The sequence below is a fragment of the Mobula birostris genome, chromosome 29 (assembly GCF_030028105.1).
Source record: "Mobula birostris isolate sMobBir1 chromosome 29, sMobBir1.hap1, whole genome shotgun sequence".
Taxonomy (NCBI): Eukaryota; Metazoa; Chordata; class Chondrichthyes; order Myliobatiformes; family Myliobatidae; genus Mobula; species Mobula birostris.
The window spans coordinates 10,979,496-11,085,630 of NC_092398.1; the positions used below are offsets into that span (position 1 = coordinate 10,979,496).

General features: G+C 42.5%; 2 protein-coding genes across 4 annotated transcripts; one reads left to right on the forward strand and one right to left on the reverse strand.

Moving 5' to 3' along the window:
* The first annotated feature begins 3,175 nt into the window (after positions 1-3,175).
* dynlt1a (dynein light chain Tctex-type 1a) lies at positions 3,176-21,731 on the forward strand. 3 transcript variants are annotated; one of them, XM_072246235.1, is made up of 5 exons: positions 3,178-3,296; positions 4,809-4,850; positions 4,942-5,065; positions 13,252-13,329; positions 21,501-21,731. In XM_072246235.1, the coding sequence occupies exons 1-5, from the start codon at positions 3,270-3,272 to the stop codon at positions 21,569-21,571; spliced, it is 342 nt and encodes a 113-aa protein (XP_072102336.1). In that variant the 5' UTR covers positions 3,178-3,269; the 3' UTR covers positions 21,572-21,731. The 3 variants fall into 3 exon arrangements, with proteins under 3 accessions (XP_072102337.1, XP_072102336.1, XP_072102338.1); XM_072246237.1 differs by lacking the exon at positions 3,178-3,296 and adding an exon at positions 4,388-4,468; XM_072246236.1 differs by lacking the exon at positions 4,809-4,850 and having other exon boundaries at positions 3,176-3,296.
* A 12,544-nt stretch (positions 21,732-34,275) lies between these two features.
* Positions 34,276-105,934, reverse strand: rlf (RLF zinc finger). Its single transcript, XM_072246891.1, has 8 exons — positions 105,763-105,934; positions 57,735-57,889; positions 56,662-56,743; positions 49,884-50,019; positions 46,863-47,065; positions 44,489-44,625; positions 43,096-43,237; positions 34,276-42,031 (listed from the first exon to the last, which is right to left on the reverse strand). The coding sequence occupies exons 1-8, from the start codon at positions 105,889-105,891 to the stop codon at positions 36,404-36,406; spliced, it is 6,612 nt and encodes a 2,203-aa protein (XP_072102992.1). The 5' UTR covers positions 105,892-105,934; the 3' UTR covers positions 34,276-36,403.
* Positions 105,935-106,135: the final 201 nt, after the last annotated feature.

Genomic DNA, 106,135 nt, shown 5'->3' on the forward strand with positions numbered 1-106,135 from the left:
ACCAGGACCTATTCTTATTGCTACCACCAGGAAGGAAGTACATGAGCCTGAAGACACACACTCAACATTTCAGAAACGGATTTCCCCCTCAGATTTCTGAATGGACAGTGAACCCATGAACATTTCCCTAGTATATTTTCCCTCTCTTTTGATACAAACTGATTTACTTAATTTTTTTATATATACCCTTTATTGTAATTTATAGTTTTTATTATTCTGTATTGCAATGTACTGCTGTTGTAAAACAACATATTTTACAACATTTGCTGGTGATATTAAACCTGATTCTGATTCTGAAATCTATTCCCCTGAATATTGAGTCTATGCCCATTAGTTCTAGTTTCATTTACCAGTGGAAGCAACTTCCCTGCCTCGGTCTTATCTATCCTTTTCATAAGTTTATAAGTCTCTTTAAGATCCCCTCTCACTCTTCTGAATTCCAGCGAGTATAGTCCCAGACTGCTCAGTTTCTCCTCACAGGCGACCCCCTCATCTCCAAATCAACCTGGTGGACCTGGTCTCCCAAGCTATCTCCTTTCAAGTAAGGAGACCAGAACTGCACGCAATACTCCAGGTGCGGCCTCACCAGTACCCTGTACAGTTGCAGCATAACCTCCCTGCTCTTAAATTCAATCCCTCTAGCAATGAAGGCCAACATTCCATTTGCCTTCTCGATAAGCTGTTGCACCTGCAAACCAACCTTTTGACATTCATGTATAAACACTCTCAAGTCCCTCTGCACAACAGCAACCTTTCAGCATTTAAGTAATAATCTGATCTTATATTTCCCCTTCCAAAATGTATGGTGTCACATTTACCAGTGCTGTAGTCCATCTGCTGGACCCTTGCCCATTCACAGTCTATCTATATCTCTCTGCAGACTCTGCTCAATTTGCTTTTCCACTCTATTTAGTGTCATCTACCAATGAGTGAACATTATTGAAACAGTGAATAGTAAGGCACTGAGGAGTGCAGTAGAACAAAGGGGCTTAGGAATATAGATCCTTAATTCCTAGAAATTGGCACCACCGATAGATAGGGTCATAAAGAGATCTTTAGGTACGTTCATCATCATAATATGATACCATCTCATCATGACATCATCATTATCTGCAATGTCGTAAGACATGGGCAGTCATGGTCTCATGACCACGATTGGCCTTGGCAAATTTTTCTACAGCAGTGGTTTGCCATTGCCTTCTTCTGGGCGGTGGCTTTACAAGTCAGGTGACCTCGGCCATTATCAATACTCTTCAGAGATTGTCTGCCTGGCGTCAGTGGTCACATAACCAGGACTTGTGATGTGCACCAGCTACACACACGACCATCCACCATCTGCTCTCATGGCTTCACGTGACCCCGATCAGGGGGCTAAGCAGGTGCTACACCTCGCCCGAGGGTGACCTGCACATTGCCTTTCATAAATCAGGTGAAAGGCAATTGGTATGTTATGTCAAAGCTGTATAAGATGTTGTTAATGTAAATTTGGAGTATTGTGAGGGGTTCCAGTCAACTACCTACAGGAAAGGTCTCGATAAGATTGAAACAGCGCAGAGAAAATTTACATAGATGTTGTCAGGAGTTGACCACCTGAATTACAGGGAGAATTGAATAGGATAGGACTTTATTCACTGGGGTGCAGGAGAATGAGGGGAGATCCTCCTCAGACCAAAAACGTACTGGTTGGTAGGTTAATTAGTCATTGTAAATTAACCGGTGATTAGGCTAGGGTTGAATCAGGGGTTTGCTGGGCTGGCGAGCTTGAAGGGCTGGTTCTGTAATGTATCTGAATAAATAAGTAAATAAATCTTAAAGAGTTATGCCAAATTATGAGGGATGAATGCATATAGGGTCAGGTTGGGTGTGACTAGAAACAGAGGTCATAGGTTTACAGTGAATACCGTATACACTTTGGGTTCTCCACAGCATGTCGAACGTGGTCACCAATGGGCGTGCCCGTCCCACTCTTTGGAGAAGCGTGGTATTATTTCACAGTCTGTGCCTGGTCAAATTTTGTATTTCTGCACTTCAAGTCCATAACCTGTCATAAAATGTAGACAACAGTATGGCAGAGGACAATCTCTTTGGCTCATCATGTTTGTGCTGAATATGATACCAACTTAAACTGCACACCTACCTGTATATGGGGTGGGTATCTCTCCATTCCCTGCCTGTATATGGGGGCGATATCTCTCCGTACCCTGCCTGTATATGGGGTGGGTATCTCTCCATTTCCTGCCTGTATATGGGGTGGGTATCTCTCCATTCCCTGCCTGCACATGGGGTGGGTATCTCTCCATACCCTGCCTGCACATGGGGTGGGTATCTCTCCATACCCTGCCTATATATGGGGTGGGTATCTCTCCATACCCTGCCTGCACATGGGGTGGGTATCTCTCCATACCCTTGCCTGTATATGGGGTGGGCATCTCTGCATACCATGCCTGCACATGGGGTGGGTATCTCTCCATACCCTGCCTGTATATGGGGTGGGTATCTCTCCATTCCCTGCCTGTATATGGGGTGGATATCTATCTCTCTATACCCTGCCTGTATATGGGGTGGGTATCTCTCCATTCCCTGCTTGCTTATGTCGAAATCCCTGTCAAAAAGACTATTGCCTCTCGTCTGTTCCCACCAGCTTCCCTGGCAGCACGATCCAAGCAGCTACCACTCTCTGTGTAAAATACAAACACATGAAATTGCGCGGGTGCTGGAAATGTAAAGCAAAGCGGAACTCAGCAGGTCAGGCCACATCAATGGAGAGGAACAACCCGTCGACATTCCGGGCCAAGACCCCTCAGGACTGGAAAGTCCTCTGTGTTCACAAAACTCTGTATAAAATACCAATCTTAAACTTCCCCCCTCTCACTTTAAAAAGTTTTGCACTACATTATTTGGCATTTCCACCCCGGGGGGAGGGGGAAAGCTCCATCTATGCCTCTCAAGTCCGAGTCTCCGCCGGCTTCAGGTGGTGACATGGTCTTTTGTCTGCAATGGCACATTGTTTGATAGGGTCCCTCCTTCAGCTCGGTTAAGTGCCGGCGGATAGTTTTATGTCCCCAATCCCGAAACCCCCACCGCCAACGGCCCGACGGCCCCGCCGGCGCCTCGGTTTGGTCGGGAGGAGCGGCCAGCCTGCGGGCACCGGCTCCCCGGCCGCGGCCCTCCCCCGCCCCCGCCCCCGCCCGGCCCGGCCCTGCCCCGCCCGGCCCGGCCCTAGCGATCCGCTTTGTTGTGGCAACAGCGGCTCCCGGGCAGCGCCAGTTATGGATGACTTTCAACAGGCGGAGGAGGTAAAAGCAGAAACAAAAAACATTTTGTATATTTCTTTTCCGGGGAACTTTAACGCGTGTGCGGCCTCGAAACACGAAGGCAGGCTGCCTTTTAAAGAGTGGGACGGGCGTTGTTCCCGCCTGGTCGCCCGTCCCGGGCTAAAATACCGGGGCGGAGGGCGGCGGTGAGGCCGATCCAGGGGGTGTGGGTGTGAGGGACGGCGACTACTTTTATGGTCTCCACAGAATTACTCCTTTCTTTGCGTTTCCATGAAATCGGAGTGGCGGAGGTGGGAATTGAACTTGCGGCCGGGCCCCCGCCTTGTTCGTGCGATGATACGGTCTTTGTGTTCTCCCCTGGTAGGCAAGACCCCCGGGGGCGAGGGTGAGGGTGACCTGCCTCCCTCGGGCTTTGGGGGCCCTGAGAGGGAACCACGGACTCGGACGGGAGAGTGGGCCGAGGGGATGGTCAGGGAGACGACCCCCACCCCTTCAGGCCATTCGGCCCGTCGAGTCTGCCCCGCCAGCCCATAATGGCTGCTTTATTAAATCACTGCACCCGATTCTTTTGTGTTCTCCCTGACTAACCCAGAACTTACCAAACTCCATGCTGGGGGCTGGGGCTTGGTGTCAGACAGCTGCTTCCCTCCGACCATTGTCGTCTTGAACAGACCGCAAAACCCTACCCTCTACAGTTTTATTTTAGCAAAATCTAGGACCACTTTGCACTAACAAGGACCTTTTTTGTTCCAATTGTGTTCTCTTGTGGGAAAAAAACGTCTTTAAGTTTTGCTTCTGAATGCTGCTTACATGATAAGGACTGTTTCAAAGTAATTTTTTTAAATGCAACTACATATATGTCGCCATATACAGACTTGAGATTCATTTTCTTCCAGGCATACTCAATAAATCCAAAGAATAATAACCATAACAGAATTTTCTGGAAGTTTTCCTTTACACCTGTACAAACATGTATGTATGTGTGTACTCTGCTTTGACTTTGACCGTGTCCATGCCGATCTGAGTTAGTCACTTTTGCCCGCCTTGGGTTCATATCCCTCTAAACCAGGGGTTCCCAACCTGGGGTCCGTGAATTTGGACGGGAAACTCTTTAGACAGAGTGTGTGAATCTGCGGAGGCCAAGCTATTGAGCATATTCAAAGCGGAGGTTGATGACGAGCAAGATTTTCAAGGTACGAGAAGGCAGGGGAATGGGGTTGGGAGGGCAAAATAAATCAGCCATGATGGAATGGCAGAGCAGACCTGATGGGCTGAATGGCCTAATTCTGGAGCTCACCTCACCTTTAACGCCCACATTGACAGGAACGGATAATAAAACGCCTTCCTGGACCTTCTCAAGGTTGTAAGACAATAACCTTCGTTATACGTTGAGGTGCACCTTCATGGTGGTACAAATGTTTCTATACAGCGAGCATCAGAGTGGAGGGGTCTGTGCTCCACAAATAGGATTTGCATTGTTTCCAGACTAATTAAACATACATTATGATAATCCATTTCATTCCCATATTCCAGGCTGCCTTTGTTGTTGATGATGTGAGCACCATCATCAAAGAGGTGAGTGTTTCGATTCCATTTCTACGTCGCTTTTTCCACGTGCGGCTGATGCTTCTCATTTGACTGATGCTTTCCCGGTTGGTACCTCCAGGCAGTGGAAAACACGATCGGAGGGAATGCCTATCAACACAACAAGGTGAACCAGTGGACAGCCTCCGTGGTAGAGCAATGTCTGGTCCAGCTCACCAAATTGGCCAAGCCTTTTAAATACATTGGTGAGTTTTCATTTTCTCTCTTGGTTTGTGGACATATTTCCAAGTCGGGATGGTAAGAGGCGTTTGTTAGAATTTTATCCCAACAGTACAGCCCCTTCGGCCCATCATATTGTGCCAACCCTTTAACTAAGATGAATCTAACCCCTTGCTCCGACATCATCATTACGTGTCATATTGTATGACAAGGGTGATCATGGTTTTCCATCTGTTGTTCTTATTCTTTACTCTATCCATGACCATGATTGTTCTTGGCAAATTTTTTTTCTAAAGAAGCAGTTTACCATTGCTGCCTTCTGGACAAGATTGGGTGACCCCAGCCATTATCAATACTCTTCAGAGGTTGTCTGTCTGGTGTCAGTAGTTGTATAACCAGGACGTGATATGCACTAACTGCCCATATGACCATCCACCACCTGTTCCTGTGGCTTCATGTGACCCTGATCTGGGGGCTAAGCAAATGCTACACCTTGCCCAAGGGTGACCTGCAGGCTAGCAGAGGAATGGAGCACCTTACCTTTGGTGGAGACATATCTCCACCATGCCAACCATCCCTCCCATATGGTTCCCCTATTTTTCTTTATCCCATGTGCCTATCTATGGCTAGACACCCTGCAGGACGATAAACAAGACCTGTCAAAGGGCGGATGAAGCCTCTGTTAGGGTCAACGGCCATCTAGCAAACACGTACCGTGAAGTGCGGAAAGGGCATCCCTTGCATCGAAACTTGGGTTTGGCCATTCGCTGCAACAGAACTCCCCCCCCCCCAGCCGTCATAGACCCCACCATGCTGCTGGATCTGGGAGGAGATGTCGAGAGGGTGGGTCTGGACCTGTGCAACCCCCTACCCACCTAAAATCCACTCACGCACACGCTGTTCCTTTCTGAGGAGTGGGGTACCACCCCACTAACTGACTGAAAGGAACCACCATCATCCTATGGGATGGATAGCCAGAGAGAGAGAGATCTATGAGTCTGTTAAGTATCTTTAATGTATCTGCCTCTACCAACACCACTGGCCCTGCATTCCAAGCACTTACCAATATCTGTGTAAAAAAAACCCACCTCTGACAACACCCATATACTCTCCTCCAATAACCTTAAAATTTTGCCCCTTGTATTAGTCATTTCTGCTCTGGGGAAGATTCTCTGGCTGTCCATTCTATCTATGCCTCGTATCATCTTGTACACCTCTATCAGGTGATTTCCTGTACCTCCCCCCTTACTCCACAGAAAAGCCCCAGCTTGCTCAACCTACCCACATCCCCTCTCATATCTAGGGAGTGGGAAGTGCAGAATCAAATATCGCTGTGATGATTGTACGTTCTAGTATCAAATGTTTGGTGACTATAAAGTATAAGAGATGCTCTGTAATCCAGGCAGCATCCTGGTAAATCTCCTCTGCACCCTCTCTAAAGCTTCCTATAATGAAGCAACCAGAACCAAACACAAAACTCCAAGTGTGGTCTAACCAGGGTTTTATAGAGCTGCACTGTTATCTTGGACTCAGACTCCTGACTAATGAAAGCCAACACACTGTTAGTCTTGCGAGACCATGGATCTGCGCCTGGAAAGTCTTCTCTCTCCAGGGCGCAGGCCTGGACAAGGTTGTATGGAAGACCAGCAGTTGCCCATGCTGCAAGTCTCCCCTCTCCACGACACCAACATTGTCCAAGGGAAGGGCATTAGGACCCATACAGCTTGGCACCGGTGTCGCTGCAGAGCAATGTGTGATTAAATGCATTGCTTAAGGACACAACACGCTGCCTCGCCTGGGGCTCGAACTCACGACCTTCAGGTCGCTAGTCGAATGCCTTAACCACTTGGCCACGTACCCACACGCCATATGCCTTCTTAAACACCCTCTCAACTTGTGCAGCAACATTGAGGAATCTATGGACATGGACCCCAAGATATCTCTGTTCCTCCACACTGCTAAGAATTCTGCTGTTAACCCTGTACTCTGCCTGTAGGTTTGAAGGAAAGCTTATGGTGGCATCATCATGCCCATGCTGTCTTGCCTTCCTTGGTGTTAGGGGTCCCGGATAATGTGAGGGACTGTTGAAGAAGTCATAGTGGGTTGCTGCAATGCCTTGTGTAACAGGTGATCTCTACCTCCATACCATTCTTGGTGGTTGAGTTGTCAACCTTCCAACATTGTTAACAGTGTATACGTGTGGGAAAGTGGAGAGCGTTCCATTGAATTCCTGCCATCTGTCCAGAAGATCCTTGCGAAGTGTAGCCAGTCACCACAATTTCTTTGTTCTTTGTCCATATCAGATTCTAGTTAAGTTAACCCTCTGTACATTGTTGATGATCACTTAGAAACCCTACCGCACAATGCAGGCCCTTCGGCCCACAATGCTGTGCCGAACATGTCCTGACTTTAGAAGTTACCTTGGGTATAGAGACATAGATTGTACTGTCGAATTTGATGATTACTGATTACTACCATTTAGAACATAGGACACTACAGCACAGGAACTGGCCATTCAGCCCACAATGTTGTGCTGAACCAATCAAATTAGCAACCAAGTGGCCAGCCAAGCTCTTCCTTTCTGTCTACACAAGGTCCATATCCTTCCATTTTCCTCACATTCATGCGCTTGTCTGAACGTGTCTTAAAAGTCCCAAACATATCTGCCTCTACCACCACCCCAGGCACCAACCACTCTGCTTTTTTTTTAAAAAAAAAACCTAGCCCCTCACATCCCCCTTGAACCTAACCCCTCTCACCTTTAATACATGCCCTCTGGTATTAGACATTTTACCCCCGGGAAACACACTCTCTGTCCACTCTATCTATGCCTCTCATAATCTTATAAACCTCTATCAGATCTCCCCTCGGCCGCCGGCACTCCAGAGAAAACAACCCAAGATTGTCAAACCTCTCGTTATAGCACATGCCCTCTAATCCAGGTAGCATTCTCCTCTGCACCCTCTCCAAAGCCTCGACATCTTTCCCTTAATGGGGTGACCGGTGCTGTATTTGATACTCCAGATGCAGCCTAACGAGAATTCTACAAAGCTGCAGCATAACTTCCTGACTTTTGAATTCAAAGTCTCAACTAATAAAGGCAAGTTTGCCATATGTCCTCTTAACCACCCTGTCAAACCACGTAGCCACTTTCAGAGAACCATGAACTTGGACCTCAAGATCCATCTGCTCCTCAGTGTTGTTAAGGGTCTTGCCTGGATTGGAATCACTAGTGCCCTCGAACAGAAAGGGCTACAAAAAGTAGTAGATATGGCCCAGTCCATCACCATTGAGCACATCTACGCGGAGTGCCATTACAGGAAAGCAGCGTCCATCATCAACGACCCCCATCACCCAGGCCGTGCTCTCTTCTCACTGCTGCCATCAGGACGAAGGTACAGGAGCCTCAGGACCCACACCACCAGGTTCAGGAACAGTTATCACCCCTCAACCATTGGGCTTTTTGAGCAAGAGAGGATAACTTCACTCATCTCATCACCGAACTGTTCCTATAACCTATGGAGTCACTTTCAAGGACTCTTCATCTCATGTTTTTGATAGTTTTTGTTTATTTACTAATATTATCACTTTTTTTCTTTTTGTACATATATTTGCAGTTTGTTGTCTTTTCCACATTGGCTGTTTGTCCGTCCTGTTAAGTGCAACTTTTCATTGATTATATTCTGTTTCTTGCGTTATCTGTGAATGCCTTCAAGAAAATGAATCTCAGGGTTGTACATGATGATGAATTTACTTTGAATTTACGTTGAACTTTGAACCAATTTTCATATCATCTGCAAACTTATTAACCCATCTGATCTACAGTTTCATTGAGGTCATCAGGAACAGCAGATGCCCTGTGGGACAACCCTAATCATAGGCCTCCAGCTAGAACAAGTCCCTTTGACCACTACCCTCTGTCTTCTATCAGCAAGCCAGGGGGCAATTTAATTTGTACAAGGCAAAAAATATCAGAGGGGTAGGAGCTCTGATCTCATCTCTGTATTGATTCAAATTATTTACTTGAGATGGTTTAATGGTATGGGTGGCAGGGTGGAGATATGTCTCTATCAAAGCAGGTGTAAGGCACTCCCTGCTGCTAGCCTGCAGGTCACCCTTGGGAAAGTTGTAGCACCTGCTCAGCCCCGCCACCCCCGATCACGTGAAGCCTTGGGAGCAGGTGGTGGATGGTCATACGAGCAGCTGGTACACATCACCCGTCCTAGTTAGGCAACCACTGACGCCAGGCAAACAATCTCTGGAGTATTGATAATGGCAGGGGTCACCTGTCTTGTAAAGATACTAACAAGAGAAAACCTACAGCTGTTGGAGATCCAAAGCAACACACACAAAATGCTGGGGGAGCTCAGCAGGCCAGGCAGCATCGATGGAGAAGAGTAAACAGCTGACTTTTCGGACTGAGACCCTTCACCAGGACTGGAAAAGAAGGGGGAATAAGCAGTCGATGTTTCGGGAGTCCTGATGAAGGCCTGCTGAGCTCCTCCAGCAATTTGTGTCTGTGTTGTAAAGTTACTGCCCAGAAGAAGGCAATGGCAAACCATTTCTGTAAAAACATTTGCCAAGAACAATCATGGACAAACCACGATTGGCCACGTCACATAAAGATGATGTCATATGAAACGGCGCATAATGATGATGATGAGTTAAACGGTTCAATCTTTTCAACCAATGTAAATTTTCCAGATGTTCTTCCTTTTTTACCAACAGCTGAATTCTCTCCCATCCCAGAACAATTGGGAATAAGCCTTAGACCCTTACTTTGGCTTTCAAACTATTCAAGGCTTGACACTGACGGTATAGAAGGCCCAACTTTAAGGAATTTAGAAACTGATCTTTTGATTGTAGCAAAATATCTGACCTTGGTGGAATCACCAGTGTCCTTCCCACTGTGCGCTTTGATGTACATCTGATAAAGAAATGAATCTGACACACTGCCTTCAGTAAGTCAGAACATAATGTCAGTGTAAACTCAGAATGGTTACAACAGGAACCATAGCATAATGCTATTACAGCAGCAGTGAACATAGAACATAGAATAGTACAGCACAGTACAGGCCCTTCGGCCTACAATGTTGTGCCGACCCTCAGACCCTGCCTCCCATATAACCCCCCCACCTCAAATTCCTCCATATACCTGTCTAGTAGTCTCTTACGTTTCACTAGTGTATCTGCCTCCACCACTGACTCAGGCAGTGCATTCCACGCACGAACCACTCTCTGAGTGAAAAACCTTCCTTTAATATCCCCCTTGAACTTCTCACTCCTTACCTTAAAGCTATGTCCTCTTGTATTGAGCAGTGGTGCCCTGGGGAAGAGCTGCTGGCTATCCACTCTATCTATTCTTCTTAATATCTTGTATACTTCTATCATGTCTCCTGTCATCCTCCTTCTCTCCAAAGAGTAAAGCCCTAGCTCCCTTAATCTCTGATCATAATCCATACACTCCAAACCAGGCAGCATCCTTGTAAATCTCCTCTGTACCCTTTCCAATACTTCCACATCCTTCCTATAGTGAGGCGACCAGAACTGGACACAATACTCCAAGTGTGGCCTAACCAGAGTTTTATAGAGCTGCATCATTACCCCGCGACTCTTAAACTTTATCTCTCGACTTATGAAAGCTAACACTCCATAAGCTTTCTTAACTACCCTATCCACCTGTGAGGCAACTTTCAGGGATCTGTGAACATGTACCCCCAGATCGCTCTGCTCCTCCACACTACCAAGTATCCTGCCATTTACTTTGTACTCTGCCTTGGAGTTTGTCCTTCCAAAGTGTACCACCTCACACTTCTCCGGGTTGAACTCCATCTGCCACTTCTCAGCCCACTTTTGCATCCTATCAATGTCTCTCTGCAATCTTTGACAGTCCTCTACACTATCTACAACACCACCAACCTTTGTGTCATCTGCAAACTTGCCAACCCACCTTTCTACCCACACATCCAAATCGTTAATAAAAATCACGAAAAGTAGAGGTCCCAGAACCGATCCTTGTGGGACACCACTAGTCACAATCCTCCAATCTGAATGTACTCCCTCCACCATGACCCTCTGCCTTCTGCAGGCAAGCCAATTCTGAATCCACCTGGCCAAACTTTCCTGGATCCCATGCCTTCTGACTTTATGAATAAGCCTACCATGTGGAACCTTGTCAAAAGCCTTACTAAAATCTATGTAGATCACATCCACTGCACTACCCTCATCTATATGCCTGGTCACCTCCTCAAAGAACTCTGTCAGCTTGTTAGACATGATCTGCCCTTCACAAAGCCATGCTGACTATACCTGATCAGACCATGATTCTCTAAATGCCCATAGATCCTATCTCTAAGAATCTTTTCCAACAGCTTTCCCACCACAGACGTAAGGCTCACTGGTCTATAATTACCCGGACTATCCCTACTACCTTTTTTGAACAAGGGGACAACATTTGCCTCCCTCCAATCTTCCGTTACCATTCCCATGGACAACGAGGACATAAAGATCCTAGCCAGAGGCTCAGCAATCTCTTCTCTTGCCTCGTGGAACAGCCTGGGGAATATTCTGTCAGGACCTGGGGACTTATCTGTCCTAATGTATTTTAACAACTCCAACACCTCCTCTCCCTTAATATCAACATGCTCCAGAACATCAACCTCACTCATATTGTCCTCACCATCATCAAGTTCCCTCTCATTGGTGAATACCGAAGAGAAGTATTCATTGAGGACCTCACTCACTTCCACAGCCTCCAGGCACATCTTCCCACCTTTATCTCTAATCGGTCCTACCTTCACTGCTGTCATCCTTTTGTTCTTCACATAATTGAAGAATGCCTTGGGGTTTTCCTTTACCCTACTCGCCAAGGCCTTCTCATGCCCCCTTCTTGCTCTTCTTAGCCCCTTCTTAAGCTCCTTTCTTGCTTCCCTATATTCCTCAATAGACCCATCTGATCCTTGCTTCCTAAAGCTCATGTATGCTGCCTTCTTCCACCTGACTAGATTTTCCACCTCACTTGTCACCCATGGTTCTTTCACCCTACCATTCTTTATCTTCCTCACCAGGACAAATTTATCCCTAACATCCTGCAAGAGATCCCTAAACGTCGACCACATGTCCATAGTACATTTCCCTGCAAAAAAATCATCCCAATTTACACCCGCAAGTTCTAGCCTTATAGCCTCATAATTTGCCCCTCCCAATTAAAAATTTTCATGTCCCCTCTGATTCTGTCCTTTTCCATGATAATGCTAAAGGCTAGGGAGCGGTGGTCACTGTCCCCCAGATGCTCACCCACTGAGAGATCTGTGACCTGACCTGGTTCGTTACCTAATACTAGATCTATTATGGCATTCCCCCTCGTCCGCCTGTCAACATACTGTGAGAGGAATGCGTCCTGGACACACTTAACAAACTCTGCCCTGTATAAACTTTTGGAACTAATCAGGCGCCAATTAATATTAGGGAAATTAAAGTCACCCATGATAACAACCTTGTTATTTTTGCACCTTTCCAAAATCTGCCTCCCCATCTGCTCCTCTGTATCTCTGTTGTTACCAGGGGTCTATAGAATACTCCCAATAGAGTAACTGCTCCCTTCCTGTTCCTGACTTCCACCCATACTGACTCAAAAGAGGATCCTGCTACATTACCCACCCTTTCTGTAGCTGTAATAGTATCCCTGACTAGTAATGCCACCCCTCCTCCCCTTTGTCCACCCCTCTCTATCCCTTTTAAAGCACTGAAATCCAGGAATATCGAGAATCCATTCCTGCCCTGGTGCCAGCCAAATCTCTGTAATGGCCACTATATCATAATTCCACCCAGGTTCACTTTCCGGTGCTGTCTGTGAGGAGTTTGTACGTTCTCCCCGTGACCGCGTGGGTTTCCTCCCACAGTCCAAAGCTGTACCGGTTGATAGGTTAATTGGTCATTATAAGTTGTCCTGTGATTAGGCTAGGGTCAAATTGGGGATTGCTTGTTGGTGTGGTTCAAAGGGCCAGAAAGCCCTATTCCACACAGTATCTCAATAAAATATAAATGCATTCCTAAAATCGATAAAATTTCATTGATCTGAAGCAGGCTGTGATTTTTCTCTGTCCCCAGACAATGCCTGACCGGCTGAGCATTTCATGCGTTGTTTTAATTCCTGACTGTCTGTGACTGCAGTGGTTTCTGTCGTTCACTATTCTTCTCTTTCCAATTTCAGTGACCTGTGTTATTATGCAGAAGAATGGAGCCGGCTTGCACACCGCCAGCTCCTGTTTCTGGGACAACTCCGTTGACGGTAAGGAAGAGTGAACTGCCTTTGCTGTTGGCGATCTGTGCACCGAACAATGTGTGGGTGTGCTGATGGTTCAGTACCAACTTGCAGGTCGCTCGGAGCTCTGCGGCGCGTTTATGAAAAGCCCCTGCTACACTTTAAACTAAATTGCTGAACATGCTTTTTCAATTAGTGCTGGACTTTGGCCAATGACAATGCCTAGCAGCATCCTGACAGACGTAGTGTTTAGCATAATGTTTTACAGCACCAGCGATCCGGGTTCAATTCCCGCTGCTGTCTGTGAGAAATTTGTCTGTTTACCCCGTGTCGATGTGGATTACGTCCGGATGCTCCGGTTTAGTATCACCAACATAATTTGTTGTCTTTGCAGCAGCAGTACAATGCAGACATCTCACCTCTCCCAGAAGTTCCGGGAGGCTCCCATATATTAATAGTGGCTCCCTGATGCCCGCAAATTATATACAATATCACGGAAATCAATTTTTTTGAGAGCAAGCGAGAGAAAAGCAAGAGAGAGCGCGAGAGTGACCACAAGAGAGAGCACGTGCGTGAGCGAGAGCGAGCAAGTGAGAGCGAAAGCGAGCGAGAGCGCTTGAGAGCACGTGAGCGACCACGGGAGAGAGTGCGTGAGCGAGAGCGCGCCATGGCAGTGTTCCAAAAAATATAAACCGTACGTCACCCCAGATTACACTAAAGTGTACCCCTGCCTAATAGGGGTCAAAAATAATGACAGTGTTGCTCGCTGCACTGTTTGCAACAGTGATTTTTCTATTGCCCGTGGTGGGTTAAGACTGTAAAAGACATGTTGAGGTGAGTTTAACGGGTGTCATTCGTTCATTAGCATAGCTAACGTTATTTAAACTAGCTGGCTAGCTGCTAAGGAGCTACTCTATTGCAGACATCCCACCTCTCCCGGAAGTCTCCCGCAAATTGATGGTGCTACCTCCCTGAAATGAGTTTTTGCAGGGTGGGATGTCTGACAATGCAATACATGATGATAGAAAAAAACTGAATTACAGTAAGAGTATACATTAAATAGTTAAACTACATAAGTAATGCAAAAAATAGAAATAAGAAAAGTAGTGAGGTAGCGTTCATGGGCTCAAGATCCAGAGTGAAAGAAGCTGTTCCTGAATCGTTGAGTGTGTGACTTCAGGCTCCTGTACCTCCTCCCTGATGGTAGCAATGAGAAGAGGGTTTGTCCTGGGTGATGGGGGTCCTTAATGATGGACGCCGCCTTTTTGAGGCATCACTCCTTGAAGATGTCCTGCATACTACGGAGGCTGGTGCCCGTGATGGAGCTGACTGAGTTTACAACTCCCTGCAGCTTATTTCGATCCTGTGCAGTAACCCTCCTCTCCCCATACCAGATGGTGATGCAGCCAGTTAGAATGCCACATTCCAAATAGGTATGTGTTAGGGTTGGTAAACTATAGGCAGACTACATTGGCGTCGGAAGCTTGTTGACACTTGCGGGCTGCCCCCAGCACAATCCTCGGACTGTGATGGTTGCTGACGCAAAATAGAAATGTGCGTGTGTTAAATAAAAGCTAATTTCTCCAATTAGGGATTCTTATGCTGGGGATCCACCAACAGATTCCAGGGGGTCCTTGATATGACGGGAAAAAATTTTATTGTTACTAACCTCTAACTGAAAGTACATATACTGTATTACTATAATCACAAATTAGTTTTAAAAAATAATTTGATAATTTTTACAATATAATCTGTTTCTCTAGTAATCCTCTACATCTTTTCAATATTTAAATACTTTATTCTGAGAAGAGTCCACAGTCTTCTTCGGACTGCCAAAGGGGTCTCAGGCATAAAAAAGGTTAAGAACTTCAGTGCTAGGTGGGCAAAGGGAGACAGATCGATAAAAGTTGACTCCAGTGTAGGAGGTTACTGATGAAGTAATAACCAAAGGAAGATTTTGCAGTTTCTCAGGACCCAGACCTTGACAAGAATAAGCATTATTATTCGGCCACCACAGTTGCTTTATGCTTTGCCCAGAACTTTGGAATCGGTAAACATCTATTTTGTTGTCACGCGTACCGAGGTAGAGTGGAAAAGCATTGTCGTGCATGTATGCAGACAGATCGTTACAAACGCAAGCACCCTGAGGTACGACAAGGGAAGGATCGACACCAGGGTGCGGCATAAAGTGTTACAGTTCCGGAGAAAGTGCGGTGCAGGCAGACAGGAAGGTGGGAGGGCCACAGCAAGATAGATTGTGAGGTCAAGGGTCAATCTTATCAGACACGAACTCTTGTTTAAGAGTTTGCTAATAGTGAGAAGCTGTCCTTGGGCCTGGTGGTGCATTCTGTCAAAAGCTTGAAGACCATCCAGTGGGATCAACTATGCTCCACTTGAACAAGATATCCCAAAGACCCTCCCTCCCTCCCTCCCTCTCTCACCCTCACAACCGTGTCCACTTGCCCTTGTAAACCCTCTATTTCATCATTATGTTCAGTGTCCATTTGCCCTTGTAAACCCTCTATTTCATTGAACATAGAATAATACAGCACAGTACAGGCCCTTCGGCCCACAATGTTGTGCCGACCCTCAAACCCTGCCTCCCATATAACCCCCCACCTTAAATTCCTCCATATACCTGTCTAGTAGTCTCTTAAACTTCACTAGTGTATCTGCCTCCACCACTGACTCAGGCAGTGCAATCCACGCACCAACCACTCTCTGAGTGAAAAACCTTCCTCTAATATCCCCCTTGAACTTCCCACGCCTTACCTTAAAGCCATGTCCTCTTGTATTGAGCAGTGGTGCCCTGGGGAAGAGGCGCTGGCTATCCATTCTATCTATTCTTCTTATTATCTTGTACACCTCTATCATGTCTCCTCTCATCCTCCTCCTCTCCAAAGAATAAAGTCCCAGCTCCCTTAATCTCTGATCATAATGCATACTCTCTAAACCAGGCAGCATCCTGGTAAATTTCCTCTGTACCCTTTCCAATGCTTCCACATCCTTCCTATAGTGAGGCGACCAGAACTGGACACAGTACTCCAAGTGTGGCCTAACCAGAGTTTTATAGAGCTGCATCATTACATCGCGACTCTTAAACTCTATCCCTCGACTTATGAAAGCTAACACCCCATAAGCTTTCTTAACTACCCTATCCACCTGTGAGGCAAATTTCAGGGATCTGTGGATATGTACCCCCAGATCCCTCTGCTCCTCCACACTACCAAGTATCCTGCCATTTACTTTGTACTCTGCCTTGGAGTTTGTCCTTCCAAAGTGTACCACCTCACACTTCTCCGGGTAGAACTCCATCTGCCACTTCTCAGCCCACTTCTGCATCCTATCAATGTCTCTCTGCAATCTTTGATAATCCTCTACACTATCGACAACACCACCAACCTTTGTGTCGTCTGCAAACTTGCCAACCCACCCTTCTACCCCCTCATCCAGGTCAGTAATAAAAATCATGAAAAGTAGAGGTCCCAGAACAGATCCTTGTGGGGCATCACTAGTCACAATCCTCCAATCTGAATGTACTCCCTCCACCACCACCCTCTGCCTTCTGCAGGCAAGCCAATTCTGCATCCACCTGGCCAAGCTTCCCTGGATCCCATGCTTTCTGACTTTCTGAGTAAGCCTACTGTGTGGAACCTTGTCAAATGCCTTACTAAAATCCATATAGATTACATCCACTACACTGCCCTCATCTATACGCCTGGTCACCTCCTCAAAGAACTCTATCAGGCTTGTTAGACATGATCTGCCCTTCACAAAGCCATGCTGACTGTCCCTGATCAGACCATGATTCTCTAAATGCCCAGAGATCCTATCTCTAAGAATCTTTTCCAACAGCTTTCCCACCACAGACGTAAGGCTCTCTGGTCTATAATTACCCGGACTATCCCTACTACCTTTTTTGAACAAGGGGACAACATTCGCCTCCCTCCGATCCTCCGGTACCATTCCCATTCATGATTATGTTCAGTGTCCATTTGCCCTTGTAACCCTCTATTTTATATAGGCATCCGTTAGTCTCGTGAGACCTTGGATTTGCACCTTGGAAGGTTTCCAGGGCACAGACCTGGTCAGGGTTGTATGTAAGACTGGCAGCTGCCCATGCTGCAAGTCTCCCCTCTCCACGCCACCGATGCTGTCCAAGGGAAGGGCACTAGGGCCAATACAGCTTGGCACCAGTGTCGTCGCAGAGCAATGTGTGGTTAAGTGCCTTGCTCAAGGACACAACACGTTGCCTCAGCCGAGGCTCGAACTAGCGACCTTCAGATCACCAGACCAACGCCTTAACCACTTGGCCTCGCGCCTATTACATCACTCTATTTCATCATTGCGTGCCGTGTCCACTCGCCCTTGTAACCCTATTACAGCAGCAGCTCGCAAATACAGATCCACAATGGGCAGCCTGTTCTGAATTGTCATTGTCTGAGGTGCTGAGGCACAGCAGAGTGCTGAACTGGGAATGATGCTTAATGCCAAATCATACGAGAGGCACAGAGCACTGCCGTGCAGAACAGGCCTTTGGCCCATCTGGTCCATGCTAAAGTGTTACTGTCCCTAGACCCATCAACGCACAGCGTTCCAACCCACTCCCTTTCACATACCTACACAAACTGCTCCTAAATGCTGCAAACCAACCCGCATCCACCGCTTCCACTAGCAGCTCATTCCACACCTTTCACCCCTAACCTACGACCTGCATCTGTCATAGCAAAAACCTTGCACTCAACCTTCGTAAGACCAAGGAGCTGGTTGTGGACTTCAGAAAGGGTAGGAAGGGGGAACACGCACCAATCCTCGTACAGGGATTAGGAGTGGAGAGAGTGAGCAATTTCAAGTTCCTGGGGTGTCAATATCTCTGCGGATCTCACCCGGACCCAACATATCGATGCATCTACAAAGAAGGCACAGCAGCGGCTATATTTCATCAGGAGTTTGCGGTTTGGTTGTCACCTAAAACACTTGAAAACTGATACAGGTGTACCCTTAAGAGCATTCTGACTGGCTGCTTCACTAACTGGTATGGGGGGCTGGGGGGGCTACTGCACAGGATTGAAGCAAGCTGAGAAACCTGTGCAATTACTCGGTTCCATCATGGGCACCAGCCTCCATAGTACCCAGGACAGCTTCAAGGAGCGATGCCTCAGAAAGGTGGCATCCATCATCAAGAACCCCCATCACCCAGGTCATGCCCTCTTCTCATTGCTACCATCAGGGAGGAGGTACGGAGGCCTGAAGGCACACACTCAGTGATTCAGGAACAGCTTCTTCCCCTCTGCCATCTGATTTCTGAATGGACATTGAACCCATGGACACTACCTCACTACTTTTTTTTAAATTTCTGTTTTTGTACTACTTACTTTAAGTTAATTATTTAATATACAGATCTTTAATTCAGTTATTTTTCTATATTTATCATGTATTGCATTGTACTGCTGCCGCAATGTTGACAAATTTCACTAGATATGCCAGTGATATTAAACCTGATTCTGATTCTAATTCCGACCTCTAGTTCAAATCTCACCCAACCCCAGTGAAAAAAAATCTTTTTTTTGCATTTATCCTATCTATACCCCTAATAATTTTGTATACCTATTCCAGTCAGATACTGTTTCAGATGCAGGTCACCCTTGGGCAAGGTGTGGCACCTCCCCACTGATCAGCTGGTGGATGGTCGTATGAGCAGCCGGTGCATATCACAAGTCCTGGGTACGCGACCGCTGGCGCCAGGCGGACAATCTCTGTGAAGAGTATTGATAATGGCTGGGGTCACCTGTCTTGTCAAGACACACTGCCCAGAAGGCAACAGCAAACTGCTTCTGTAGAAAAATTTGCCAAGGACAATCATGGTCAAAGACTATGATCACTCACGTCATATGTCACGACACATAAAAGTGATGTCAGATGACATGGCACATAATGATGGCGATGACCCTTAATAACTTTGTAAACTTAATCTTATCACACCCTGCATTGCTCCAGTGGGGTGCACTGTCAGATTATTAGGACTAGGAGTCTGGTTGCCAGTCTGTTCCTCCCCAGCTCCAGATTGTAGAGATGCGCATGGTTCCATCTAACCCAACAACATCTGGATGTGTGACAAAGCCCTTCGCTAAATGGAGTAGCAGTGGGTAGGGGCTTCAGAGGTTGAGTGTCTGTAGCCAATCACAGACACAAGTCCCGCCTGCTTCGTCAGTAAAACCTTTGCCTTTCGAGAGACAGTAAAGATTTGAGATTGAAGTTTGTTTGTCAATTGTACGTGGAAACATACGGTGAAATGTGTCATTTGTGTTAACAACCAACACGCCCGAGGATTTGATGGGGGCAGCCCACAAGGGTTGGCAGAACAGTCCAGTGCCAACATAGTGTGCCCACAAGGCTCGGCAGAACAGAACAGGCACCAAAACAACAGTGGCAAAAACGCTCCCCCCCCACCCCCATGCACGTACGCGGTGCTTTAACGCTAGGACAGGCCTTTAGCTGCGGTGGACTGGGGCCTGCAGACGCCGGACTTTGAGCTCCTCCGGCGAGTCTGCGGAGTTTCGTGGGTTCTGCTCTGGCCGGCGGGCCTCAACCTATGCACTGCGACTCAGGGGAGGTCACAGCTCTGCGCCATCTTGGAAAAGCAGATCTCCCAATGCAGGCAGATGGGATTGGGGCAGGTGGGCAAAAGACCTGTCTTGGTGCAGTTGTAACACTGTGACTGCAGGATGTTCCTATCTTCCTCACTGCTGAAGTAGTCATTATGCCCGAAACACAACACCAGAACATGGGGAGGGTCTGGTCACGTGCTTTAGTTGTTGACAGATAAACGTCAGCCAGGAAAAACTCCCCAGCAGTCCTTCAGTCAGGGCCTGGGTTTCATGTTTCAGCTGGAATTGAGGCACTCTCTTCTCACTCAACTGGAATATCATTACACACAGCTTCATGAACACAAGAAATTCTGCACATGCTGGAAGTCTTGAGCAACAAACAAAATGCTGGAGGAAATCAGGTCAGGAGGAGGGGTCGTCTACTGTATCTGGTGATCCCAGCGTGGCCCTCCCTATATCGGTGCTAGAGATTGGGAGACCACTTTGCCAAGTATCTTCAACAGACGGGATTTCCCGGTGGCCAACCATTTTATCTCTACTTCCAATTCCCATTCCAACATGTCGGTCCATGGCACCCTGTACTGCCACAAGAAGATCACACTCAGATTGGAGGAATATCTCATTTTCCATCTGGGTAACCTCCAACCTGATGGCACGAACATCGGTTTCTCCAATTTCTCCCCTCCCACCTCTCTCTTTTTCTGGCTTCCCCCACTTGCCCCTTCTTGTCCCCTCACCTGCCTATCACCTCCCTCTGGTGCCCCTCTTCCCTTTTCCCATGGTCCATTGTCCTCTCCTATCAGATTCCTTCTCCGTCAGCCCATTACCTTTACCACCGATCATCTCTCAGCTTCTCACTTCGCCCCCCCGCCCCCCCCACTCTTACCTATCACCTTGTACTTCTTCCTCCTCCCTCATAGTCTTACTCTGGCTTCTGCCCCCTTCCTTTGCAGTCCTGACGGAGGGGGTCTGCCCGAAATCTCAGCTGTTTATCCCCCTCCATAAACACTGCCTGGCTTGCCGAGTTCCTCCAGCATTTTGTGTGTGTGTTGCTCACACTTTGCCCTCCAGTGGGAGAGTCCACATTGAACGTTTGACTGCAGTTCTGAGAAGGCTGTCAGCTGAACACTTTGTGCCAAAGGGAGACAGATAAACCATCCTACAGAAACCAGAGAAAATCTGCAGGTGCTGGAAATCCGAGCAACACACACACAATGCTGGAGGAACTCAGCAGGCCAGGCAGCGTCTATGAAAAAAAGTACAGCTGACGTTTCGGCCCTAAACTTCGACTGTACTCTTTTCCATAGATGCTGCCTGGCCTGCTGAGTTCCTCCAGCAATTTGTGTGTGTTGCTCGGAGTTCCAGCATCTGCAGGTTTTCTCTGGCTTGTGATTGAATTACTATTCTGGGAAGTCTCTTCCAGGAACGCCTACTCTGAAGAAGTTTAGATCTTCCCTTCGATGGGAGTTAAGTGAAACCCTCTCTCACTGCTCCCTACTGCCATCCTACAGGAAGCAGTTTTGAAGCCAATGTGGGTCTTTTGTGCTTCAATTTGTCACATGCTCCACTGACTGCTGTTCTCATTTTTAGGAAGTTGCACCGTCCGGTGGGAGAACAAGACCATGTACTGCATCGTTAGCATCTTTGGCCTTGGGATCTAGAACTGGCTTCAGCAACACTCCGATGTTACGTGTGGACCACTTCTAAAACTATTTTCAGAATTTTCTTCCTAGTGTCCTATTATCAGAGTTAAATTATCTCTGTCAATCACTTTTGTGAAAGTGGAAAACACAATTATCATATAAAGTGGATGTAACTTAATGAATGACTTACTGGAAATTGTTGTCATACACTTATTGCACTATAAGTACTAACTTTTTAAAAACATTATCAGGGAAAATATCACGTGATGTGCACAGACTTGTGGTCACCCTGCTATAGGAAGGATGTTGTTAAAATGAAGATTATGCAGAAAATTTTTACAAGGTGTTACCGGGATTCGGGGGATAGAGTTATACAGCACTCTGCAAAAGTCTTGGGCACATAAGTTTACAGCTAGGTGCCTGAGACTCTCGCACAGTGTATTCGTCAATGTGGAGCAGGGAGCGAGTTTGGGAATCTAGCGGGAGCAAAGGATGTTTTGAATGGCGAGGGTGGAGTGCAAGGGGTGGGGTGGGGAGGAGGTGGCAAGGGTGCAGACACACCCAGCCCTGAGACACCAGGCAGGGTCGTTTAATTCCAAACAACTGGTTTATTGATCATTCCAGAATGTCTCTCTGGTGCTTCCTGCTCCCTCCCCTCTCAGTCCACAATAGAGACCCATAGCAGAATCAGGCTTATCATCACTCACATATGTCATAAAATTTGGGATTTTGTTTTGCAGCAGTACAGTGCAATACATAAAATTGCTACAGTACTGTGCAAAATAGTTAGGCACCCTAGCTATATATATGTGCCTAAGGCTTGCACAGTACTATAGGGAGAGGTGAACACCCGAGAACTTTATTCCTTAGAGTGTAGGAGACTGAGAGGTGATCTTAGAAGTGTATAAAATCCTGATTGGGGACAGATAGGGTCAATGAAGATAGTCTTTTTCCCAAAGTTCAAAGAAGTATCAAGTTATGCATATGTCACTATTTACTACTCTGAAATTTGCTTTCCTGTGGGCATTCACAGTAGAACATACAAATACACAATAGAATCAATGAAAAACTACAAAGGCTTACAGGCAACCAACGTGCAAAAGACAAACTGTGTAAATACAAAAAAAAACAATAATAATGAATAAAAACTGAAATAATTAATAAACTAACCACAGTGAGAGGGAAAGGATAGGAACTCGAGGAATAACTTATCCCCACACAGAAGATGGCACACACGGCATTTTATTTTTATTTGAAGGGGAGGGAACATCGACTCAAACCACGAGAGGCCTGCGTCGGGCATTTTCATTGGAAGTCTGTGTGGGGCGTCACTCCTCCAAATCTTCATTTGAAGATCCAGCACAATGAGTTCCTGATGTCCAGTTAGACCCATGTGACTGATTAACTATACATCTTTACAAGGTGGGAGGAAACCAGAGCCACCGGAGGGAATCTGTGCGATCACAGGGACTCTCTACAGACAGCAGTGGAATTGCTGGTGGTGTAACAGCGTTACCATAAGATATCAGAGCAGAATTAGACCATTTGGCCCATCGAGTCTGCTCCACCATTTTATCATGACTGATCCATTTTCCCTCTCAGCCCCAATCTCCTGCCTTCTCCCTGTATCCCTTCATGCCCTGACCAATCAAGAACCCATCAACCTCTGCCTTAACTGTACCCAATGATTTGGCCTCCACAGCTGCCTGAGGCAATGATTCACCACTGCCTGGCTAAGGAGGTTCCTCCTCTCCATTCTTAAAGGATGCCCCTCTATTTTGAGGCTGTGTCCTCTGGTCTTAGACTGCTGACCACCCCCACCCCCCCCCCCCACATCATTGGCAAGATGCTCTCTGTATGTACTCTAACGAGGCCTTTCAACATTCAATAGGTTTCAGTGAGGTCCCTCCCTCATTCTTCTGAATGCCATCAACGCTCCTCACATGACGAGCTGATTTTAAAGTTAGGCCAATTGCTATGCTTCCATGCCATCCCAGCTGAGTTGCAAGAGGAGGCAGTTGAGACGGGTACACGGACAGGAAAAGCTTTGGGAAGATGGGCTAGACACTTGGATGGGCATCTTGTTCAGCATGCACCGGATGAGCTGAAGGGCCGGTTTCTGTGCTGTATGACCAGGTATGACCTGGTACCTGCCAATAGCAGAAGGGCATAGCTTTGCTTCTGTGTGCGAGATCCTTAAATTGATTTACCCAAATGCAAGAACCTTCTGTGTGGCAAATGTGCACCTAAGGTACACAAAACTGGTTCCAATAAATCGACAAAAGCAGAGCGACTTCAACCTCAGAATCACGTGAGCCAAGTATCTTTTTGAACAAACGCACACTGAAGATTAATTTTGAAAAACCTTTTTATTGGAAGAAAATCTTAAAACATGAGAAAACCTGCAAATGCTGGAAATCCAAAGCAACACACACACAAAATGCTGGAGGAACTCAGCATCTGTAGAAAAGAGTGAACAGTCAATGTTTCAGGCTGAGACCCTTCTTCAGGACCGTGGAGGAAGGGGGCAGATGCCTGAGCGAAAAGGTAGGGGGCGCTAGACCGCGGAAGCACAGGCAGCCAATCAGATGCGAGAGCACTCAGCCACAGAGCCATTTCGTCACACTGGAAGTTCCACTGAGTAATGTTGAACTGTCTAATCTTATCCCTGGACTTAGCAGATAACACGGAAAGCAAATTTAGGGTGTGGAGTTGAATTAAGAAGAGAGCTTCCCTGCAGGTTTCTTTGAAATATACAATATTCTGAGGAGCTTCACACTCTAGATAGCACAAGGGGTTTCTTCTGGTAGGAGAACGTGCATTAGGATGACTTATTAAAAGACTATGAGTTTTTTTTATATATCTCAAGTTTAGAATTATTTCCAATGCTTCACTCAGAAGGCTGTAAAGGATTAAATATATTCAGGCCTGACATCATCTAAGGTTTGGGGATTAGCCAAAACAAGTGTTGCAGGCAAGATCACAGCAGACCCGACCTTACTAAAGATTGCAGTACTCCTGCTGATAGTTACTTCAGTGTGGCCACAGTTACAAATGAGAGGCAGGAAGCACTAAAGTTGTTTGGCGCTGTCCTTGGGTTGCAGTTTGGACATCACTGATCTCCTGACTCAACAACCATCATCCCACAAAAGGTAGTGGATTCGGCCCAGTAGACTACAGATAAATCCCTCCCAGTTGAGCACATCCACATGAAACGCTGTCGCAGGAAAGCAGCATCCGTCATCAGAGATCCCCACCACCCAGGCCATGCTCTCTTCACACTGTTGCCATCAGGTAGAAGGTACAAGAGCCTCAGGACTCACACCACCAGGTTCGAGAACGGTTACTATCCCTCAGCCATCAAGCTCTTGAACAAAGGGCTACACTCACTTGCCCCATCATTGAGATGCTCCCACGACCAATTACCTCACTTTAAGGACTCTTTATCCCATGTTCTCATTATTTATTGCTATTTATTTATATTTGCATTGCACAGTTTGTTGTCTTCTGCACTCTGGTTGATCTTTGATCGATCCTGTCACTTTCAAGGACTTTTCATCTCATGTTTTCAATATTTATTGCTTATTATTACTATTTCTTCTTTTTGTACTTGCAGTTTTTTGTCTTTTGCCCACTTATTGGAAACCCAAGTTGGAGCAGTCTTTCATTGATTCTATTATGGTTATTATTCGATTATGGATTTATTGAGTATGCCTGCATTGAGTATGTGTATCATCATCATTAGGTGCCGTGCCCAGTTTGAGCTTTGACTGCCATAGCCTACACACTCCTGTTTCAGGTCAAGTGGATCAATTCATTGGTATTTATTTCCAGTTCTCTGGCTGCTGTCTCCATCATCATTTGTCTTTGTCTTCCTTTTGCTTTCTTCCCTTCAATCTTTTCCATAATTACCGTGCATTCTAACTCCTTTTTCCTAATCACATCCAATGAAGTCACGTTGCCTTTTCATGATCTCATACATTATTTCTCTTTTTATGTTTGCTCTGTTCATGACATCCTCATTAGATATTCATTTTGTCCATGATATTCTTTGCATCCTCCTCAAAAACCACATTTCTGCTGCTTCAATTCGTTTCCTCATGTTACTAGATATTGTCCAACATTCTGAGCCATGTAACATAACTGGATAAACGTAACATTTCAGTGCTCTGAGGCGGGTTGTCATGCCTAGTTTAGTATTGGTCAGTATACTCTTCATTCCCGTAAAGGTGTCTTTTGCCATCCCTATTCTTCTTTTAATGTTCAAGTCACACCTGCCATCTGATGTCACCCAGCTTCCTAAGTAGCAAAAGTTCTTTACTTGTTTTATGTCTTCCCAGTGTATACTTTGATAGTAAATTCACTTTGAACTTTGAATTACAATTTATATGTTCATGGCTGTTCTATTCGGCAACTTCCCTGATCCTTATTAATATTCAAGGTTGCAGTGAGGATTACTATTCTTATGCAAATGATACCTTGAACCTGATCAGATCCTCTGGTACAGGTTGGTCAGTCTGATAGGCTCCTTTAAATTTGGCCAGATATCTTGATCCTTCATGAATATGTAATATTTGTGGTTCACCATTAACAGAAATTATGGTCTTAAGTGAAATTCACAGTGATCAAAGGCAGAGATCATTAGCTGGTGGTCCAGTTTTTCCAAATGCACCTTCAATCAAAATATATCCATAGACTCCATACTTGTTCCCTTTAGGAGCAGAGAGGAGATTTAATAAGGTATATAGTATAATTAGGAAAGGGCTGGATATGGGGAACATGGCAGCAAGAACTAATAATTAGGGGTGGGTTGAGCAATTTTTTTCCCTCCACTTAGAGAGGTGATACCATCTAAGTCCCATTACCTGACAGTGAGATAGGTCCAGAAATCCTCATATTTAAAAGATACCTGGATGACATTTGACAGATTCTACATGGCAATGGACTAAAGGCTGGGAAATAAGAATACAAAATCCATCGTTGTCATGCATGGATACAATGAGCCCAAAACTTTGACTGATCGTTGCCACAGATGCTGCCCGACCTGCTAAAAACCAACCAGTCCCCCTCCACCTCTGTCTGTCCACCAGAAATGGTCCTCGCCCTCAACTATGTCTCCTACTTCCTCCAAACCCAAGAGGTAGCCATGGGCACCAGCTACGCCTGCCTTTTCATTAGCTACGTAAAACAGTCCAGGTTCCAAAGTGTTAATGCTGACCTCGTCAGTTTCAATTTTGCCTCAGCTTCCACCCTGCCCTTAAGTTCACTTAGTTCATTTCTGGTACCTATGTTTTCTTTCTCAGTCTCTGGAGACAAACTGTCAACTGACATCTTTTATAAGCCTACCAGTTCCCACAGCTATCTTGACTATACCTATTCCTACCATGTCTCTTGTAAAAGTGCTATTTCCTTTTCTCAGTTCCTTCGTCTCTGCCGCATCTGGTCCCAGGACGAGGCTTTCTTTCCAGGTCATTAGAGAAGTCCTCCATTTTCAAAAAAAAGGTTCTCTTCTTCCACCATCTCAACCACATCTCCTCCAATTCCTGAACATCTGCCTCACCCCACCTTCTTACCACTTTAACAGTGAGAGTTCCTCTTGTTGTCACCTAGCAAACCATGAGCTTCTGCATCATTCATTGCAGCTTCCACCATCTCCAAAGGGCCAAACATCTTCACCCTCCTCCCATGTTTCCTCAGGGATCACTCCCTATGATTCCCTCGTCCATCCATCCCTCTCCACTGATCACCCTCCCGGCACTTATCCCCCAGCAGCTAAAGTGCTGCACCTGCCCATTCATCTCCTCCCTCACCTCAGCCAGTCCTTCCAGTTAAGGCAACATTTCACCTACAAATCTGTATCCGGTGCCCTTGATGCTGCCTCCTCTACATCGGTGAGATCTGTCGAAAATTGGGGGACCGCTTTGTCGAGCGCCTCTGCTCCATCTGACAAAAGCGGAACTTCCCGGTGGCCACAACATTTTAATTCCCATTCCCATGTCAGTCCATGGCCTCGTACCACAACGAGAGGTTGGAGCAACAACTTGATTTCCGTCCGGGTAGCCTCCAGCCTGATGGCATGAACATAGATATCTTCTTCCGGCAAAAAAAATTCTTCCCCCTCCCCTTTTCTCACTGCCTATCACACCCTCCTCCTTCCTTTTCGCCTATGGTCCACCCTCCTCCCCTCTCAGATTCCTTCCTCTCCAGCCCTTTACCTTTACAACCCACTGGCCTCATCTGTTCTCCCTCCAACTTTTTATTCTGACAACTTCTCCCTTCCTTCCCAGTCCCAAAGAAGCCTCTCGACCCAAAACATTGATTTTTTGTTTATTTCCATGGTTACCATCTGACCTGCTGAGTTGCACAGCGTTATGTGTGTTTCTTTAAAAGTCTAGGTTTAAAAAGATAGTTTTATGATCATTATTGTCACAAAAACCCAAATTTGTCCACAAATACCATGGTGACATGCATTCTTACCCAGTCTGGGCTATACATAAATCCTGTTCATTGCTTATGGTTATTTCGAAAGATAAATGAGCACCACCTCAAACGTATAAAACTTTTTTCATGAGGGTAATCTTGCAGTGTTCACAAAAGGTCTTTCCAAAACTAAACGAACCCTGCAGAAAACAAGTGTAAACCATATACCAGCCTTCCCTGGCATTCTCATTTCCAGCAAGTTCAAAGACAAGCTTCCAAACAAAAGACTGGCACTCAAGTACAATGATTAGATTATATTGCAAAGGTTATGAAGTATAAAATGGATGATCTGACACAAATTCAGAGGCCAGTGGTGAGTACGATGCTCAGTTTTGATCTTCACACTTAAGGACATACTCACATTGACGGCAGTGTCTCCTTGGTTGTTTACCGGGTAAAAAGGGTTAGTGTATGAAAAGGTCTTGCCTTTGGTCATTGCAATTTAGAAGAATGAGGTGATTTTATTGAAAGTTAGATTTTCTACAGAACTGACAAATTGAACACCAAGACGGCATAATTAGAATTTGTGGACTTAAAGAAAGTTGCCCATTTAAGACAGAGGTAAGGATGTTCTTCTCAAAGGGGCATGGCCCTTTCCGAATTCCCCATGCCAGACTTCTATATTCAAGGCTTGAGGTTGACAGACATTTAAACTGGGAGTCAAGGGATATGTGGAGAGTGCAGTAAGACAGTGTAGAGATAAGCATTAATACCCGCCACCATTTTATTGAATGACAGAACACAATCAAGGGACTGAATGGCGGATTTCTGCTTTTTGTTTGCAATTACTTCAAGTTCTGAAATTAATTTTATAGATTTTCTTTTGGGGAGGGAGAAGAGAAATGTCCAACTTCTGCAGTTTTCTGCTTAGCTACTTTGTGGCTTTGAGGATAGTTTGAGAATCCAAGAAAACGAGAGTGTGGTTTAATGCAATGTAAGAGTGCCTGTAATAACCAGCTGTCTGCCTCATCACACGGACCCCTCTGCTTCTTACTATAAACAAGTAGGAAAGCATTATCAATTGTCCACTGCATAACGTACAGACATGTTCTCAAATAGGCAGTGTAACTAACAGGAAACACATATGACTTAGAAAATAATATGATGGCTCATCACACACCCAGAAGGTGAAATAATTTTGAATTACAAAGGACAAAGACGTTGATTGATATAAAGGACTAAACTTCCAAGAGCTCAGTAGATATAAACTCAAGCGTACCCTGTAACATGAAAAATCCCGCAAGCTTACTTCCTGCAGTTTCTGGTCTAGTCATGAGAACTGAATGGAAAATTTACAGGATGCTTGTGCCTGAGCATATTAAAGCAAAGTACATCGAACAGCAGGAAGGCCTCAAGCTAAGTTGTAGGTCCATGGAGATCAAATGCATATTTCCCAGAATCTGCATGCCAAACACTTGTATGATGAGTGTCAACATAACTGTAACTTCTTTTGAAAAAGGAAGTTTACTCTACAGGCTGGGGTTTCCAGCCCTGAAAGCAAGTCTATAATACTTTACCAGGTGCCAGCACGTGTGAACTGGATTTGCTTTCTCAAACTCCAGTAATCGAGGTTTAAATTTCAATGCCTGGGCACATAAGGAGCAATTCTGGTAGCAAAATCAGATGAGCTGGAACAGATTTTTTCCCTTCAATTTCCCACTCTGGTTCCCCTCTTACCCCTTCTCTCCACACCTGTCCATTACCTCCCTCTGGTGCCCCTCCTTCCCTTTCTCCCATGGCTCACTGCCCTCTCCTATCATATTCTTCCTTCATCAGCCCTTTCACCTCTTCCACATATCAACTCCTCACCTATGTACTCTGTTCCCGTCCCAACGAAGGATCTCGGACTGAAACATCAACTGTTCATTTCCCCGTGCAGATACTGCCTGACTTGCTGAGTGCCTCCAGCACTGTGTTTGTATGTGTGCGTGTGTGTTGCTCTAGATTTCCAGCACCTGCACAATCTCTAGTGGTTTAGGATGAAATAGATGCCTTTTATTTCAAAGGTGACTCAAGTCAGCCTGCACACATGGAAGTGGCAGCCATTTCTCAGGAATCTTTGATTCGCAACCAACACTTCATCCTGACAGCTAGTTCCACCTTTGTCACTGATGTCTGTATTCTGCGCACATGTAGGGCGAGTGTGTCAATGCTTCAGTTTGAAACCCTGCATCAGACTGGGTTTCAATAGAAACAGCGACAACTCCTTCCTCTTCCACAGATGTTGTACAGCAGATTGTTGATACATATTCCAACATCTGCATTTACCCTTTCCAAGCTGACTGGGAAATGCTGGGCACCTCTGCACTGTATGCATCAGCAGTGTGATACAATGCAAATTCACCCAGAGATCACAATGTTAAAATGGTCAAGTGAGAGTGAAGAGCATAAATTAAGTTTATATTCACTGTTGGGGCATATTCTAGAGTTAGGGTATATGGCAAATATTAAATTCAATCTCTACAGTTTTCTGGAAACCAGACTGGTAGTTTGAATTCTTAAACGCTGTTTGAAAGACTCACTCAAAGAAGATCATGATTCCAAGCCCATAAATAGACCAGCCAGTAACTGAAAACCAGTGGATGCCCAAGCTACATTTCAACTACCTGAACATTCCTCTTGCCACATCCTTGGGAAAAATACTAATGCAGCAATGTATTGTCAACCTACAACATTTATTTGGATCTACCATGTCATGGCCTTCCTTGTACCTTATTGTCTGACCATTAGATACAGGAGCAGAAGCAGGCCATTCGGCCCATTGAGTCTGCTCCACCATTCAATCACGAGCTGATCCAATTCTTCCAGTCATCCCCACTTCCCCTGCCTTCTCCCCATACCTTTTGATGCCCTGGCTAATCAAGAACCTATCTATTTCTGCCTTAAATGCACCCAATTACTTGGCATCTACTGCTACTTGTGGCAACAAATTCCACAGATTTACCACCCTCTGACTAAAGTAATTTCTCTGCATCTCTGTTCTAAATGGACGCCCTTCAATCGTGCCCTCATGTCCTGGACTCCCCTACGAGGGGAAATAACTTTGCCATATCTAATCTCTTCAGGTCTTTTAACATTCGGAATGTTTCTATGAGATCCCCCTCATTCTCCTGAACTCCAGGGAATACAGCCCAAGAGCTGCCAGACGTTCCTCATACGGTAACCCTTTCATTCCTGGAATCATTCTTGTGACTCTTCTCTGAACCCTCTCCAATGTCAGTATATACTTTCTAAAATAAGGAGCCCAAAACTGCACACAATACTCCAACTGTGGTCTCGAAAGTGCCTTGTAGGGCCTCAACATCACATCCCTGCTCTTGTATTCTACACCTCTAGAAATGAATGCCAACATTGCATTTGCCTTCTTCACCACTGACCCAACCTGGAGACAGTGCATAAGGACTCCCAAGTCCCTTTGCATCTCTGCATTTTGAATTCTCTCCCCATCTAAATAATAGACCGCCCATTTATTTCTTCCACCAAAGTGCATTACCATACACTTTCCAACCTTGCATTTCATTTGCCACTTCTTTGCCCATTCCCCTAAATTGTCTTTGTTTCCTCAACACTACCCATCAGCAAATTTAGCCACAAATCCATTAATCCCATAGTCCAAATCATTGACATACATTGTAAAAAGCAGAGGACCCAACATCGACCCCAGTGGGACTCCACTGGTAACTGGCAGCCAGCCAGAATAGGATCCCTTTATTCCCATTGTTTTCTGCCAATCAGCCAATGTTCCACCCATGCTAGTAACTCCCCTGTAATTCCATGGGATCTTATCTTGCTAAACAGCCTCATGTGCAGCACCTTGTCAAAAGACCTCTGAAAATCCAAGAACCCCACATCTACTGCATCTCCTTTGTCCACCATGCTTGTAATTTCCTCATAAAATTGCAGTAGGTTAGTCTGGCAGGATTTTCCTTTCAGGAAACCATGTTGGCTTTGGCCTATCTTGTCATATGCCTCCAGGTACTCCGTAATCTCATCCCTAACCACAACAACTTCTCAACCACTGATGTCAAGCTAACAGGTGTACAGTTTCCTTTCTACTGCCTCCCACCGTTCTTAAATAGCGGAGTAACATTTGCAATTTTCCAGTCATCTGGTACAATGCCAGTATCTACAGATTCTTGAAAGATCATTGCTAATGCCTCTGCAATCTCTCCAGCTACTTTCTTTAGAACCCGAGGGTGCGTTCCATCAGGTCCAGGAGATTTATCCACCCTCAGACCATTAAGCATCCTAAGCACCTTCTCAGTTGTAATTTTCACTGCACATACTTCACTTCCCTGACACTCTTGAACGTCTGGTTTACTGCAGATGTCTTTCACTGTGAAGACTGATGCAAAATACGTATTCAGTTCCTCTGCCATCTCTGATTACAATATCTCCAGCATCATTTTCTATGGGTCCTATATCTACCCTCAACCCTCTTTTACCCTTTATATACTTAAAAAGCTTTTAGTATCTTCTTTGATATTAGTCACCAGCTTCCTTTCATAATTCATCTTTTCTTTCATAATGACCTTCTTAGTTTCTTTCTGCAAAGCTTCCCAATCCTTTGTCTTCCCACTGGCTTTGGCTTCCCTGTCTGCTTGTACTGCAGTTTCCCTCACTGTGTTTAACATTGCATTATTGTTTCTTCCCTTTGAACTACCTCAACATACTGATGTGATGGAATAATGCTGGCATGCAAAAGTGCCTTTCACTGTATCTTGGTAAAAGTGACTACAAACTAACAGAGCAGATTGTCATGTACACCAGGGTGCAATGAAATTCCACGCTTACAATCTGTGTATATTTCTTTCCAGTCTCTCTCTGAAACTGGCACCTCAAATGAAGGCATTAAATACCACTTACAGGTTTTCAAAAATAAAAAAAAATTACGAAGGCCCCAAATCCCAGAGTGTCAATAAGTTTTATTTGTTAATTAATACACAGAAGAGCTAAGTTTGTAATAATAGCTAGATTCTCCACAGGGATCTTTCTAAAATATCTATCAAGAGAACTTTAAATTGGCATATTTTGCCTTCCACAACACACAGATGATGGTCAAAGAATACTGCTTAAAAATTCTAAGGTATAGCTAATCCTACAATATAATGTAGAGGATAGCAAAGGAAACATTTTTGCAGCTTTGGTCTTGGGCTATACAAACTTTACAGAATTAAAGACTGCAATCAGCGCGAGACGTTTATATAAGGGTTGGTGCAGGAGGCAGGAAACGCAATTCCATCCTTCGCCAGAATGGGAAGCAATGGAAACCGAGAAGTAACAGTAAAGCAGTCATGGAGCTAGTGTTTGCTCTCAATTTGTAGCCAATGGCTGAATAATCCACCACCATTCACAAAATAAAAAGTGAGGAAAAACAGAAGTGAGGGAGGACAGGAAGGTGCACACACTATTAACCTGCTCAGTTATTCTTACATAAGAACTTATTACCCAAGTTGGATTGTGAAGGAGGCTCCAAGACAGAGCAGAATTAGGACATTCAGCCCATCTAGTCATAGGAAATACAGCACAGAAACAGACCATTCATCTAGTCTGTGCCAAACCATTTAAATTGTCTATTCCCATCGATCTGCACCCACACCATAGCTGTCCACATCGTTCCCATTCATCCCCTACCAGTCTGCTCCATCATTCACTCTTGGCTGATCCTCTCCTCAAGCTCAAGCCGATGCTTCAACCATCTCCCTGTAACCCTGAACTCCGTCTCCACAGCCTGCTAGCAACGAATTCCAGACTTGTTACTTAAATTTGCAACACAGAACAGCTCTATAACTAATTCCTTTGGAAAACTTTGGCAGATGGGTGGAGAATAACTTCAGCATTTGGATCTCATTAAATGTTATGGTTACTGCTCATTTCCCTTATGCAATACAGACAATGTGCTGGAGGAGCTCAGCAGGTGAGGCAGTATCTATGGTTGGGAATAAGCAGTTGATGCTTTGAGCCGAGACCTTTCATCAGGAGCCACGATGAAGAGTCTCGGCCTGAAACGTCAACTGTTTATTCTCATTCATAGATGCTGCCTGACCTGCTGAGCTCCTCCAGCACATTGCCTGTATTACTCTAGATTTCCAGCATCTGCGGTACCTCTTGTGTCCTTAATTTCCCCTTGTGCTTCTTCCCAGCAAGCTCAAGTTGTTGAAAGCAAAGTACCACCAGCTGAATTAACCCAAAAAGGTTACAGTCAGATATCCAACCGCTGTTCGCTCTATTTTGTACAACAGATTTGTTGAACTTTGCATGGTGTTTATTAACAGCAAATTCGCTAAAATTGACAAGTTCCCAGCAATCAACCATTTGATGGGGAAAGGTGGAGAGAGGTCGGCCTAAAGCAAGTCACAATGTTATTTAAAGCGTTGCAAAATAAAGAGCTTCGTTCAGTTTTCACATAGAATGAAAAATCTTGTTTAAACTGTTTTACTCTTCACTGCGAGGTTTACCTTTCCATTTACATTTTGGATGAAACTTTGTGGCACAAACATGAATACATTCAGTTACAACTTTCTACAATTCATTACAAGCAGGCTACACAACTGCGAACAGAACAAGCATGTTAGGACAGATACTATCAGGTCTATTAGTTATGCTCATCAAAACTTAAGTGTGCGTATATATATTCTTTTCAGCTGCATTGTATTAAAATGGATTTTAAACCATGATTCAATGCAACACTGCAACTGCCTTACAACTGAACAGAAATTTAACAGCTCAATTGACAAGTTATTACAAAGGAGGATAAAAATGGAATTCCAGTCAAACTTGTACTGAAAAAAGTAAAATTGTATAATTACAAAGTGAATACCACATTATAATCAAGAAACAAAAACAAAAAGGCTGTATCTAAATCTTCAGTTTACGTTATCTCTTTGAAGGAAATTACACATTTTCTTTTCATCTTAGTTTTTAAAGAGTAAACACGGGCTATAAATCTTGGACTAAGAGTCTCTTGGGGATATCCAGGTGACATCTTGCTTTTAATAAGGAACTGACGGCACTCCCAGGGGCCCTCTCCTTCACCATCCCCACTGTCGTTGAATGAAAATTCTTGCATACGCACAGGAAATACTTATGCCTACAGGCAGTACTAAACTGGTTTAAATGTGGATTTCCACTGTCTTTTGAAATCACAAAACACAGATAAGATTCTAAAAGCAACAAATTTCTATAGAACAAATAGCACTGTGACTCAAAGGTCCACAAGATGAACCTACCTTAGTAAGCCCTATGGTAAATATTTATGGAGTACGTGGACTACTGCAGAAATGATCAAAACTTGATTAGAGACTTAAATGTCATGTCACCAAGCCCTCTTTGGTGCTTCCCAGGGTCCATTCAAGTATGTTTTGCTATGACTATGCATTCAGTGTCAGTCAAGTGTCACTAATTATAGCATATTGGCCAAAATGTTCTAGGTTTATTCAGACTGAAACAGACATTCCAAATTTCTTTGCAAAAACTTTGTTATATGAGTAACGCATTATTTCAAAATATCTAAAACAATGTTTTCTTTTCCTATTTCACCATCTCCAAATACATACACCAAGTTATCATTTACCTTCCAGGTTAAAATCTATATTGTTAGGATGGATTAAGTAATTAAAATATACACAGGAAAATACTGCCGTGATTTGGTCCTTTGTTTGAAACAAAATCCAGAACGGAAGGTATGCTACATAGTCGTACACTCAAAGAGAGAACTCCGTTGACAGCAAAAAAAAATCTTCCTGGAGCCAATTTTAAGATCACATTTCAGTCAACTTGTGAAGAAGGTCACGTCGAAGTGGAGTTAGTTCATCAAAAATTAAATCAGCCACAGTACTTGTTCCAATTATAGATTTCTTACATAATTACAAGAATATTTCAGAGAAAACCATAATGGGTTATAGCTAAAGCTCTGCTGCAATAAAAGTAGTTTCCTTTTGTTTATTGATAACTGTTTTGATGCCCACAAACTAGGCAAGTGATGCTTTTGAAAAGCATCAATACAATTTGAATTATAGTACAAATCCATCAGTACAATGATTTTTGTGAAAAATTGCCATTTAATTGACAGCGTACTATCTCAAAACCCATACATAAAGGAGATGTAGTGTACAGTATATTACAGAAAAGCACCAGTATGTGCACATTCAAGTTCTTCGTGAGAACTACTAATCCCCGATAAGTACCCTAATACTTGTTCGTATACACACACACACACACAATCATGCACAAAACCAGAACAAACCAAGGTTTCATTTCCCAAATGGAAGCCCCAGGTGTACTCGTTTTTTTATTCTCTGCAGTACTGCTTTTATCACTCTACATAGGTTACAGTATGGTGATTTGTTTGCAAAATAGATACAAATAGTCCTATGAACTTCCCACACAGAGTTCATCATTCTTTTTTGTTGGAAACAGTTCTAGTAGGGGAGTGGAAAACTCAGACCTTTCCAGCACTACCACAGGTCGAAGGAAATGAAGCTGCTTTAAGGCAAGATCTCCACAGTCTGTCAACGCCTTGTCCAATATCGTTCGTAAGTTCTCCAAAGATGGAGTCGACCCTTGTGAAATTAGGGGCTCGATAGCTGCAAAGCTGTTATGCACAGTAGAGTCACTTTTATCACAGTCTGCAATGCACCCTGTACAGTTTTCCACTGTCGATTCATTTGATCCAGTGTTAACGCCCGACTCCCTCTGGTGTGAAGCAAATTTTTTGCATCGCTTCGGGGGATCCCAATGCCACGACTCCTCAAGGTCGTTCTCAGTGTCTTCACTTTCTTGGATAAACTTCAAGAACGAGGCTTCAAAGCCTATAGGTTTGTATGTGGTTAAGTCAAATGGTTTCTGCTGAGCGTTTTGGCTCTGTTGGCTCTCCTTGGTGCCGAAAAGCGAGCCCTGAGGCAAATACGTGGAGTCAGTTCTCTGCGACTGTCCGTCCATTTCAAATTTTCTTTTCAAAGGCTGCTTCAGTTTGGGGAACAGGGAGCCATTTTGGGTGCCACTTTGTTTCACGATGTTTGGAATTACTCCTCCGTTCTTAGGCAGAAAGGCCCGATTCGCATCATTTTCCTTGAAGCTTGGACCTCTGTTTGCTATCCCCAGGGCGAGACTGCTGTTTACCGACTTCCCAGGAAAGAGAACGTTTCCACCGCCAGGGAAAGCATCGTTGCCGTTTGCCACACCGCAGTTCTGTAACTGCAGCCCTGATCCAACGTCATCAGGTTCAATTTTGAACTCCGTTTTCAGCGGCACCTCACCATTTTGTTGCCGGAGAACGCTGCAACCTGGGGCGTCCTCAATCTGCTCAGAGAACACTTTTTTGGGAGGAGCTGGAGAATCACGCCCCACCTTCTCACGTGACGTATCAGAATATTTCTTGCACACTAGAAGTGTATTACAGTTCTGCTCAATATATTTAGCAGTCATTTTGTGAAGTATCTTGTAGTGCCTCAAGACACTGCGCCGGCTCAGTACAACAGTCTGACAGTCATCGACCATGCATGGAAACTGATCTCTTAAAACCTCATTTTTACACATTGCAAATCCATGGTCTGTGCTCTTCAATGAATAATCCCGACACCGGCCTGATTTTCTTCCTTCTTTATCATACTCATCCACTGAGGAACCACTGTAAGCCATGGAGGATGCATTTCTCTCACAGTCTTCATCCTGTGGCGACGAGTCATTTGAGTCATCGGAATGATTATCTGATAGACTCCTCTTTATATCCGGTTCCAGTTTTGCTTTTCTGCTGCAAGCTTCACTTTGAATATCCTCGTGGCTGCGACCTTCCAAGTTCGACTCAGCTTTCAGTGCCGAACCATACGGGTCAAGATTCTTATAATTTTCGAAATTGGGCTCTGCTTCGGACTCAGAATCGCAGCCTCCTTCGTCCGACAGATGCTCTCCACTGATCCTACCCAAGTTGGGCGCGTGCGGCAATGCGGAGCCACAGCTATCCTCGTCGGTGAGTCGTTCCTGCTTGATCAGCCGCAAACCGGGCTTGTCAGCTGAAGCGGAGCCATTGGCTTCGCTATCGATAAAGCAGTCCTGATTGCACCTTTCCAAGTTCAGCTTACGGTCATAGTTACTGTTCTTGCGCGGCTTCAGCAGTATCGACTTGTAATGGGCTTTGTGCTGTCTTTGGACGTGGCGCAGGTAACTGGAACGGATAGTGTAAGTACGGCTGCAACCATCTATGCTGCACTTAAACTGCAAGTCAGCAGGCTGGCGTCTAAGGTTACCATACATGTTAAAAGAGGACATGCAGTCTGGCTGATTACAAGGGTACTTCGCTGTTTCACCACCTGCAAGCTTGTGAATCTCACTGTAGTGTCTCAACAGCACTCTAGGATATTGGAAGCGTTTGGTGCAACCTTCAAATTTGCACTTGAAGATTTTCTTCACTTTGGTACTGTCTTTCTTGGCATTTCCTTGATCTTCTTCCAAACACATTTGCTCTCGGTTATACTGATGCACCGTCTGGTAGTGGCGTATCAAATTTGGTTGCCCAGTGAATGCCGCAGAGCAGCCCTTGTGAATGCAGTGGTAAGGTTTGTGGTATTTGTTCAGCATATAACACAAATTACTTTTAGTGCCAATTCTCCGACTTCCTCTACCTTCTTCCTTGGACTCAGAATCGTCTGCACTGTCAGGCATCATGCAACTGGATTCCATGCTGCCATTCAGATGCATCTCCTCAGACTTCAAAGATTCTGCAGATTCAGAACATTCAACTTCTGTCGTGAAGGACTCATTCATTGTGTTTTCGGAGTCGCTTCCCGTCTGGCGCCAGCTTCCGCTCACTGTGCCAAGCTGTGCGTGCTCATCGTCTCCAAATAAATTAAAGTCTTTAGTCTGGTAAGGAACAGTCACAGGGTAAAGAGAGCCCTTTTCTATCTTAATTGGCGCCGTATCCGGAGACAAGCTCAGCCTTTCAGTGACATTCTGGGAGCTGCATAATTTCTCTTCAGTTAGGCGGGGACTGTCATTCTCAGTTTTAATTAATATATTTGGCACAGCCAGCTGTGGAGTTGTATTGCTAGGAACAGAAACACAGTTTATATAGGGGAACTTTCCTTTCTGCATGTCCTCTTTACTGAACCTATGCATTTGTTTATAATGAGTTCTGAGATTAGTTTTTCTTGTGAACGTTCTTAGGCAGATGTGGCATTTGAACGGTGCGAACCTGAGCTGAAACCGGCTTAACTGAAGCACCTTGTCCTTGGAGTACTTGTGGGTTTTAACATAATGGTTAATGAGGCCATCTTTGGTCATCGCCTTAAAGGCACAACCTTCGTAATCACAAACAAAAGGCTTAATGACCCCCGGGTCCTCTTTAGATGGATCGGTTTGGAAGAGCTCGCGTGAGCGCGTCTGTGATTGGGAAGCATTAGCTAAAGGCTTGGACATAGAAGCATCGGCGGCAGAGATCGGAGGCGGAGGGAGCGGCTCTATCAAAGGTGACGACAAGGTAGAGCTACACACCATCACTTCATTGGGAACTGCTTCCGATTTATTCAGCTGCAGCTTTTGCAGGGCCCTTACCACGTCCTCCAGAGTTGGTACTTCAGAAACATGAGCGGGACGACCCGGAGGACGCCCCTCATAACGCTTCTTTATTGGATTTGTGCCTGAACTGCTCTCTGTCAGCAGCGGGCATTTTATTTTGCGAGCGAGGTGGCCACCAAGCGATTTGGGATTTGAAAATTCCTTGAAGCATCGAGAGCATACAAACTTACCATCCTTAAAAATAGCCGGCCACTTGGCATTCCTGTTATTCTTGGGCTTTTTAACTCTCTGAGCTTTGAGTGACACGTTCTTATTTTCACAAAGTTCATCAGCAGATGCCGCTGACTGGCCTTCCTGCCCCTGCGACGGGAGCAGTTGCGCCGTTAGCGGTTGTTGTTCCACCTCAGCTTTAACCTTGTCCTGATCTGTAGCAGAAACTTTCACAACACTTCTGCTGTGCTTATCAATCCTTTTCTTGGCTTTATAGTAATTTGGATGAGCTACCTTAATGTGTTTCTTCAGGTCCTTTGTCGAGGCATACATCATGATACATCCATCGATACCGCAAGAATGCTGATTTACAGTCGGCAAGCTGTCTGCACCATTAGGGGTGATTTTGTGCTTGGCTAAGGTCCTATTAAGTTCAGGATGAAGTGTGGCTGCCTTCATCATATCCTCAATGTCACTCAGCTCTTTAAAGGATGCCAACTTTTCTAACGGCACAAGCAAGTTTTCAGAATAAACACCCTGGAGATTAGGATATTCAGGCTTACCCTTGTTGGCTGAATCTGTCCTGTCAGCACCCAGACTTGTAGCACAGTAAGAACCACCTGGATTATACTCTTCCTTTTCCTTTTTTACTTCTTGAGGCACCGAGTAGCTGCAACTTTGTGAAGGGTTTTCAGCACTTTCACGCACTTTCTCATGTACAGTTTCGGCACCGCTACCAACCACGTGACATTGCTTCTCCTCTGCGGTCACAAGCTTAGACCCAACGTCCACCACACCCTCTGTGGAGCCACCTTTTTTCAGAACCCTGGCCTCAAATTCTTCGAGACTCGATAAACCATGCGTCAGCAAGTGACTTTGGAACTCACTCTTGGAGAAGTAGAACTTCTTGCAGCCCGATAAATTGCAGGAGTAGGCTGCTTCCCTGTAATGCTGAGCTTCATGGTGATACAGTAAGCAAGAACCACTGAAAACTTTGTTGCAACCTTTGAACGTGCACTTGGATCGGAACTCCTTGTGCTGTTTTCTGTGCTTCACGAGGTCAGCGAAGGCCTGGAAGCTCGCATTACAGTTCATCTGAATGCAAATGTAGGGCTGCAATCCAGAATGGACCTTCAGATGGGCTTTCAGGTGGTAATCGCTGACAAAATGGCGTCGGCAGTATTTACATAGGGCCTTTCTGTTATTCATCTCCAGGAAGTGCTTTACATTTTCATCATTGTCCAAGTGATCATTCTTCAAATGGGCAGTGAGATTCTTATAGTATTTAAAGGATCTTGAGCAGGCTGTGCCTGGGCACGGGTAACTTTCCGTCCAGTGCGTAACGACAGCCTCACTCACTTCTGGCTTGGGCACATCACCTTGTTCTTCGTCCACGGAGTCTGCTCCGCTGAAGATTATGTAGTCATTTTCTTCTATCTCCTTTTTAACTGAGTTCCTTGCATCATCTAAACGAGCTTGCGGCTTAGTGGGAGCATTCATGCTTGATGCCAGAGGCAGTGGTTTCTCAGCTGCTTCTGATTTCTTCTTCTGTTTCTTCTCTCTCTTCGGTTTCTTGATGTGTTCTTTTACATGCGGCGTAAACTGTTCCTTTCTCTTGAACTTTTTTGCGCAAACGGGACAAGAAAATATCCCATCTCTAACGTGCGTCTTCGCATGGTGCACCATTCTAGCGACAACATAATCTTTCTTGCACAGCACACAGAAGAACATATTTTGAAGCCACCTGTAATACCGTTCAGACATCACCTTCTCCTTCTTTTTGACAACTTCTCCATCCTTCTCCCTTTCATTCTTTATCGTCTCTGGTATTTTACTCATTTGATCAAAGAGTTCATTACTACCATCTGCTTCGTCTTCACTGAGTTCATCTTCCGAAATGGCAACTGCCTTCTCTCCCAAATGCCCCCGACAGTGTCGTTTCAGAGTTTTCCAGTCCCAAAACTCTGGATCAAAAGGCCAGTGGGCTTTTAAAACCAACAAGAGTTCACAGTGCAACGAATTGGGGATAGGGCCGTTTTCCTCATCATATTTCTGATCCGGTTGCTTGTACAGCCTTTCCACTTCACGGTATGCATCCACTGTGGGCTCCAGCAGGAACTGAGTGAGCTGACAAGCACGCCTCACTTCAAGATCATCTGGCATCAAGCAGGCGATGGTTTTGCAAATGGAGATCTTCATCTCTGCATTTTCATTAGACTGTATACGGAGGGCTCCGACACAAAGCTCGATTGAAATTGGGAGACCAGCTCCTTCAGCCTGCAAAGTAAAAGAGGGGGAGGTTAATTTTTTTTTCTTCCCTATAGCAAAAAAATAATAGACTATTTTAGGATCTCCTGGTGATCCCTGAATAAAACCAAAGTTAAGTGACTTCACTGAGCAAGAGCCACAAAAGTGCATGCATCAACACCTAATGGGGGCAGAATTTATAACATGAAGAAAAATATTACAACTATTTCCACAAAGGAAACAAGTCTTATAGCTGCTGAAACCTATCCACAGAGCACACAGGTGTACTCTGAAATGTGACAAACAGGTATGGGCTGGAAAGAGACCCTGAAAGAGTACCACAGAATATCTTTAAAACTTAGCCAGCTATCGTAGAGTTAATTAACTCTGATAAATTACACAATCTTCCAAGTGGACCATAACCTTGTCATGCTTTGGAGGCTTGTGTACCTCAATGACCTGGAGAGCTAGGTTGACTGGAGTCAGGGCTTTATGCTTTGGCTCTTGGTAGGGTCACCCATGCCACCAACAGGTAAAAGACCAGACTAAGTGGTCCATTAGCCCTCCAGGTTCGGGGGTTCAGCTCAGGGCTAACAATCCTGACTGGTAAAACAAAACTGTTATGGAAACAGCAATAAAGAATCCTTCCACACCTGTCTCCGCCAGGGACTTGCACAACTGACAGTAGCGATAACTGAGCTACTGACATGATGAAAGAAGCCCTGAACACTGCCAGAGATGGAGAACCTTCATTGCTGCCCTAAATACCAGCAGTATAACAGGCAATATCTTTACTGGCTGGGACTTCCTTTCCAATTTCACGAAGATGATTCATCATTGGAGTTGCTTATTACTGCACTCACACCCTATCCAAGTTGGTATAAAGCACAAGTTGAAAGGCTTTTGAGACTAGGAAAATTCAAATAAAAGCCAATATAATTAAAGACAATATAATTCACGTTTCCCATTTAAAAAAATTGAAGAACAGAAATTATAAGCACTGAATTAAGTTTCGAGATTATAGTTAAAAATTATTTAAGAAAATACTATAAATAGCTACATTTAAAGTTTAACTCCAAAGACATCTTACTTACTTCAGATTGGATAACTTTTATAAGGAAGAATATGTGGTACACGGTTCTTGCAATAATACCAAGCTGGCGACAGCGCTCCAGGAAGGAATCCAAAGATGGATCCATTCTCCGCTGTAACTTGCTCCAGAATAGGGTGAGCTCCCTTTGGGGAAAAACAGCACGTTCTGTTCAAGTACATCTTGGTAGATTTTTTAAACCCTGACTTTGTAATGTAATGGTGTACCCAGTTCATTTCTCCGAGATTGACAGCGTGCATCTATAGGTTTTAGGCTGCCAAAAAACCACACTATAGAAGAGCAACTTCACAAGTGGTTATAAAGGGCAGTTGTTCTTGGAATACCACTTATTTTGATCTACAAGAACACCATGTACTTTGAACTGGAACCAAACACTATTAAACAGAACACGACAAAGCTTTGACTACCCAGAGATCATCTGGAACAAAAATCAGCAAGAACTTAAAAACATATCGGTAAGTATCAGACAGGATTTCTGCTCTACACTGATCTAACCCAAGGTATGGGATTGAGAAACTTATTAGAATTGGAATTCCCTGGATTAAAGTCAACCAGATTTCCCATTGCTATTTGCTATCCAGAGGGACACTAGATGACGACAGCATCAAAATTCAGCTCTGCATTCAAGTATAGTTAATACTTGGACTCTGTGCCAAGATTGCCTCTCACGGGAACACCATCACATACATCTCCTTACTTAGGCAGGCACCATCTTGGCTTGAAAATAGTGTTTATCATTGCTACTGAGCGTAAATGCCGAAACTCCCTGTGCAACACATTGAGGGAATACCTGCACCTGATGGACTTACTATGGACAGATCACCATCTTCAATCTTCAGGGCAATTCTGAATCGATAATAAAATAATAAATACCGGCCCTGACAATCACACAACAAAACACTCACAGAAAAAGTGCATACACTGAGAAACAAGGAATACGATTTTAGTAAAGAACTAAAAATTACTAGCACAGTCAAAATATAATTTGCATCTTCAATAGAATGCTGGAGGCAATTAACTATAGTTTCTCCTTCAAAATTAATGACACAAAATTTAAAAGGTTTAAATTTTATGTCCTGAAGAGTCCCAGTCCAAAACTTCAACTGCTGATTAATTTCCATAGGTGTTATCTGACCTGCTGAGTTCCTCCAGCATTTTGTGTGTTGATTTCAGGTTTAATCAATCCAGATATACCTTTGTTACCTTTCTCACCTTTCTCTTCCCCACCCCCTCCAGTATGGGACTGTGAAAAACAACAGAATATTTTAACTTGGAACAAGTACTTCACCTGCCAGATGGGCCACCCACGCTAGTAACAAGTGTGAACAATACGTGCAATACAGAGCCACGAAACAAACACCAGTGCGCTAACTTACCAAGAACAATAGACACTCTCCTGTTGCAGTTGATGGGTTAAGAACGTTGTACACAGGACAAACGCAGCACTGTCCTGGCCATCAGACTCCAAGTTACAGATAATATCCAGCACTTCCTTGCAGTCAACACGTGCAATCTACAAGGAAGAATGCTTCACATTTTAGGAAAGACAATTTTTAATATACCACTTGCTCATGCTGACTCTCAAAGGCATTTTATATTTCAATACAGTTCTCTCAATTTCACCAAAACCAGCCAAATCTCCAAACACATGTTGTATTTGGATCCACCGAAGTATCGTGCAAAAAGATTGAAAATCAGGGCAGCAAGCCAGTCGACCTGCTGAGTCTGCTGTCATTGAATAGGATCACGGCTGAACGTCCAACTTCAGTGGCCTGTTCCAGCTACATCTATATTTCATTTCCCTACTGTAGGAGCCATGAACCTGTTCTCTGTCTGCATTGTATTCTGTATTGCTTGCTTTTTATGGTAAATAGTCACAAGTGGGGGTGCGGTAAAAGAAAGAGGAATAAGTCGCGTATTCATGCTCTGTTCGTGGCAGTTTGCAGCTTGGGAATGGCGGATATCATATCTTCTGTTGATCACTCAATTATACTCAACTCACACTTGAGTACGCTTAAGTTTCATCACTTCAAGATTGTATGTTTCCTAATTGCTAAAGGATCGATTACATATCCTTGACTTTTAGAACATCATTATTGGTGCTGGGAGTGCACCATGCAACTACAACAAATCTGTAGGGTAACTGGCAGCAGCAATTGTTTTGGTTTTGGTGCCACACTCCTGTTAGCCCCAAAAACATCACACATATATTCAGTGATTTAGCTTCAACTGATTTCTGTGGTAAAGAACCCCACAAGTTGGGAAAAGAAACTTCTTCTGTCTTTAATAACTTATATTTAGGCTGCCACCCCTAAGCATTCTTCCTGATACTAAACCGCCCATTACAAGATATATGGGAAATTAATGCAAGCAGTTTTCTCACTAATACCATTGGGCAGGAGGTCCCACACTACCAGGATCAGGAACAGTCATTATCCTATAACTATCAGGCTCTTGAACCAATGTGGATAAGTTCAATCACTGCTACTCTCAACTGATGCTACAACCTGGACTCACTTTAATAGACTCATTACAAATCATGCTCTCAGTATTATTTTTTGATTTGCCCAGTTTGCTTTCTGTTGCAATTGGTTGTTTTTTAGTCTTGGTTTTTCATAAGTGCTACTGTATTTCTTTTATTTTTAGGTAAAAGCCTGCAAGAAAATGAATCTCAAAGTACTATATGGTAACATATACATACTTTGATAATAAATTTTCTTTAAACTTTGAGCAGACTTCCAGAAAATTGTTTCATTTCATTCCTCCTGAAAGGCCATATTAGCAGAGAATAAAATGACTTCTAATGGCAGCACCTCGCAGACCCACGACCACTACCATCTAGAAGGACGAGAACAGCAGATACCTGGGAACACCACCACTTGGAAATCCCCCTCCAAGTCACTCACCATCCTGACTTGGAAACATAGCGCCGTTCCTTCATTGCTGCTGGGTCAAAATCACGGAACTCCCTTTGCAACAGCACTGTGGGTATACTCACACCTCAGAGATTGCAGCGGTTCAAGAAGGCAGCTCACCACCACCTTCTCGAGGGCGACTAGGGATGGGCAATAAATGCTGGCATAGCTGGCGATGCCCACATCCCGTACACGAATAAATAAAAAACATTTGAACCCGTCTTTCCCATGTACAAGTCTCCATTTGAACCTGTCTTTCCCATGTACTGATTTTCTTAAGATCCAGACAATAGTTCCAAGATTGTCATTCATGAATTTGAACCTAGTTTAGCTCCCAACCCACCATGAGTTTGAGTATCAAGCTAGCAACTCGGCCTCGTGAAACAGACAAACGTTAAAGTAACAGCAAGGTTGCCGACTGATGGCTCAAATTGGCACAGGGAGGAACTTTCTCTCTTTTTTAAAAAAAACCTTTACTCTAACTCCCAACATGCCTTTTCATACGTGGTTACATATGCAACAGGAAATATTCAAATTCAGGGTCCTTTATTTCCTGGTAAGTGCTGAATGCTGAGACCAGAGAAGAGTCACATGGCTTCTCAGAACCTCCACCAGGGTTTGAAGTAATACACATCAGTGTGGGTACATTTTAACCTGTTACCTCAATGAAGGATCTATTATTTTCCATGAAATTAAAATAAAGGCAATTATGGAGGGATCGACCACTGGTGTAGCACTGAATTACACAAGGCTGGACACTGGATTGATTAGCACTCCAACTGAAAATGCCAAAGAGCTACTTTGCTGTTAAACACAATTACAGAAAGTCATTAACCTCTTTTGCTGCCTCCTCATTGGGTCCCATAGTGCAGAGACAAGTGAGGTAGATTTGTCGAAAAGCACCTTTGCTGTTAAATTCTGCATTTTCTGCACAACACTTTGCAAGGAGTGCTGCTTCAAACTTGCGTTCCGTCTTCATCAGATGTTTAATGCGAATCTCAAGAAACGTAGGTCCCTCCTGCATCAAATAATTGTTCACTGTATGAAGAGAAAAGGCTGTTAGACCACATTCCACAAATACAGCTATAGCTTACCTGATGTTTACTATGCCGCATATTAGCACTAGTCAGTTTTGAAAAAAAAAACGCTATATGAATTTACAATTAAACTTGCTGCCAAGACCTGAAGATGCAAGCACAGTAGTTAACAACCTGCAACATTCAAAGTTCAGTATTACAGTACCATGCAATAATCTGTGTGGTACTTTTCTATCTCAGTACATACACACACTTGCTCTCTGCTTCACGTCGACAAATACAGTACTGTGCAAATCTTAATCTCTCTCTCTTTCTATATACACACACACACACAAACATATGTACATTAAATCTGGTAGGAGTGAAAGGTGCTGGGATTGACAAGGGTGGAGCACCGTGGAAGGGTGTGGTGGGGGTGCAGACACACTCAGCCCCTGAGACACCAGGCAAGGTCATTTGATTCTAAACAATTGGTTTATTGATCATTAAAGAATGTCCCTCAGGTGCTTCCCACCTCCTTCCCACTTTTCCCTTTTCCCAACCACGATTCCCCTCTCCCTGCCCCATTCCCACTCAGTCTACAGTTGAGACCCATGTCAGAATCAGGTTTGACACCACTCACGTGTCATAAAATGTTTTTTTTTTTTGCGGCACCAGTACAGTGCAATAATAAAATTACTACAGTACTGTGCAATAGTCTAAGGCGTCCTAGCTATGTATATGTGCCTAACATTTTTGCACAGTGCTGTATGTTACCCCAAAATAACCAAAACTATCTTTTCTAATTTAAATTGACTCGCATTCGCAAGAAAACATCAGTGAGATTAAGTACAGGACAATTTCAGAGTCTCCTCCAGGAGGACCACAACCTTGTCGTTGGGTTTGGAGGCTCGCGCTCCTCAACGACCCAGGGAGCTGTGTTGGCTGGAGTCGGGGCTTTATACTTTGGCTCTTGGCAGGGTCATGCATGCTAAACAGGTAAAAGGGTAGAGGCCAGACTAAGAATGATCCGCCAGTCCTCCAATTTCTGAGGTTCAGCTTAGGGCTAACAAACGTGACCAGTAAAACAAAATTGTTATGGAAAAAGCAATTTAAGAATCCTTCTGCATCTGAGTGCGAGAGTATTCCCGAGTCTCCACCCAGGACTTGCATGACTGACAGTAGTGAAAATCAAGAGGAAGTTGTTGACATGATGAAGGAAGCCCTGAACACTCCCAGAGACGGAGGATCTTCATTGCTGCCCTAAATGCCAGTGGCGCAACAGGTCAGGTTAATTTCAGAGACTACACCTTGAAATGCAGGATAGCATGTTACAGCCGCCAGAAATTTATGCACCAGTAATTCAGAAATATAACATTTTGGGAAGATAATGTACATAAATTTCAAAGATTCTAGATGCAAAATTTCTGCTGGAAGTCAAATGAAATGTTGATGTATTTAAAATAGTAACAGTAAGGAGAAAAGAGAAAAGTCACTTTCTCCCACATTCCATCACCACTCCCCAATAAAAGTGAAATTGTTTAATTGAAATTGATAAAAACTAGTCATGCTGGAAATTAAACTTTAAACACAGAGTGCAGGAAAGTTGGATCTTCTTGTCTGTGGACGTTATCATAGGCAATTCCTGGTGTAGGTTTTATTTCTGATGAATCCTGATTCACCTGTCCATTTTTATATTATTAATTAAATCTTCCCCATCAGTTTCCAAATAACCCTTTGTGAGAAAGCACTGTTATTACCAGATTAACCAGAAATTTCATTTTTTCTTTAAAGCTATATTTTATAATATGTACTCTTTATGTAACAGGTCCAACTTACAGATTGGTTTACTTTTAAACCTGTTAGTGGCTTCACATTAAAACTTGGAGCTCTGCTCTGTAAACCAAATTTTTCTGGATTGATGCTGGGAAAAAAACATTCCTAATTTATGCAAGAAAGAGGTTATGACCAAATCATTCAATTTTGGGACAAATTATTCCTGAGGCTAAGCTGAGAATATCAACATAACAGTCTTCCAAGACTGCAATTATCATCACTGAATATTACTCCTATGGTTTCCAGACTAGAATATCCGGAGAGAAAAATATCCCACAATGATGACTTCAATGTACAAAGCATCAAAAGAATGGGTTTATTTATTTAGATACAGTGCGGAATAGGCCCTCTGGCCCTTTGAGTTGCATGGCCCAGCAATCCCCAAATTTAGTCCTAGCCTAATCAAAGGACAATTTACAATGACCAATTAACCTACCAACTGGTACGTTTTTGGACTGTGGGAGGAAACCAGGGCACCCGGAGGAAACCCACGCAGTCACGGGGAGAACGTACAACCTTCGTACAGGCAGCGATGGGAATTGAACCTGGGTCTCTGGTACTGTAAAGCGTTGTGCTAACCATATACTAGTGCACTGTTGAGCCTCCAGCGTCATTTACTTTCCCTACCCTCGTATTCATTATTTCTTTTAATATCCAGAAATCAAGCAGGCTATTTTGAATACTGTTGTTGTTCCTCTCCGCACCTTGTGTTTGTGTGCTTTTTTATGAGCCAGAGCTGCTAGCTCGATGCTCAACCCAGCATGGTTGAAGAATGCAAGGAGCTGGCTGGATTCAAACCCGGGACCATTCATCTCGAAGTCCAGTGCTGATGCCACCAAACCACCGACCGGCTTTGTCTGAATGCAACCAATAAACAAAACCGCTAGAGCCCTCTGTGGTAATCAACTTTCAACATTCATCCTTCATCACATGAAGAAATTTTTCATTTCTGTTCTAAAGGGCCAACCCCTTATTTTCATGTATAAAGGATATATAATGCTTACCCTCTTCAATTGGCGCTGTCTGCTTGGAGAGAATACACTGTAGAACTGAATTTTTCCAAGCTCCACCCTCTCTAGAAATAGTAAGAAGTGGCTGCAATTCATTATTTCCAAATTCCAGTAATGCACTGTGGGAATCCTATCAAATAAAACAATGACAATTCCAGAGTAAAGACACTGCAGAGTTATTCATTAATGAATTATAACAAGAGTTCAGAATTTTTAAAAAATTGTCCCAATAAACTATTAGATAATTTTTATAAAGCACTATTTTCTGCAATGTTCAGCTCTTGGCCATCACGTACGGTTTAACTACTAAGCCCGGTGGAACTGTTTCTACTGACAGGAGAAGGGGTAAAGGCGGATTACTGCTGACTTATAACCAGTGCTTTGGTCGGTGGGGGGGAGAAGGAGGCTCATCAGTCGTGGCTGGCAGCTCATTGAGAAGGGAAACTCTAGATCTCAAACCTCTGTTGCCTTGCAGCTATACCCACTCATGGGGAATGCTTTGGGAGTAAGCCCTGGGGGAAAAATCTGGAGCTGGAGTCCTTCAGGCAGTCCTACATTGAGTTCAATGCTGATTGGCAACTCCTGCCAAAGTGCATCAGTCTCCGCCGTTCCTTTAGGTTCATCAGAAGCATGGAGAGGATGAGCTTGCTACATGGACAACAGCTTGCTCTCCATATTGTACTGTCCTGGCCTGTGTATCTGTACAGCTACGATGCAACAGCCATGGTCGACCCTGACCGACGGAGGCCTCACTCACTCAAATTGTATTTGCATACAGGCATTCAGATATCTAAAGCAAGCAAATTCGAATGATTTAGTTATAGATCAAAGCGAAACAAAATGCGTTTAACAAAAGTGGCAATTCCATGCAGACTAATTTAGATCAGGTGTTTCATATAGTAAGCTACAGTGCTAAATATTCATTTAGTTTTAAAGTGCAGCAACAACTCAGGAGTAGAAAATTTATCCAGCCTGATAGCTTGGTGACTGGGAAAAGCATTTGTTCTTTCATTCCAAACAGTAACAGATACTCGCGAACATTTTTATGTCAAAAATGCTCATCGCATGTATATTTTCATGTATTACACCCAGGAAGAAAAATGATCGAGCGAATAAAAATCTGAAAGGCAGTTGCTTTGAGAATGAAAACTAGTCTTTTTAAAAACAGAGTGCATGGAATCAAAGTCAACTGTTCAGTCTTTACATTTTGTACCATGATTTATATCTGAGAGAAATAGAGCATTTCTCCAGTTTTATCCTGCCCGCTTCTGGCAGCAATTTCCTATCCATTTTCTGAAGGTGGTAGGACATCTTCTCAGGGGTAACACTTAGCCTTTGCTAATCACTCTGAGTGCAATATTGAACAGCAAAGCTATTGAATTATGTGAACAAGAGTAGCAACCTTCAGGACATCCCATTGTAATTTCTCTGCTGTTTCCTAGACAGGTTATAGAAAGGAAACTATTATCTCTGCCTGAACATGCACTTCACAAGAACATGTCAGAACACAAGAGTGCCAAAAGACAGTGCAAAAACATTCAAAACCTCAGTCAGAAACATCAAATGGATGATCCACAGACTTGCTCGTGATCCTCAATGTCACGGAAGCATACCCCCGCCCAATTTAATTCACTTGATATCAAATTTTCAAAAAGGCATTTTGTGCCTTAGCAACATTCCAATTGTGGTGCAGAGACTTAAAGAATAGCTAGCTATCTGTGCCTCTAACCAATCTGTTCCAGCACTTCCATCTACTTAACCTGGAAACTACATAATAAGTAGGACAAATTATTATTTGCCTGTTGGTTGTCATAATCAGCAGAACGGTGAATGGATCAGACACATTACAGCAAGACCACTTAGCTTCAGACTTTATTACATAACACTTGGCTCATATGGATAAAGAACACAATTCTAGAGGCAAGGTGGGTGATTTCAAGGTAGAGTTCAACCATGGCATCATACAGCCATAATAAAACAGAAGTCAATGGGAAAGGAGGGGAAAATTCTCCATTAACAAGTACCATAACTTTTGCAAGGTGAAGTGGCTGTGGTTAGTCCAGGGACATTGGTGCACAAGTTTTCTGAGGAAGTGCCTTTAGCCAACTACTTTCAGCTTCTTCATCCACCATTATTAGATTAAAAAGGATATTCACTGAACATTGTTCAATTTTCCAACTGAACTCCTCTTAAAATAAAGTTGCCTGTATCTTGTACATCAAGGATATCGACAACATTCACATAAATGATGACAAAACCGAGCAATATTCATGCAACACAAGACTTGGGCAATGGTTAATTCTAATAGAGAAACTCTCACCTACTTTAGTGATAACTTCAAATTAAACAAAGTTATTATAAAAGCCTCACAGGGCAACCTGGGTCAAAAAAAAAGCTCATGGAATCCAAGGGAGAGTGGAACCTAGATCTAGGATTGCCTCTGTGTTAGGAAGCAAGAAGAAATGTTTGCGACTTGAAGGTCATAAACTAGCAGGGCTCCACAGGACTCAGCGCCTTGCACTAATGACAGTAACTTAATATAGGAGCCATGAAGTTGATTACCACAATGATACATGATTAACAATGAATAGGAAAGCTATATACTGCTGGAAGCCATATAGTTTTGCCAGCTGGGCAAAAATGTGGCAAACAGAACGCAGAGAACTGAACTTCCAATCAAGATGGTGCCATCATGCAACGCTCCCCCGGTCAACATCTTCCAAATAGCCCAAGAAATGTCTACTTTACTTCCTATACATGTGTTTTTCACCTTAAATGTGTTTCTGGGACTGTAAGAGCCTGCGATTTAGTTTAAGGACCGATTGAACGATCCAGCGCTTTGCTGCCTCCGAGAAGAAAGACGGGGTGCAAGCGGACGTTCAACTTCATTTCGCTGATTAATCACAGATTAAAGAGCTGAGGCGTTTGCAGATGTCGATCAAGGGTTCATGCCAACTGTCCTTCTTTTGATCTCTGTTGAGGAAGAGCCTGAGAGCAGTCTGTGGCTCACTGTGGAAGGCAAGTAGGCCTCTGCCATGTGTGGTGTCCCCCCTCTATCAATAAATATCAGTGATATCAGAGGATGGTATTTTGCTTCTGCGTTTATGGACTGTGGACTTTTTCAGACTTAGGGTTTTTATATTGTGTTTTTTTTAAAATCGCCTGCTCCTTTTCTGCTTTGCTGTGAGAGGGAAGGGGCTTCGTGGGTTTATATTCTGTTAGCTTTTTTAGCACGGGAGGGGTTTTAAGGGGTCGATGTTCTTGTTCCGTTTTGTGCGCAGGGAGGAGCTTTGGGGATTGATGGTGAGGACGCTGTTCTTTTCTGTGTGTGGGTGGGGGTGGTTTGATGTTTCTTTCTGAACGACTTTCATGTTCTTTCTTTGTTTCGTGGCTATCCGGAGAAAACGAATTTCAGACTTGTATATGGACACATAGTTTGATAATAAACGAACATTTGAATAGCACTAGTTGATGGCCTGGGGTGCAATAAGAGCAGAGAATATTTAAGAGATAGGTAGAAAATTTAAGAAATATTTAATATTTAAGAAATTGTATAGATAATGAAGGAACCATAGACTGTAGTAGAACCAGTCAAGGTTGTATTAAAATGCATGGGAGCTTTCCTTTATTATCAAGAATAGAATGCAAGAGCAAAAGTTAGGCTAAACTGTATATGTCACCAGCTGGATTAATGCATGCAACTCTGGTCATCCTATCTCTGGAAAATTATGACTGTGCTGGAGAACACATAAAGGAGATTTACAAAGATGTTGCCAGGCTGGACAAATGCAGCTGAGATAAGACTGAATAAGATTTTTTTTTAATTGGAAGAGTACAGCTGCTGAGGGGAGAGTAAATGAATGTCTTGGTATTGTTAATAGTAAGGATTCTTTCCCATTAGTAGGGTGAAAACCCTGGAGGGAGGGGGTACAGAGTTAAGCTCAGATGAAAGGATTAAAGGAGAACTGAGTGGTTGGCAGCCCAGATGACTGAAAGAGTCCTTGAGGCAGAAAGCCATTTCATGTTTAAAACATGCTTGGATATAAACTAAAGAGCCACGACCTCCATAGCTACAGACCTAGTAATGAAATGCAGGCAGTTGTTTTTTTTGGTTGGGCCTACTGGCCTCCCGCTATGCTGAAAGTTTGTACTTGATTTCCTGTTAGTTGTCATCCAGTGACACCCAGACACTAACCACAAACACCGTAGTTCAGGCTGGATACCGTGCTCTCAGTATTTCATCTTGCGACTAGAGAGCAGCAGAGCACAGAAACAGGCTCTTTGGCCATGTTCTGTTTCAACTATGATGCCAATGTAAACTGCACATCTGCCTGCGCATGATCCATATCTCTCCCTAACCAGTCTGTTCCTGTGACTGCCTACATGACTCTTCAACATTGTTATTGTATCTTGTCCAACTTCTCTCATCCAAGCTCGTCCAGTCTCTCATCTCTCCTTTATACCCTCTTATCTGGTGGCGCTTTAATGCATCCTCTTGTAATAAAACCTTCACACCCTTCTTGCAATGCAGAGACCAGAACTGCACACAGTTCTATGGCAAAACCAAAGTTTAATACAGCTGCAGTACAACTTCCCAAGTTTTGCACTCACCAAGGTGTGCTGATCAGAGAAGGCAATCATGCTGTAAGCATCTTTTTTTTAAACCACCCTACTTGTGTTGCCACTTTCAGGGAGCAATGTACTTGGAACCAAGATCCGTCATTACATCAATGCTCCTCAGGTCCTGCTACCTAATGAACACTTTCCTTTTGCATTACATGTCCCAAACTGCAACACCTCACACTTGCCTGGATTAAACTCCATCTGCCATTTCTCTGCCCACATTTCCAACTGGTTTATATCCCGCTGAATCCTTTGGCAACCTTCCTCACTATCCACAACTCTGCAAATTTTATAATCAGCCCAACTACATTTTCATCCAAATAATCATAAACAGCGCCCCAACACTGATCTTTGCTGAACACAACTCAGTCAGAATAATACTCAACTATCATTCTGACTTCCGTAGTCACTCCAATTTTGAATCCAATCTACAACCTCCATGGATCCCATGTGGCTTAATCTCCTGAGTCAGCCTACCACCAGGGATCTTATGAAAGCTTACTGAAGTCCATATATGCAACATCCACCACTCTACTCTCACCTCAAAAACTCAATCAAGATTGCAAGACATCACCCTATCACCTCTCTGAAAAAAAGCCTTGATGACCATCTCGAATAAGATCCCATGCACAAGAATCCTCTCCAAATTTCTGTACACTGACTAAGGCCTATAATTTCCTAGTTGGCCCCTACTGCCTTTCTTTAACGGGAGGAATTACACTGGCTATTCTCAAGTCCTCTGACTGGGACCTTGCCTGTGGCTCATCATCATCAAGGCGCAAAGGAATAAACGTTGGGATACTTTCCACTTGCCCAGATGACTATAGCTGCAATATACTTAAGTTCTACATGAGAAAGTCAAGTTCAACAAACAAAGCAATCTGTTTGATTGGACATTCTACCCCTAGACTGCAAATCATTAACCCAACATAATACAACATCCACAAAATATGGTTACTTGCCACAGGCAAGACTTCTCAGTCTTTGCCACCAGGCAAAAAAAAAAACAGCAAATGATCACCATGACATTTAAGACTCTCCTCACCACAAGGTTGTGCAATCTCACTGCAGACTATGTAACTATCAAGATTTGAAATGAACAAGTCTTGTTTGGGTGGGGGGGGAGAGGGAAAGAGGGGAGTTTGAAGACAATACCAAGATATGGGGGGGGGGGCATCAGGGGTCCAGGCAATGCTAAAGAAAAAGTAGAGATTCTGCTGGACTAAGGCAAATAGGAAGAATGGACAAAGAAACAGCAGATGGAATATAGTGTAGAGAAGTATATGATCATGCCCTATGGTATAAAGCCACAGACCACTTTCTAAACAAGGAGAGCATTCAAAAATCAGGTCTAAAGGGACTTGGCAGTCCTTGAGCAGAATTCCCTGAAGGTTCACTTTCAAGTTGAGTCAGTGGTAAGGAAGGCAAATACAATGTTAGCATTTATTGAGAGGAGAGAATACAAGAGCAAGGATATGATGCTGAGGCTTTGTATGACATTGGTCAGACCGCACTTGGGAGTATTGTGAGCAGCTCTGGCATTGGAGGTGGTCCAGAGGAGGTTCACGAGAATGATTCTGGGAATGAAAGGGTTAATGTGTGAGGACCCTCATGTCTTATCAATGGGTCAATCCTGAAGTCATTACTGAACAGACTGAGGGAGCACCCTTACTAACAGAAGGGCTGTAGCCCAAAGCACTAGGAAATACTCATCAGTAAACATTGGTCTTGCAAGCAAAGCCCACACACTAAAATTGTTATAACAAAATATTCCCTTTAATTAATCATAACTAATATGATTAGGTTGAGGTTTTGCATTTCTCCACAGGCCAATGCAAAAACTATTCCTCTGAGGATCAACATGGTGTGCCACACAGTGATAAAAATGCAAGGTCATTCCAATACAAGCTTGACTTTCAATCATGAAATAAAGCATTAATAAAATTTGAAGATTCAGAATGCTATTCTTCCTAACAATTAATTGTAGAATATATGAATATCCAAACATTCAAAATACAGAGATCATTTTTTAAAAACACCGAAAACAGAATTGCATCTTAAGGTAACTCAAAACCAGTTCACATCTCAAATCACAACTTTTTGTTGTAAGTATCAGATATTGAAGCAAGTTTCTGAACCATTCCCTCACCTGTAATGTCTGTTGAAGCTGCTGCCAAACGTCTTGGGGAACCTTGTTGTCAGGAAGTGAAAGTAGTAGTTCAAAACAGCTCCTAAAATTGTTACAGGACATGAGTAATCTGCCTCACTTTCAAAAAGCTCTAGAACCATTTTACTGAATATATCACACCATCCCATCACAGACACCGAAGATCCAGGCTCCCTCTGAGTAAATGCGGTTTCCAATTAAATGGCAATTATCAGTTAAATAGTAGTCACCCACAAAAGTGGTCAAAAATTTTTTGCAAAGCTTCTGAAAATTGCTTTGCTGGCAAAACACCGGTCTTAATGACTTCATGTAATGTAATCTAGTGGTTAGATTTTTCACAAGTAATTAAGATCTTTAATCTGGTCAAATACAGATTTAAAGATAACCTGATATGTCTTTAATTGTCACTAAAGAAATGAGGAGTACTGATCAAATGCATCTGCAACAAACATTTTACAAGCTACACCCAATTACAGGTCACAGAAATGGTTAATCAAGATCACAAAAACCCCACATTTGATGTTGCATTGTTTGCTGAGCTTGGCAATTAGCTTGCAGACGTTTCATTGCCAGTCGAGGTGATATCCTCGGTGCGCAGTTGTTGGTGTTTCTCCCTGGGAGTGCTCACATTTATATAGGCCCCCGTTCGCTTGCCTCAGTCCTGATTGGCTATCCCTTCAGTTGCCCTTTGAATTCTATTGGCTCGTATTTCTTTGGCTCCTAGGAGATTGTAGATGGCATCAATTTCAGAATGTTTGCTTACAGAGTTATCAGAAGAGAACCACACCCCTAAAAATTCTCATCCCTGCCTTGTGTTTGCCTGCGCCAGAATCTCTGCGGTCTCTCAGTTAAAGTGGTGTCCTTCTAGGCCTGCACTGAGGATGTCACCTCGACTGGTGATGAAATGTTTGCAAGCTAATTGCCAAGCTCGGCGAACACCACAACGTCAAACACCTCAGCCTGGGCAACCAATAGTCACCACCATCCTAAACCCCACATTTAAAGATTCTTACAGATGCAACTTCTTAAATAAAATCATTTGAGGAGACACTTACACTGCTAACTGACCAAGTAGAAAATTAATGTGAGCACATTCTGTAGTTAAGTAAGGCCGTGCACTTGTGTAGCTTTGGATAGAAATCCGATAGACTTCCATTAAAGGCAGGAGTTCTTCAGTAGCTTTGTATTTTTCACCATACTGTATTAAGAGCTGCAGTGGAGGAGAAAAGAAAATGTGGTTACTAGAGATTCCAAAACAATTTACTCACAGATATGTATACAATTTCACCAATGGGAGACAATCTGCAAATACTGGAAACCCAAACACACAAAAAGTGCTGGAGGAACTCAGCAGGTCAGGCAGCATCTATGGAAATGAATAAACAGTCGATGTGACCCATTTCAATTCTATTTCCCATTCCGAAATGTTAGTCCATGGTCTCCTCTACTGCTGTGATGAGGCCACATTCAAGTTAGAGCAGCAGCACCTTATACTCCATTTGAGTGACCTCCATCTTGATGGCATGAACATCGATTTCTCAAATTTCCGGTAACTCCCACTCTCCTTCACCCATTCCTGTTTCTCTTTCACCTCATCTCCTTCCCTGCCCATCACCTTCCTCTGGTGCTCCTCTCCCCCTTCCCTTTCTTTCATGGTCTTCTGTCCTCTCCTATCAGATTTCCCCCTTCTCCAGCCCTTTATCTCCTTCACCAATCAACTTCCCAGCTCCCTACTTCTACCCCTCACCTGATTCGCCTATCACCTACCAATTTGTACTTCTTCCTCCCCTCCCTCCACCTTCTTACCGACTTCTCTTTCCAGTCCTGCTGAAGGGTCTCAGCCCAGAAATGTCAACTTACTCCTTTCCATAGATGTACTCAATTTAATGTGTGCTTCATGCAGTAAATTTACGTAGAACTCATTGTCTGGCATATGCTGGGACTGCAGATTCAGACCAACACTGCTGGAAAAACTTGCAGTTGTAGGAAAATAGGACATAATATTTGAGCACATCCTTGCAGCTGTTAATTTAGTGGGAAGGCAGTTGGTATTGCCATTTACAAAATAACATTCAGTCCTTTTCGTCTTTTCTACTGAAAGTTTACGGACCAACTTCTGTAACAGACTGGAGCTCCTCTTTAATTATGCAAGATGAAAATACCATAAACACACTTTAAGATGGTCAAGAACTACCTGCTGGCAGCAAATAAAACAAAGAAAACTACTAATTACTTTATTAATCATACTCTTTCTGGTAAACGATCACTGCAATCAATAACCTGTAACTTCCTTTTTGGAGCAGAGCTTTTGAACTGCCCATATGAGCTGACATTATTGCAGTGTGGACTAAAGACTGAAGGTGCAGGATGGTTGTGGCGGGGCACGCAGGGGGTGAATTGAGGTGGTTTGGCCCAGGCACAAGAATGGTGAATGAGGCAACATTTGATCATTGCTACAGCGAACTTGTAGTGATACGATGCAGCAGAAGAATTGAATTGACTATTTCTTACATCCCTCATATACATGAGGAGTAAAAATCTTTACGTTACATCTCCGTCTAAATGTGCAATCATAGCAATTTATAATAAATAGAACATCAATGTAACATAGAAATACACTCAAATCAGCGTGAGTTAATCAGTCTGATGGCCTGGTGGAAGAAGCTGTCCCGGAGCCTGTTGGTCCTGGCTTTTATGCTGCAGTACCATTCCCTGAATAGTAGCAGCTGGAATAGATTGTGGTTGGGATGACTCAGGTCCCCGATGACCCTTCAAGCCTCCTTCACACCTCTATGTAAATATCCTGAATCATGGTAAGTTCACAACTACAGATGCGCTGGGCTGTCCGCACCACTCCCTGCAGAATCCTGCGTTAAGGGAGGTACAGCCCACATATCATGCCAGTCAGGATGCTCTCAATTGTGCCCCTGTAGAAAGTTCTTAGGATTTGGGGGCCATACCAAAGTTCCTCAACCATCTGAGGTGAAGGAGGCACTGTTGTGCCTTTTTCACCGCACAGCTGGTGTGTACAGACCATGTGAGGTCCTCGGTGATGTGGATGCTGAGGAACTTAAAGCTGTTTACCCTGTTAACCCCAGATCCATTGATGTCAATAGGGGTTACCCGTCTCCATTCCTCCTGTAGTCCACAAGCAGCTCCTTTGTTTTTGCGTCATTGAGGGATAGGTTGTTTTCTTGATCCCACTGTGTCAGAGAGATGACTTCTTTCCTGTAGGCCACTTCGTTATTGTTTGAGATTATGTCAATCAATGTAGCGTCGTTGGCAATTTAATTAGCAGATTAGAGCTGTGTGTAGCGACACAGTCATGGGTATACAGAGAGTAAAGATGGGGATAGGGTATTCAGCCCTGAGGGGCTCCTGTGTTGAGAACAAGGCAGAATTAAGATGGAAGCCGGGCCCCGAGGGTGAGTAAAGACCAGAGTTTTGATCGATTTAAGCACTGGGCCAAATTGGAAAGTTTGGCTATGAGCTGAATTGAGGAGGCTGGGTCTGGACCTGACAGCAAGGAACAATCCAAGGCTTAGATGGTTTAAGTGCTGGGACAGATCGAAAAGGTCAGGATGCTGGGGCCAGAGGCAAGGGATGGGGTCAGTTCAGCTCACAGATTGAGCTCCTGGATTGACTGTGGACTCACTTTCATGAACTTCAGTTCTGAATGCTAATTGCTTACTTTTGTTGTTTGCATGATTTGATTTTTATCCTGCACTTTCAGTGCTTGAGGGTCTTTTATAATGGATTCTATTGGGTTTCTTGGTTTTATGGCTCTCTAAACCAGGCAGCATTCTGGTAAACCTCTTTTACACCCTCTTCAAAGCTTCAAAAACATCCTTCCTATATTGGGGCAACCAGAATTGGAAACATCAGCAACGCAGAACAGAGAGAAAGGAACTTCACTCTCCAATTCAACTGCTACTTCATTTCATTATAAGATATTCACTGTTTCATCCACCATCCTCCTCTGCCTGCTCTGCTACCTTGACCAACTTGCTTTCTATCTTTCTCAGTTCGAACGCAGGGTCTTTGACCTGAAATATAAACTGATTTCTCTTTCTACAGACGCCGCTTCACTGGTCGAGGTCTTCCAACGTTGCTTTAAAACAACACTGTCATTTAGGAATGGTGAATGCCCCCTCCCATCCAAAACTTGAGCACTAAGTTTTAATTTACTTTAATGAACTGTTAAATGCAGATCAACAGGTTTCGTTATTATTTATCAGTACTGGCAAACTCAGAAGATTTGGAAGTTCCTGGCTCATTGACAGGGCAATCACCCTGATAAGGAATAGACAGCTTTTAGTTTTTCTAAGTACATTTGGCTCATGAGGCAAAATAGAACATTTTTACTGGAGACTAAAAAGAAAACAACTGTTCTCAAGTTTACATTTTACAAGACTTCCCAGAATGAAATGTAAAGGACAAAAAATTCAAAACAACCAAAAACGAGGTGTTGACTTCCCCTTTCCACAGGGTAAGAAATTTGTGCAAAATACAGTTTCCTCTTTTCAAATAAAATTTCCATGTGATCAACCCATTTCCTGCACATTTCTGAAATAATGCTGACATTACATCAGATTAGGGTGTATTAAAAATGATTATAATTTGGAAATATGCAGGAGCCATGTTCCTGTTCTCCATCTGCTTTGTATTCTGTGTTGTGCGTCTATTATGTTTATTACAGTAACTAGTCATACGAGTGGGGGCGTGGTAAAAGCAAATGGGATACAATATGCATTCATGCTTATTTCATGGCAGTTTGTAGCTTGGGACCAGTGGAGGTCATATCTTGCTTAGCTTATATTTGGATATGGTTTAGTTTTATCGCTTCAGGGCTGTAATGCTTGCTCACTGCTCATAAAGGATTCAACTTTTGGAGCCAGCATTGGAGTTGGGGATGCATCATCCAAGTACAGCACCTCCAGAGCGGTCGCAGGCTAGTGGCAATTGTTTGGTTTTGGTTTTGCCGCTACAGTCCCATACCATTAGTTCGCTTTTGGTCCGCCAGGTAATTTACCTTTTCTTTCCAAGCACTGTCTAAAACGAGGGCTTCCAACCTTTTTTATGCCACTGACCCCTCCATTAACTGAGGGGTCTGTGGAACCCCAGGTTGGGAACCCCTGATCTAAAACAATCTCTGGTCCAAGGCTTCAGCCATATACCAAACCATATTCCTAGTCATGGCAGTATATAGATGATCAAGAACAAAGTACAAATATATGACCATATGTACGTACTCAGAGATAAAGACTCAAGCCTGTGAAGTCAACTCTATTTAAAATGATCAAGGTTGATCTGTTCCAATCTCAACTCAAGCTGATTTCCCGTCTACCTATCATAACCTTCCCCTGGGTTATCAAGAATCCACCTGTCTTTAAAATAGTTCCACCTTTGATGAAGTGTGTTGCAGACACACAATCCACAGATTTTTTTTAAAAATCATCTCTCATTACCCATCCAGGTGATGGGTCTCCACCTGAAATATTGTCTGTATCCTTCTGCAGATGCTGCCTAACCCAAGTTCCTCCAGCAGCTTATTTTTATCTCCACACTTCAGCATCTGCAGTCTGTGTCTTCACCTCACATCTCAAAAGGAGTCTTCTGTTACTTTTAACCAAGACGTGACCTTCTTACTGTTACCATCAGGAAGTAGGTACATAAAACTGAAGGCGCACACTCAACAGTTCAGGAACAGCTTCATCCTTTGTGCCACCAGATTTCTGAATGGACTTTGAACCCATGAACACTACCTCACTATTTATTTAATTTAACTATTTAATATATGGATATACTTACTGTAATTCAGTTTTTACCATGCATTGCAATGTACTGCTGCTGCAAAGACAACAAATAACACAACATATGCAAGTGACATTAAACCGGATTCTGACGATCTTAGATTTAGATTCTTTCACAAGTGTCATGAGCCACATCATGAAAACAGGCCACTGAGTCCATACTGACCACCACCTATTTACATTAATCCCATTTTGCCCTCCCCACATTCACATCAATTTACCCCCTCCCCCAGATTCTACCTATATACCACGGGCTATTCGCAGTAACCCTACCAACTCTAAGCCTTTAATGTGGAAGAAACCAGAAATATCTGGAAAAAGCATGCAAACCCCATACACACTGCTTCAGAGCACTGAAGCTGTGAAACACTGCCACTTTCTCACTCTTCTACCCATCACTTGAGTGGAAACAAACTGAAGCTGTCCATCTATTCTCAGAACAACCCTTACATTCCAGGTAATGGACCTACAACCATACGCTGAACGACCTCCAGCACTTACATCCCAGCTATTGGACTAGCAACAATATCCGAAACCACTTCCAGCACTTTAACCTCTTTCGCTAAACAACAAAACCTACTCTGTACTCCAGATGAGCTCCCATCGATGACCTACATAATGGAAGCACACCCTCCTAACTTGTATGTTCAATTTCCTTTGCAATAAACTATATCATACTGATCTACTGATTCTAATTACTTGCTTGACCTACATACCACCTTTGTGAATAATGTACTGGACCCTGGATCCCTCTGCACCCAAGAGCCCCAAGATCTCTCGTTATCTTCTTGCCATAATGGACAAGTTCACAGTTTTTCCACAATATATTCTGCTCCCACGATCTCTGTCCATCAGTTAACACAGCTTCTTTACGTCCTCCTCAAAATTGCTTTCTGACCTACCTGTGTCATCAGTAAATTTAATAGTTTCAGCATCTTCATCTAATTCACTAATATAAAATTTCAAAAGTTGAGACCCTAGCACTGATTCCATTAACTCTTGCCAACAAGAAAATAAATTAGATATTTTTGGTTTCCTGTTAGTCAGCTAATCTTTTAACCAAGCCAACTTGTTACTCCTAAACCACAAGCTTGCATTGCTTGCAAGAATCCTGTTTCCATACTTTAAAAGGACTTCAGGGAACCCAAGTATCTACCTTATTAACATAACACCTTACTACTTCTGTGAACTCCATGAAATTAGGCAAAAACAATTTTCCTTTTGCAAAAACAAAGACGACAACACCTTGAAATTTCAGTGTCTGTCATTAAAATCTTTAAGAATACCTTCTAACATTTTTCCCTACATGATGCTTACTAGCTTTAGTAAGCTTTCTGCTTCCTTCCTTGTTTTTCAAATAAAAGAGTTACTCTGATCAAATAGGACCTTCCACAAAGCTAAGAATTTTGGAAAATTAAAACCAGTATGTCAATTATATCACTAACCGCTTCTATCTATGCTTCTTATCATCTTACACACCGCTATCAAGTTGCCTCTCATCCTCCCTCAGCACAAAGAAGAAAACGCTAGCTCATTCAAACTATCCTTATAAGACATGCTGGTAGATCTCCTCTCCACTGCCTCTAAAGCTTCCACATCCTTCCTATAATAAGGTGGCAGAACTGAACACAAAATGTTACTTGTATCCCCTGCAGTGAACTGGACAGCACTAATTATACAAAGACTGATTATTTCTAACGATTTTCCAGACTGAAGATACAACATTACAATGAGTACATTCTCACAAAAGTCACCCAGCATCTATCAGATAAATAAAAGACAGAGTTAACAGCAAGCGCGTAGATTTCTACAACTGTAATCATGACATTTACTCATTTGCAGGATTGGTAACTAGCACTGGATACTTACTTCATTTTCAGCAGAGACAGATATATTTTTACCCAAGTTCATTGTTTAAAATGCTGTTATTATAGGCACTGAAAAATGATTCAGTACTTTCCTTGTATCACTACCGTAGTCTCTTTTCCACTTGTATCATATGTTTCCCAGCTGCAGTGCGATGTCTGTATCTACTTAGAAGTGTATTAAAGTACTGCTCAAGACAGCAGAGGCATAGTTCCTTTCAATGCAAGGAGGAAGCTGCTGAGTGGAGAAACTGACCTGAAATGCAAACAACAAAGTATTCAGGTCCTTGGTAATTTCCAGGGGAAATGGGAAGCAATTGCAAACTAATCTGCAGTGAGATAACCAAGTTGTCAAAGAGGGCAAGCACGTGACATGACCGCCTCCTTTGACAGCTTGGTTATCTCACTATGGATTAGTTCATGATTGCTTCTAATTTCCCCTGGAAATTACCGAGGAACTGAATAGTTTATTGTTTGTAATTCAGATCACTTTCTCTACTCAGCAGCTTTCTCTAGGTCCAAGACCAAACGTCAACAACTAACAAAGTCTCGGACCTGAAGCTTTTAACTGACTCTCTTTCCACAGATGCTGCCTGACCTGCAGAGTGTTTACAATACTTTGTTTTGATTTAAGATTTCCACCACCTGCCATTTCTGTCCCTTACACAGGAAACACCTAACATGCTTTAAAGCAAATTGTTTGGGTAATTGTCACAGAAGTAAATGACAGTATATAATAAATTCAACATAACTCCTTTAATTAGACTACTCAAGCAGATCATAAAACAGTGGATTCCAAATAATTGGGACATCGGTCAAATTAAGACAGCTGTTTACTTGGGACAATACTGCTTAATGAGACATGGAGGCTGTTGCTGAACATCTTCTAACTAGCGTCAGTCACATACATGTCAGTTGGCCATTAGACAATACACTACTTAGAGTGAAAAGTTTTTAAAATAGTGTCAGTTGCGTGCACGTATTCAAAAAACAGTGACTTTTATCACTGATAGTTGATAAGCAGTAAGACAATTCAGGACTGTTTTGCTCACTGCAGTTTCAAGCATTCAGACTTAGAAATGCCAGAATAGGCCAGAAGTGAAAATGAAACATTTCACTATTTCCACAAGTTAAGACATACAAAGAGTTTTAAGGTATCAACAACCATTTTGTCTCCACCGGGCACTCAACTCTGAACTGTGGCTCCAATCAGATATTTCCATGTGACAGCGGCCATACCCTGGTACACTGCTCAACAGGTCAGTGAAAACAGATGAGGGTAGCCAGTGGGGCTCATACCCTGGTGAGGTAGGGACGTGCCTGTCCTATCAAGCAAAGCTAACTCCAGCGGACTGGCCTGATGAGGTCTACATCACTTCATGGACAGCAAAGGGCATGACAAGGCACTGCAATGAGGCAAGGCCCCAGCTGTCACGGCCATTCTTCCCAATGGACATAGACCTCAGATTTGAGAATGGAACTGCCCCAGCACAACAGCTTTTCCACTTTAAAAACTCTCCCACACAGGTTTCCTGGCATCATCAGATACGGCTACAACCACCAGTAGTATTGGCAGTGTTCTAATGCGTCCTGCATTTTGATTGAAATGCACAATTTGATTCTTAGATATTTGGTAATTTGTCTTTTCCATACCTTTTTAACTATTATTTATTTATTGAGATTCAGCACTGAATAGGCCCTTCTGCCCTTCGAGCCACACCGCCCAGCAATCCCCCAATTTAATGCTAGCCTAATCATTGGACAATTTACGACGACCAATTAATCTACTAACCAGTAGATACTGGACAGTGGGAGTGTGGAAGTCGAAGGAAGCCGGAGCACCCAGAGGAAACAAATGCAGTCACAGGGAGAACATACAAACTATTTACAGGTTAGTGGCAGGAATTGAACCCAGGTTGCTGGTACTGTAAAGCGTTGTGCTAACCACTATGCTACCGTGCCACCTCGGCTAATTAGGACAGCCGTTTAATTAGGGCAAAATATACTGGTCCGGATGTGTCCCAAAACGGAATCCACTGTATATAAAAAAAAACTGACATGAAAAGCAGTTAACACATTTTACTCCAGATGAACTTCGCCCATGACATTTACCTCTCAAAATGTAAGAGGTGCATTTGTAAGCTGAGTGACCAGTAACACTGCTATTTAATGCTGGTGTTTCAATTAAATCAGAATATTATAGAATAAACACTGGGGACAAGCCTGTTTAAATTTATTAATCCTCTAGTTTCAAAAAAATCACAATCACTTGACTTACAAGTTGCAAACATTGCTTTGTATGTTTGTAAAAAGAACACAGCCACCAGTTTCTGATTAATCAACCCATTCACCTCCACAGCAACAAAAGATTCCATTGTAATTGCACAATAAACACATTAGGTCCCCCCTCCACCCCCCCAAGAAATGCTCAGCTGCAGAAAATGCTTGGGCAGAAACTCTGGATTAAATATATGCACAGAATCAGAAGGCTTACATCACATATGCTAGTGTTTCTTCATTATCAGCAGATTTCAGCCAAGACAACAATAGCAGCTGCTTGGCTTAAACAGTATGTGGTTTTCTCATGCTTGGTCAGAATGCCAAAATTCAATGTGGTTCAGCTCTATCACACAGAGGATGCATGTTTATTTTCAAGTTAACCTGACAACGCCTAGAGTACCAAAGCAGAATAAAAGTAAGGGAATGGTCATCAGCTCTTTATCCAAGTAGAAAGGGAGATTGGACTCAAATTTAAGGATCAAAATGGAAAGAATGATAAAGATGATAGACAACTATTTGAGAAGTGTAAAATCGTGATTGTCGAGCTTTTACACAGAATCTTAATAATTCAATACATTTTATGAGCTGATCTTACAGCACACACCACCAAGATTGCAACCAGAGAAGACTACTAATAATACAAGTGAGAACAATGTTCAACAGTTACAAAAAGCTGATTCCCATCATAATATATGAGACCGTTAGCACAACACTTTACAGTACCAACAACCCAGGGTACAATTCCTGCCGCTGTCTGTAGGGAGTTTGTACATTCTCCCCGTGACCGTGCCGGTTTCCTCTGGGTGCTCCAGCTGTTCCCACAGTCCAAAGATGGTCTTTGTAAATTGTCCCATGATTCGGCTCAAGTTCTATTGAGGGACTGCTGGGCGGTGTGGCTCGAAGGGCCAATTCCGCGCTGTATATCAATAAATACAACGGAAAATCAATGATCATTGTACCATACACACAAAATGCTGGAGGAACTCGGCAGGCCATGCAGCATCTATGGCAAAAAGCATAGTCAATGTTTTGGGCTGAAATGTCGACTGCACTTTTTTCCATAGACGCTGCCTGGCCTGCTGAGTTCCTCCAGCATTTTGTGTGTGTTGCTCGGATTTCCAGCATCCGCAGATCTTCTCGCTTTTGATCATTGTACAATACTTGATTAATGTTAACTTTTCATTTCATCCAAAGACATATCTGGCATGGAAAATTAATTATATGATTTGTTAAGAGATTTTCTAAGTGTTGCAGTAAACACTTGTCATAACTCACGGTCTTTCACCAGCCAAATGTCAGAAAGCCACCTGGATCACCAAGTTTCAAAACAGATGTTCAAGAATAACGACTTAACGTAAATCTTCTTGTAGCCTGAGTCAATAATTCTAATTAGAATTTTTAAAAGCAGATGCACTGTGGACTGAGCACTTACTTTGAGCTGTAGAATCAGAATTCCTGTTAGCATTTTGTCACCTAACCTGACCAGGAAAAAAATTGATCAAGGTCCTAAATCTAACAAAATAAATCCGAGGAGCTGCGACACACACACACACACACACACAGACAGATAGCTTTTGTCCCCAACGCCAGTAAAGCCATTCACTCTGTAAATCTGGATCATCTCCTATTTTGCTTTACGATAGCATATAAGACGTAGATTGAACCAAAGCATCTACAACAGACTCGATCTCTGTGGATAGTAAATCACCACTTGGTAACATTTCCCCCCCCCCCCCCCCAATTGTCCCCAATCACAGTACTATCCTTACTTTTAACAAGTTGCCTAGTTATTCTATTGATGTTGAATGCTAACTGATGCCCTACTGAATGCCAACTAATTTTCAAATCTGATCTGTATCATACAATATTTAATTTATGCACTTCAGTTTGTTACTTTTATCTGTCGATTTCATCCTCACCTTCATATGTGTTGTGTACTACTGTGCTTTACACGCTGGCTCGGAGAAACCAAATGACAACAAACTTGACACATGCTTGAGTCAGAAATAATAATCATCACAAAGATATCCAGCAGCAGACTAAAGTTTGCGATTTGTAGTGAAGTTATCCTGTTGCAATTCCTATCAAGCGAGCTGCAGGTGGCAATCAACTTCAGTTGAGTATTACTGGAACATCTTTTTATGTAAGGCCTGGTTCTGTTGTGGAGGCTTACGTGCCTCAATGACCCGGAGAGCGATGCTGGCTGAAGTCAGGGCTTTATGCTTTGGTTCTTGGTAGGGTCACCCATGCCAAACAGGTCTAAGGGTAGAGACCAAACTAAGAGTGGTCCACCAGTCTCCTGCAGGTTCGGGGTTCAGCTCAGGGCTAACAACCCTGACTGGTCAAATGAAACTGTTATAGAAACAGCAATGAGGAATCCTCTGCACCTGAGTGTAGCCAAGGACAGAGATGGAGGTCCTTCTTAAATGCCAGTGGTATAACGGGCACTTAGTAAAAGTTTTATGTCAGGATGGATAAATAATCCATGCAATTGGTAAAACACCTGGAACTGCAACATAGCATTTATATTAACACAAAAAAAACAGAAAACAGTTTCATATTTCTCCTATTGAAATCATACAATTAAATTGTCAGATTAACTTGAGGGATTGGAATTCCAAAGGATGAATTTTCAGGTTTTTAATCTACTGACTTCAAATTTCAAAAAAGTTAGGAATTTCCTATCAAAATCGATAAATAATCAGATATTATTAACATTTATCCAAATAACTGTCCTGCTGCCATTTTAGCAAGTATGTTCATACTTGTGCCTTGCACAGCACAAACTTCTCTTCAGAGCCAAGATCTGAACTTCCTTCCTATTCACATTCATACTTTTGGCTTAGCATCCAGATAAAAATGTACACGTTTTCCACTTCCAAGTCACTCACTGGGTGCTAGACACAGAAATACCGAGAAAGAGCAAAGATCTGTACCATGTATTTTCATGGAAACTGCATTCTAATACATAAATGCCTTAAAACCTTTTATCAGAATTAAACATTATCCAGAATATTTCATGCAGTCAACTGCCAAGAATGTCACTACTGGGTTGCAAGAATACTGACGTTGTTCACATTCCAATCGCAGATCCAGAACTGAGCTAACTGCAAACAAATTTTTTTTTAGAACATTTAAATCAGCCAATATTACAAAACATTAATGAACTGGCAATTCAAAAGAACCACATCCTCAAATTTATTTATTTTATTTATTTAGATACAGCATGTAATAGGCTGTTCTGGCCCTTCGAGTCACACTACTCACCCAATTAGTCCTAGCCAAATCACGGAACAATTTATAATGACCTAGCAACCGGTACATCTTTGGGCTGTGGAAGGAAACCCAAGCAGTTACAGGGAGAACATATAGATTCCTTACAGGCAGCAGCAGGAAATGAATGCGGGCCGTTGGTACTATAAAGTGTTGTGTTAACCACAAAGCTACTGTGCCGCCACAAAGTCTTTCTTCTTACAGTAATGGTACTTATACGGAAAATGCTTTTAGGACTTTACAAACTGCAATTTTGCTTTACAGTTGTGAATTCCCTTTACAATTATCTGTCATTCTACCATATTAAAGCAACACTTCAAACACTTACCAGTTCTGGCAAATTGATAAGTTTACAACACTTTAGAATATTTAAGCTACACCTATCCTTGCTATATGTGAGGGTACGTTCCTCAAAGTTGACGCATAATGTGAAAAATTATTTAAATGGAGAAAATAGGGATGCGTTCCAGAGGGCTTCCTAAATATGTTTTATCTGTAACTTATTCACATTTTTATACCAATACGACACAAAAACAGTACTACAACATTTGTATTATAATTAATCAATTTTTAAGGTAATATTCAGTGTAATAAATCATAGAAAGTTAACATCCTCTGGTGTACAGTACTCACCAACAGTAGCAGGTGTGTTCGCTCCGGGAGATGAGTGGTTGTTGTGGTGTCGGGCAGCTTTACACGGATAAGGTGGATGGTTGTGGTCGTCAGGATAATATCAAGCACAACAAGGGGTGAAGGAAGACTCATAGAACTGCCGACAGCAGAAGATTACAGCTATTTGCATAAAGTGGTGAGGGTTGTCTGCTTGACAGCATTTTGTTTCTCAGCATAAATTTGCTTGTAGGGAGGAAAGGTTGACGGCAGGGAAAGACTGAAATGCTGACTCCATTCTAAACTTGGGTCCATGTCCATTGCCATTTATGCCAAGTGTTCCGACTTTCGCACCGTTGGTAAACTCCCGGGATTTTCAAAATCGTCTGTTGCTTGCAGCATCTGAGAGGTAGTTCGCGGTAAAAAAAATACGTACGCCTTGAATGTGGATTACACCTTGGTTGAGTGGTTGAATCAGCGATGTTGTGTTAGGTGGCAGGAAACACAGTTATGTTAGGATGAATGCTGTCCGAATGTTTATGACGGGCTGGCGCATTGTCAAGCAACAAAGGAATTTTAAAGGCAAGATTCTGTTCCCAGCAATAGCATCCCAGAGCTGTGTTACCTTCAGCTGATGCTGCGCTGTTTATAATTTCCAACTTTTTTTCCCAAGTGTTAAAGCGGTTCTCTGCCACTCAGCTGACGGCCCAAGACATGACATTGAACGCTTAGGAGGCATAATTAAATATTTCAAGCACAAAATCACTGCACCGTAGGTAAAACAAAAGTTTAAAATCACGCATCCACACCTTGCCAAAACCAATGCGAGACTAGCGGGAGCGAGACCATGAGGCACACACACCTGACTTGTATTGGCGGGAAAGCGGTGCTTCTCATTCCAACAGTGAGACTGTGAGGCGTGCGCACGTGACTTGTATTGGCGGGAAGGCAGAGCTCCTCACATAACTGTGAATCTGCATAGTCTGAAGACGCATATAACAGGATAGGGTGTATGTTTTAATTTTTGGAGCACTCGTCATACAGACACTGAACCTAAGATTTTACTTTGAATCGTGATCTCAGGTTCTCTGTTCTGCTGCTGGAAGTATCAACCATTGTATATTTTACTTGCATCATTTCGCCATTTTTCTTTTGAGGCCAAGTTTGCAGATGATACAAAGATAGGTGGAGGGGCAGACAAATCTGGAGTATTGCATACAGTTCTGGTCTCCTCACTATAAGAATGTTGAAGCTTTGGAGAGGTTTACCAGGATCCCTGGTTTAGAGGGCATGTGCTATCCCAAGAGGCTGGACGAACTTGGGTGGTTATCTATGAAGTGCCAGAGGCTGAGGGAAGATCTAATAGCGATTTATAAGACTACGGGACACAGATAGAGTAGACAGGGAGTATCTATTTCCCAGGGTAGAAGTGTCTTAATACCAGAAGGTGTACATTGAAGGTGAGTGGAGGTAGGTTCAAAGGGAATGTGAAGAGTGTCATGGATGCCTGGAATGCACTGCCTGGTAAGGTGATAGAGGCAAATACATCACAGGCTTTTAAGAGATGTTTGGATAGGGACATGGATGTAAGGAAGATGGATGGATATGTACATGGTGCAGGTAGGAGGGTTTAGTGTTGGGTGTTTTTGGCTTGCTTTTTAACTGGTTCGCACAATATTTTGGGTCGAATGGCCTGTCTCTATGTTCTATGTAGTGTTGAGAAATCAGGGAGTCTGCAGAAGGACTTGGACATATTGGGAGAATAGGTAAAGAAGTGGCAGATGGAAGAGAGTGTAGGGACATATATGGTGATGCACTTTGGTAGAAAGAAAAAGGCCTCAGACTTTTTTTTAAACAGGGTGAAAATTCAGTAACAGAGGTGCAAAGGGACTTGGGAGTCTTTGTGCAGGATTCTCTAAAGGTTAACTTGCAGGTTGAGTTGATGGTAAGAAAGGCAAATGCATTCATCTTGAGATGACTAGAATATAAGAAACAGGAATAGGAGTAGGCCATCCGGCCCATCGAGCCTGCCCTGCCATTCAACAAGATCATGGCTGATCTGTCCATAAACTCAGCTCCATCTACCTGCCTTTTCCCCATAACCCTTAATTACCTTACTATGTAAAAACCTATCTGCTTCTTAAATATATTTAGTGAAGAAGCCTCAACAGCTTCCCTGGGCAGAGAATTCCACAGATTCACCATTCTCTGGGAAAAACAGTTTCTCCTCATCGCCGTCCTAAATCTTCTCCCTCCTTGAATCATGAGGCAACGTCCCCTAGTTCTAGTCTCACCTACCAATGGAAACAACCTTCCTAATTCTATCTTATCTATTCCTTTCAAAATTTTGTATGTTTCTATAAGATCCCCTCTCATTCTTCTGAACTCCAGAGAGTATAGTCCCAGGCGACTCAATCTCTCTTCATAGGTTAACCCCTTCATCCCTGGAATTAACCTGGTGAACCTCCTCTGCACTGCCTCCAAAGCCAGTATATCCTTCCTCAAGTATGGAGTCCAGAACTACATACAGTATTCCAGGTGTGGCCTCACCAGTACCCTGTATAGTTGCAGAATGACCTCCCTGCTCTTGAATTTGATCCTTCTAGCAATAAAGGCCAACATTTTGTTTGCCTTCTTAATAGCCTGTTGTACCTTTAAGCCAACTTTTTGTGATTCATGCACAAGTACTCCCAAATCCCTCTGCACAACAGCATGTTGCAATCTTTCTCCATTTAAATAATAATCTGCTTTTCTATTATTCCTTCCAAAGTGGATGATCTCGCATTTACCAGCATTGTATTCCATCTGCCAGACCTTAGCCCACTCACTTAACCTATCTATATCCCTCTGCAGATTCTGCACATCCTCTATACAATTTGCTTTTCTACTCAGTTTGGTGTCATCAGCAAACTTTGCTATGCTACACTCAGTCCCCTCTTCCAAATCATCAATGTAAATGTAAACAGCTGTGGACCCAGCACCGACCGCTGTGGCACCCCACTCACCAAAGACTGCCAACCAGAGAAACATCCATTTATACCAACTCTCTGCCTTCTATCGGTTAACCAATCCACTATCCATGCCAATACACTTCCTCTGACTCCATGCATCCGTATCTTATTTATAGGTCTCTTGTGCGGCACCTTATCGAACACCTTCTGGAAATCCAAGTATGCAACATCCACCTGTTCCCTCCCTTAAAAAATAAAAGTGAGGACGTAATGATGAGGGTTTATAAGGCATTGGTAAGGGCTTCCTTGGGAGTATTGAGAGCAGGTTCAGGGCCCCTTATTTAAGAAAAGATGTGCTGGCATTTGGATGTTTTCTGTAGTGGGTGAGTCTCAGACCAGAGGGCACAGCCTCAGAATAGAGGGATATCCACTTAGAACAGGGATGAAGAGGAATTTCTTTAGCCAGAGGGTAGTAAATCTGTGGAATTCATTGCCAGATGGCTGTGGGGGCCAAAACTTTGAGTATATTTAAAGCAGAGGTTGATTGGATCTTGATTAGTCAGGGCATCAGATGTTGTGGGGAGAAGGCAGGAGAATGAGATTGAAAGGGATGATGGAATGACAAAGCAGACTCAACAGGCTGAATGGCCTAATTCTGATCCTAATTCTTATGATCTTTTCTGATCCATTTATTTAAACTGAATATCTGTCATAAGGAAAATAATAAGGAGAGAATGGAAATACTTGTATAGAAAATGTATTTTAAAGTAATTTTTGCCCCAGTTATTGCATTGTACCTTCAACTCAAATGACCTGTGCAAAGCAAATATAACAAGCTACATGAGAAGATCTGCAGATGCGGGCCAAAACGTTGACTGTACTTCTTCCTATAGATGCTGCCTGGCCTGCTGCGTTCCACCAGGATTTTGTGTGTTGCTATAACAAACTATATTTGCTACCACACAAGCACAAATCCAGAATGCTGTTGGCCTATTACGAGTCCTGAATCGTCACCCAAGACAGACACCAAAAGGATTTAGAAAGGAATTAAAACACTTATTTTCCCAAATCTTAAGTTTAATAACAGAAGAAACAGGGCATGATTTGTTTTCACATCTGTTCCTACTCAAGAGTGACACATTAGTATACCATTCAAACTTCTTCAAAACTCGCAAGTTAACAATCTAGCTTTACAACCCATAAGAAACACTTCCATAATGCAAAGAATTGAATCTGATTCCTATTTTCTGTCAAACTCAAATATGGTATTTACAAAATACATCACACTTCACTGAATCATGTTCCAGTGAAGGTTGTTTTACTGATTTCAAGTTTTACAAGAAATTTTTTCCTCACAGATTTCATTACATTTTACTTTACACTGAGTGAAAAGACAGTTTCTCACTGTAACATCCATCAGATTACCAGTAATTTTAATTTCACAAAAAGGTGAAATTGAGCACTTTGCCCATGTTCAGATCTAAATCCCAGCTTTTGCCTTTACTGAAGAATCTGCACTAAACTAGTGTGGAAGTTTGCTCTTTAATATCAATAGACCAACATCGAGACGAAGGCAGAATCAGTTACAGCAGCAATCCGGTTAACATGCATCAACCTGACACAATTAGCTCAGAAATCATTCATTTGACCATAGAAGCTCTGGGACTGTGGCCCTTTCCATCTTGTAGATAGAGGGAGAAAAGAAAGCCGCTTTTTAAGTTGCTAGCGTGCTTCAAGGAAGGAAATCTTCCATATTTAGGTAGCCTGACCTATATATGACTCCGCACCTACCAATGAAATTGACTTGTAACTGTTTCCTCAGATCAGGGCATTTGTGACGGAGACTCTTGGGACTGCCAAGAGCATTCACATGCCACAAATGACTAAATTATGAAAAATGTCAGCAATTCTTATAAACTTCAATGGCTAAAGTGATATATATCTATTTTATGTGAATTACAGTTAATCCATTTTGTATTTTCTAGCATTTATAAGCACTTTCCAAAATGTTAGATTAGTAATCTTGGACCACAAATCAATTTTAACCAAAGCTTCTCCTTCAGAAAGTGATTTTGATTTGCAAAGCTGAATACCAGAATTAAGCAAACGGTATTCAAGTTATCAAGAAGTGATCCATTAACTGACTCACTAAGACAACGCTTCAGTTACTCTATGGGTTGTAAATTCACACTGTCCGTGTTTAGTCTTCACAACTGATAGTTGGCTCCATAACTGGACTACTGTCTGTACTACTATTAATAAAACAGCAGAGCTATGGAAAGTCTCCTGGTCACCCATGGCTCTGTTCTTGTCACAACCTGCCTTGCCATACTCAAGATGCACGTTAGTTGATTCCACCTGCCTGACTTGGAATGAACACAATTGCTCGGACAGTGCCATTATGGTTTTCTCAATATTTTCTAAAATGTGTTAGAAACTTAAATCTTGGCATTCTAAAATAGCCAAAGATTCCAAGTATCCTTGAGGTTTTAATGAAATCACTTAAGTGTTGTTGGGATTTTCTTTTATGATAGGGTCTACGCAAATGCAAGTTTCATTGACTGAATTTGCCAGGTTTTCCTCAAGTTTTATGTTTTCTTCAGACACTGAGGAGAATAGTGCATTATAATTTCAAAGTTCAAAGGAAACTTATCAAAGTACATAATTCACCATATACAATCTCCAGATTCATTTTCTTGCCAGCATACTTAGCCAAACAGGATAATCACAACAGAATCAATGATAAAGACCATACTAACTTGAGCATTCAACCAATGTTCAAAAGACAACTGTGCAAATACAAAAAGGGAATAATAATAAATAATAATAAATATCGAGAACATGAAATGAACAGTCCTTGAAAGTTAGTCCATAGGTTGTGGGAACATTTCAAGTGATGGGACAAGTGAAGCTGAGTGGAGTTAGCTCCTTTGGTTCAACAGCCTGATGGTTAAAGGGTAATAACTGTTCCTAAACCTGGTGGTGAGAACCCTGAGGCTCCTGTAGCATCTTCCTGAAGGCAGCAGTGAGAAGAGAGCATGTCCTGGGTGGTGGGGATCCCTGGTTTCCTGCGACAGCATTTTGTGTTCAGTGGGCCTTCCCCTGATGGACTGGGCTGTATCCACTACTTTTCTGTAGGATTTTCCGTTCAAGGGCATTGGCGCTCATACTTTACACTAGATTGGTACCATTTTAATAACATATTAATTTCAAAATTTTTCTTTTTGCTAATACAGACATAAAAATTTTTAAATTTTGGTACTATTTTATAGACAGCATATTTTTTTGGGGAAATTTACACAATGACAAACTCCTCACCATCTGTAGTTGTTACATGGATTTCTCTGTTCCTTTAACAGCCCAAAGGATATGACAATTGTCACTTTCTTATCAACTGTGTTCAATTTTTAGAAATACTAACTGAAGGTCATTCCCCTGCACTGCATTTTTTTTATCATAAACAAGCTAACACTTCTGCATTCTTGCAATGTAATCTATTAATCGTCATAATGACATAGTTGGCATCTTTTCAAAATGGTCAGCCCACGTTAGATTCTGGCACAAAAATTCAAACCAATCTTGCACTGTGACTTTCAGCTGAGACTTTAAATGGCCTTTCCAAGTAAGCCCAAACGATATCACAATTTTTGAAGAAGAGCAAGAGAGAATAGTGACCTTGTCCTTCCTTAATCAACACTGCTAAGGCCAGATTGTTTACTCTCAAGCTGCTGTTGATGTGAAGATGCTGAGCACAAATCTGAGACAGCTTCCTAAATTCCCACAAAGGTACTGTATTGCTGTTATAGTGTTTTAGGATATCCAAGGGTAATGAAAATTACTATTTAAACTCAAGTTGCACCAGCTTCTGTGTTTTAACAGCATGTTGATTTGCTGGAGAGAGTGACACACACAAAATGCTGGATGCACACAGCAAGTCAGGCAGCATCTATGGAGAGAAATAAACAGTTGACATTTCAGGCCGAGGCGCTTCACTGGGGTGGAAGGGAGCCGAAGTCAGAATAAGGTAGAGGCAGGGGAGGCCAGCTTGTACTTTCCAGTCCCGATGAAGCGCCTCGGCCCAAAATGTCAGGTGTGATTTCAATTCATGGATGCTGCCTGACTGACTGAGTTCCTCCGGCATGTTGTGTGCTGAGCAAGATTTCCAGCATCTTCAGAATCTCTTGTATCTCTGTCTTGCATGTAGATTCACCAGTATGTTTTGCCTGGGATGAAACATTTCAGTTATGAAGAAACACACAAGGCAGGCTGTGTTTTCTTTGAAGCAGAGAATGATTAAGGTGAAATAGTTGAGGTATATAAAAATTGAGGGGGTATAGATAAAGTAGACTGCAGGAAACCTTTCCCCCATATCAGAGGAAGATAAAACTAAGGGTCATGAATTAGAGCTAAGGGGGTAAGAGACTTAAAGGGGAATCTCAGGGAGACCAAGGAACTGATTGTAGACTTCAGGAGAAGGAAACCAGAGGTCAATAAGCCAGACCTCACTGGAGGATCAGAGGTGGAGAGAGTCAGCAAATTTAAATTCCTCTCAGTGTTATCACTTCAGAGGACCTGTCCTGGGCCCAGCACACGAGTGCAATTACAAAGAAAGCACAGCAGTGTCTCTACTTCCTTAGGAGTTTGCTGAGACTCAGCATGACATCTAAAACTTTGACAAACTGCTAAAGATCTGTAGTATATTGACTGGCTGCATCACACCAATGTCCTTAAACAGGAAATCCTACAAAAGGTGGTAGATTTGGCCCAGTACATCATAAGTAAAGCCCCCCCCCCAAAAAAAATTCAGCACATTTACACGAAGAACTGTCATGGGAGGGCAGTGTACATCACTAGAGATCCCCACCACCGAGGTCAGAATCAGGTTTAATATCACTAGCATATAACTTGAAATTTGTTTGGTCATGCTCTCTTCTTGCTGCTGTCATCAGGTGGAAGGTACACACAAAATAATCTGCAGACGCTGGGGTCAAAGCAACACTCACAACATGCTGGAGGAACTCAGCAGGTCGGGCAGCATCCGTGGAAAAGATCAGTTGACGTTTCGGGCCGGAACCCTTTGTCAGGACTGTAGAGGGAAGGGGCAGAGGCCCTATAAAGAAGGTGGGAGGAGGGTGGGAAGGAGAAGGCTGGTGAAAAACCAGCAAGGGGAAAGACAAAGGGGTGGGGGAGGGGAGGCAGGGAGGTGATAGGCAGGAAAGGTGAAGAAAGTACAGGGGAAAACACAATGGGTAGTAGGAGGCAGAACCATGAGGGAGAATAGGCAGCTGGGGGAGGGGGCAGTGACATAGGGATAGGGGAAGGGAGGGGGAGGGAATTACCAGAAGTTGGAGAATTCTATGTTCATACCAAGGGGCTGGAGACTACTTAGACGGTAGAAGGTACAAAAGCCTCAGGACTCACACCACCAGGATTAAGAACAGTTCCTACCCCTCAATCATCAGGCTCTTGAACAAAAGGGGATAACTTCATTTGCCCCATCATTGAGATCTTCCCACATTCAATGGACTCACTTTCAAGGAGTCTTCATCTCATGTTCTCATTATTTATTGCTATTTATTTATAACTGTATTTGCACAGTTTGTTGTCTTCACACTCTGGTTGATCTTTCATTGATCCTGTTATAGTTACTATTCTACAGATTTGTAGAGTACGCCCACTAGAAAATGAATCTAAGGGTTGTATATGGGACATATGTACTTTAATAAAATTTACTTTGAACTTTGAATCTTTTCCATCCAGGATACACTGCCTGAGAGGGGTGAAGCAAGTTGCTCTCAGCAATTAGTATGTGTCATGATGAGTACCTGAATCAATCAGGCCCAGAGGCTACGCCCAGTACTGAAAGATACAAATAGGTGTCCAGTGTCAGTGCATGTCCTGTTTTCATGTTGTATGAATCTTGCTCTTTATTCCCACTAACCTCAGCTTGAAGATGCAGCAAGGAATTCAATGTAGGCATTCAGAACCAATAAAGGATCTTTTGTAATTATAAAGTGGAGAATCACAGAAAGAAGAAAGCCATTTGGCTTTCCCCAGGTGCTCCAAAAACAATCCAGCAGGTCTCACTCCCCCATAGCCTTGCACATTCTTATCCAACATCCTTTGACTACTATCATTGAAGTTGCATCCACTGCTCGCAATAAATCGTAGCCTAAACATTGTGGAAGTATTCACATCACCTCTGGTATCTCTGTCAATCATCTACATCCTATGACACTACCCCTCCCTCTGGAAAAAGATTGGAAAGAATTGGGAAGATGTGTAGCTTGGGTGTTTGATGGTTGGGTTGAGTTCTCCAATCTTCAATTTACTCGCAAAGATCTCCTCACCATACAAGGAGACATAGTCAGTGTAAAGACCAACTGCAGAAGTATTGAGGCCATGATCACCCAGCGTCAGCTGCAGTGGCTTGGGCACATGACGAGGATGCCCCCATGTTGGCTACCCCGCAGAGTGTTATACGGCCAGCGACATCATGGTCAACGCTCAGCTGGAAGGCTGAAGAAGCGCTATAAGGATCAGATGAAGAATGCTTTAAGGAAGTGCAAGATCAGACCCGAGGACCTGGAGGAGGTTGCTGCTGATCGTACCACTTGGCGACAGCTGTGTAGGGACAGGGTTCGTATTCTGGAGGTGGAAAGAACGACCAGAAGACAGCAGAAGAGAGCCAGGAAAAATTCAGTCGTGGTTGCCATCACTACCACCACCACTACTACATATACATGTCCCACCTGCAATAGGGCTTGTGGGTCCAGGATAGGACTGTATAGTCATCAAAGATCTCACCATTAAAGGAGTGGACGTCATAATCGGATTTCGATGGACAACCGAAGAGTCAGTGTGCTGTTACACTGACAATGTCTCTTTGTATGGTGATAAAACATTTGCAAGTAAATTGCCAAGATCTGAGAAGAATTCAACCCAACCGGAAGAAAGGTCTTGACTTCCTGTGCAGGAGGAGCAATTTTGCACCATCTATACCCTTAGGGATTTTAAAGGTCCCCATCAACTAATTATGCGATTGCTTCCATATCAAGACGAGTTCCAACTTTATCAGTTTATCCAGATAACCAAAATAACCAAATCATGGAATCATTTTGATATGTCTTCTATTCCTTCTCCAAATGCGGAGACAATAATTGAACACAATTTTCCAAATGAGGCTTCATAAAGGTTCAACACGACTTTCTTGCCCTTTTAGCCTTTGTTTATGAAGTCTGGGATCACACAAGCTTTTCAGTTGTAAAAAATCTACTTATTTACTGAAATACAGTACAGAATTGGCCCTTTGAGCAGTGCCGCCCAGCAACCTTGATTTAACCCTAGCCTAGTCACGGGACAATTTACAATACCTAATTAACTTAGCAACCAGTACGTCTTTGGATTGTGGGAGGAAACTGGAGCACCCAGAGGAAACCCACGTGGTCATGGGAGGAGCGGACAAACTTCTAGCAAGCAGCGGTAGGATTGGAATCTGTGTTGCTGATACTGTAAAGCCTTGTGCTACCTCAACTGTGTCCCCACCCTTCCCCCATCTGTAATACATTGTATCAGAATTTGCCTCAACATGACCTGGATTCTTCACAACTTTTGGAGCAAGTCTCATTTTGAGTGAAGGATATTGGGGTTATTCGCATCAAGTTTAACATAGATTTAGACTCAAAATGCAGATGTTATGAGCTAACAATACATCACTGTCTCAAGGGAATCCTGTGAAACAGACTCAGATGGGAAGTGGATGGGAACTCACAGATGTCATCTGCTTAGCCCACCCACAAAAGCAGACTACAGCTGTAATTATTTCTAAAACAAGGCATCTCGTAGTAAAGTCTACTTATGATTCTATCAATAGCTCAGCAATATTATCTTTTAAATACAAGTATAAGGAGCTAGGTCTACATTTAAAACGTGCCAGCTGCCACTCTATCAAGTATACAGTGGATTCTAGTTAATTGACACATCAGGAACAGTACCTTTTGGCCCAATTAGACAACGTTTCATGAAAAGAGTTTAAAAGTCTAAAAAAAGATAAAACTCCTATAGGAGCCATGATCTGTTCTCTATCCACTTCGCATTCTGTGATGCACATTTATTATGGTAACTAGTCACATTCGTGGGGGCGTGGTAAAAACAAAGGGACTAAGTTACTTATTCATGCTTATTTCATGACAGTTTGTAGCTTGGGGCCAACTGAGGTCAAATCTTTGCTGACCCTTGAGATAACACTTAATATCACTTCAAGATTGTATGATTGCTAATGAAGGATCAAAGGAAGGAATTTGACTCTTTGGAACAATCAGTTCATTGGAGCTGAGGGTGTGTCATGCAAGAATAATAACCCCAGGGCAGTCGCAGGCTAGCGGCAATTGTTTTGATTTTGGATTAGTTTTTGCTGCCATAACTACGGTTTAACTGAGTAACAAATTATGTATTTTAAATGAAACACAGAACAAATTAGAACACTACCAATACTACAAACAGTACTATAAAACTGTATTGGTTCCTAATAGTTATTGACAGGAGAATTCATAGAAACATAGAAAACCTACAGCCCAACATAGGTCCTTCAGCCCACAATGCTGTGCTGAACATGTACTTACTTCAGAAATTACCTAGGGTTACCCTCTATTTTTCTAAGCTCCATGTACCTATCCAAGAGTCTCGTAAAAGACCCTAACATATCCGCCTCCACCAACGTTGCCAGCAGCCCATTCCACACACTCACCGCTCTCTGCGTAAAAATCTTGCCCAACATCTCCTCTAAACTTACTTCAAAGCATCTTAAAAGTGTGCCCTCTCGTGTTAGCCATTTCAGCCTGGGAAAAAGCCTCTGCCTATCTACATGGTCAATGTCTCTCATCATCTTATACACCTCTATCAGGCTACCTCTCAACCTCCATCGCTCCAGAGAAAAGGCCAAGTTCACCCAACTTATTCTCATAGGACATGCTCCCCAATCCAGGTAACATCCTTGTAAATCTCCTCTGCACCCTTTCTGTAGTTTCTACATCCTTCCTTTAGTGAGGTGACCAAAACTGAGCACAGTACTCCAAGTGGGGTCTGACCAGGGTCCTATATAGCTGCAACATTACCTCTCAGCTCTTCAACGCAATCCCACAGTTGATGAAAGCCAATACACTGTATGGCTTCTTAACCACAGTCAACTGGCACAGCAATTTTGAGTGTCCTATGGACTCGGACTCCAAGATCCCTCTGATCCTCCACACTGCCAAGAGTCTTACCATTAATATTATATTCTGCCATCATATTTGATCTACCAAAATGAACTAACTCACACTTATACAGGCTGAACTCCATCGGCCACTTCTCAGCCCATTTTTGCATCCTATCGATGTCCCACCCAACACTTGATGCTGTGTTCCTTATGATTAACTAAATGAATACTATCAGTACAGACAGCAGACTGCCTTCATACAATGCTTTCAATGATTGCAACCTCCAAACCTTAATTTTCATTGTAACATTCATGATTGTCAATACCTTCAAATTCTTCGTAGCTCCTAACTTGAAATGGTGAAATCATTTCAATCTCACTCCTGGCCATTTCTGGGATCTCCAAGCCTGAACGCTTGAAACAGCAGAGAGCAAAACAGTTCTGAATTGTCTTACTGCTTATTTTTCACTATCAGAGAGAGAAAAAAAAAATCACACACAAAACGTTGGAGGAATTCAGTAGGCCAGGTAGCATCTATGAAAAAGAGTAAACGGTCGACGTTTCTGGACGAGACCCTTCATCGGGACTGGAAAAAACTTTAAAAAGTTAGAGCAAGGCGGGGTTGGAAGTGAAAAGGAAGTGGTACAAGGTAGTTGGTATAGGTGAAGCTGGGAGAGAGGGAGGGGTGAAGTAAAGAACTGGGAGCTGATTGGTGAAAGGGCCAGAGAAGGGGAAAATCTGATAGGAGAGGAAAAAATGAATGAAGAAATGGTGAAGTTCGGGGGCCCTCCCCCTTCCCTTTCTTCCACGGTCTTCTACCCTCTATTAGATTTCCCCTTCTCAGGCAGGGCATCTGATTGAAGAGGTTGAAACAAGTCTTAGCAAAAGTGTACAGGATTGTGGAGGCCAAAACAGGGTCTGGAGGACCTCAGTTATATGGAAGGGAGAGGAGATTTGGTAGAGGTATACAGAATTATGAGGGTACAGACAGGGTAAATACAAGCAGGCTCTTTCCATTGAGGTTGTGTGGGACAACAACTAGAGGTCATGGGTTAAGGGAGAAAGGTGAAAAGCTTAAGAATATAAAGGGAAACTTCTGCACTCAGAGGGTTATGAGAGTGTGAAATGAGCTGTCAGCACAAGTGGTGCATGCGAGCTCAATTTCAAAGTTGAAGAGAAATTTGCATAGGTACATGAATGATAGGGGTATGGAGGGCTATGGTCCCGCTGCATATTGATGAGAGTAGACAGTTTAGAAAGGCTCAGGACAGACCAAACAGGCTGAAGGACCTGCCTTTGGGCTGTACACTTCTGTGACTTTGGGATCAGATGATTATGAGGCATCTAACAGAGATAACAGAAATGTATTATTTCCCTAAGAAAGGACAACAGCGTCATAGTGAAATGCCACAGAATGAAAGTGATTAGAAAGATTAGAGGGGAGCTGAAGAACATTTTTGATGTTAGTAACGTGGGTCCAAAAGGATATGAGAGGCACAACCTGCTCACCACACTTAAGTGACATTTCTGTTAGAGCTACAGCTACAATCCTATGGATCAAACCCTTTTATGGATGGCATGAGCATGACGAATGGCCAGTTGATAGTAAATGAAGGTCTACGTTTTCTGGTTTTAGACAATAGTTTGCAGATGGTTAGCTTTCTGAAGAGATGGGATTGTATTAAATATAAAGGAAAGAAAGACAGTAACAAAAAAGTGTGAATCAAGGGAAGACATGAAAGTTTGCCAATAACACAGACAGATAGCAGAGTACACGGTTAAGGATTAAAGTTTTTAATTACGTCACATAGGAATGGATTTCAATATTTAAAACTGGACTTTAAATGATGAAAGGGTAGAAATAATTGCAGTCTAAATGTACAAAAAAAAATCAAAAATGCTGACAGAATACAAAAATTCGGATAGAGAGAAACATTTTGCAGGCAAAGTTGCTACTTATACAAAGCCCCAGAATAGTAGGACAGTTCTGAATTTGAATGAGGAATCAATGACCTTGAGGGACATTTACCAGAATGACTCACCACAGTAGCTGAACTACAAGGATATGATACTAACTAGAGTTATATTTTAAACAGTATTGTGCAGCTGGAACAAAGTAATTGGTTAGCAATGAAAGCACCCCTCTGCTGATTCTGGTGGCAGCTCCTGTGATCAGGACTTTCATAAGGGAATAATTTCAAACCAGGCTTCATGGGCTAGATGGCAGACTCCAGGTGGTTAAATTCCTTATATTCTGCTGGCCAAGAAAGCACTGATTGGCTGCTAGTACCCAGGAGAAGACAGGCAGCAAAGGAAGTAGTTCAACTGGACCCAATGATGAGCCAGGGTTGGGACAGATGCCAAAAAGGTTTGTCCATGGACTTGAATTGAGTTTAGATTTGTTGTAGACCAGCTTAGATCAAGTTTTAATTGCACACCCATACTCCTACCGCAAGATTCCAGTTTTATGACTGTCTATAACAGACTAAAAGATTCTCAAATTGAAGCTTTTTTGCCACCAATAAAAATTTCAATGCAAGCTTCACTGTAAATTTAGCTATACCTGGCATTTGAACTCCAAACATATCTTAGACACCAGAATAGATGTGATACGCCATTAACATAAGTAAGGAAACAGAACACACTGGGACATCTTGTACTTTCAAACCAAAACAAATACACATTCACCCTTTTGATGTACCCAACTGATGTAATTTCAGGCATTTTTATGACTTGTTTCTCCTGGTAATAATGTGAACTACACAAACCAGGAAGTTAATACTAGCTTTCACCAAATTAAATACTCACATGGATATCAGTAACGTCCCAGCCTCAGAGAACAGAGCAAAATGTCCTACCTGTCACTTACCTACTTAAGACCAACTAAGGAACCAAGGAAGAAATAAACTACCTTGACTCTTAAGATGGCACCATTCAGCAAATCTACAACTTGGGTATGCCAATCCATGGCATACTTCTGCCAATGTAATTCTAAGTTCTTTATTAACATATTAACATTGCAATCTGTGTACAAGTGCACCCAAATCCCCTGTATAGGAACATACCAGTTGCATGTTTCTTGCTTTTTAAAGTATTCTGCTTTGTATTCTTCCTACCAAACATAAAGTCCAAAAGAAGCATGTACAAGACAATAGTAGATGTGGTTGTGATTTCCTCTCCATCTCCAAACTCCCTTGTGAATATTATATTTAATAATATTCACCTTGGATGTTAACAACTACTTTGGCAAGATATCAGAGTCAACCTTATGGCATTCAAGAGAAGCAAAATTAAAATTTTAAAGTGAATATGCAGATAGAGCTGCAAATTAGGTGACACAAGAAACAAGTCAAGTTTATTGTCCTTTAACTACATACATGTATACTGCCAAACGAGGCGTTTCTCTGGACCAGGGTTTAAAGCACAGTAGTACACATGGCACACAATAACTTAGGAAAAGAATTAAATCTACAAATGAATTCTGCATAGAGAAACAAAGTAAAGAGCATAAATTTTGTAGGGCATTATTTGGTAACACTTCGAATGCGATGAGGCAGGAGTTCAGAAGCCTAATGGCCCGCGTGAAGAAGCTATTTACCATTCTGACTGTTCTTCTCTGTTTGCATTTTCTATTATAGACAGTAGATGTTTAAGTGGAATTTCCCATTCTGTTAACACCCTTACAACAGATATTACAACAATATAGCAGGAAAATGGTGGTAATTTAACCAGATTGCAAGCATGATCACAAAGAGTTAAATGAATCAACAGTTACTGGTGAAATACCCCTGCAAAAGACAGCTAACAAGTCTACATGTCAAGGCTTCTTAGCAGATGAAACTTTAAAATAAAGCTGTGGAAATCTAAAGCATCGCATCATTGGGCTTCAGTTGATAGGAAACTAGAAAAATTGAAAAAAACTGGTACCTCAACTTCCAAGAGATACAAAATTAAATGGGAGACATCTTCATACTTAAGTATCTTCAATGATGTTTCAAAGGAGATAAGATTGGGTCAGCCAAACATTAAAGTTCACATTCTCTATACACAGTGTAACAGAGTTGACAAGAAGCCACAGAATTACTTCTCCTTAAATGTATACAAGTTCTATTATTTAATAAACATTTTAAGGCCACGGGTGATTCTGCAATAAAGTCATCTAGAGCAGGAGTTCCCAACTTTTAAGCCATGGACCAATACCATTAAGTAAGGGGTCCATGGACCTCAGGTAGGGAACCCCTGCTCTGGACAATCCTCAAGAGGTTACAGGGCAATCTTTAGCAGCTCAGGTAAACTGGGTGAGAAGTCACAAATAGCATTGTAAATCCTACCCCCCCCCCACCCCCACTCACCAGAATTCTGTACAATCCCAGCAGCCGCAAGTTGTTCAATGACGATAAACACAGATGTCAAGGGAATTTCATCTGAAAAAGATCCATTGCCTCCAGAAATCTTAATAGCATCAACAGATCTCGACAAACTCGATCTTCAGCAAAACAGTGAAGAAACGTGGAAAATGTACACAGTGACTGCAGCAGATAAAGCCACAGACTGTTCCAAATTCTATTCCAATAATTCTCAAAAGCATCTCTAGCAAGTCCTATGAGGAATGACATAAAAGTGCCAAGCACATTGAAGACCAGAAGCACAGCCCACAAATGTCCTTATGGAGAGAACCTTGAATCTCTATTACTAGTATGACAGACACTGCATCACACTGAACAATAATTTGTACAATCATTAAATATTACAAAGGTGGTCATTCAGACCAATGTGCCTATGCTAGCTCTTCAATTTTAATCAATTAATCCTGTCCTCTGTCCACTTCATATAGTGCCCCAAACGTTCCTCTAAGTATCTATTCAGTTCCTATCTGCAAGTTATTACTGAACCTGCTTCAAGCATCCATTCAGGTAGTGCACTCCAGATTATAATCAACTTCTCAAAACACTTCTCAATTTTTGTCAACTTTTTTAACTGCATGCCACTCTATTAACCCATTTGCTACTGGAAATAAATTCATAAATTTTCACCTCTGTTCTATAAGGATGCTCTGTAGAATGTTACCTCTGTATCGTTCTCCAGAATACCCTTTACCTTCTCAAAAGGCTTGCCCTTTTTACAACATATAAGAACAGGTCATTTGGCATACAACGGTGTACCAAACCAGCTAAAAGGCAAATCAGAAACACCCAAACACTAATCCCTCCTACCTACACAATGCCCAAATACCCCCATTTTCCATACATCCACGTGTGTATCCAAACGTCTCTTAAAGGCTTCTAATGTATTTTGTTCTACCACCATACCAGGTAGCGCATTCCAGGCATCAACTACTCTGCGTAAGAAATATATCACTCACATCCTCCTTTGACCCTATCCCCTCTCACCTTCAGTGCATGCCCTCAGGTATTAGACCTGATAAACAGATACTCTCTGTCCACTCCATCTATGCCTGCAGGTCTTGTAAACCTTTACCAGATCTCCCCCTCAGTCTCTGGCACTACAGAGAAAACTACCCAAGTTTACACAGTCTCTCGTGATAGCACATGCACGCTAAACCACACAGCATCCTGGTAAACCTCTTCTGCACCTTCTCCAAAGCCTCAACATCCTTCCCTATGGTGGGGCGACCAGAACAGTGCGCAACACTCTAGATGGGGCCTAACCAGAGTTTTTCCTGAAGGGCAGTGCTAAGTATCAGCCTAATAGTTGAACTGCAACCTAAATAGTCTTCCAGTATTGCATTTTGTTTTCAAGTCTTGTATACACTTACCCTCATTGAAACATGTTTCATCATAGAAAATAACACACCAAGAAAAAAAACTAACTTTCTTTGAAGGGTAATCCACTGCATTTATTATATAGGTATCCACTGTCACAATGTGAAAGGGCTAAAAGCACTGCCATTGTGGTGTGGTTGTATTAAAGAACGACTGACCTTGAGTTTCAATGCCAAGATGACAGCTTTATACTTAATTACATGAAGTAATGCAACTCACAAAGCTACTGGATTGTCATAGAAACCCAGCTTGTTCAATGTCCTTCATGGACAGAAAACAATCAGCACTACAAGGATGGTACTGTCTCTGACTTCAGACCCACTGATCAGTTGCACCCATTCAACTGTTCAGTTCAAGGGCAATCAGGTTTGGACATCAAAAACCCAACATCAGCAACTTCATTCTGTGCAATGTAGTTGAAATGAAGTGTTTTAATGGTGGTGATGTACCTGTCAACAAAACATTTTAGAAATAGCACAACATAATATGAACATTCTCATTTCAAATAAAAGGACAGAATTCACGACCTGATTGCTAGTACTATAAAAAGCATCAAGCGGTACATTCTGGCAGCATTGCTACAATTATTGACAGTTGCAAGAAAAAGTTTGTGAAGCCTTTGCAATTACTGGTTTTCTGCATTAATTACTCATAAGTATGGTCTGGTCTTCATCTAAGTCTCAATAACAGACAAAAACAATCTGCCTAAAGTAATAACACACAAACAATTGTACTTCTCGTCAATACTGAGTACACCATTTAAACAATCACAGTCTAGGTTCAAAAAAAGTATGTGAACCTCCACGGTAATGCCTTCCACAAAAGCTATTTGGAATCAGGTGTTCCAATCAATGAGATGAGATTGGAGGTATGGGTTGTAGAAGTACCTTGCCCTATAAAAGGAGACATACAAAGTCAGGTTACTGAAAGAGCCTGATCTTCTCCGAAAGATCCATTTATGTGTACCATGCCTCAATCAAAACAACTTTCAGAGGGTCTTAGAATTGTAAAGATGAATGAAGCTGGAAAAAGGCTACAAAAGCATTTCTAAAGACCTGAGTGTCCATTAGTCCACAGAAAAAAAAACCAATTGTCTACAAATGAAGGAAATTCAGTACTCTTGCTACTTTCCTTAGGAGTGGGCGTCCTGCAAAGATCAGACCAAGAGCACAACGTGCAATGCCAAAGGAGGTGAAAAAAAGACCCATGGGTGACAGCAAAAGAACTGCAGAGATCTCTAGAACTTGCTGAAGTCTCTGTTCATGTGTCCATTGTAAGAAAAACACTGAACAACAGTGCTAATAGGACATCGTGGAGGAAATCACTGCTCTCCAAAAAAAATATTGCTGTACATCTCAAGTTTGTAAAAAGACACTTCTGAGACAATGTTCTGTGGACAGATGAGACAAAACTGAACTTTTTGGCAGAAATGCATGCTGTGTTTGGAGGAAAAAGGCTCTGTACACTTACACCAAAACCTCATCCCAACTGTGAAGCATGGTGGACGGAGCATCATGGTTTGGGGCACCTTTCTGCCTCAGGGCCTGGACAGCTTGCAATCTTTGAGGGAACAATTAACTTAATATCGTGTCATTATGTTTTACAGGAGAATGTCATAGTTGCGATCTGTCACCTGAAGCTGAATAGAAGCTGGATGATGCAACAAGACATTGATCCAAAACACAAGAGTAAATCAACAACAGAATAGTCAAAAAGAAGAAAATTGTGTTTTGGAATGGCCAAGTCAGAGTCCAGATCTTAACCCAATTGAGGTGCCATGGCATGACCTGAAGAAGGTTGTTCAAGCAAGGTATCCTATAAATATTGATGAACTGAGACAGTTTTGTATGGAGGAATGATCTGAAATTGTGCTAGTCTGATCAGCAGCTACAGGAAATGTTTGGTGGAGGTTACTGCTGCTAAAGGAGGTTCTACCAGTTATTAAATACAAGGGTTCACATACTTTCTCCAGTTGGACTGTGAATGATTAAACAATGTATTGTTAGTTTAAATAAGAACATAAGAAATAGGAGCAGGAGTAGGCCATCCCGCCCATCAAGCCTGCCCCGCCATTCAATAAGATCATTGCTGATCTGTCCGTAAACTCAGCTCCATCTACCTCCCTTTTCCCCATAACCCTTAATTCCCTTACTATGAAAAAACCGATCTAACTGTTTCTTAAAAATATTTAGTGAAGAAGCCTCAACTGCTTCCCTGGGCAGAGAATTCCACAGATTCACCACTCCCTGGGAAAAACAGTTTCTCGTCAACTCTGCCCTAAATCTTCTCCCTGAATCTTGAGGCAATGTCCCCTAGTTCTAGTATTGTCTATTATTGTGACTTCAATGAAGATCAGACCACATTTTATGAGTGGTTAATGTAGAAAACCAGGTAATTGCAAAGGGCTTACAAACTTTTTTCTTGCAACGGTAGGTGGCCCCTGTTTTACAATAGTTCAATAATGGGACTTTATCCAAAAAAAATTACAAATGACGACCAAAAAAAAACAAAATTTATTCATTCAACCCACATTTTCTTGACATGTGTAGATTCCATGAATGCAAACTCCCACACCTTTTCCCTCCTCCAGTAATGTAGGGGTTGCATGCATATTTAATTTTCTAGCCATTGTCTAACTTCACAAACATTTAAATCTACAGTCTAACTTTAGAGTTATAGAAAAGTACAGCATAGAAACAGGCCCTTCTAGTCTTTGCTGAACCACTTAAACTGTCTACTCCCATCGACTTGTATCCGAACCATAGCTCTCCATACCTCCACTATCCATGTACCTATCCAAACTTATATTAAAGGCTGAAATCAGGCTCGCATGCACCACTTGCGTTGGCAGCTTGTTCCACACTCTCACGTCCCTCTGAGTGAAGAAGTTTCCCCTCATGTCCCCCTAAAACTTTTCAACTTGTGATTCTCCATATTCAACCTTCCATACCAGTTGCATACTTCAAGTACAAAAGTATATGGAAAGGTTCAAATTCTATTTAAATTGGTCCTATTAAGATACTAACAGAAGTTCAGAAAATTACCTTCCCTCCTTCTCTAAAAAGCAAAACCTTGTAAAACTCTACAGCAATTATGCAGTGATGGAAAACTCAACATGGGCATCTTAGCCACAATTTAATGGATTATTCATCATCAAGAATACAGTTTTGATATATCAGGGAAAGATAAAAAGCCCATACAAGATCTATTCTCTTATTGCAGAAGACTGAACACAATACACATTCTCCATAAGGATCAACAAAAGATTACAAACAAAATTGCACTGTCAACAAATAACTTGCTTATCCATGCAATTCAGCAAAATTTTATAAATTCAAAAATGTTGCACAGTATACAAGAATCCTTGAGAATCCTTTCACATTATATGTTAATGATTTGGGTGACAGAACTGATGGCCTACTGGCCAACTTTTCAAATTTTTACAGATATACCATGGAGAGCTAAGGCGCTGGACTAGCGATCTGAAGGTCACGAGTTCGAGCCCCAGCCGAGGCAGCGTGTTGTGTCCTGGAGCAAGGCACTTTAACACACACTGCTCCAGTCCACCCAGCTGAAAATGGGTACCGGCAAAATGCTGGGGGTTAACCTCATGACAGACTGGTGTCCTACCTGTGGGGGGGGGGAGAGAAGAGTCTCGTACTCTCAGTCGCTTCACGCCATGGAAACCGGCATAAGCATCGGACCGATGAGCCTATAAGGCTCGGGTCAGACTTTAACTTTAACTGACCATGGAGAGCATTCTAACTGGCTGTATCGCCATCTGGTATGGGAGAAAGGGGGCTACTGCACAGGATCAAAATAAGCAGCAGAAAGTTGTAAAGCTTAGTCAGCTCCATCATACTAGCCTCCGTAGTATCAAGGACATCTTCAAGGAACAATACCTCAAAAGGTCATGTCTTGCTCACATTGCTACCATCAGGAAGGAGGTACTGAAGGCACACACTCAACAATTCAGTAACAGTTTCTTCCCTTGTCAATCCAATTTCTGAATGGACACTGAACCCATGAACACAACCTCACGACTTTTCATTATATTTCTATTTTTGATATACACACACACACACACACACACACACACACACACACACACACACAGTGCCTATACAAAGTATTCACTGCCCTTGGAACTTTTCATTTTTTGTTTTAGAACAACAAATCGCAGTGGATTTAATGTGGCTTTAATATGGATCAACAGAAAAAGACTCTTTCATGGCAAAGTGAAAACAGATCTCTATAAGGTGATCTAAATTAATTACAAATATTAAACACAAAATAATTGACTGCTCACTCCCTTCAGGTCATTATTCAGTAGATGCACCTTTAGCAGCAATTACAACCTTGGGTCTGTGTGGATAGGTTTCTATCAGCTTTGCACATCTGGACACTGCAATTTTTCCCATCCTTCTTTACAAAACTGCTCAAGTTCTGTCAGATTGCATGAGGACCGTGAATGAACAGCCCTTTTCAAGTCCAGCCACAAATCCTCAATTAGATGGAGGTCTGGACTCTAACGTGGCCACTCCAGTATATTAACTTTGTTGTTTGTAAGCCATTCCTGTGTAGAATGGCTTTATGCTTGGTGTCACTGTTGTGCTGGAAAACGAATCTTTTCCCAAGTTGCAGTTTTCTTGAGGAATGCATCAGGTTTCCCTCCAGAATTTCCCTGTATTTTTCTGCACTCGTTTTAAGCCTTTCAGATTTACAGCTGCATCATATTATTTCCATTTCTTGATGATCGACTTAACTGTACTCCATGGCATATTCAGTGACTTGGAGATTTTCTTGTATCCATCTCCTGACTTGTGCTTTTCAATATCCTTTTCATGGAGTTGCTTGGAGTGTTCTTTTGTCTTCATAGTGTAAGTTTTGCCAGAATACGGACTCACCAGCAGTTGGACCTTCCAGATACTGGTGTATTTTTATTACAATCAATTGAAATAACTTGACTGCACATAGGTCTCCAAAAACAGATCTCCATTTAACTAATTATGTGACTTATAAAACCAATTGGCTGCACCAATGATGATTTGGCATGTCATTTTAAAGGGGGGGGGAAGGTTGAATATTTATGCATTTTTTTAGTGTTTTATATATGTAATTCATTTAGATCACTTTGTAGAGATCTGTTTTCACTTTGACACACACAAAAACATAATTATAATTCACAATTGTTTCTATTACAATGTACTGCTACCACAAAGACAGCAAATTTCACAACATAAGCCAGTGACATTAAACCAGATTCTGACCTTTGCAGACAATACAAAGCTAAGTGGAGGGGCAAGCATTGGAAAGGGTCCAAACGAAGTTTACAAGAATGATCCTGGAAATGAAAGGGTTAAAGTATGATTGATGATTCTGGTCTGTACTCACTGGAGTTCAAAATAGTAAGGGAAGATTTTACTGAAATCTACCTGTTGTGAATTTAATATTTGAGTAATACTTGAGTAATATTGTAAATATGTTAAGCATTCTTAAATAATTCATTACGGGTTATACATAAAAATACTTAAATTGCATACATCATCACGCCACATGACACATATTTGCCTCTATTTAAGTAAATAGAAAGTTAAACTCTTATTTTAGACTCCTTTGTTTTCCTTTGAATGAAAACATATAAAACATAACTGCCAAAGATTGAAAGGCTTGGATAAGTGGACATGAGAGGATGTTCTCAATCGTGGGAGAGTCTAGGGCACAGCCTCAGAATATGATTTCCCTTTAGAATAGAGCTGAGGAGGAACTTCTTTAGCCAAAGGGTGGTGTGGATTTCATTGCTACAGATGGCTGTGGTGGCCCAGTCATTACGTATACTTAGTGATAGTTGATAAATTCTTGTGTAGTAAGGACATCCAAAGGTTACGGGGAGCAAGCATGAAAATGGGGTTGAGAAGGACAATAAAGCAGCTCTGATCAAATGGCTGAGAAGACTCAATGAGCCAAATGCCCTAATACTGTCCTTGTGTCTATGGTCAATATATTTCAATCCCATGGCATACACACCTGAAATCATTGCAACTAATAAATCTAACACACTTCAGTGTGGTATTTCGAAGAGTGATATTGCCAATACTCCAGAGTTCAATTGTACACATTCTAGTTTTAGCAAATTCACAATAACCTGCGTTTTTGGAACAACACCTTCAGATGGGAATTAAAACTTGGAATCAAACTCCAGTCACAATTAGTAATTATATTTAAAAATTGTTTATGCCAACCAATTTACTGAGTGTTAAGCAGACTTATTGCTTTGACTAATTTGCAGTATAAGCCAGAGTAGTTTTTAAACCCAAGTTGTCTGCAGACATTTCTCATAAAACACTGAACAATTCAAAGTCACTTATCTCCAAATTAGTGAGACTCTTGCACAAGCATAGAAATCAGAGAAATTGTGAAGGACAGACTTAATTTCAGCAAGTCCTCCTTGGTGACCTCACATTTATATCTGGCCCTGCAGCAAATACTATGGGGAAATTAATCCTATTTCTTTGCTTCTGCAAAGGACTTCTGCCCTCCCCATCCCAAAATATTAAATCTAAAATCATCAACTCTAAACCCTCAACCTACCTCGACAGCAAACTCCTCTTTCAGCAACAACTGCCAGAGGAGAGGAATTGTTGACATTTCAGATCGAAATCCTGCATCAGGACAACCTCTTCCAGAACTCTATCACTACTGCCTTTTAAGCAACATAGATTTCACCTGAGTGATGGTAAACAGAACCTTGAGCAACTTCAAACTCTTTCTTTGAAACTAAGTCTCTTCACCTTTAAAGCATCAGATTTTTTTTCACTCAACCTCCAATGTCTCTCTATCCAAGGCTATAAGCATTTCATCATTTTTGTCATACCAGAGGCACGGTTCTAGCAGACCTGGAATTCCTGCAAAAGCTTGATGAATAATAGCATCCTTCAATTAACTAAAGCAATATAAACAACACCAAACTGGGTTTGGAACAACAGATACCTCCAGTATGGTGAATGGATCAGTCAGAATTCCATTACCAGGCTGGCATGACTTTTTAAAAATTGCAATGATCCACATAACAGGCTTCTAAAGAATAAATTATTGGGGAATTCAAGATAGCATCAGGGATACAGATATGAAATTGACAAATGCTTAAAGACATTAATGAAGCAGAAGAGGGAAGAAAGCGCAGAGTGTAGATCACCATGATGGTGGGATTTCCACTGTTAACAATTAATATTACTAATTCTGTAAATCTCGAAGTATCTAAAAGCAATTTCCAAATATATCTCAGTGAGGATAGGGCAGTGGATCTATAAAATGACTTTGATACATTTAAAAAACAGAGGCTTGACTGTGAAATTCCTTCTTCACAAAGGAAGCTAACATGACTAGCAGCAAAATAGCAAAGGATGAGCACAATATGTCCAGCTTCTTCAAACCAAAAATCAATGGATATAATTGTGAATAATCCATCTAGTTAAAACAGAAACTCTACTTCAATAGCTCAGGTTAAATAAATCAAGTCCATATTTGAGTCCAGGTCCTGTCATCAAGATAGTAAACAGGATTTCAATTCCAGAAGTACTGAAAATAGCTGGAATGAATGAACTTCAGTGCCAGGTTCAAAAGTTCAATGTTCAAAGTAAATTTATTGCCAAAATACATTTATGTCAAAGTTCAAAGCTTATTTATTGTCAAAATACAATTTATGTCAAAGTTCAAAGTCAATTTATTATCAAAATACATATGTGTCAAAGTTTAAAGTACACACATGTCACCATATAGAATCCTGTGATTCATTTTCTTGCAGGCATAGTCAATCCATAGAACAACCATAACAGAATCAATGAAAGACCACACCAACTTGGGCACTCAACCTGTCTGTAAAAGACAACACACTGTGCAAATATAAAAAGAAATAATAAACAACAAATAGAGGACATGTGGTGAAGAGTCCTTGAAAGCGAGTCCATAGGTTGTGGGAACATTTCAATGATGGAGCGAGTAAAGTTGTGTGAATTTATCTATCCCCTTTTGTTCAAGAACCCGATAGTAGAGGGGTAGTAACTGTTCTTGAACCAGGTGCTGTGAGACCATATACAATCCCAAGATTCATTTTCTTATGGGCATACAGTACAGTGCAATACATAATACAAACTATAAAGTATAATAAATTAGTGCAGAAAGGAGAAAAAATAGTGAGGTAGAGTATACGGGTTCATTGTTAATCAGAAATCTGACAGCAGAGGGGAAGAAGCTGTTCCTGAAAAGTTGAGTGTGTGTCTTCAGGCTCCTGTACCTTTTCCTTAATAGTAGCAATGAGAAGAAATCCTGTCATCTTGAGGCATTGCCTTTTGAAGGAGTCCTGTCTATGCTGTGAATCTTCCATACCAGACATCGATGCAACCAGTTAGAATGTTCTACACAGTACATCTAAGAAATTTGCGAGCATCTCTGGTGACATACCAGATCCCCTCAAAATCAAATAAAGTATAGTGGCAGTCGTGCGAAATTGGATCATCATGTTGAGCCCAGGATAGATCAGAGATGCTGATATCCAGGAAGCTGAAATTGCTCATCCTTTCCACTGCTGATCTTTCAATGTGTGTTCCCTAAACCTCCCCTTCCTGAAGTCCTCAATCAATTATTTGGTCTTACTGATGTTGAGTTCAAGTTTACTGTTGCGACACCATTTAACCAGCTGATCTATCTTGCTCCTGTAGGCCTTCTTGTCACCATCTGATATTCTGCCAACAATAGATGTGTTATTGGCAAATTTATAGATGTCATTTGAGCTGTGTCCAGCCACACAACCTTGGGTGTAGAGAAGCGAGCAGGGGGCCAAGCATGCATCTTTGAGGTGCGCTAGGGTTGATTGTCAGCGAGGAGGAGATATTATTTCCAATCCGCACTGACTGGATTCTCAGTGAGAAAGTCAAGTATCCAGCTGCAGATACAGGTAGCTTATTGATTAGAACTACAGGTATAATTGTGTTGAAATCTGAGCTGTAGTCAATAAACAGCTTTAAGTATTACTATGTCCAGTGATCCAAGACTGAGTGGAACACCAGTGAGATTGCATCCATTGTAGATCTAATGTGACGATGGACAAGTTGCAGCAGATCCAAATCCTTGCTTAGGCAAGAGTTGATTCTAGCTGTGGCCAAGTTCTCACAGCATTTCACAGTAGGTGTGAGTGCCACTGGGTGATAGTCTCACCCAGCTCACACTCTTCTTCTTGGGCACTGGTACAATTGAAGGAGGTGGGAACCTCTGACTGCAGCAGTGAAAGATTGAAGAGATCTTTGAAGACTCCCTCCAATTGGTTAGCACAGGTTTCAAAGTCTTACCAGTCACAACATCAGGGCCCGATGCCTTGCGAGGGTCTACCCCTTTTAAAAGATAATCTGACGGTAGCCTCCGAGACAGATAGATCACAGGGTTTCCAAATGCTGCAGGGATTCACACAGGTTGAGTTTTATCCTCCCTTTCAAGCATGCATAAAAGTTCATCTAAGAGTGAAACATCACAGACATTCATGATATTAGGTTTTGCTTTGTAGGAAGTAATAATGGCCTGCAATCCCTGCCAGAGCTGACATGCATCCAATTCCGTTTCTAACCTCAATCAGAATTGTTTTTTCGCTCTTAAAGTAGCTTTCCGTAAGTCATAGCTGGACTTCTTGTATAGTTCTGGATCACAGGTCTTGAATGCCACAGATTGAGCCCTCAGCAAACTGAATCACCTGGTTTATCCATGGCTTTTGGTTTGGGAACATCTGGTAAGTTCTCAAAAGCACACACAAGTTTTGATGAAGTCGGTGACATCTGTGGCGTATTCATTCAGAATTGAAGATGAATCCCTGAATATTGCCCAATCTACTGACTCAAAGCAGTCCTGTAAGTACTTCCGTTTTCTTAAAGGGAACTGCACTCACAAATTGAGTCTGCTGTCCAAGGTTCGCTGATCTTCAGTATCAATAGATTTTTTTAAAAAACATCTTAAAACGATGCTGCTTACTGAAGTAACCATGGCTGTGACTGAGGATTTCAACTGTAATCCTAAACAGAAATATCCGATGATTCCCATTGGAGCTGCACATAATGAGTCACCACTTAATGGAGGTATCTTACCAGACAATGAGGAGAAACAGAGCATGCTTATTCTTTATAGCCTTGAAAAGATGTGATAAGCAGCAAAGACGTTCAAAATTAACACGATTGAAAAAAGGAATATTTGGAGCAATGTTCCAAGAAAAAGCCTAACTATTTTATTAAGGCAGTGGATAAAATGAGTTTAAAAAAAAGCTGCTGCCGACCAGTCTTTATTTAAAGTGGACTTCTGTGCAAAGACATAGAAACACATTATGTAATCCTTTGTTAGGAGAATTTTAAAAAACACGTATTGTCCTAGATGACTGATGAGTTCATATGCCTTTCTCCTCTGCCAGGAAACAAGTACAACATTGACTAACAGATCAAAATACGCTATGGATCAATGTTCGTTATGGTGTCCACGTGTAAAATCTACATTTTCAATTCAATTGCAGAGAATGACCACATGGAAAAAAGACTGGTTGGTTGTGAGAGTGAGTTAGTTCCTAGCGCATCAATCTAAAGAGTAGAGGAGTAAATGTACAGTGTTAATTAATATCCTTGCAATAGATGGCTAAGTCCAACTTTTTGACAATTTCGCATCAAATGAAGGAAGTGGACCCTAACACCTACCTGAAACCCTCAATAGTTTCACCTGCATTGCTTTAATCTACTAACGTATTTCACAGGGATATTACCAAACAAAATTTGACATTCAAAGGAATATGACATTCAAATGAAATTATTAAAGAAATAAGCAGACGGGTCTGGGAAAGGAAGTCCACAGGACCTTGACAGCTTATGCAGTGGCTACAAATGGTGGAGAACTTAAAAGAAGGGAGAAAAAAAAAATCAGGAAGATGATAAATGTCCAGAGTTGGAGAAGCATAATACCACGGAGCTAGAGATTGTAAAGGGCATTTGAAAATAAGGTTAACTTAAAATGATTGTTTAACCAGGAGCTAAAGGAAGTTTAGGGGTAACAAGTGACCATCACCCAGGACGTGCCTTGTTCTCATTGCTACCATCAGGGAGGAGGCACACAAGTCTGAAGAAACAAACTCAATGATTCAGGAACAACTCCTTCCCCTCTGCCATCTGATTTCTGAATGGACATTGAACCCAGGAACACCACCTCACTACCTTATTTCCATTTTTGCACTACTTATTTTATTTATATATATATATAACCCGCGAGTTACAGTAGATATACTGTTTTCTCTATTATATATTGCAATGTACTGCTGACACAAAGACAACAAATTTCACAACATATGCCTGTGATGTTAAACCTGATTCTGATTAGTTCTTTCAAACAAAAGCACCCGCAGTTTGGTTGATCCATTTCAGGGGCAGGATGAATTTGGCCAGGTAAGAACGTAATAGATCTGTGAAGGCTGGGTGTACAATGTTAAAAGGGGATTTCACATCCAATAATGCTCACTAAAGACAGGCAATACTAGAGGGATAGAAATTGACTGTTTGTGTACTAGCAAGGCAGTGCAGTCTGCAGTTCAATGCAAGGTCAAACTTGACACCACCATGCAAACTATTTGGTCTCAAGCTGTTGTCAGCAAGTCAGTAGCTTGGATACATTTTTGGAGGGAAGATAGATACTAGTTGTTGGAAAAATAATCCGGCAATTCAGTATGTAAGATAGCAGAGAGGTGGGTGCCATTAGTGTGCTTACAGAAGATGTTACCCTTTTGGACACTGGAGCTGAAGATATGCCACAAGGCTGAACGTTGGAAAAAAAAAAGTTGTGTCACAAAGAACCCATTCAGTATTTCAATGTCTGCACTTGACATCCCACAACTAATCATTTTCACATAACCACACCAATTACATTCTGGCAATTAAATGACAAACACCATGTCTTCCCACGAGAGACCCCATACACACGTTCAGTGAACTCTTACCCGAAGAGTAGTACAGTAAAAATTATCTTCCATTTGGAAAGCTATGTTTTTTAAACCTAGTCCAATGAATACTACTTCAAGATGCAATCGCAACTGCAAAATGTAATTTGTGCTTTTATACGTAATGTTTTTTGTGTTATTAGAAAAGGCTTTAATGCCAATCTTCCTTCATCTGTCCTGAACAGTTACCCTGACTATATTTCCTTTTCTAGCATGTACATCACATTCTGTTCCAAACAAAGCATAGATTTCCAATTTCTATCAATGCTTTAAAATTTCAAAGCAAAAGAAATAACCCAATGCTTTTACTGGCATTTTGATATGAAATAGGTTAAGTCTGCACCAGTTTGAGGGTTGGCATCACTCCCATGGCATTGCAGTAGCAAAATTCATTTGTGTGCTGCCTCCAACACAGAATAATGATACCATCTAACAACAGACACCTGGACACAATAAAATGAATTCAACGATCAGAAACATTCAGTCAATGGGGAAAAGCTTTGAACGGAGTCATAAAAGAATAGAATAGAGAGGGATTTTGTAGCAGGTAATTCCCAATCCTGCGACCAAGGAAGCGGAATGTACTGTAGCCACGTGTGAAGCAAATAAAACCAAGGAAGCAGAACAGGTCATAAGAGAATTTAATTCTTGTGTGATTATAGTAACAACACACACACAGACAAAATGCTGGAGGAACTCAGCAAGTCAGAAAAAATAAACAGTTGATGTTTTGGGCCGAGACCCTTCTTCAGGAAATATTATGGAGTATGGAAATAAGGTATGGGATGGGAGATGGGGAAAGATCAACAAGGCAAGCAATGAAATAGTGGAGTCCAACCATAACAAACATCCAGGGTGAGAGCTGCAGAGAATATTATAAGGAGGCAGTTTTGGTGGCAGATTTTGATAAAAGTTCACTTCGCAGTTGTGAACGGTGTTGGCTAGTCTGAGTTGGTAGAATGGACCACAATGAGAACAAAGTTGAGACTATTTTGGAAACTGAAGAGAATGGCTTCGATCTTCCAAACACTTGACAGTCACACTGGGTGGAAAACCAAGAGCAAGTAAAGGTGGCAGTAAGGTTTGACATGAGGTGCATCAGATATTGTGATATCTAGATATTGTCTGTGAAATACAATAACAATCCAAGGTGCTCAGTGAATCTGGTGTGTTTGTTTTTCAACCAAGCATGACAAACCAATGACCAAACAAATCTGCACTGTTTGAACATCTAATACTCAACACCTTTCTGCCCGACTCCCTCTCCAATTCACCAGGAACCATGACAACCAATGTGACATCAGACAACAATTTGTCACACATTTCCAAGCAACCTCAAAGGAAACACCAACATAAATTATGCAGGCAACTGCACTATCCCTCACGAACAACCTTTGGAAAAATAGATATTGGAATATGGGAAATCATTCTGAAATAAACCATGCTTTGTGATGAAATCAATTATTCAACCAAAACTTTTATCTGATTGGGACTACAGCATTCAAATACCAATGTTTAATTTCAAAGAGCATGGACAGCAAGTTTATTAGTGCTGTATTATAGTTAGTTATTGTTGCCTGATCTCATTTCTCATAGCACAACAACCGGGTTTGTCCTACCTTAAAGATACTGTAAAGGCACCAAATTACTCAAAAACTTTAGGTTGAAATTATTCTACAAAACAAAAGGTTCAAATACACACAAAAATTCTGGAGGAACTCAGCAGGCCAGGCAGAATCTATGGAAAACAGTTGATGTTTCAATCTGAGGCTCTTCATCAAGACAGGAAAAGAGAGACGAGAAGTCAGAGTAAGAAGTTTGGGGGGGGGAGAGGGTAGTAGAGGAAGAAGTACAAGGTAGTAGGTGACAGGTGAAACCGGGAGAAGGAAAGGGATAAAGAGCTCAGAAGGCGGATGGTGAAAGAGATAAAGGGCCGGAGAAGGGGGAATCTGATAGGAGAGGACAGAAGGCCATGGAAAAAGAGAAGGGGAAGGAACACCAGAGGGAGGTGATAGGCAGGTAAGGAGGTAAGGTGAAGAGGGAAATGGGAAAGGGGAATGGTGAAGGAGATGGTGGGTGTGGGGTGGGCAATTACCCAAGTTTGAGAAATCAATATTCATGCCATCAGGTTGGAGGCTACCCAGACAGGATATAAGCTGCTGCTCTTCCACCCTGAGGGTGAAGCATCCCTTTCATTGCTTGCAAACAGCTGCAACCTTATCATGTATTTATTTGTAATAAAGTTCAATATACAACCTGAAACTATAAAAAATTGTGAAATTTCTTTGAGAAAGGTAACATTACAGAATAGGAAACAATAATGGATAAAATATGTGTTAAATACAGTTGAAGCATTAACTAAATGTGAAACATAGAAAATAGGTGCAGGAGTAGGCCATTCGGCCCTTCGAGCCTGCACCGCCATTCAGTATGATCATGGTTGATCATTCAACTCAGAACCCTGTACCAGCATTCCCCCCATACCCCCTGATCCCTTTAGCCACAAGGGCCATATCTAACTCCCTCTTAAATATAGCCAATGAACTGTTTCCTGTGGCAGAGAATTCCACAGATTCACCACTCTCTGCGTGAAGAAGTTCTTCCTCATCTCGGTCCTAAAAGGCTTCCCCTTTATCCTCAAACTGTGACCCCTCGTTCTGGACTTCCCCAACATCGGGAACAATCTTCCTGCATCTAGCCTGTCCAATCCCTTTTGAATTTTATACGTTTCAATAAGATCCCCCCCTCAATCTTCTAAATTCCAACGAGTATAAGCCTAGCCGATCCAGTCTTTCATCATATGCAAGTCCTGCCATCCCAGGAATCAATCTGGTGAACCTTCTTTGTACTCCCTCTATGGCAAGAATGTCTTTCCTCAGATTAGGGGACCAAAACTGCACACAATACTCCAGGTGTGGTCTCACCAAGGCCTTGTACAACTGCAGTAGTACCTCCCTGCTCCTGTACTCCAATCTTCTTGCTATGAATGCCAGCATACCATTCGCCTTTTTCACCGCCTGCTGTACCCGCACCCCCACTTTCATTGACTGGTGTATGACACCCAGGTCTCGTTGCACCTCCCCTTTTCCTAATCGGTGAACTAAATTAATTCATTACATGATCAAGTACTGTTGAATACCACAAAATAATGACTAATCTACAACATTCTGTATATTTTTTTTAAATCACAGACCAAATAAGATCCTAAGTGAAGCTCCCCTGAGATCTCACTGAACCCATATCCCAGAGCAGAGGGCCCAAAGACTCCATGGAATTTTTAAAACAAAATGGATTACATAAGTTAAGCTATTTGGAGTTGAATAGTATTTGCAAGGTTTTTAAAATATGCAAAATAAGACATACATAATGTCACATTATGCACTATATGACATTCCAAAAGCTGAACTATATAGAGGGACCAGAAGTGGTGAGTGAGTAATTTCAAGTTCCAGGGTCTCTGAGGATCTAACCTGGACCCAACATATCATTGCAGCTACAAAGATGGCACAACAGTGACTATATTTCATAAGGAGTTTGAGAAGATTGGGTATGTCTCCAAAAACACTTGAAGTTTTCTACAAATGCACCACAGAGAGCATTCTAACTGGCTGCACCACTATCCGGTATGGGGTGGGGGGGCTACTGCACAGGATCAAAATAAGCTGCAGAAAGTTGTAAAGTTGTCAGCTCCATCTTGGGTACTAGCCTCCATAGTACCCACGACATCTTCAAGGAGCAATGCCTCAAAAGGCAGTGTCTTTCATTACGTACCCTCATCACCCAAGTCATGCCCTGTTCTCATTGTCACAATCAGGAAGGAGGTACACACTCAACGATTCAGGATCAGCTTCTGCCCCTCTGCCATCTGATTTCCAAATGGACACTGAACCCATGAATGAACACTACCTCACGTTTTTTTAATTTCTATTTTTGCACTATTTATTTAATTTAAATATTTAATATATACTGACTGTAATTCAGTTTTTTCTCTATTATCATATATTGCATTGTGTCACTGTCGCAAAGTCAACAAATTTCACGACACATGCCGGTGATATTAAACCTGATTCTGATTAAAGTATCACTACCCTAATATTCAATCATTGCATAAACAGCTACTGCACTGGTGGAATGCTTTATCCTTGCTAAAGAAGCAGTACTACTAATCACCTTTGCATTTCTACCAAAGAACAATTAAGATCAATGAGGAAGGATGTGGCTTCTACCAAGCTGAATTCAATATCAGATCTATACTTAATATTCAAACTTAAGCACACTTAAACTTCCATTAGCAGGAAACATGACAATCCATTGAAATTACAAAGCAAAGAAAAATTGTACTGAAAATGCAGATCATCAGGTAAGTATTTTTTTAATCTATTTTTTAAAAAATTACAAGAGGTATAAAATGTCACAATTGTATTTTCTTTTAATAAGAAATCTTAAGGTTATTTTGAGAGGTTTCACAAGGTCTTACAACACTTCCAAATTAAACAAGCAACATACAAAATCGCACAACCATTATCCCCACAGAATATCAACAAACTACTGCAGCTTTGAATTTTCAAGAAAGCTTTATATATAAAAAAAATACTTAATTCACCAAAAGTTCAATTATACAGAAGCAAAACAAAATCCACTGAAATTAAAACAGATATTTGCAGACGCCTAAAACACTATCAATTGCCGACCTAAACAGATAGCAGTCTGAGAAAAGGGATCAGTCGCTGCAGCAAATCTACCAAGTATTTTCACAATTCCTGCAATATTAAAATATTACACTTGGAATACTACACAAGGAAAACATTCTATATAATCGAGTATTTCATTCTAGTGGTGAAAGAGGACCAATGTAAAAATCTAGCTGCTTGTTTTTCACCCTGTTATCCTCTGATTGCTTAGGCTATTGTTCAGTACAGAGGCAACACTGGGCAAGGAGGAGGAGGAGGGGGGTGGTGGAATAAAACACGTTTAACTATTTAGTACTCGAGAGCTAAGCACAGCAAACAAGCGCTGACTTAACGGTTAACTTTTGCAGCGCGATGTTTTCGTGCAGATTATAGTTTGCAAAAAGCAGGATCGGAAATGGCGAGGGACGGGAACGAGGGAGGGCTGTTGCTGCGGACTGGCGGCTGAGGATTGGAAGGCCGAGGGCCGGGATACGGACAGTAAGGAGCAGCGAGGACAGGAGGCCCCCCTCCACCACACCACATCCCCTCCTCCTCGGAGCCGAGCCTCTGTGCAACCCCCTCCGACCACCCTCTCCCCCTTCCCCACCCACGCCCACCCTGCGAGCCGCCGCTCACCTCGCAGAAGCGCTGGCAGTAGTGCGCAGAGGACTCCTGGGACACGCCGCGCCTCCGCAGCTCGCCGTGGAGGAGCCGCAGCCGCTCGGTTAAGGGCTCGGGGGCCTGCTCGCTCTCTCCGTCCGCCATCTTCGCTCTCCACTGTTGCGCGTAGACACTGCTCACGTGACCAGCCCGCCTCACCTCTCCTCTCTCTCCACCCCCCCAACCCGCCGAACGGAAGGATGCGTCTCCGTGACGTCATCGATCCCGTTCGGCTCCGCCCCCACGCCCCCTATGACGTCACAATACCCCTCAGCGAACCTGGGTGACTCCCCTCAGGGTCAGACCCGGTGCACGTTTGTCAAGGGCAGAATTCCACTTGTAATTAAAA

Coding starts and splice junctions, on each gene's coding strand:
- rlf (XM_072246891.1), bottom strand. CDS start 105,891: ATGGCGGACGGAGAGAGCGAGCAGGCCCCCGAGCCCTTAACCGAGCGG. Junction 50,020..56,661: donor AGCTTCAACAGACATTACAG/GTGAGGGAATGG, acceptor TTTATTTGATAG/GATTCCCACAGTGCATTACT. Junction 44,626..46,862: donor ATGAGGAGGCAGCAAAAGAG/GTTAATGACTTT, acceptor TCTTCCTTGTAG/ATTGCACGTGTTGACTGCAA.
- dynlt1a (XM_072246235.1), top strand. CDS start 3,270: ATGGATGACTTTCAACAGGCGGAGGAG. Junction 3,297..4,808: donor ACTTTCAACAGGCGGAGGAG/GTAAAAGCAGAA, acceptor CCCATATTCCAG/GCTGCCTTTGTTGTTGATGA. Junction 4,851..4,941: donor TGAGCACCATCATCAAAGAG/GTGAGTGTTTCG, acceptor TGGTACCTCCAG/GCAGTGGAAAACACGATCGG.